This window comes from Geotrypetes seraphini, chromosome 8, assembly GCF_902459505.1.
Source record: "Geotrypetes seraphini chromosome 8, aGeoSer1.1, whole genome shotgun sequence".
Lineage (NCBI taxonomy): Eukaryota > Metazoa > Chordata > Amphibia > Gymnophiona > Dermophiidae > Geotrypetes > Geotrypetes seraphini.
In genome coordinates this window covers 184,540,863-184,685,041 of record NC_047091.1, presented here as the reverse complement: position 1 = coordinate 184,685,041, position 144,179 = coordinate 184,540,863, and the positions used below count along the sequence as shown (strand labels likewise).

Genomic DNA, 144,179 nt, shown 5'->3' with positions numbered 1-144,179 from the left:
TCCCCGCTCCTGGCCAAGCTCTACCGGCTTCCGATAATCGCCAGGGTCTACTATAAATGCGCCTGTTTAACTTTCAAAATCCTATATTGTATCCTCCCTCCCTTTATCCCTCTTTCTTGGAATTCCTCAAACCCTAATACCACCAGATCCTCCCACAAATTAAAACTATCCTTCCCCTCGCTAAAAGGCATTTCCCACACTGGAAAGCTAGGGACCTCCCTCCACTTCAAAATCACTGAGCTCTGGAACAACCTTACCTCCCCTCTTCGGAACTTGAGCTCTCTCCAAGTTTTCCGCAAACATCTGAAAACCTGGCTTTTCTCAAAAAATGTAAGTCTCCCTCCAACTTAGGAATCAAGGAAACTCATATATCTTGGCATCCCAAGTCCTCTAAATTTTCTTCACACTTCTACCTCTAACCCTCTGTTGTAGTTCCGTCCTATTTCTCCTACTGTAAACCGCGTCGAGCTCTACGAACGTGGAGATGATGCGGTATGCAAACCTAAGGATTAGATTAGATTAGATTAGGATGCTGTTTATGGAATTTGGCCCTAAATACTTACTGACGCCTGACTTAATTACTTTTAAATGGCTTTAAGTGGCACAGCAATTGATTGCGCCATTTAAAACCAATTAAAAACTGGTGAAAAAACAAGTAGGTGCCGGAATCACACCTACATCATGATATCTAGTAGTTCATAAGGTCAGGGGAGGAGATAAACTTAGATGCCACTGTTAAACGTAGGCGCTAGAAATGTGGGCCTTGATTCTCTTAATTGTGCCTAAGTGTGATGGACACGCGGCAAGTGCAGCTTTTGTAGTCACTGTTTACAGAATCTGGGCCATAATATTCCCCCTACTCAACCATGTTTTTATTGCTTTCTTATACAACCCAATATTACATAGATTTTTTTATTTCACCAGGTAATAAGAACATAAGAATAGCTTTACTGTGTCAGACCAATCCATCTAGCCCAGTTGCCCGTCCTCACGGTGGCCAATCCAGATCACTAGGACCTGGCCAAAACCCAAAGAATAGCGACATTCCATACAGAATCCCAAGGCATAGCAAGATTCCGGAATCCCAAAGAGTATCAACATTCCATGCTACCGATCCAGGGCAAGCAGTGGCTTCCCCGGTGCCTGTCTCAATAACAGACTATAGACTTTTCTTCCAGGAACTTGTCCCAACCTTTCTTAAAACCAGCTACGCTATCCGCTCTTACCACAACCTCTGGCAAATGCGTTCCAGAGCTTAAGTATTCTCAGAGTGAAAATTTTTTTTTCCTCCTATTGGTTTTAAAAGTATTTCCCTGTAACTTTATCGAGTGTCCCCTGTGAAATTTTGTCTATGTCACAGATACAGTGGGCAAAAACAAACAAAAGTTCCTTGTTCTCTGGATCACAACTAGGCTTGGTACCTTACTTTGACGACCTACAGTAGGCTTAAAAAAACAACTTTGTCCCAATCCCAAACTTTTCTTATATTCTTTCATTTTCTTTTAGAGAAGGGCTATTTTCACTTTTTAGGGTTTCATTTACCAATAACATTTTGCCATAGTGCTAACTCCTAAATCCTAAAGAAATTCCATTGAATTCAATAAAAAGTTACATCACTGAAGTGTGTGGCAGATCCATGTGGCAATTCAGTCTAGAGTTGTCTATCTTTTTCTCCCTTCCTGTCTCCATCTTTCTTTCCCAGTGGGGGAAAAAGTGATTAACGGGTTGTTAGAGAAAAATGAAATACATATTTCCTCAACTCTTTGTTTCAACTTTATTTCAAACCAAACCACTTAGAAGTGCCATCAAGTATATGAGCGTAATTACCCCTTTCTCGTATTTAAGAAAACAATTTACATCGTGGACCAGGTTTTGAACCTACTTCAATCACCATTTCTGTTTGTCTGATGAAATGCCCACTCTTTGTTTAGTATTTCCAAGCAGAATTTATTTAATTTGCTACATTACTCCCTTTTATAAGAGTTGGTTTTCCTGCGTATTAATCATAGTCACTTACGTAATATTTTCTTTGGGAGGAATTCACTGAGTGTATTACATATCAATAATTTCTTTACAAGTTAGCTCCCTACAGCTGGCTCGTTATCTAACCTTCCCGAAAGCTTGTGAAGTTAGAAAGCGTTTGTTTATTCTCTCCCCAAAAGACATTTAAGAAAAAGAAAAGCAAAGCCGACAGATGTCTGAACTGTCCCTTGGAATTGGTTTCTCTGAGTGTCTTTGACAACTGGAATTGATTAAAGCGTTCTATTCTCAAGATAGTACCCCCATAGCCGGGCAGACGGCATATCAAACCCTCTTTCACAAACAATGTAAAATGTCGAAGGTACACCAGGTGCACATTTTCTGTTCGTAGGCCCTGATTATGCGGCAAAAGAGCACGGATTTCTTTTGAAACAAGACGATAAATGCAGTTAAATAGATTTGTTTCATTTCATCTCCAAACAATTTGAAAATACATAAGGACATAAGAAGTTGCCTCCACTGAGGCAGACCAGAGCGACAAAAGCGGCAAAATTGTGCTTTGTTTCATTCGGAACATGGCTGTTTGCAAATAATACTCCCCCTGAACCCAATATAAAATTATGGCACTTACATCTTTGTCACCAAATTATAGACTTTCTCTGCATACGTTTGGAGAGGAAAACGAGAACTCCACAGGAAACAGAATTCACTGTGGAACCTCTATGGATAGAAATTGCAAGTGGGAAGGAGAAGTGAATAGTAGAGGGGTTACACTACCATCTGCCTGGTAACAATAAACAGAGACATGGTAAAAGGTCAACAGAAAGCAGGAAGGCTGACCAATTGAGCAACATAGTAATAATGGCTGATTTAAACTATTCTTAACACTGACTGGAGAAACATCATGTTAGAACACGGACGCAAGGGCGGTAAAGTTCCCAACTGACTACTTCATGAAGAAGCTGGTTCAGGAACCAACAAGAAGGGGAGATACTTTAGACCAATGGAATACAAGTATTGGTGCTACAGGAAATAGTGTTGTACCCACTTGACAATAGAGATCCTAATACTGTATGATCAAAGTTGACGTAACAATTGGAATAAGGACACTAACGGCCTCTTTTACAAAGCCGTGCTAGTGGCTGCCACGTGGCAACAGCCCCGAAGCCCTTTAAATCTCTATGGGCTTCAGGGCCGCTAGTGTGGCTTTGTAAAAGAGGCCGTAAGGCAGTCTACAGCACTGGTATTTAACTTTTTTAAGAGTGTAAGAAAATTAGGAAAATAGTAAAAATAGAAAAAAAAAAAACAAACCCCACCTTAAAAGGAGCAGCTGTAAAAGTTAAGAGGTTACATGAGATGTGAGCATTGTTTCAAAATACTATCTTGGAAGCCCAGACCAAATGTATTCAACATAGACAAGGAGAAAGAAGGCCAACAATAATCAGTATGGTTAAAAGATGAGGTGAGAGAAACTATTGTATTATGGCCCCCAAAAAAAGCATCTAAAAAAGAAAAAAAAATGCAAAATGAAGAAAACAGGATATAGTGTAACTAGCGGTAGATAAGAAGGAAAGCATTGATAAATAAGGTAAATAGAGAATTTGCTATAAAGGCAGAAATTAAAAGCAAGAAGCCTGTGAGGGAGTCATTTACACAATTAGATGATCTTCAGGTAAAAGAGCCATTCAGGGAAGATGACACCATTGCTGAGAGTGTGGAGCGATGGAATGACTTTATGTATCACGTTGATCGGTAGTTAAAATGTTGCGTGATTGCAAGCCAATGGTGTCATCTGGCAATTGATGTTCACCGAGGGTATTGCAAGACTTGCAGGTGGAGATAGGTTCGCTGCCATCAGTTTGGATCCTTGATCCAGTGATTCCATGGCCTTTGGAATTCTGGTATTTAGGGATAATCCTTCATTCTCAATTGTCTTTTAGGGAAGTCTGTTTTAAGTTACATCTCTTGAACAGGCTACATCTCTATTTGCCATGGAACGATTATAAGAATGTATTGTCAACAATGGACTACTGTGATATAGTATTGTTGGATATGCCCCAGACTGGGTTGAGCTTTCTGCATGTATCCCAGAATTCTGTTATTAGATCTCTGTTTAGGCTGAGAAAACATGATCACATGTCTGAGTTTTATCATAAACTGTACTCATTTGAGTTTCAGATTAGATATAAGCTCTTACTTTTGACCTATCTGAGCGTACAAGGTTGTGCTCCTAGCTACCTGGTGCAGTGTGGAACCTCATATGTTTCCCTACCACAGTTACGCTCTTTGACGCAATATGACCTGGCGATACCAACAAGGAGAGAGGTCAGATTGCGGGCTGTCAGGGCGGGTGTCTTCTCCTGTACTGCTCCTGAAGAGTGGAATAAATTTCTATCCTATATTATACAACAGGGAAGGGTGGGAGAATTTTAAAAATTGTTGAAACGACACTTGCTTTGCCTCATGAAGTATGCAGGTTAATTCTGTATTTTTATAAATCATGCTGTGGCTGTTCTATTGGTGCTTAGTGTGGAAAATATATGTAATAATCTGGTTCTATGGATGTGATGGATTTTGGTTTATGTATTGTAAAATTTTTATGTTTTAAGATGTTTATATGTAGCTCCGCTTTGATAAAGGCGGAATCTAAACAAAAAAAAACCATGAATTATTTACTTCTGTTTTTTTACTTAGGAATATATAAGGGAGCTATCCATGCTAGAGATATTATTTAATGATACCAGTTCAAAGAGATACAGACTAATTTCTCTGTAAACCTGGAAACACTAAAAAATAACAAATCACCTGGGCCTGATGGTCCAATCAATTGTACGTTCTCGGCTGTTTATCTTGGCATCACATGGATCTGTCTTCAAAGACTGCAGTTGATTCAGAATACCACTGCAAAGTTGATTTATGGAAAAAAAGCAAATTCGACCATGCGACTCCCTTGCTTTTGAGCCTTCACTGGCTCCCAGTTTATCTCAGAATTCAGTTTAAATGTATATGTATTATTTTTAACCTTTTACTCGACAATTTCCCTCCCTTCCAAGAAAAGAATTAAAGGAATCAAGAATTTCAGCCTTTCTTTGGCTTTTAAATTCTCCCAATTATGGAATGATCTTCCTTTGATTTTGAGGTGTCTTACGGCTCCTTTTACAAAGATGCGCTAGTGGTTTTAGTGCACGCTAGCCGCTACCGCCTCCTTTTAAGCAGGCGGTAGTTTTTCGGCTACCGTGCACTATAGCGGGCGCTAATCTTGTGCGTGCACTAAAAATGCTAGCGCACCTTCATAAAAGGAGCCCTTAGTTCCTTCCAGTCTTTTCAGAAATCCTTGAAAACTTATCTATTTGCTAAACACTTTGAACATTAATTTCCATGACTTTTAGTATTTTTTTATTAATTTTATTGTTAACCTTGTCAAGCTTCCCATGGTTGAATGACCTGGTATGTAAGGCTACGTTTTAGTTTAGTTTATAAATCCAAGAAAAATACATAATAACATAAATATAGCTGGGTCAGACCAATGGTTCATCGGGATCTCAAAGTCCTTCCTTCAGAGCCGCAGTCCAGTCGGGTTTTCAGGATTTCCCCAATGAATATATATTGAAAGCAGTGCCTGCACCTAGATCTCATGCATATTCATTGGGGAAATCCTGAAAACCCGACTGGATTCCAGCCCTCGAGGACCGGAGTTGCCCACCCCTGTTCTAGAATTTTGTTACTCTTAGAGATTCTGGAATCTTGCTATTCTTTGGGATTCTGTATGGAATGTTGCTACTCCTTGGGTTTTGGCCAGGTATTAGGGAACTGGAACGGGCTACTGGGCTGGATGGACATTGGTCTGACCCAGTAAGTCTATTCTTATGTTCAGGGGTCTCAAAGTCCCTCCTTGAGGGCCGCAATCCAGTTGGGTTTTCAGGATTTCCCCAGTGAATATGCACTGAAAGCAGTGCAGGTACATAGATCTCATGCGTATTCATTGGGGAAATCCTGAAAACCCGACTGGATTCCAGCCCTCGAGGACCGGAGTTGCCCACCCCTGTTCTAGAATCTTGTTACTCTTAGAGATTCCGGAATCTTGCTATTCTTTGGGATTCTGTATGGAATGTTGCTACTCCTTGGGTTTTGGTCAGGTATTAGGGACCTGGATTGGCCAGCGTGAAAACGGGCTACTGGGCTTAATGGACATTGGTCTGACCCAGTAAGGGGTCTCAGAGTCCTTCCTCGAGGGCTGCAATCCAGTCGGGTTTTCGGGATTTCCCCAATGAATATGCATTGAAAGCAGTGCCTGCACATAGATCTCATGCATATTCATTGGGGAAATCCTGAAAACCCGACTGGATTGTGGCCCTGAAGGAGGGACTTTGACACCCCTTCTAGCCCAAAATCTTGTTTCTACAGTGGCTAATCCAGTAGGAAAAATGAAGTAATCCGTAACCTATCATTAAAATTATCTACAGAACCGGAACAGTGGAGAGTGGCCGTCACGATGCCAAACGGTTCCAGAAAACTACAGATCCAGATCCTGACATCAATGTTGTTAGAAAGAACACATTGCTATGGTTTAGTCGGAGAAACCTAACCCGGATCTAGTCAAGGCAAGTCTTGCTTTACCAGTTCTTCAAGGCATAAATAAGTAACGTGGACAAAGGTTATCCTGGTTGATATAGTGCACCTGGCTTTATAGAAAGCATTTGCCAACGTCCCTCATGAGACACGGCTGAGGAAATTAAAAAGTCATGAAACAGAAAGCTGGGAACTAGTTAAATGATAGAAAACAGAGAATACAGTTAAATGGTCAATCTTCTCAATAGGAAAAAGGTGAATAATGGAACGCCACAGGGATTTGTACCAGAGCCTTTAACAAATTTATTTAAAAATCTGGGCACGAAAACAACAAGTAAATTCGCAGAAGAGACAAAGAGGCAAAATTATGTAGAGCTGCAAAAATCACATGCAGATTATGAGAAACTGTGCAAGGACCATCTAAATTACAGATGAAATCGAATGTGGACAAATGCAAAGTGCTGCATATAGGGTAAAATTAAGCAAATTTTAGCTATACAGGCCTAAGTTCCACATTAAGGGGTAGTTGTATAAAGTGAGTGCTAATAGTTATGTGCCAATTATGCATGCAAATACTGTACATAGAAAGAGAGAAACGTGATGGCCGATAAAGGCCAAATGGCCCATCCAATCTGCCCATCCACAGCATCCACTGTCTCCTCCTCTCCCTATTGGCTAAGGCTGTTAACATTTGCATCTCCTCTCCCTATTGGCTAAGGCTCTTAACATTTGCATTGTGAGGTCATAGAGTTTTTGCAGCCCAAAGGCATGACCTTGCATTTCTTAGCATTATATTTTAGCTGCCAAATTTCAGACCATTCTTCAAGCTTCGCTAGGTCTTTCTTCATGTTAGTCACACTATCCTGGGTGTCTATTGCAGATTTTGGTCTCACCCGCAAAGAGACAAATCTTACCTGACAGCCCTTCAGCAATGTCGCTTATAAAAATGTTAAAAAGATCAGGCCCAAGAACCAAACCTTGAGGCACACCACTGGTAACCTCCCTTTCCTCAGAGCGAACTCCATGCATCTAAATGCCAAAATTCTACCTACATTCTATTCTGTAAAAACTTGTACCTTACATTGCCCATATGTGATATATATTGATAGACACACAAGCAGATTCTGGGTAGATTGTGGGCAGGACTCTGGTATTTAGGTGCAAGCACTTACATGAGCTCTATAGGCATGCATTTCTTTTTTAAATTTAATTAATTAATTTATTTAAAAGATTTCTTAACCGCCTATAACTAGGTGGTTTTACAAAAGACAATCATATCAAATAAAAAAACATACAGCACATGCAGCAACATATTGAGAACGATAAAGAAATACATTTCAATAAAGCAGTTTTCGCATCAAGCAATAATACAAAAATAAAGTCCATATCATGGGGAGTTAGAAGAGAAAATCCTAAACCCCCTTCTTACTACCTGCTAGTAACACCAGCAAAATCATCCCTCCCCCAATATCACTCTCTTAGTTTTTGCATCACAAAATTTCTCCAATTGAGTAGGAGGGTGAATAGTGGAGTGCCACAGGGATCTGTACTGGGACTGCTGCTATTTGATGTCTAATCTAATCTTCTATTTGTGTGTCCAAGGTAACTGACAGAGAGAAGAAGATAGGGAAAAGAGCAGAGCAGGGAAAGGGAGGAAGGGGAGGTGACTAAGTAGCAGGAAGGGTATAAAGAGAGAAGCTGAGCTAGGGCATTAACACACGGAATAGCGTGCGTTACATTGCCACGCGCGCTAGATGCTAACGCCAGCATTGAGCTGGGTTAGCTTGCGCTAAAAACGCTAGCGCACCTTAGTAAACGGAGCTCTAACTAGATTAAGGAATTGGGGATGGAGATAGGGGAGGAAGTAATATGGAAGGCTGTTCAATTAGGGGCTTCTTCAATTTCTAGTATTTATTATAAAGAGAGGTTTTTTTTTCCGAGTGGTTATGAGAACTTATGTTTCTCAAGTTCAGGCTTTTTATTTTGGTTGTGTGGATTCAAGAATATGCCCGAAATGTCATCAAATGGATAATAATTTGGACCATGCTTTCTGGTGGTGTCCTCGAATTAGGAATTTTGGGGATATTATATGTGCTTTTCTTGGTGGTGTTCTTTCCCGGATCTTGTCTCCTTCTCCTCAGATGATGTTGTTTCTTCAATGGGATGGGACTTTTCCAAAAAGGTGTTGGGGGATTATGTCGTAAGGCCTTTCTTGTGGGTCAAAAATGTATCTTGCTACATTGGTTAGAGAAAAATCCTCCCTCTTTTTGGCAATGGAGGGCAGCATTTCATGCCCTTATGGAAGCCAGGGCGACCTCCCCTTCAAATAAACAACAACGTAGGTTTTAAATGACCTGGGATTGGGGTATGGGTGTATTAGGAGACTGTTGGTAGATATATTAATGTTATTATAATTCTTTTTTCTTGTGTTCAATTTGTTGTTGTCCTTTTTTTAACTTTATCAAATAGATTGAAACATAAATGCATGGCAGAATCTATCCTCCCCATCATTAACTCTTCCCTCTCCACGGGGACAGTACCTCTCAGCTGAAAGTCGGTTATTATCAAACCCACCCTCGACCCTAACGAACCCGGCATCTACCGCCCAGTCTCCAACCTCCCATTTGTCTCCAAACTCCTAGAACGAATAGTGCTCCGCCGATTACACCCTTTCATTGAAGAACAAGCTGTCCTGTCCCCCGCACAATCTGGCTTCCGAACAGGCCACAACACAGAGTCCCGTACGCCTGTATATCATTGATGACAGCTGATTGATACTCGAGAGAGGCAGTGATGCCCTACTAGCCTACTTGACCTCAGCACTGCCTTTGACACTGTCGACCACCACCTCCTCTTATCCAGATTCTATGACCTGGGAATTAAGGACTCTGCCCTCCAGTGGTTTACCTCCTTCCTTCACCAAAGAACCCAAACAGTCCTACTCTGGCCACACAAATCTAACCCCAAGCCTATCAAATACGGCGTTCCCCAAGGCGCCCTTCTATCCGCCCTCCTATTTAACCTCTACATCAGATCTGTCTTTGATATAGCCCAGAAGTACAGCGTTAAAATCCACTCCTACGCCGATGACATCCAGCTGCTCCTCCCACTAGGCGAAAACCGATCATCCCAAATCGCCAACCTCCAACACTGCCTCTCTGACATGAAAACCTGGATGACAAACAACAAACTGCAGCTGAACGCCTCCAAGACCGAACTTTTAAGGATCAGGGAAAAAACTACCAAATACACACGCCCAAAACCATCCTGAGATTCCACCTCATAACAGCAGCAGATCAGGTATGCAGCATCCACTATTTCCTCCTCTCCCTATTGGCTAAGGCTCTGAACATTTGCATCTCCTCTTCCTATAGGCTAAGGCTCTTTCCACCTGCATTGTGAGGTCATAGAGCTTTATGGTATAGAAACATAGAAACATGGCAGATAAAGGCCAAATGGCCCATCCAGTCTGCTCATCTGCAGTAACCATTATCTCTTTTGCTCTCCGAGAGATCCCACGTGCCTATCTCAGGCCCTTTTGAATTCAGACACAGTCTCTGTCTCCACCACCTCTTCCAGGAGACTGTTCCATGCATCTACCACCCTTTCTGTAAAAAAGTATTTCCTCAGATGACTCCGGAACCTATCACCTCTTAACTTCATCCTATGCCCTCTCATTGCAGAGTTTCCTTTCAAATGAAAGAGACTCGACTCATTTGCAATTACCTTACATAGGTATTTAAATGTCTCTATCATATTTCCCCTTATAACCGAAGTGGTTTACATTCACGTACTCTAGCATTTGTCCCTATCTGTCCTGGTGGGCTCACAATCTATCTAATGTACCTGGGGCATTGAGGGGTTAAGTGACTTGCCCAGGATCACAAGGAGCAGCATGGGATTTGAACCCACAACCTCAGGGTACTGAGTGCCACACTCTCTCCAGCATGAAGTAATACCAGAAATTTCCTGTTGAATGCCCTTAATCTAAGCAGCTGCTACCATCAAACTGCCTCTGAGGCTCCCCAAGGCCTAACAGCTGATAAAAAGTGTGGTCTGAAGCCCTGCAGGGATCCCTATGCATCATCATCTGAAGACCTATAGAGGGCACCTGAAGCCTCACTTAGGCTGTCAACTGTACTGCTTGCTCCGCAATGGGCAATAATTAGAGGAGAGAGAAAGCATAGAGTTAAGTGAGGGGAAGGGCAGCAAGAGGGAACAAAGAGAGAGTATAGGGTTAAGTTAGAGGGAGAGAAAGCATACTGGTGAGTGAGTTGGGGAAGACCAAGTAGGACAGTAGTGAAGTGGGAGGGTGGGTGGGGGACAAGTGAGGGAGATTGTGAGATGGAGAAAGAGAGCAAGTAGGGTGTGGGGGGTAGGTGAGAGGAGATAGTGGTTGAAAGTCAGCGAAGGGGTGTGAACATAAGAACATAAGAGCATAAGATTTGCCGCTGCTGGGTCAGACCAATGGTCCATCGTGCCCAGCAGTCCGCTCACGCGGCGGCCCTCTGGTCAAAGACAGTGCCCTATTTGAGTCTAGCCTTACTTGCGTATGTTCTGTTCCAGTAGGAACTTATCCAACCTTGTCTTGAATCCCTGAAGGGTGCTTTCCCCTATAACAGCCTCCAGAAGAGCGTTCCAGTTGTCTATTAGTCTCTGGGTGAAGAAGAACTTCCTTACGTTTTTACGGAATCTTATCCCCTTTTAACTTTAGAGAGTGCCCTCTCGTTCTCTCTACCTTGGAGAGGGTGAACAACCTGTCTTTCTTTACTAAGTCTATTCCCTTCATTATCTTGAATGTTTCGATCATGTCCCCACTCAGTCTCCTCGTTTCAAGGGAGAAGAGGCCCCGTTTCTCTAGCCTCTTGTTATACGGCAAGTCCCCCAGCCCCTTAACCATTTTAGTCACTCTTTTCTGGACCCTTTCAAGTAGGACTATATCCTTTTTCATGTATGGCGACCAGTGTTGGATGCAGTATTCCAGGTGGGGGGCGTATAACGGCATGCTAACCTTTTCAGATCTGTTTGTGATCCCCTTCTTAATCATTCCTAGCATTCTGTTCACCCTTTTTGCCATCGCCGCGCATTACGCGGACGGTTTCATTGACTTGTCTACAAGTACTCCCAAGTCTCTTTCCTGGGGGCTCTCTCCGAGTACAGCATCGGACATCCTGTATTCGTGCATATGATTTTGGTTACCGACATGCATCACCTTGCACTTATCCACGTTGAACCTCATTTGCCATGTCGCGGCCCATTCCTCGAGCGTATTTATGTCTCTTTGTAGGTCTTCGCAATCCTTCTGCGCCCTCACTACTCTGAATAACTTTGCATCATCCGCGAATTTAATCACCTTGCTCGTCGTGCCAATTTCGTGTGGTACTGACTCAAGAGGAGGGAGGGAATTGGAGGAGGACAGGGGAAGGAGAGGGGGATCCAGTAACACTTCCAACTGTTCCCGTCTCATTGGGAAAATATCTTCGTCTCTCTGACCCTTGATCTAGTGGTTAACTTACAACAGCAACACTAAATGGCACTGCTCTTCTTTGCTTTAGCACGCAACCTTGCAAATGCACTGCCGCATGCCCATCAAAGTACAGCTATTCAGTGAGTAAATGATTTTTTCATGGAACCCAGATAATTTTAATGAATGGGACAAGGAAAACGAGCAGTTTCCCCTACTCGATTCCTTCATTTGTTCCACCTCCTCTTACCTCCCTAGTACCTTCATCTCCCCTGATCCAATACTCCTGGTCCCACTCTAATTCTCCAAACCTCAATCTCACCCCAATAATCTCCTTCCCTGAATCCAATCTCCTCTCAAGGGAATCTTCTCCCCAGCCTCCTCCTGGACTCCCTACCACCCCGTGAACTTACCCTGGGGGTGACCCCTGACAGTCCAGTGGGCCAGGGCATGAGCAGTCTCCCTCTGCTCCTGCTCCATTGGCTCTGGGTGTAAATGTAGCAGTGATTACTCCTAGTGGTAGTCTCACAGCACTACCACTATGGGGTCAGCTTCCATATAAGGGTAAATTGTAGGACTCTAAAATGCACAAAAGCCCAGATTCAATGCGGAAGTATTTAGGGTCTTTTTCCTAAATGTTGTAGGTCCCATGCTAATAGGGTCTGGATTTCCACGGACACGTCCTCCTTTTCGAGGACATGTCCGGAGGTCTGGGCGGCTTTTCAAAACCCGGCGCGTTGTTCAGGTTTTGGAAAGCTTCCTCAAAATCCCGTCGGCCAGGAGAGCATCCGCACATGCACGGATGTCACTTGATGACATTACACGCACGTGTGCATGCGTGTGACAGTACAGTAGGGCTTGGGGAGAGGGGGGCTTTGTGAGCTCACATTTTCCACCATGAATGTCGTAGTTAGAGTGGCTTATGGGCCTGGGTCCTCCTCTCTATGATTCACTAGCGCACACAACACAGAAAGAACAGCCTTTTTTTAAACCCTGCAGACCTGCATATTTCTGCTACACAATGGCCACGGATTTGGACTTGGAAGATGAGATGTACAGCGTCAGCATCTATGAGACAAACTTGGTTTTTTTTTGTTATATTGAATTTTTGGGACCCCAGTTTGTCAGAAAGGGTTTTTTTACTCTCTGGAAACTTAGGTCCATTAAAGCATACGTCGACCCTTTATCATTCAGAATTCTGGTACAATCCCTAATACTAAGCCATCTCGATTATTGTAACATTGCCCATCTGGCAATCTCCCAGAAGAACATGCAGAGACTACAACTGGTACAAAATGCGGCAGTCAGGTTGATCTTTGGGTTGAAGAAGTCCGATCACATTACCCCTGCCTACCAACTCCTACACTGGCTGCCAATGGAGGCACGTGTGAAGTTCAAGCCGGGATGTCTCTGCTTCAAGGTACTATCCGGTCTAGCCCCTAAATATATAACCGACCTCTTCTCCTTCTCAACCAACAGACATAAGAGAAGTACACACCTGAAGTTCGTTTCCCCATTGGCTAGACGCAGGGGTGTCCAATGTCGGTCCTCGAGGGCCGTAATCCAGTCGGGTTTTCAGGATTTCCCCAATGAATATGCATTGAAAGCAGTGCATGCACATAGATCTCATGCATATTCATTGGGGAAATCCTGAAAACCCGACTGGATTGCGGCCCTCGAGGACCGACATTGGACACCCCTGGGCTAGAGGATGTAAATTTAAGAGACACCATCAACAACTTCTATCGTATCAAGCAGCCTTATGGGGCAAAGACCTGGAAAAACTAATTATACACGCAAATAACTATGGCGAATTTAGGAAACACCTAAAAACATACCTGTTCTTGAATTACCTAGGTAACGAATCTGTACAATTGCTCCCATCACAGTCTCTCCCCTAAATCTGATCTCGTAAACTGTTAGCCACTAATCTCTAACTATGTATGTTCCATTCAATTTGTAGCATCTTTCTAATCATTGTAAACCGCATAGAACTTCACAGTCCTGCAGTATATAAACTGTCATTATTATTACAAAAGTTGGATAATTCAAAGTCTAATAGATGCTGGCACTGTCATCTTGAAATAGGGACACTGGATCATTTGTTGTTTTACTGTCTCTTGATCCTCAATTTCTAGAAATCAATATGGGGAAAGATTAATAAGATACTCGGTGTTTCTATGCCATTGACATACGAATTGGTTTTATTTGGAACATTATTGAGACCTAAGAATCCAATTGACAAACATAAAAGCAGACTTCTTTTGGTTATGACTGGGGTTGCTATGCAAACGATAACCATATTACGGGTATGAGAGAATGAATGCGGAACAGGTGGGAAACAATAAAAAGTTTCAAGAAGTCTGGGGTCCGTTGGAAACATTTGTTCAACTGTAGAGTGTTTGCTAAGATCTTTAATTCTCGGAATTCCTTAATTTTCCACACACATCCAGATCGGGAGGGAGGGTAAGGGAAGGGGAGGATGTACGGTATTTCATTTTTAATATTTGTGCAAATATAAATGCTGTTAATTGTTTATATCTGTATGCTTATTTATATGCACTTGTTTGTAAGTTTGGAAAACTAATAAAGAATTTAAAAAAAACAACAACCCAAAACCAGGACCCCCTAACACCAAGTTCCCACCTACTGATCCCCAGACCACTCTCACCAGCCCCAAACAAAATCCTGGTGGTCTAGTAGACTAGGGGAGGGTCAGGTCAGGCCAGACTTAAGGACCCTCCATCCCCGACACCACCCCTGTACATTTTGTGAACAATCAGGCAGGAGGGATGGCCACTCCCTCCTGCCTGAAAGGCTGCATCTTTAAAATGGCAGCCCTTCTCTCTCCTGGTGCATCCTGGGATGCACCGGGAAAAGCCATAGGTGTCTGAGCCAATCGGGGCCTTAGGCCCCTCCCAGTGCATCCCAGGATGCATCGGAAGGGGGGGAAGGGCTGCTATTTTAAAGAAGCAGCCCTTAAGGCAGGAGGAAGTGGTCATCCCTCCTGCCTGATTTTCCATAAAAGGAACGGGGGGGGGGGGGGGGGGGGAGGGAGTGTCAGGGGTGGAGGATCCTTGAGCTGGAGGGACCACCTGACCTGACCACACCACTAGGATTTTGTTCTGGGGTGGTGAGAGTGATCATGGGGATCAGAAGGGGGGAGCTTGGTGTCATAGGGCTCAGTGTCAGGGGGTCCTAGTTTTGGCGCCACGTTTTTTAAAAATGCTGTTGTGCCTCTGTTGCTCCAGAGCTGCCAGTAATTACTGAGTGAAACGGGGTTCCCTTTTGTGCATCGCTAACCGATTTAGCGTGTGCTGAAGATTAGTGTATGTTAAATCGGTTAGCCTTAATAAAAGCGCCTCATAATTAGTATTGTCTCTGTGATACTTTACATAGACTGTGACTAAGGCCAGGATTCACTAACCTGCCAGATCGGGCCTGATCCGCGCCTGATCCTGGCAGGTCCGACCAATTCATAAAACCAGAATATGCAGACGGGGCAATCAGAGGAACGCCCCCATCTGCCTGCATGGATCACGCATGCGCAGACCATAGGAGTAGCGATCTTTTTTTTTAATAAAACTTTTTTGTACTTTGGGCGGCAGGACTTCGGGGAGGCTGAACCAAACGCCACCACCTCCACTGACCCCCATCCCGCGTGGCTCCCAGAAAGCTGGTCCCGCTCTTGCCAGCTGCCGCCCTCACTAATAATTAAAAGATAAATGGAGCCCGTGGTTTTAACCCGCTTAGAGCCCGCGGGTTAAAAGCACGGGCCTGCACTGCGGGGAAGGGTGGGAGAGTCCAGGCAGGCAGGAAATCATGGGCAGTTCGGGGCGGGCAGGAGAAGAGCATCGGAAAGACGAGCAGCAGGAGATAAGAAGCAGGGCAGCATTCGGGGCGAGCAGGCAGGGGAGACTGCAGGGCAGAGAGCAGGGCTTCCGGTCGGAAAGACGTTTTCGACTGGTCCCCAGCAGTCGCTTCTTCAGATGATCGGCCAGCCCAGTCGGATCGGAAATTTGGTGTAGTGAATCGGGTCGCTGTCCAATTTGCATGCATGTCACCTCATTTGCATACACAGATTGAAAGCTGATCACGTGAAGTGACTGATATAAGAATATATCATCTATACCCATGCATGGATCGATATGATGCTCAAATCTTCTTCCACGCATGCTTGACGCCATTTTTATTTGCCAAAATAAAATGATTAGGCTGCACCTTGTATCCCCTTTTTCTGCCTCACCCTGACCTTAAAATGACCCTATTCAAGACGCTTGAAATTTATGCAATCTCTAGAGAATAACACTGTGGGCTCCTTTTACGAAGGCCCGTTACGGCCTTAACGTGCGGAATAACTAGCCACTACCACTTCCTCTTCAGCAGGCGATAGTTTTTTGGCTAGCGTGCACTAAAACCGCTAGCGCACCTCCATAAAATTGATGAAATTGTAACGCTACCAGTGGAACTCATATCGCAAAACTATGATGGTAAACTGTAGCCCGTTCTGAGCTCTTTGGGGTGGAAATAAATAGAAAGGGACAGATGCATGTAATTTGCAGTCCCCTCATATGCACAAAAAATGGGGAACCGCTTCGGAATGTCTATTCCTTAGAATTCTGGCTAACAGAACTCTTCTCCTCCTCCTCTTTTGAATGTGTTTGTAAAAACTACAAAAAGGCGGTATATAAGCCTCAATTCCTATCCTATTGTATTTTATTTAGGAACCCCCTAATCCATCCCATCTCTTCTCACAAGCCGAAAACCAATGTGGGTATTGATTTGGTTAAAGCAGAAGTCAATGTCTTCCTTTTTCAAGTCCTCTGTGTGGATACAGGGAAAATGGGGACAAGTCTTGCTCTTTAAATGTGCTCTTCCTTTGATCTGGCAACCCCTGATAAAATCCTAGAGAAGCAGAGATGGAATTTAATTTTTTTTTTTTTTTTTTTAACCAATGAAGTTAGAGAAGTTAGTGAAGTTCAGATACTCAGTAGAGAACCAGGTTTTGCTGAGTGACAGGTCTGAAATGAAAAGAGATGGTCCATAGAGGGGAAAAAAGAAGGGGATGTTAAAGGTACATATAGCCTATTTTTAAAATTCACACTGGACACACATTAGGGAAATTGTCTCCAACATGTGGTTTTCTGAGGTCCTTTTCTTTGCTGAATAAACATTGAATATATATTGCAGATCCAGTACGAAGGGCTACTGAAAATTTCTCAGTCCAACCGAGAAGAGAATGATGTGGAGCCACGAAACTCACAAGTTAGTCCACACTTCTCATTTCAATGAGGCGAATGCATCAAGTAAATAGGCACGAGTGTAGGGAATCTAAGTCATTGTGACATCACTGATGATGTTGGCTCTTAGGCATTGGTGGAATGAGGCATTATGACATCACAGTATGAGAGGCCGCTGGAAAGTTCTCAGCCTAACCAAGAAGAGAATGATGTGGAGCAATGAAATTTAAAGGTTATTCCACACTTTTCATCTCAATGAGGCAAATGCATCTAATAAATGGGCTTGAGAATAGGGAATCCAAGCCACTGTGACATCACTGATGAGGTTGGCTCTTAGGCATTGGTGGAATGAGGCATTATGACATCACAATAGGAGGAGCTGCTGAAAAGTTCTCAGCCCAACCAAGAAGAGAAACCAAAAGTGTGGAGTAACTTGTAAGTTTCGTGGCTCCATATCGTTCTCTTCTTGGTTGGGCTGAGAACTTTTCAGTGGCCTTTGGTGCTGGATCTGTGTTAACATTAATTTCAATCTTGTCCACTTGACATAGTAAATTCAGAAAATCTCTTAAGTGTATTTCCTCAGGAGCCATATATGGAGTCTTGACAATTCAAATAAAGTGAGTTTTAAAATATATCCTTGAAGTGTTGTAGAATCAATATTATTTTAGGTTTTGATGTTTAATTCCCAGTCTGAACAAGCAGGTCACAGTGGTTTACAAAATGAATGGTATGTTGAAATCTTTCGATAGCTCACAGAGCGTTTTTTCTATTCACACTGAGGCCCTTTACATTAAAAAAAAAATTGATGGAGGCCATGCATTAGGGCATAGAACAGCTTTATTGTCCAGAGGTATGGAATGGAGAAACTCTGTAGGAAATACCTTGTAGCAGCCTTATAATCAATCAATTAACCTACTGTGCTGCCAGTGTCATTTCTAAAACCTATGCATGCAAACTATGGGCTCCTTTTACTAAGGCATGCTAAGCATTTTAGCGCACACTAACCGCACGCTAAACGCTAATGCGTGCATGTTAGGGCTCCTTTTACTAAGGTGCACTAAGCATTTTAGCGCACACTAACCGCACGCTAAATGCTAATGCGTGCATGTTAGGGCTCCTTTTACTAAGGTGCACTAAGCATTTTAGCGCACACTAACCGCGCGCTAAACGCTAATGCGTGCATGTTAGGGCTCCTTTTACTAAGGTGCACTAAGCATTTTAGCGCACACTAACCGCGCGCTAAACGCTAATGCGTGCATGTTAGGGCTCCTTTTACTAAGGTGCACTAAGCATTTTAGCGCACACTAACCGCACGCTAAACGCTAATGCGTGCATGTTAGGGCTCCTTTTACTAAGGTGCACTAAGCATTTTAGTGCACACTAACCGCACGCTAAACGCTAATGCGTGCATGTTAGGGCTCCTTTTACTAAGGTGCACTAAGCATTTTAGCGCACACTAACCGCGCGCTAAACGCTAATGCGTGCATGTTAGGGCTCCTTTTACTAAGGTGCACTAAGCATTTTAGCGCGCACTAACCGCGCGCTAAACGCTAATGCGTGCATATTAGGGCTCCTTTTACTAAGGTGCACTAAGCATTTTAGCGCGCACTAACCGCGCACTAAACGCTAATGCGTGCATGTTAGGGCTCCTTTTACAAAGGTACGCTAAGCATTTTAGCGCGCACTAACCGCGCACTAAACGCTAATGCGTGCATGTTAGGGCTCTTTTTACTAAAGTGCACTAAGCATTTTAGCGCGCGCAACTCGAAAAACTACCGCCTGCTCAAGAGGAGGCGGTAGCAGCTAGCGCACGGGGCAATTTAGCGAGCGCTATTCCACGCGTTAAGGCCCTAACGCATCTTTGTAAAAGGAGCCCTTAGTCTATGGATGCGTTAGGGTTTAGTCCGTGCTTCACGTGCCCTAAAATGCTTAGCTCACCTTCATAAGACAGGGGGATTTTCCTCTTCTGGAACAAATTGAGACTTTTAGAAGACCACTGGTTATAACTAAAGGAAGGAATACTTTCACCCTCAAAAATAGTTTTAAACATCGCTGGGGGTTTTTTTTTTCCCAGATCAACAGAAAAGTTCAAAGAGCCCAAAGTCACCTTAGCAGAAAATCCATACCTAGGTGGAGAAGCTATTTTTGTGTTAGGGAATTAATCGGGGCATTGCTTGTTCATATTAGTACAAATAGTACTGAAAGTTCATAGTGCGTCATTTTAAAAGCTGATTTGCATTATGGATCAAAAACATTTGTGCCGACTTTGTGCACTTTTGCCGATGTTAGATCATTGGAGTTACTGTCCTAAAGATCTGGCTTAAATTTTGCACCAATGCAAGCCCTTGCCTGTATAGAGCAACCAGCAAAAGGGATTAAATGATCTGCAAAGTAAAATGTTTTAGGTTTAATTATATTTCCGACTGGGAGTTTGGGGCAGTGATGGGAAGAAGGTTAAAAAACAACAACCCTCTAGAGTCTCATCTGCAGGATTCTGTATCTTTAAGCTGTGATTCCAGACTATCTCGTTATCTTTAGCCCTCCCCTCCCTGGGGCTTTTTTCCCTCCACTTTGCACAAGGACACTGGAATTCTTTTCCAAATATAGAGGCCTGACGAGATCATCCCTTCTCTGCACCTCTCTCATTTTTAGAAAGCATTGCACTGAGCACTTGTTTTGGAAGCATCTATATGACCCAGATGACTGTAGGGAATTAACATCTCATTTCCCTAAACTTTTTGACACATCTTTCCAATTGCGATTATATTTGTAGCGTGTGGCCTAGTGGTTAAAGCTACTGTCTCACCACCCTAAGGATGTGGGTTCAAACCCCATACTGCTCCTTTTGACCCTGGGCAAGTCACTTAATTCTCCAGTGCCCCAGATAGACTGTGAGCCCTCCCCCCTACCCCCCCCCCCCCCACACACACACATAGGGAAAATGCTTGAGAACCTGATTTGTAACCTGTTCTGAGCTCATTTGGAAGGATGGCTAAAAAAGTTTGAATAAAAAATAAAATTTGTGGCTAATATTCTTTTCCAAATCTCTTTTTTATGTGTTCCAATTCTTAAAATAATTTAATGACTCAAATTATTCTGTTTCAAGATGGGACATCTAGTCTGGCACTTAGGCCTGCTTTTACGAAACCGCAATGGCAGTTTCTAGAGTTCCCATGAGCGCCGGGAGCAGCAAGGGCCATTCAGCGCGGCTCTCTGCAGTTTCGTAAAAGAGGGGGGTTAGTTTAATTTAGGTGTTTTTTTTTTTTTTTCTTTAGCGAATATAAATGATGGCAGATAAAGTAGGAAAAAGCAGCTTTCCAACTCCGCCAATAATTTAGTCTCAGTATTTTATTAATCGACTTTATTGTTTCTTGAAATCTTCTATAGCTTTACTAATGACTGAGGAGTCAATTCAGAGTGGTTTACATGAGCTTCCGTAAAGGTGTTACAATACAGAGTCAGCGTTTTCTGAGATAGTCAACAATAGACTCAACACTTTAGATTCTGCACGTCTACAATAAAGGGAGCCTATGTTCCAAATGACATTGACTGGCACAGAAAGGAACAAAATTGTTTAAGAACATATTACACGCTAAAATATTAATTACAAAAAAATATTCTAGTTAATGTGTCAACGAAGAACATAGTTGGAAAATAGAACACTTGATTGTTAACTTGTATTTTAATTTGCTAAACTCCTCCCTTCAGCTTTCAGTACCTAGGCAGCAGAATGGGGTGGGCCACTGGGACCATGACCCCCCACTCACATTTCGTCGAAAACTATAGAATTTGTGGTTGGAGCCGAAGATTGGTTTGTTCGGGTCCCTGAACCAAGAAGGCTTTCCAGATGGAGACGTTGCACCATTTTTATTTTTCACCCCAAATACATGAGTTAAACTAAAAGAACTTCACCACAAATTATTTTGTAAATATGCAATTAATGAACTATTTTTCTAAGAATCCACTAATACTATACAAGCCAAAAATAGCAATTTGAACGTTAAAAAAGGTAAGCCATGGGAAGAACCGGCTATCAAAACCAATTTACATTATAGATTTAGCTTACTATATTTTATTTAGCTTAATGTTAATTTTTTTTCTTAAAATGTCATCAGACCTCTGTAAATCTACTTCGAGGGTGTATAATTATCTCCTTATTTCACCTCCACAAAACATAGAAACCCTTCAAGGTGCGAGGGGCCGCTGAAAACTTCTCAGCCGAGCCCACAAAGTCGGGCTCCATCGAGGGCTATACACTTACCCCCCCCCCCTCTTTTGCAAAGGTGCGCTATGCTTTTTAACGCGTGGTAAATATTAGCATGTGCTAATGACATTCTAAACGCTCCCCTTTGTTATCCTATGGACGCATTAGCGGTTAGCGTATGCACTTTTGTAAAAGAGGGCCTTAATCCAGCAATTTTTTCATTGAACTAAAATAGCCCTCGGTGGAGACTGCCCCAACTTTGTTGCTTGGGCCGAGAAACTTTTCAGCAGCCCTTCATAATTAGTGACCTCAAAACAAATATCACACATACACGGTCTATATTTTACCAAATAAGAAAAACTGTTTAAACTTGGGTACCAGGGCCATTATGCTGCTTCTTTTGGACAAAAGTCTTTTGTGGTTGGGATTAAACTTGTGTTTTCTTTCCGTTGCTTTGGTATGAAAGTAAACTAGAGAAGAAAAAAAAAAGCATTTCAAGGGATCCGACCAAATACTTCCATGTTATCTAATGGGGGGGAGGAGAAATTTCTGAACGTTCGATCGTTGTAGAGGAAATCCGTTATCAAAAACATATAGAGCTGAATTCTATCTTCATTTTCTCATAAATCTAATTAAAACGAAGCAATTATAGCTGTCCGTTGGACTTACACACTTTTTCCCGCTATGAAAAAGAGGAGCAATGGCCTGACACAATGTCCTTAAATACTGATATTACGGTCAGAAGTCACTTGGAGGCCTGGTAACTTCGCAAATTACAAATTTATTCAATTCGATTTTCAATGGTTGTTGTTAATGCAAGATTTAAAAAAAAAAAAATACGATGCTGGGTTAAGATTATATTGTTTATGGTCTCTAATGATTAAACTCTGCCCTTGCATGAAGTATTTTAAACAGCTGATTGATCACCTGCTTCACGGCGCCAGTAAAAAAAGCTCAAATGAGGGAAATGGCTTTTAACCTTCAAGATGTAGAAGCAAACAGAATGCACAAGAAATTGTGGGGGCCTGTACCTAAGAGAACTTCATCCACCCACAGTTCTCACCTATGTTTTGGACACCGGGTATGCTTCTTGCCTCCTAGACGTGCCTTTCAATGCGTGAGAATTCAAAAACAGCTGACCTGATTTCAAGGACGCGCTACCTACGAATACGATCACTTTGGAATGCTGGGATGGTTTGTGCCAGAACCTGCTGATCTTGGAAACGGCCTCGTCGGCCATATGCAGGCCAAATCAGAAAATAATATTAAATATTGAACTAAGGTCAGTACTGGGCAGAGTTGCACGGTCTGTGTCTGTGTATGGTCGTTTGGTGGGGGATGGGCTGGGGAGGGCTTCATTGGCTGGGAGGGTGTAGATGGGCTGGAGTAGGTTTTAACAGAGATTTCGGCAGTAGGAACCCAATTTGGGCACAGTACCGGGTACAGCTTTGGATTCTTGCCCAGAAATAGCTAAGAAGCAAAAAATTAAAAAAATTTAAATTGAATCAGGTTGGGCAGACTGGATGGACCACTAGGGTCTTTATCTGCCGTCATCTACTACATGTTACTATGAGAGAGAGAAAGAAAAAGAGACTGAAAGAGAAAGAAAGAAAAAGACAAAGAAAGAGAGAAAGAGAAAGACAAAGAGAGAGAGAGAAAGACAAAGAGAGAGAGAGGTGGTGGAGAGTAAAACTGTGACTGAGTTCAAAGAAGCGTGGGATGAACACAGAAGATTTAGAATCAGAAAATAATACTAAATATTGAACTAAGGCCAGTCTGAGCAGACTTGCACGGTCTGTGTCTGTGTATGACCGATTGGTGGAGGATGGGCAGGGGAGGGCTTCAATGGCTGGGAAGGTGTAGATGGGCTGGAGTAAGTCTTAACAGAGATTTCGGCAGTTGGAACCCAAGCACAGTACCGGGTAAAGCTTTGGAGTCTTGCCCAGAAATAGCTAAGAAGAAAAATTTAAAAATTTAAATTGAATCAGGTTGGGCAGACTGGATGGACCATTCGGGTCTTTATCTGCCGTCATCTACTATGTTACTATGGCAACCACCCTCAAATGTCATTCATGGTTTGTTGGGTTGCCTTTGGGTTTTCTATTGAGTGCTACCAAATATCGACATCTTTTCTTTAACCTTCATAATTCTGTGCAACAAATGTCTAAACATAGCAATCGAGGGCGGACTATCATAGATATCATACACACTGCATTTAGGGCTCTTTTTTACTAAGGTGCGTTAGGGCCTTAACGCATGGAACAGCCCACGCTAGACCTTAACGCCAGCATTGAGCCGGCGTTATTCTAGAAGCGTACCGCGGGGTGTAACGCGTGGTAATTTTGTGCGTGTGTTAATTTCTTTAGCGCACTTTAGTAAAAAGAGACCTTAGTATGGTTTTTGGTTTTCATATTCAGTGTTTTTATCTACCGGACCTTGTGTGTTGTGTAAAATGAGATTTTTTTTTTTTTTTTGGGTAGCTATTCAGAGATTTTTTAAAAAGTGTTATTTTAGTGATCGTATATTGCTTCCCATTCATTTTCTCTCTCCTCTCTTTGACTTTCGTTGCTGTCTTCTACTTTTTTTTATCTCTCCAGGATACAGTGGATACTCTTCAATTAAGCTAGTTTAAAAAAAAAAAAAAAAAAAATGAAGGTTAGTGGTACTGATCTTGAATTAATTAAGCTTCTCGATTTGAAGAAATTGTTTAATAAACGAATTATAAGAGTCGCTGATTCTACAATGAATATTTAACCTTAACGCACAAGTACATTCTTTGGACCAGACCTCGCTCAGAATTTTACCAATAAGTTTGCTAGAGAGAAAAAAACAAAACAGAAATGTTTCGCAAGAAAAAAAGAACATATTTCACGCGTTTACTTTTCTTTAAAAAGTATTAGGAACCTTTATTATTATTATTCACCGAAAGGGCCCATTTTAAGGTAATCTTCAATGCCAAAGAACCGGATACCTTGTACCTGTGTCTCAAAAATATGACCTCATGGTTTGAATTTCTTAAATACTAACCACTCTTTGAACTTGCAGCATCTTGCATCTCGTGACCATCTCCAGGGGTGTCAAAGTCCCTCCTCGAGGGCTGCAATCCAGTATTTCCCCAATGAATATGCATGAGATCTATTTGCATACCATGAAAGCAGTGCATATCAGGAAATTCTGTTTCAAACAGCCAGTGGTGGACACCTGGAATGCTCTCCCAGAGGAGGTAGTTGCGGAATCCACAATTCTAGGATTTAAGGGTAAACTAGATGCACATCTCCTTATGAGCGGCATAGAGTGATATGGGGCCTCCACGTGTGCGTTTCACTTGATGGACCTAAGGTCTGATCCGGAGTTGGCAATTCTTATATTTTTATGTTATGTTCTCATGCATATTCATTGGGGAAATCCTGAAATCCCGACTGGATTGCGGCCCTCAAGGAGGGACTTTGACGCCTCTGAAACGAAGGAATCTGACATAGATGCAGTTTTGCCCATATAAATACCCACTGCTTTTTCACCCACATAGCTGCACTGGGAATTATGTTCCCTTCTCTTCTCTATCTCCTCGTTCTCTGTCAGTCGGCCTACCAGAAAATCCCAGCCTCTGGGATCCAGGTTCAGAGTCAGTTGCACACACAAATATATATGAAATGTGTATTGTATGCCTAGAGCTGCCGATTTAAAGAAATACTACCTAAGGAAAGCCAAATCGATTCCTTTCGCTGTGTTTGAAGCGGAGAAGTTGCCGAGAGATCATTAGATTACATTAATGATTTCTATTCCGCCTTTACCTTGCGGTTCAAGGCGGATTCCATAAGAATTGTTACGATCTTAAGAAGTACATATTGATAAGATATTAAGAAGTACTAAAGGGATACTTTGAACATTTTCTAATTTGCTAAGGAGTAGTTGGTAATGCGGGAGGAATTCGGAACATTATTGGTTGTGTTATATTGGTTTTGTGCATTTTTTTTGAAGAGTAGGGGTTTTGTTTCTTTTTTGAAGGTTTTGTAGGCTGTGGTCGAAGTCAGCAGATTAGTGAGTTGTCGGTCCACCGTCAAACCCCCTTTGAGATCCACCGTCAAACCCCCTTTGAGCCAAATTCTGCCGAATAACAGACCTTTACTTACCACCGTTTCGCTCGTCAGATCCTGCCCCGACCTTCCCCTAAACGTCGCAATCAGTTACATTTCTCTTGGACAGTCATCCCCTTTCGCTCATTTCTATCTGTTTAAGGAGAGATGCTGGGCTTTAGTTTATTTAGAACTCATGAAAACAAGCAAAATTAAAAAAAAATTTTTTTTAAAAAAGCAAACCAACCAGGGGGTGGGGGGAAATGCCAGTTTGAGATCAAATTCCAGCCTTTTAATCTGAAAGGCGTTCAAGTTTGGGAAAACTTTCAGCGGGATTTAAGTTTCTCATTATCTTGGCAGAAGACTCCTGGGTTTCTCTATTATCAATGGCAAATAATTGCCTCTCGGATTCTACTCTGGAACCAGCCAGGTTATCAATGTACTATATATAGCAATCTGCTCTTGCTTTGGAGGTGTCAGAGCATTTTTTTTTGACAAGGTTTCCTGCTAAGAATAAATACACTTCTCAACTGCAAAAAAAAAAAAAAAAAAAAAAGCGGGCATGGTTAAATCCCAGAGCTCAAACTAATCAGGAGAGCTTGGCCTTTCTTCCCTTTGTAATTCATGGCACGGAGTCCGCCATCCTTAATAAATAGGTTATGGAAGCATTTGGTTTTGCAGCTCTCTGTATAATTTGCAGTGGGTGCTCAAGGACTTCTTGCAAACCAGGTCATAATCTAAGTGGCAGATCTTACAAAGAAAAGAGTCAACTTAACCCAGTTCCATCAGTGGCTCAGCCAAGCGTGACAGGGAGTCAGTTGCGTGACTCGTGACGTCTCTCAGTCTTATAGGTGCAGGACTGGGTGAGATAACAGATATCGTCCCAGGACGCTCTTTATTATATTGGAGTATAGTTGATAATAAACAGGAATATTTCATTTCTCCTGGTTCGCAGTCTCTTTCTGGACGAAGATCGCTCTGTTCTGATAGTTTCATCGAAAAGATTTTGTTTTCCTGGGTGCGTTTTCCTTCCTATCTTGAGGCTCATTGGGAGAAGAGAGAGGATTTTTTGTTTTGGTTTTTTTTGGGTAAGTGGCATCATTACTTGTGTTTCCATAATCTATTTCTATATAATTTCCTGCAGCTGGTGTTGGATATTTATAGAGAAGCCATAGAACTATTTATTTTTCCATTAATAAAACATTTTCTTTGAGCAGCTTCAAACAAATTTGGGTTTTGTTTAGATTATAGTTGTAAATATTCAATAATCTGAGAACTGACCACAGGAGAAGACTTCGAAGGGTTTTTAAAAATCAGAATACAAAATGCTGAAGTCTGGGGTGGAGGGGTGGGGGAATAGTTGCTTGTTTTTGCAGTTTCTTGTGGAAATTTAATTTTAGGGTTTTTGCTAGGTGTAGGAGGGGCCGCTGAAAAGTTCTGCCCCGCCAAGACTGATGTGAAGCCATGAAACTTACAAGTTCTTCCACACTTTTCTTGACACTTTTCGTTTCAACGCTATGAAATGAAACGAAACGGTGACAAGAAAAGTGTGGAATAACTTGTAAATTTCACGGCTTCTCGTCATTCTCTTCTTGGTTGGGCTGAGAGAACTTTTCAGCGGTCCCTCGTACAAGAAAATAGTGATGACAAAACCCAACTTTCTGAAAAGAAACCATAGAAATTTTGGAATGCTGTTTGTGTTTTTCTTGGATCAATTATTTCTAGAATTGTGGTTCCTTCCCCCCAGACGGTATTATTTCTTCAATGGGAAAGGATTTTTAAGAAAGGGGTTAGGGAATTATTTCGTAAATCCTTTATTATAGATGAAAAATGTATTTTACCACATTGGTTGGAAGAAAGTCCACCCTGATTTTGGCATTGGAGGGCAGCGTTTCATGCTCTTATGATTATGGAAGCTAGGGCGACCCCCCCCCCCCCATCTTATAAAAACCAGAGTCAATTTGGGATGACCTGGGAACCTTCTATACAGCAATTATCAGCCAGAGGAGGCAGTTTTGGAGTGAACTCATTACATTTGTAATCAGAAAGTGAAGCACTATTTATTAGTAATATTTGGGAATGGGGGGATGGGAAGGGGGGCGGGAGTGTTGGGAGGTACTTTATTGTGTCTGTATTGTGGTGATAATTGATTGTTGATTTCTTAGAATTTATATATCTACAATGTATTAACTGAGTTGAGATGATATTCTTTGTAAGATTTTTGTTATGTATATTTTATTTTTAAATCTCAATAAAAATTACTGAACATTAAAAAACCATAGATTAATTAGAGAGGGGTCAATACTTGTAAATTACATATTTCATGCAGCTCCTGTCACTGAGAGGGAGACTTTTATGTCTGAAAGTGTTCAAATCCAAAGGAATTGATCTCAGAAATTCAGATTTAGATCTACTCATGTGTTCAAATAACACCGGACTCTTTTACAAACTACAGAAATAAATTGTGTGAGAAAACAACAAAAAAACCCCCAAAACCACAACCATGCTTTCTGAACAGATTGCCCAGTAGTTAGGATAAAAAAATTGTCATAGTCATTCAGAAACCTGACGGGTATCAACTTTATATATTGATCAGCCCAGAAAGCATCTAACTTGAGTCTAGCTTTTTTTAAAATTTTTTTTATTATTTCAACCTTTTTACACTTTTTATTCCAAACAAGTGAATTGATATTTGAGCAGGTGAGTCGAACTAAAAAGACGGAGTAGCCAAACAGTTGATAATGAAAAATTGGAAAAGTTGGGATAACTTAAATTATAGGGTTGTTGTTGTTTTTTTTTTTTTTTTGGGGGGGGAGGTCTTTATGTCAGATTTATAAGTTTGAAAACATTCATTCTGAGAAGAGCAAATTCAAGGAAATTTGGGGCCCGTTAACAAAATATTGTAAATCATGAGCTATGAATATTATCTCCCTTTGATTCTATGTTTCTATGAAAGGTTTTTATGCACATCCAGGGGGGGAGGGGGGAGGGATTAATAGTTGTGTATTATGAGTTGGAATAGAGTGCATTTTGTTCCATTACTTAGGGCTCCTTTTACGAACACGCACCTTTCTAGCGCACGCTAACCCCCGCGCTAGCCGAAAAACTACAGCCTGCTCAAGCTATTGCGCGCATTAAATCGCTAACGCGGCTCCGTAAAAGGAGCCCTATGTATTTGATTTAAAAACGAATAAAGAATAAAAAAAAAAAAATAGAAAGATTTCCAACTACTTTCCTTGCAAAAAAAAAAAAAAAGCAAGGGGTCGGGAGAAGGGATGATCGAAACCATGGCGTTTATTCTGAGCCTTATCAAAAATACAACCCCCCCCCTCCCCAAAACCTGGTTCTTTTCAGACAGTCGGATGAGACGGCCGAGCTGTTTACCCTGCTCTGACCTCTTCAACTTTACCCTCCAAATAATACATTTCAGCAAAAGAAGAAAGAGAGAGAGAGAAGGGAGGAGAGCAATCAAGATGAAAACAGCGCAGTCTTCAATGACGGCTTGATTATTTGAATATCGCTGGGCTGTCGGGCATTTGTATATAGAGGATTCATGAGAACATTCCAGCGGCCAAATCTTTGATCTTTTCCTTCACGAGTTGGTGGCCACAAAATGCCACTTTTAGGAAATTCCGTGGCTTCTCTTCACCGTTACTAACCCACCGACAGAGGAAGAAGAAACTGGTTTGCAAGAGTTTAGATTGCAGAAAAGAAGGGGGCGACCTCTGCTAAGGAGAATTTGGGGGCGGGGGGTCCTGCCTGTGATATTCTTTTAGTGAATGACAAGGAGGGGAGATTTTGGAAATAGATGGATGGGGGGAGGAAGGGGGAGAGGAGAAGAAATGGCAAGACCAGAGGACGTGGGAAGACGGAGGACGAGTGAGATATGCAGAGAAGAAAGAAAGAAGCAGGATTTTAAACGGAGAAGTGGGGGGATGAGAGGGGGAGAGGTGGAAAAGGGAACGTGTAATGAGAGAGAGCAGGGAGAGCTCTGGTTGGGCAGTCTCTTTTCACAGCCCAGATTCCCTCACGTCATTCCTCTCAGCTTTCAGCTCTGTTTGCTCCCACCACATCCCACTCACGCTGCCCTCCAGAGAGGGAGAGGAGAGACACTCCGAAAAAGGCGTAGAGGGAAGGTGGGAGTGGGGTGGGAGGGTGGCATTGAAAGCTCCAGAGCTCACACAAGTCATCCTTGCTGGGTCCCAAGCCGGGACGGGGGAACCTGGAAATCAGGGTTTAAAATTTTTTTATTATTTTTTTTGCTATATGCATGTTATTTTTTTTTTTTTTTATCTCGGTCTGGCAACCTGGAAGTATTTGCAGAGGGAGAAAGAGGGAAGACAGAAAAAGAGGTGGGATACATTCTCCTCCCTCAAATCACAATTGCTGGGGTGAAGGAAAAGAAAGCAAGAAGCCGACTTTGCGGGATCCTTTTTTTGCCTGGAACCGACAAGGAGATGCGCTGATCTGGACTGCGGTCGTCTGGCCCTGTATACCGGTCCTCTGCGGGTCTGGCCCGGGTCAATGCTTTTCTCCCGGCTTTGCTGATGGAGCTCGAGGCCTAGTGGACCCACCAGACCAGGGGATCAACTCGCTGCAGTCTTCAGGTATTCTCCGAAAAATCCGGTGCCTTTGCCTCGAGACAAGCCCTCCGGGGAAACGAAAGAAGCAGCTGCAAAGATCGCCATTTCGGGATTCGGCTTCGGTTTCGGCCTGCTTGAAAGCCAAGAAAACACAAGCGGGGTGCTGAAAAGTTCTCAGCCCAACCTAGAAGAGAATGATGTGGATGGGGTTCAACCAGTGATCTGAAACAATGCCCCCCCCCCTCAAAAAAACCCAAAAACACACACACAAAAAAAACAAAACAGAGAATTTCGTTTCTGTAAATTGACACAACGACATAGAGAACACAGTGGCAAAAAAACAAGGCTCAGAATTGAGGAAGTTGGTCGTCTGGGCTGAGACCTTTCAGCAGCCCTCAGATCTGAGACTTTTGCTTCTCTGAATAAAATCAATTCTTTAAGATGCATCAATGCCTATATTCCAGTGTTTTCAAGTGATTTTAGCACAAACACAAGGGACTCCTGTTTTATGAGATGAATTATCTAAGCATGAAAAATATTTTACATGCTAAAATAATCAAGTACTGAGAAATACTTTTTTAAAAGTTGCATTTCAGATCTATTGATCATCAGTTACAGATGCCTTTTAAAACTGTCCTCACCTTACTGAGGCAACAAGCAAAATCATGCAACTCCCAAGGAAAAGTGTGGAATAACTTGTAAATTTCAGGACTTCTCCTCATTCTCTTCTTGGTTGGGCTGAGAGAACTTTTCAGCGGCCCCTTGTACAAGAAAATAACGTGGAGCCGTGAAATTTACAAATTATCCCACACTTTTCGGTATTTTCTTAGGCTAAATCACGCTGTTTCGCTCATTGTTATGTCTGTGCTAAAATCACTGGATGATTCAGTCTGGCTGCACTTCCTCTAATTAAGACAAGATACAGAGGCTCCTCTAGGAAAACTTTGAACCTGCTGGAAAACCAGGATTATTGAGAGGTGCCTCTGATTTTACGTTTAATTCAATGTTGATACTTTTGCTTGCAACCCGATGGATTTTCCTATTTATTCCCATTTTTAATATTTATCTAGCTTTCCATTATACATCCTATAAAGTCAGATCCTTACGAATAATATTTTGATCATTTTTGCATTTTTAACTCTTGTAAGAAAGAATTTCTCACCGTGTACCCGGTACTTATCTTTTTTTCATAAACTTGAGCCATAGTTTAAATTATAGAAGGCAATCTTAAAAATATAATTATCAGGCAAGTCTTAAAGTTTTCAATACATGCACTTATTCCTTATTATAAATATATTACTTGTTGATATCCTTGAATAAGAGAATTGTTACATGCATGCATGATATGTAGCAATATATGTAATAAGTATATGCAATATGAAATATATAGGTAGATATATCGATAGGTAATATTTATATAGATACAGAAAATATGTTCTTCATTTCGCAGTAAACAGAATTTTTTTTCTTTTAATGGTAGAGATTCAGAAATGATTCTGAAAATAATTTTCCAGCTTTATAATTTTTCTTTCCTTTCCTTTTTAATGCTTGATGACCTAAATTTGGGCTAAGTGCGTCAATTACTGCTACCACTAATTATTTCTAGAGCGCTACCAGACGCACGCAGCGCTGTACAGAGGCACAAAGAGTAAGAAAACGGTCCCTGCTCGAAAGAGCTTACAATCTAAACAGGCAAGACAGACAAACGAGATGTCATGGATACAATTAAGGGGAACTAAGAATTTCATCCTGCTCTTCTGTGGTCAGTTAAGGACTTTAGATTCGCAGTGATACATTAGGCCACAAAATCTGGTAGTCCCAGAAGGCGTCTATTTTGTTAATATTTCAGCCAGGTAATTTTCTAAAACAATGTAAGTGCATTGTCAACTGTAAAAAAAAAACCGAGAAGTCGAGGTCTGTGGGAGAAAGGAGTCTGGGAACAGGACAGACGAAAACAGCAGTAGGTCTTAGTTTCAACTTAACCTATCCAGAAATAATGAAATCTTATCTTTATTGGCCTTTTCAGGCGTCCAGACTATGCCCACTGCTGGAGTCAGCCCTGGGACGTGTTATGTTTTGTATGCCGGACACCCCTTCACTCCCCCTGACAAAATTGAATCTGTGTCATTTACAGCATTACACCTAATAAGCAAAGTTAGGCAAGGCTTCCTCACACCGCGTTTTAGCTTGATTATCGTGTCTTGGATCCCCCTCAGAGTTTTGAATTTAATGTTGCTTGGAACTAGTAGCGAGTCTAATGTGATTTTTTAAATTAAATATAATAATAATAAAAATCCTTGTTTTTCCAGTGGAAGACTCAGCTGAGGGCGCAGAAGATGGCGGCCGCCGAAGAAGATTTTGGCCTGCCAGATACTCCGACTGATTCTGAATGTAAAGAGCAGCAATCGGACAGCAAGCCGGACCTTCAGCTGGGGACAAGCAGTAAAGCTCCTTCCTCGCCCCAGGCAGCTTTCACGCAGCAGGTAGGACTGATTGGCGCAAAAAGACCACCTGCTCACTTCCCTCTTTCCTTTTCTTAGGTAGTATTAAGGTTTCGGAGGGATTCAATCCTTTTAGACTGGCAGAACCATGTCAATGAAGCCAGGTAGTGTAACTTATTTTTTTGTTTTGTTTTTTTAATTTTTATTTATCACAGTTCAGATTGTTAGCATTGCCACCGTCCCCCCCCCCCTTTTTCCATATTCCAGTATTGTCTTCCAAATTATCTCAACCGCTTCACTTTTGGGCTGCCGCAGGATGCCCTGTCTCTCATTACTAGAAGGAAGGAGGGATTCAGCACTGTCATATTTACTTACAATCATTCAAGTAAGATAAGACAAGGCAACTCTTGTTTGTACACAAAACTGTATCACCTCTAACCGAGTGCAATTAAAAAATAGAAAAGAAACCGTTAAAGCCTACAACTCCCCCCCCCCCAAAAAAAAACACCAACCAAAAAATGGAAGAGAGCTCAGAAAGCATAGCCATCACTAATGTTTTTACCGCTCTTAGGGCTCCTTTTACTAAGCTGTGGTAGTGTTTTTAGTGCACGTTAACCCCCGCGCTACGCGGAAAAACTAACATCAGCTCTATGGAGGCGTTAGCGTCTAGCGTGCGCTAAAACCGCTAGCGCAGCTTAGTAAAAGGAGCCCTAAAATGAATATTTATCCTTTACTGTTTTTAAAAAAAAAATAAAGATTTTAAAATGTACAATTTAAAACCTAAAGAAATAGGAAATAGGGCCAGTGTTTTCCAACACATTTTTTCAAAAAAAATCTCTAGAATTGGCTTTATATTAAGCATATGAAGTTTTGTAGCTGAATTAACAAAGATCACAGGCAAACAAAAGCATTTCTTAAAATTTCATTCTTTGCAAATGAATTTTTAAAGACTTGTTTAACCTTGATCAGATACATTTGATTATTCTTTCATTTTTAAAAAATTAATAATTCAGTGAGAATTTTATTTGAATGAATGCGACATGTATTTTTGGTGCGCGGCTAACGCTGCAATATTGCGTTCACATTTCAATTACCTGCTCTCAAAATAGTGGAAATTACATCACGCAACCATTTATGATTTTTTTATTTTTTTTTTTTAAACCACACAAATGTTTTCACGTGTGATCATGAAACGTTTTGCTGTTCTTCAGGGGATGGAAGGCATTAAAGTGTTTTTGCACGAGCGAGAGTTGTGGTTGAAGTTTCACGAAGTGGGGACCGAGATGATTATAACCAAAGCTGGGAGGTAAGGATCAAAGCAAATTTTCAGCTAATCGATTTTAAGAGGGTGAAATTGAGTTAATGGTGAGCTTATTACTGGGAAATCGGAACTCTCCGTTGCTCCTTCGTTTGAATCTATTTGATTGCCATGAAAAATGTTTTCATTCATAAAATCATTTTTTGTTTCTCAATTTGAGAAACTAAAATATTTAGCAATGAGTTTGTATACATTGTTATGTTTGTCTGTCTGTTTATACATGTGTGTGGTATCTGCTGTCTGTCTGTCTATCTAATGTGGGTTGTCTATCTATGTCTAAGTGAATATATTTATCCATCAATCTGTCTATATTTCTGTCTGTCTATCATACCTATTGATGTGTATGTGGGTCTGTTTATATGTCTGTCTGTCTATATACAGTATGTGTGTGTGTTTGTCTGTGTGTATGTGAGTTTGTGTAACTGTGTGGGTTTGTCCATCTGTCTGGCTGTGCCTATCCATCTATGAGGGTTTGCTGAAAAGTTCCCAGCCCAATTTTAGTCCAGCGATCTCCCACTTTTTTTTTTTTGTTGTTGTGTATTTTTCCAACAGAACCAAAAAAAAAAAAAGTGGGAAAATCACCGGACTAAGTGTGTAGCCCTCGATGGAGACTTCCCCAACTTTGTTGGTTGGGCTGAGAACTTAAACCGTTATGGAAAGGCTCCCGATTAGTTTGGATGGTTGTTTCCCTTTGCAGCCAATTAGAAAACACAATTTTCAGAAATGAAAGGTGTCCAGATGTTAACTCCAGGCCTTTTTACTAGTTTCTCCCACGCCCAGGGCTCATGAATCCCAATTTCTTTCTATTGGAAGGTTCCTAAAACCTCTGGGTTTCAGTCGTTTGGGTTTTGGCCAGGTACTAGAGATCTGCATTTGGCCACCGTGAGAACGAGCTACTGGGCTTGATGGACCATTGCTCTGACCCAGTAAGCCTATACTTATGTTCTTATGTTAGGGGGGTCTTAGTAAAAGGCGTGCTAGCCACTACCGCCTCCTTTTAAGCTAAACACGCTCGCGCACCTTAATAAAAGACCCCCCTTAATTAGTTCAAAAAAAGATTGTGGTTTTGTTTTGAAACTTGTTTTTTTTCCATTTTGGTCATTTTGTAATACCAAATATCGGTTCTATATGCAGTCACGCCAATATAATTATCATAATTGTATTACATATCTTTTTTAATTATTTATTCATTTTTAAAAATCAAATACATAGTGCAAACACACGTAATATAGCATACAGCACTCTATACCAATGCATAATATACACCTCCTGGATAGGTCTAACAAATTTCCATGAATCAAAGGGAAATAACGCTAATATTTCACATTCATATAATAATAATAATAATAATAATAATAACTTTATTTTTCTATACCGCCATAGTCAGGCGACTTCTAGGCGGTTTACATTATAAGAAGGCTGGACATTCAGCGAATAGCAAAAATCTTAATACAATACAATATCATAGATCCACTTACAATACAATACAGTGAGTCTAAATACAATAACATATAACATATAATATCTTACAATATTTTGTTAACGGGCCCCAAATTTCCTTCAATTTGCTATGGTGTCCCCTCCGTAAAGAATTCATGTTTTCAAACTTATAAATCTGACACAAGGATTCCCACCAAAAACTGTCATTTAAGTTTTCCCAATTTTTCCTTATCAGCTGCTGTCATGATAATCATAATAATAATTTTATTTTCATACACCGCCATACCCAGGGAGTTCTAGGCGGTTCACAGCAGTTACATTCAATACAAACAATGCAACAAAAAATAACAAAGTTATTAATAACAAAGATAACAAAAAATGAACATGGCAGTTATAAAAGTTAACCTGCTGGTTATATGTCTACAATTTGATGATGAGGAGCAATTTATTCTGGTTTGCATTCATTGGTTTCGTAGGGAATAACATCGTTGCAAACAATATTACATCATATGATAGCGATAGCGGAACGTCCAATATCGTAATCATTTGACCCTCAAATGGAATGTCCCTAGATCAAGATGGCAGTGCCAGCATCTATTAGATTTAGCACTGTCCGACCTTTGCAACCTAACCGGAGTCCGAAAAGATCTATGTAACAAAAAAAAAACCAAGTTTCTTTCGTAGATGCCGATGTTGTATACCTTATTTATCTTTACAGTAATAAATTAATCCCCGTTTACAAAGCTTTGGGGTTTTGCCGTGTGGCAGCTGCTAGCGTGACGTTTTAAAGCAGGGGTGTCCAACCTGCGGCCCAAGGGCCCCATGCGGCTCCATGAAGTATTTTGTGCGGCCCCGGTCGAGGGCGGTGCAGTGTTTTCCTCTGCTGCCCTCGGGTGTTTACCGTCTTGCCGGATCCCTCCTCTGTCTTGCTGCAGTGTTTGCGCATTTGTGTGGTCCCAGCAACATTTTTTTCGGCCTGTGCGGCCCAGGACACCCCTGTTTTAAAGGAAATCATATTTTTAAACTACATGTTATTGTAAAATTTCTAATTTTTGGGGGTTGGATAGTAAACGTATTAATTGTTAACGTTCAGTTACAATGATTGTTTAAGGGGTAAAGTGGGGTAGTGCATTTTATGTGAGGGGCTGAAAGAGCCTGTAATGGTCCCCTCATTCCTTCCTCGTTAAAGAACGATGGTCAAAGGAAAGCCATTAAAAATAAAGAATTAATTTAAAGGGAGCAAGGGTCTGTTTTCTCACTCTAACTGCTTGGTAGAGAGTGCAAACTTCTGTTTCCCATTGATCAAAAACCTCATGGAGAGAGATCTATAGATGAATAGCCAATTTGAGCTGAAATGGCCACACGATATAAACCTCCACAGTAATTATACAGAGGCATCGCTACAGCTGATCTGTTGGTCTTCAATTTTGCACTGGTCTGTTTTGGGATGATCAGTTGAATTGGATGTCACCTAATTGTGTTGAAGACAGGTTCACAGTCTTTCCTTCCTCACTCCACCACTTCTCTGCATCCCTTAGAACAGGGGTAGGCAATTCCGGTCCTCGAGAGCCGGAGCCAGGTCAGGTTTTCAGCATCTCCACAATAAATACGCACGAGATAGATTTGCATCTCAAGGAGGCAGTGCATGCAAATCCATCTCATACATATTCATGGTGGAGATCCTGAAAACCTGACCTGGCTCCGGCTCTCGAGGACCGGAATAGCCTACCCCTGCCTTAGAAGTTTCCTTAAAATAAAGGCGATGTTTTCAAGAGAAACATCTGTAAGGATAACCATATTTGTTCAAAGAAGGACTAGAACAGACATTGGCAACTCTGGTCCTCGAGGGCCGGAATCCAATCGGTTTTTCAGGATTCCCCCAATGAATATTTGCAAATAGATCTCATGCATATTCATTGGGGAAATCCTGAAAACCCGATTGGATTCCGGCCCTCGAGGTCTGGAGTTGCCCATGTCTGGATTAGAAACAGTGGCATTGTAAGGGAAGGGGGCAGTCTGCCCCGGGCGCTGTCTTGCTCAGGGCACCAGCACCTCTCTTCCTCTCTGCCCCCCCCCCCGCCCACTCCTCCCCCTTTCCTTCCCCGTACCATTTTTTTAACTTCAGCACAAGCAGCCGCCAACTTAGTGCCGCGTCAGCTTCGGTGCTCTCTCTGACATCACTTCCAGGACCCGCGCCAGAGAGAGCGCTGACGCTGACACGGGCACTAAGTTGGCGGCTGCTCGTGCTGAAGTTAAAAAGGTACGGGGAAGGGGTACGCACATGCGGTAGGGGAGGGGGGAGGAGCGTAAGTTAGCCCAGAGATTTTCCACTTTTTTTCCGTTCCGTCGGAAACATACAGAACGAAAATAGTGGAGAATTGCTGGACTAACCCCCTCTTTTACTAATCGAATGAGCGCATGCTAAACGCTAACACGTCCATAGACTAACATGCACGCGTTAGCGTTTAACAAGAGCCAATTCAATTTGCACGCGCCAAATCGGTTAACGCACCTTAGTAAAAGGACCTGTAAGTGTATTGCCCTCGATGGAGGCTGCCTCAACTTTGGGCTGAATTTGCCCTGCCTTGAGGTACAGTAGAGAAAGTCTTTCCATTCCGTAAGAACACACAGGAGACAAATAATGGCGTGGACTCCGCTTCTCCTATCTCGGTCTATAAGATGCGCTGGCCTCTGCCATTTTTTGACCCATTCTAACCCAGCTTCCTCTTTTATAGTCTGTTAATAGGGATGCCCATTTATTTCATGTTTTTTGATAGGAGAAAATATTATTTTGTTTTTTTTACGGTGTTATTAATAGTGTATACTCTTCTGAAAGATGCACTTTTTGCAAAGAGTAAGCGCTACTCATAAAGATTGTGTACATTTTCCCATGATTAAAAAAAAAAATGCCAACGTCTCCCTCTGAAACCCTCCCCCTCCCCAAATATTCTTATTATTCATTCATTCAGTTTTCTATACCGTTCTCTCAGGGGAGCTCAGAACGGTTTACATGAATTTATTCAGGGACTCAAGCATTATTATACGTATAAACGATTCAGGAAATGACCTTTCTGGCGCTGTGCAACCTAGTTTGTAAAGCAGTGGACACATTTTCCTAAACACAGTCGAGTCCGTAGCTGCAGGATTAGAAAGACAGACCTATTCCTTATTAAAGGGAAAGACTGTCGTACGAGGGGGGGGGGGGAATGTACTTTTTCTTTTTTGGTTTTGTTGCTAGGATTGAAATTGATTCCTCAGTTCATTCTCTAGAACCTAGAGGCTCTTATGTAATAGGCATATAAACAAATACAGTGATACCTTGGAATCCAAACTTAATCCGTTCCAGAACCCCGTTCGAGTTCCAAGACAATTTTTCCCATTGAAAAGAATAGAAACTGGATTAATCCGTTCCTGGGTCCCGCAAACTCAAATTTTAACAGGAAATACACTGGATTTTAAGGTAAAATATGAAATATTCCAAAGCAGCATTCGGATTCCGGGGCAAAATTTACTACAAAAAAAAGGTTCGGATTCCAAAACGTTCGAGTTCTGGGGCGTTCGGATTCTGAGGTACCACTGGATTAGAAGGAGTGAAGTGCACATGTCCATTATAACTTCCTGGGTACCTGACCCAACCTCTTGAACTGAATAGGTAGAGGCAGAATAGAAAACCTGATTAACTTAATATAAGAAGACAATATTTTATTTATTTACGCATTTATACATTCAGGTACTCAAGCATTTTTCTCTGTCTGTCCTGCTGGGCTCACATTCTTTCTAATGTACCTGGGGCAATGGGGGAGTAAGGGCTCCTTTTACAAAGGTGCACTAGTCGCCACCGCCTCCTTTTAAGCAGACGGTAATTTTTCAGCTCGCGCGTGCTAAAAACGCTAGCGCACCTGTGTAGAAGGAGCCCTAAGTGACTTGCCCAGGGTCACGAGGAGCAGCGTGGGATTTGAACCAGTAACCTCAGGGTGCTGAGGCGGTAGCTGTAACTCTTGTGCCACACACTCCCACAGATCTCATGAAGGTCTAAGCCCCAGGGCAGGGGTAGGCAATTCCGGTCCTCGAGAGCCGGAGCCAGGCCAGGTTTTCAGGATAGCCACAATCAATATGCATGAGATAGATTTGCATCTCAAGGAGGCCGTGCAGGCAAATCCATCTCGTACATATTCATGGTGGAGATCCTGAAAACCTGACCTGGCTCCGGCTCTCGAGGACCGGAATTGCCTACCCCTGGCCTAGTCAAGTCAGGATTTCCACAATGAATATGCATGAGATTTATTTGGATACAATGGAGGCAATGCATGCAAATAATCTCATGCATATTCATTGGAGAAATCCTGAAAATGCAACTAGATCAGGGGTAGGCAATTCCGGTCCTCGAGAGCCGGAGCCAGGTCAGGTTTTCAGGATCTCCACAATAAATATGAATCAGATAGATTTGCATCTCAAGGAGGCCGTGCAGGCAAATCCATCTCGTACATATTCATGGTGGAGATCCTGAAAACCTGACCTGGCTCCGGCTCTCGAGGACCGGATTTGCCTACCCCTGCCCAAGGGTAATCCCTTATTAGGTATATATTTTCTTTCATCAGTTTGTTTGTTTTTTTCACGCATGATTTTCTGCATAACGCAGCAAGGATGATTTTGCAATAACGGGAAGAGATTAATCGTAGAATTCTCATCCAGCTCCTTCATCACGTACAAATGCTGCCCTTCATAAAACATACGATGGTGTTCTCTGTGCATGTGGAAAGCATTTCTTTTGAGATAGGTCCTGATGCATTGTCTGTTGTTAAAATATTTTGAAGCCTTACGCTTAACTATAATTCTTTGTAATTCATCGTACCTTGTGAACTGCTATCTGTGTTTATATACGGGGAATAAAAAGTGCCCTGAAGTGTCTCCTACCAATATAAAACTATATTTGGGGAATTCCCTTCCATGCACGGAAGAACGCTTTCAGGAAAATGTTTCTCGTCATCTCTTTAACCCGCACGCTGCTTCGTGGTGACCAGAACACTCTCTGTTTTCTTTGTTTTCATCTTAGGCGTATGTTTCCCAGTTACAAAGTGAAGGTTACTGGACTGAATCCAAAGACTAAGTACATACTGCTGATGGATATTGTACCAGCTGATGATCACAGATACAAGTTTGCCGATAATAAATGGTATGTCTCCTGGCTTCTGCAGAGCTGAACGGGAAATGCACTTACATTTCTGGAGAGCTTTAGCAGAGCTAAAAAAATGATTAGACATAGTGAAAAATGCATCCTTGGCCCGACTGGTTCTCCTTTTCTATCTAATAATGTAAGAAATGTGTGCACTGGACTGGAGGGTGGGGGTGGGGGGGGGGAGACAAGAAGAAAGGGAGGTGGCAACCGGTGCTTTTCATGGTAGCTTAACATCAGCAAAGGGACAGGGGAGATGTAATGCAGACATTTAAATACTCGAGAGGTATTATTAAACGAGTAAATGTCTTCGGACAGTAGAACTGGAGGTCATAAAAAGCTTAGTTACAGTTATTTGATTTCGATATATCGCCATTACTGACAAAAAAAAAAAAAATCTGCTCAAAGCGGTTTACAAAATGTAAAAACAGCTGGGGATAATCAAAAAGCAATAAAAACAAACAGGGAATAAACAAAGACAGGTTAACAAAAACTTGACACAAATAGGAAACCAAGAGCAGGGAAGTGTTTTTGTAAAAATTTTTATTCATTTTCAAAAAACTATAACAGTGCATTGTATAAATTGATAAACAAACAGCAAAGCTTAAAAGCATATTCTTCTTATAATTAGCCATAAAGAAACATTTTATCCCACCCACCCTTCCTTAAACAAGTTTAAACACAAAAATATATATATATACTTCCAATTCTTTTCCTCATTATATAGTAATATATTCCTACCCCCCACCCCGGATGTGCATAGAACTTACCAAATTAAAGACAAAATCAATTAACCTGAAGTAATAAAGGATGCCAACGGGCTCCAAACCTGTTGAAATACATTACTATACCCTCACAATTCCGCATTTATTTTCTCATTCCTATATGTGGAGCATAAATTTGCCCGCCAAAAAAGAAAAGTTAAGGCCATCACAATGTTTTAAGGGTGGTCGACTTACGGGTAATATCAGGAAATACTTTTTCGGGGAGACAGTGGCGGATGCCTGGAACACCCTCCTTGGGGAGGTGACGGGAATAAAATCAGGGACTGCATTCAAAAATGCATGGGATGGACACAGAGCACGGCGTTAACGGCACCCCAGAGGGGTAGAAGTTGCAATCGGTGAAAATGGTCCTTTACAGCAGGGATCTCAAAGTCCCTCCTTGAGGGCCGCAATCCAGTCGGGTTTTCAGGATTTCCCCAATGAATATGCATTGAAAGCAGTGCATGCACATAGATCTCATGAAATCCTGAAAACCCGACTGGATTGCGGCCCTCAAGGAGGGACTTTGAGATCCCTGCTTTACAGTATATAGAGGCTTGAAGAAGTGGCTCAGTTGTGCCACGAGTGCTTTAAGGGCAGTCTTGGTTAAGCAAACGGATAAGCGTTTGCCAGAAACTTCTACGTCCCTTCTATAACGTAATTCTGGATAAGAAATCCAGAAGCCAGTAGCTTTCAGATATTGTAATAGTGTGACTCTGAGGGTTCATAGACAGTGGAGCGCAAGACGTCAGCGCGCTGACAATCCAGCGCAGACAATTCGGCGCAAGACAGAAGCGCACAGGGGAAAAAGTAATTTTTAAAGAGCTCTGACGGGGGGTTTGGGGTGGCAACCCCCCCCACTTTATTGGTTAGTGTTCGCGCTGTTGTTGGAGGGGGGTTCGGGGGGTTGGAAACCTCCATTATAGGAAAAACGGAACTTTTTCTGATTTTTTTCGGGAAAAGTTCCGTTTTCTCTATAATGTGTGTGGGGGGGGGGGTTTCACCCCCTACACCCCCCCGCAACGGCAGCGCGAACACTAACCAATAAAGTGGGGGGGTTGCCACCCCAAACCCCCCGTCGGAGCTCTTTAAAAATTATTTTTTCCCCCGCGCGCTTCTGTCTTCCGCTGAATTGTTTGCACTGGATTGTCGGCGCGCTGGCGTCTGGCGCGCGATTATCCCGTCACCAACTCTGAGGCTAGGCCACTCTGTAATTAGGCACAGTATAGGGATGAATTTAATGGTACATAAAACATATGATTAAGGGCTCCTTTTACTAAGGTGCGTTAGGGCCTTAATGCGTGGAATAGCACGCTCTAAATTTCCCCGCGCGCCGGACCTTAACGCCAGCATTGAGCTGGTGTTATTCTAGAAGCGTACCACGTGGTGTGGCGCACGGTAATTTCGTGCGTGCGCTAAAAACGCTAGCGCACCTTAGTAAAAGGAGCCCTAAGTTATTTTGTGACCAAGTCGCTGGGCAGACTATATAGACCAGTGGTCTCAAACTCTCGGCCCGCGGGCCGCATGTCGCTTGCCAGGAACTGTTTTGAGGCCCTCGGTTTTATAAAGAATGATTCTTTATGGAAAACATGTGCCTTAAGTGTCCGGCGGTCGCTGGAACCTCACGCAAGCGCTTTCCTGCGTCTGTACGCGAGTGTGAGGAAAGCAGACGCAGGAAAGCGTGAGGTTACAGCAGTGCAACATTCCAGAACGTAAGGTAACCCTTGGAGGCAGTGCGGCTTGTGCGTGTGTCCGGCGCTGGAGGAGGTGAGAGCTGAAGGCGGTTGCGGACGCGACCGCCGGCCACTTAAGGCACAAGTTTTCCATAAAGAATCATTCGCCTCAAAATAGTTGGTCCAAAATCTTGTCTCTTGCAGTTGATACTTTGATAGTTTTTCACTTTCCGCATGTTGCACTTCTTTCAGCTGTGCATAGCTGGAATTATCAGAAGCTATAACAAGTTTTACCTCATGCAAAGTTGTCATTTCGTTAATAAGACATAAACTTTTATTTTTCATGATGTAATTATTAATCTCCCACAGCCCAAACTCCTTTCGTATCCAGTTATGTCAATGTCTTTGTCTCAATTACCTTCTACCCCTCTCCCCATCTATTTTTAATTTTTATATTTTTAACATTGTAAACCGACCAGATTCATGAGGATGGTCGATATATCAAATTACAAATAAACTTGGAAACTTGGAACTATTTTTTTCTGCAGCCCTCCAAGTACCTAGAAATCCAAAATGTGGCCCTGCAAAGGGTTTGAGTTTGAGACCGCTGATACGGATTGTGTCGTCGTTTACCATGAGAGCAATATTCAAAGTGATTTGATTGCCCAGAAATGGCTCCTGGTCAGTTAAATCACTTGTGTGGATCTAAACGCTGAATATCACAACAGATCACTAACCTGAGACTGACTATTTTGAAGAGCAGTGGTTCCCAACCCTGTCCTGGAGGACCCCACAGTCCAATCGGGTTTTCAGGCTAGCCCTAATGAATATGCATGAGAGAGATTTGCATATAATGGAAGTGACAGGCATACAAATCTGCTCCATGCATATTCATTAGGGCTAGCCTGAAAACCCGATTGGCTTGGGGGGTCCTCCAGGACAGGGTTGGGAACAGTCCGGGGCGAAGTTAGCATTTATATGGTTAAATGCCGATAATCAGCTTTATGGCCCACTAGATTTAGGGCTCCTTTTACAAAGGTGCGCTAGCGTTTTTAATGCACGCGCCGGATTAGCACACGCTACCCGAAAAACTACCACCTGCTTAAGAGGAGGCCGTACCGGCTAGAACATACGGCATTTTAGTGCACGCTATTCCGTGCGTTAAGGCCTTAACGCACCTTTGTAAAAGGAGGCCTTAGTGAGGATGGACAACACATAAATTCCTCCAGCTTTTGACAAAATTTTAAGCGGACTAAACTGTTATGTGATTTCACTATAGGTGGAAGTATTCTGTAACTGGACGGTCTTTGAACCACTGTGAATGTCCTAATTGGTAACCGCTTAGCTGTGGGCGGTCTGGAAATTTTAGAAATAAAATAAGCTGCAGCGAGGTTTTTACCACGGCCCGGAGCACTAAAGGGCAAATTCTTTAAGAAGCGCCCAAAAGTTAAGCGCCTAATTAGGCACTGTTCGGCGCCATTCAAGTAAAATTAGGATCCGTTTAGTGAATCGCGCTGAGCGGAACCTATTTTGGAGGCGCCCAAGAAATAGGCCGGCTCTAGGCACGACTAAAAGTTAGGCGAGCGCTTAAGCACGCTTAAGAGCAGGGATTCCGTAAGAAGGCGCCTAACGCGTAGCCACGCCCACACCTAACATGCATAGCGCCTTTTTTTTTTTTTGAAGGCCGCCTAAATTTTAGAGGCGCCTTGTTGCAGAATTGTGCTTTCTTGATAGGCGCCTACGTTTCAGTCAGTGCCGATTAAAAAGCTTAATTGCGCTTGCTCTTCGATTTAGATAGGCGCCGATCGAGTTGGGCGCCTCCGAAACAGGTGCTGGTTACAGAATTTGGGCCTAAATGCTCCGACGCCGATAGGAATTCTGTGAGCGTCAGAGCCACATCGGAGCATTTAGAAACCAAATCAGACCCCGCAAAAGCCAGTCCGATCTTTCAGCGTTACTTAGACAGTTAAATGCTGACTAAGCTGCGAGAGCGTTTTTAGTTCACGCAGGATTTTAGCGCGTGCTAAACCCGCGGTACGCAGCTAGATCTAACGCCAGCTCAGTGCCGGCGTTCAGGTCTAGCGCGTGCCCTAAAACCGCTATCACGGCTTAGTGGAAGGAGCCCCAAGTTTCAAGTTTTATTCAAATTTGATAAAACGATAATCGTACAATCTAAGCGTTTGACAATTAAAAAAAAAAAAAAAAAAAAAAGGGGGAACGATTAACAAACTTATTAGTGACAAACGACAGGATGGTAGGGAGAAATACAATTGTAAAGGAAAAGAGTACAATTAAGGTTAAAAAGCAGAGGGAAATGGGAGGAATCATCTCAGTTGTTGAATCTAAGCGAAACCAGAGAGAGCCGGCCAACGCCTGGACACGGCCTCGCTTTGAGTATCTGGGAACAACACCAGCGGCAGCTATAAAACACTCCCTAATACCGGCTGAATCTCGACTCCTGTGTTACTCTGTGACTCTGTCGTGGCACAGAGACACATTCTCTCAGCCGTAAGCTTAGTCTTGCGTTTTGTTACAAGTGCCGGTTTAAACCGGGCAAAGGCAGATTCTCCTTTGTAACTTTGTCGAGATCCAGAGGGCAGATCTCGGGGAACAAATCTTGGCACACAGCCCACAAGTTCAGTGTAATTCTACAGAACGATAACGTTAGTAATAGCTTGCAAATTGGATGAACATGGATGACTCCACGCAGCGTCTGGGGTGGTGGCACCCTTCCCCTGCCCTCTCCCTCCCCCCCCCCCCACCATGCATGTCCCCCTTCCACGTCACTGTCGGCTGGCCCTTGATGTCACTTCCTAGGTGTGGGTCCTGCAAGTGATGTCAGAGAGAGTGCCGACGCGGGCAGCAACCTCATGCCAGGGAAGTAAAAATAGGAACGGGGGAAGGCAAGGGGCATGCGTGCGCAGCAAGGAGAGGAGCGGGGGAGAGAGAAAAGGAGGGATACCGCGCCCTTAGAAAGACCTTCGCCCGGGACGGACTGCCCCTTCTGCATCCTCAACCCTATATATCATGCATGTCTGTCCAAGTTAGGCAGGGACCGTCTATAAATGTCAAAATATACAGCGCTGCGTTCGCCTTTTAGCGCTATATAAGTGATTAGTAATCGTAGCAGAGGGGGTGGGGAAGGGGTTAAAAGAGGGGGAGGGGTGACTCCTAACCCCTCTCACCTTGGGTTCTGCATCCTCAACCCTATCTGTCCAAGTTAGACTGTAAGCTCTTCCGAGCAGGGACTGTCTTCTTTGTGACTCCATACAGCACTGCGTACTTCTGCGCTATAGAAATAATTCATGGTCGTACTAGTAGTAGATATGGTGGGATATGAGATTTCAGATAGGAGATAGCATAACATTAAGGTTCCAGTGCTTAGGGGCCCTCGTCCTCTTTCTAATTAAGACAAGGAACAAAGCTGTTTCCAAAACAGATCCAGCACTGCATGCTGTCCGTGGTATATTGGTCAATGATCTTCCTTTATTTTTAAAAAAATTTTCTCCCTGCTTATCATTTGGTAATTAAAAAAAGAAACGGGGGAAGGGGGAATCTTGAGTTTATTTCACACATTTTTCTATAGCTGCTCAAGAAATTCAGAAGAAAACAGAGAATATCCTAACGCCTCTTTATCACTCCACGGCAAAACTGTGTGTGATTCTGGTTGCTGCATCTCAAAGAGATCCAGTGGAACTTACTTTTCATCTATATATTGTAGATAACCATCAAGTTTTTTTCTACTTTTCAGGGTTCTTTCAGAGAGAAAGACATTTCTTTTCTCTTCCTCACATTCACATCACTGGCTTGAGTCCATCCTCCCTACCTTTTTTTTCTAACATAAAAATAAATTTGATTTCTTCAATAATTTTCATTAAAACTACTATTTAATACTGTTTGATACTAAAGGGACTGTGTAATTCATTCATAATATAGACTATTTAAACCTGACAGTTTATTTCGGAGCGGGGAAGTAATTTGAGAGTAGCAAGCAACGGTCCTGGTTCTTAAAGAGCATAAGAACAAAACTAAGTACTTTAAGCTCTATGAGGTTGAAAAGTTTGCAGCACTTTTTGAAATGGCACTTTAAAGCACTAGTGCACTTTTGCACTAGTGCACTTTCTGTCGGTCCAGAGTCTCTGAAATGAGGTTTAAATAGTCTGTATTATGAATGAATTACACAGTCCCTTTAGTATCAAACAGTATTAAATAGTAGTTTTAATGAAAATTATTGAAGAAATCAAATTTATTTTTATGTTAGAAAAAAAAGGTAGGGAGGATGGACTCAAGCCAGTGATGTGAATGTGAGGAAGAGAAAAGAAAGGTCTTTCTCTCTGAAAGAACCCTGAATGGGTGAAAATCTAATACTCAATGTTCTGAGGCTTGTCCCCGTCTATAAACAGAGAAGAAAAGAGAAAAGAGATTATATCCGGTGTCATTTTGGTTTTATTTTGGTGGCTCTAACATATATAGACATATTAAACAAGGTACTCCTTTCGCTACCAGAGGACTTTCTAAATCTTGGGGATATGACATACGACACGAGATCTCTCGACTCTGAAAGGGTCAATGTTTGGCAATCTCTTTATCGATCTTCCAAGTCTGTATCTATGACGCAGTCTTTATATTTCTTGTTGCATAGAGCGCTATGGACTCCGCTGTAGTCACACCAAATTAATTCCAATTTCTCCAAGTTTTGTTGGTCACGTGGTTCACATTCGGGTAACTTAGGGGTCTTTTTATTAAGGTGCGCTAACCGATTTAGCACGCGCTAAAGATTAGCTCACACCAAATGCTAAGATGCCCATAGGAATATAATAGATGTCTTAGCATTTAGCGCATTGCCAGAGGTTGTGGTAAGAGCGGATATGGTTTTAAGAAAGGTTTGGACAAGTTCCTGGAGGAAAAGTCCGTAGTCTGTTTTTGAGAAAGACATGGGGGAAGCCACTGCTTGCCCTGGATCGGTAGCATGGAATGTTGCTACTCTTTGGGATTCTAGAATCTTGTTGCTTTTTGGGATTCCGGAATCTTAGTCTTTGGGATTCTGTATGGAATGTTGCTACTCCTTGGGATTCTAGAATCTTGTTGCTCTTTGGGATTCTGGAATCTTGCTATTCTTTGGGATTCTGTATGGAATGTTGCTACTCTTTGGGATTCTAGAATCTTGTTACTCTCTGGTATTCCAGAATCTTGCTATTCTTTGAGATTCTGCATGGAATGTTGCTACTCTTTGGGATTCTAGAATCTTGTTGCTCTTTGGGATTCCGGAATGTTGCTATTCCTTGGGATTCTGTATGAAGTGTTGCTACTCTTTGGAGTTCTAGAATCTTGTGACTCTCTGGGATTCTGGAATCTTGCTATTCTTTGGGCTTCTTTATGGAATGTTGCAACTCCTTGGCTGTGGCCATGCACTAGTGACCTGGATTGGCCACCATGGGCTACTGGGCTTGATGGACCATTGGTCTGACCCAGTTAGGCTATTCTTATGTTTAGCGCACATTAATAAAGGACCTCTTAAAACACCTTATATATGACGGTTCTTGTGTACACAAGTTTTGGATTGCTGTATGGTCCATTATGAAAGATATTATCTCGACCTCTGAACCTATTTTTTCCAGAGGTTTCAAACTCAATCCCTTTGCAGGACCACATTTTGGATCGGTAGGGACTTGGAGAGCCGCAAAAAAAAAAAAAAAAAAGTTAATGCCTTTTTAAAGAAATGACAATTTTGCATGAGGTAAAACTCTTTATAATTTATAAATCTTTCCTTTATTGTCATTTATAGCTAAAGAGACATATGACCAAGAAACGGTTTTATTTTACTTTTGTGATTATAATAAACATACCGGGGGCCTCAAAATAGGACCTGGCGGGCCGCATGTGGCCCCCGGGCCGCATGTTTGAGACCACTGCGTTAAGCCTAAGCTACCAGACAAGAATTGTGTTTTTTCTAGACGCCTTACTGGTGATAGCCTTAAAAACTATTTGTGCCTCCTGGAAAGACCTCTCACAGGTTAATCACGATAGACGGTGGAACTTATGTGTTTATCATACAGATATGAATGTTGCGCTGCCAAAAGAAACAATTCCTCCTTTTCTTCTTCTTCTTGAGAAATGGTCTGCTTTGAAATCCTTTCCCAAGGAAATGTAATACATTTTTGACATAGGAGGAAAAGAGTTTTGCGGGATTTTCGGTACCTCCGATGCTGAGGTAATCATTGATTTCGGAAAATTAACTCATCTCAAATTTTGTCTCCTTGATAAAATTTTCAAAAGCTTCCGTTTTAAAGTTAATATTTCCACTATCTTTTATGGTGTCAGGTCAAAAGCGCGCCGGGACAAAGGCACGCGCAGACAATTGAGCGCAGCGCGGAGGGGAGCGCCGCACAAAATTACTGTTTTTACGGCTCCGACGGGGGGGGGGCGTAGGGGGGGAACCCCCCCCACTTTACTTAATAGAGATCGCGCCGCGTTGTGGGGGCGTTGTGGGGGGTGTGGGGGGTTGTAACCCCCCACATTTTACTGAAAACGTAACTTTTTCCCTGTTTTTAGGGAAAAAGTTCAGTTTACAGTAAAATGTGGAGGGTTACAACCCCCCAAACCCCCCACAATGCCGGCGCCATCTCTATTAAGTAAACTGGGGGGGCTCCCCAACAAAACCCCCCGTCGGAGCCCCTAAAAACTGTAATTTTCTTCGGCGCATGCCTCCGTCGCGCGCCTTTGTCTTTCGCCGACTTGTCTATGAACCTCTTTTATAAGGAGCTGGTTGTTTGCTCCTAAGATTTCCAATTTCTTTTCTTGATCAATTCATTTTTTTCTCCAGTTTGCCCACTCTTTGTTGTAAAGTCACAGTCTCAGATAATATCCCGACACAATGTGTGGATAAAGTTTGAATTTGAGTTTCCAGGGAAATTTGTAAGGATGAAATCGCGTCCCAAATAGAATTCAAGTCAATTACAGTTGGCTTTTCCAAGGGAGTTAGTGAATAATTAATTTTCAAATCTTTAAGTGCCACCACAGTACCCGTTAATTTACTCGAAGGTAACTCTTTCAGTTCCCCTACCAATTCCTTGACTCCGCTGGGCAGCAACGATGGTACTGAGACAGCAGAAACTCTCCGGACCGCAAGATCTTCATCCTCCTCCTCTTCACAGCTCTCGGAGGGAGCTGCATAACTCCCCTCGCCTCCCGTGTCCTGCAACACAGTTCGGGGGAGGGGCGTGTTTTGCTCTTCCGGCGAGAGAGTAGTTGCCTCGAAAAAGGTGTCGGGGCTCTCTGATATGCCCCCACCTCGCGCCGAGGACTTTCCTCTCGGTTCTTCTTGGAATCCACGTTGGACAAACGCTTCCATTGGACCAGGCATTGGCTGTGGCCCGGGTTCCAAAGAGTGAACCCGGGTCTTGGATTTGCGCTTCACCATAGGAATGGTAAGTAAAAGAAAAAACTGGGCCTGACGGCATTCCGCGTTTATCCCAAGAGCTTCAGGTCGCCATCTTGGTTAAGCTCCTCCTCCCCTGCTTTGAAATCCTACCTGTCATCTAATGATTGACTTGTGTAATAATTCTATGTCCTACGTATGGCTTACTGATTTGTTTTGCGATTTTTTGTCTTCTGATGTATGTTGATTGAAATTTGAATATATAAACGAAGCTTAAAAAAGAAAAAGTTACAGTGGAACTGGAAAAGGTACAGAGAAGGGCGGCCAAAATGATAATGGATGAAAGGCTAAAGAGGTTAGGGCTCTTTAGTTTGCAGAAGAGATGGCTGAGGCGATTAGGATCGAGGTCTGTAAAGTCCTGAATCGAGTGGAATGGGTACAAGTGAATCAATTCTTTATTCTTTCAATAGTTCTTTCTTTGTTTTCTTTTGCTCAAAGTATAGTTAAGTTCTGGAACATTTTTCTGGAACAAGCAGTGAACGCAGTTAATGTAGCTGGGTTTAATAAAGGTTGGGCAAATTCCTGGAGGAAAAGTTCATAATCCGTTATTAAAGTAGACTGGGGAAATCCACTGCTTATCCATGAGGTTAGGTGGCATGGAATCTGGCTATATTTTGGAACTGTACCAGCAGCTGGAAAAACTGTGTGAATTGAAGCTTTTCCCACGAATTGTGACTTGGACTGACCACTGGGCTAGACTGGCTTTTGGTCTAACCTAGTAGGTCGACTCTTCGGTTCTTATGCTTGTTACATTCAGACTTACTAGGTATTTTCCTGTCCCTGGATGGCTCACCTGAGGTAATGAAGGGTTAAGGCCCAAATTCTGTAACCAGCGCCTATTTCAGAGGCGCCCAACTAGACGGGCGCCTATCTAAATTGACTAACAAGCTCAATTAAGCTTTTTAATCCTCACTGATTGAAACGTAGGCGCCTATCAAGAAAGAGCGATTCTGTAACAAGGCGCCTCTAAAAATTTAGGCGGCCTTCAAAAAAAAATGTTAGGCGTGGGCGTGGCTACGCGTTAGGCGCCTTCTTACGCTTAAGCGTGCTTAAGCGCTCAGTTGCCTAACTTTTAGTCGTGCCTAGCGCCGGCCTATTTCTTGGGCGCCTCCAAAATAGGTTCCGCTCAGCGCGATTCACTAAACAGATCCCAATTTTACTTGAATCGCGCTGAACAGGGCCTAAGTAGGCGCCTAACTTTTGGGCGCTTCTTATAGAATTTGCCCTTAAGTGACTTGCTCGGACCATGAGGAACAGCGGTACCCACTACTACTAATCTACCATAATAAAATGCTAAGCGCGCATGCGCACTCGTACCTGCGTGTTCCCTGATCCGTATGTCCTTGGCAGGTAAGAGTATGCATGCGGCTTAGGTTCTGTTCTAACGACCGGCGGCAGGTAACATGCCTCGACTCCCCCCCCCCCGACCCTACCCGGCACAACTGAAACCCCCATTGACCCTCCCAGCCGAAACTCCCACCACGAGACGAATACAAACCTCCTGGCTCCAGCAGCATCCGAGACACAGTAAACACGCTGCTTCGCGTCCTTCTACTGGCCTGATTTCCTCTGCCGCGTCCTTGATGAGAGAGAGACAAAGAAAAAAAAAAAAAAACAGACAGACATCTACTCTAGCACCCGTTAATGTAACGGGCTTAAACACTAGTTATTTATAAAGCGCTACCAGATGCACGCAAGAGACGGTTCCTGCTCCGAGCACGAGAACAGGTTGAGGGGGGCGGGGCTGGGGGAGTGAGGCTGGGGCGGAACAGGGCGTGACTTGGGCAGAATGGGTTGGGGCTAGGTGGGCCTGGGGGGCGGGCCATAGTAAAATCTGGTAACCCTAATTTGAACACCATGAGAGATGGGGCCCGAAGCACTGAGTGAGATTTGAATTAGGTTCCCCTGGCTCCCGGATGTTGCTCTAACCATTCAACAAGATGGGATCTATAGTACTGGTGATGCTTTCGTTGCTCTGCAAACAAACGTCTGCTTACACTCTATGTCGGATGCAATGTGCAGCCCCATTTTAGAGGAAACTGAGAAACTGGAACTGGGACGTCCAGATTAGGGTCTGCTGACATAGATCCTTTTCTAAAATGCACGCAGAAGTGCGTATGTAAGCGCAGGATTCTTTTACAATTGTCAACCTCTACAGTGGGGCCTCTACAGGTGGTTAGGGCTGCAGCCTCCGCACCCTGAGGTTACAGGTTGAAGTCCAGCACTACTCCTTGTGACCTTGGGCAGGTCACTTAACACTCCAGGTACATTAGTCAAATTGTGAGCCCACCAGGAGAAATACTTGAGCTGCTGAATGTAAACCTATAAGTGGTGTATAAATAAATATACATTGGGTTTTTCAGAACCTAGATGTGCATTTATTGGTGTCAGGTCAAAAGCGCGCCGGGACAAAGGCGCGAGCAGACAATTGAGCGCAGCGCGGAGGCGCGCGCTGAAGAAAATTACTGTTTTTAGGGCTCCAACAGGGGCCATAGGGGGAACCCCCCCACTTTACTTAATACAGATCGCGCCGCGTTGTGGGAGCATTGTGGGGGGTTTGGGGGGTTGTAACCCCCCCACATTTTACTGAAAACTTCACTTTTTCCCTGTTTTTAGGGAAAAAGTTAAGTTTACAGTAAAATGTGGGGGGTTACAAACCCCCCACAACGCCGGCGCGATTTGTATTAAGTAAACTGGGGGGTGCTCCCCAACAAAACCCCCCGTCGGAGCCCCTAAAAACAGTAATTTTCTTCGGCGCGCGCCTCCGTCTTGCGCTCAGTTGTCGGCGCGCGCCTTTATCTTCCTCGTTGCTGTCTATGAACCCATTTATTTATAGGACTTGCTTGTGCCTGGATGTGCAGCATCTCTTTCTTTTAAATTGTGGCGTTCCTTTCGTTTTATGCTGTATTTATTTTATGGGAACCTCTTTTAGATCCTCGATTGGTACAAGCAATAAAACAAATTAATAAATAAGAATCATAGGGGTCCTTTGATTAACCGATTTAGCTAAATGCGAAGGCGCCTTAGCATTTAGAGCGTGCTAAATCGATTAACCCACCTTAATAAAAGGACCCGATAATTAGTGCCGACACATTGATGTGTACGTGGACCATTTTGGAAACCTACATGACTAATTGCTGCCAATTAACTATGGAACCAGCTCTCTCAGTTTTTTGTTTTTTTTTGGGGGGGGGGCGCGGAACACTGGGGATGTAAATCATTTAGGTTTTATGTGGTATATAAATCAATCAATAATCCCTTCTGCAGAGCACTGCCCAAAAGGCCTATGTATAACCCTGGAGCAGCTAGAAGTCCCAAACCTAAGTGCTTCCCCCTTTTGTAACGGAGAATACCTGTGCCTTTATTTTTTTGTCCCGCCCTGAGTAACCTCTACCTTTGCCTTTAGGTCTGTCACTGGAAAAGCAGAACCAGCTATGCCCGGCAGGCTCTATGTCCATTCTGATTCACCAGCCACGGGGGCTCACTGGATGAGACAGCTGGTTTCTTTCCAGAAGCTCAAACTCACCAACAACCACCTTGACCCCTTTGGACATGTAAGTGCCTCTGTTTAGCCGAACTTGGGGCCCAGAAATCCTGGAATGGAATGGTATTTGCATGTGGAAATTCCAAATAGGTCTTCTACAATAACACCCTTAGATTCAACACACGGGGTATGAGTGAGGGAGAAATTTAAGGCCAGGTAGCGTATTTGAAATTCTGTTCCTTTTCATATGAATATGAAAACATGATGCTGTTATAAACAATCAAAACAGTATTTTTGATGCAAATTCCATATTCCAAAATAACAAATTACGTCCAAAAGTGGAATTCAAAAATAGAGATGTATAATCAGTTCATTCAAGGAAGAAGATTTCTTCTCAATCGGCTACCCTATAATTTAAAAAACCTTTTTTTTTTTTTTTTTTTTTGCACGCTAGAATAGTTTCAGACAGGGTTGTCCAACACCCCTTGGTTTAAGAGGAGGTGGAGGAGCAATGATTATATTATGGTTTTATCCAGCTGAACAGCTGTTGCAGCTGACTTGTATGCATTGAAAACCCTTTCTCCACCTACAGAAATGAAGATTTTAAAAAATAAATTATAGGGTAGCCAATTGAAAAGAAATCTTCTTCCTATTTTTTTTGAATTTCATCTTTGAATTCCACTTTTGGACATAAGCTGTTATAAACAATAACAGGTTACATAAGAACATAAGAATAGCCATTCTAGGTCAGTATCCCATTTCTACAGTGGTCAATCCAGGTCAGAAGTACCTGGCGGAATCCCAAAGAGTAGCAACTTCCAGACAGAATCTCAAACCATAAGAAAATTCCATGTAGAATCCCAAACCGTAGCAATACAGGTTAGAAAGATTTGATTAGTTAGCAAACAGAAATGCCTTCAGTTGCTATCGAAAATGATAAGATTCAGAGCTCAGTAACAAAGGTTTCAATTCCTTATCCCAGCAAGCTGCCTGGTAAGAAATTGCCACTGCTGGGTCAAACCAGTGGTCCATCGTGCCCGCAGTCCACTCATGCGGCGGCCCTCTGGTCAAAAAACAGCGCCCTAACTGAGACCAGCCCTACCTGCGTACGTTCCGGTTCAGCAGGAACTTGTCTAACTTTGTCTTGAATCCCTGGAGGGTGTTTTCCCCTATGATAGACTCCGGAAGAGCCTTCCAGTTGTCTACCACTCTGGGTGAAGAAGAACTTCCTTATGTTCGTACAGAATCTATCCCTTTCAATTTTATAGAGTGCCCTCTTTGTTCTCCCTACCATTAAAGATGCTTCTTGTAACGACAGCCTTTGATAGATGGAAAATTAAACAGACTATGTGAAGTACGTTGACACGTAGATTGAGCAAAGGAAAATCATTCGGATATATCGGTGCCATGCCAAAGAGAACTTTATAACAAAAACAACCGAATTTGAATTTGACTGGAGCCTCCACTGGAAACCAATGCAAATCTCGATAATAAGGGCTCAGGTGGTCATATTTTTTCAAACCGTAAATCAAGAGGACCGCAGCATTCTGGACTATACGCAGCCTAGATAAATTCTTTTGTGGGCCTGCTAAATATGTTATGTTACAATAGTCCAGTTGGCTCACCACCAAAGATTGTACCACTGCAGTGTCAAAATAAGATCTTACGTATACTGTGCAATTTCCAGAAAGAGTAAACAACTTTCTGCACTAGAGCATTTACCTGATCCTGCATAGTTAAAATGTTGATCTAGAATAACGCCCAGGATCTTAATGGTGGGTTGTAGTAGATACGAAGTGTTGTTTAACAGAAAAGATGTTTCAGTAAAATTCTGATCCGAAGCAACAAAAAATTTTGTTTTCTCTGGGTTTAATTTTAATTTAAATTGTGACATCCATATTAGAGAATGGCACGGTGGCTGTTACCCGCAGTATGCGGGTAACCTGCTGAAACAGTAGGGGGGGAACAGTGTTCACCGCGGCTACGGGGACAAGGCCATTCACCGGTGAATGGCCTTGTCTCTGCAGTTAAGGGAGGGAATGCGCGCGGTCACCGATCGCACTCCCTCCCTCCTTACTGATAGCCACCATCAAAGCATCTCCCTCCCTTCCTCCTTACTGATCACTGCTATTTGATCACCGCCTGAGCATCTCCTTCCCTGCCCCTTACCTTCACGGCAGGCAATTTCTCTAAATTTGCTTCCTGCGAGCAGCTGGAGCATTGAAATCACGTGTGGCTGCTGTAAAGGTCATCTCTTACGCAACTGGAAGTTGCATCAGAGACAACCTTTCCTGCAGCCACACACGATTTCAACGCTCCGGCTGCTCGTAGGAAGCAAATTTAGAGAAATTGCCTGCCGCGAATGTAAGGGGCAGGGAGGGAGAAAGGGAGGAAAGGTAGGGTGGAGAAGAACAGATGCTGAAGGGACCTGGGGAAGGTGGGGTGGAGAGGAACAGATGCTGAAGGGAAATGGGGAAGAGAGAGATTCCAGACTAAGGGGGGGGGGGGGGGGGTGGAGGGAAGAAGATGAGTGCCAGACCAATTGGGAGGGGGGTGGAGGGAGAGATGGAAGGGAGAGGCACAGTAACAGAGCATATGGAAGAGACAGAGAAGGCAGACAGTGGATGGAAGGAAATGAATGAGGAGAAGATGAGGAAAGCAGAAACCAGACAACAAAGGTAGAAAAGAAATGTATATTTATTTTATTAATTTTAGCTTTAGGATAAAGTAGTATATTAGTTGTGTTGATAAAAATTTATAAACAAAGCCCTGCCAGCTGAACATCTCTAGTTCGGCAGCCAGAACTTTGATTGATAAGGAAGGAATAAGCTAAATATTTCAGTACTGAGGCTTGTATGAATGCTGCGGGGACAGTGGTCACGGGGGTGGGGACAGGGTCGGAGGTCGCGGGATCGGGAACCAATTTTTTCCCTGTGTCATTCTCAAATCCATATTTCAATGATCTTAAGTATCTCTCCTACTTCATTTCTGATGGATACAATAGAAAAGAGAAATCGCAAGATGGTGGTACTATCATCTGCATATGTGAATATTTTTAATCTCAGAGAAGCTCATTTTGAGCCTAGAGAAGACAGAGGGGATAGTGGGGAGCCCTGCGGAACACCGCATAGAGTCCTCCACTTTCCAGAAAATTCGTCATTAAATCTAAGCTGATATGAACAAGTTGACAAAAATCCTTTGAACCAATTATACACTTTTCCATTTATCCAAAATAGAATCTTAACAATTCAAAAGTCTGACATGACCCACCAGATCAAAGGCGCTGCTCAGATCAAATTGAAGGATCAGCGCATTAGAACCCTTTGCTAGCAGTTCACGTACATGATCCAGAGTCGCGGCTATCAGTGTTTCAGTGCTAAATGAGGGTTGAAACCCCTCCCCCACCCTTTTTACTAAGCCACAGTAGTGGTTTGCTCCAACGCTGCTCCAATACTTATAGAATTCCTATGGAGCATCGAACCGTTTAGTGCCCAGGGCCGCAATAGAAATCTCCACCGCGGCTTGGTAAATGAGGGTCTGGAGTCCTCCAGAAACAGGAAAATACCTCCTTTTTTGACTAAAAACGACATTGTTTGTAGAAGCATTTCAAGAAACGTCTATCCTGGATGATGAATGTTCTTATGTTGTTGATATGAAGGAATTGTTGGTACTTGAAGGTACTTGTGACCCAGGATGGCCATTATTCGAAACAGCATACGGGCTTGATGGGGCTTCGATCTGTCCCAGTATAGCAGCCCTTATGCTCTTATGGGAATGAAAGGGTAGCGGCTTGGTGCTGAATTTGAGTGGTTTGCCAAACGCTGTGATTTATTTCAAGACGCAGTTGGTTTGCTTTTTGCTTATTGAGCCTTTTATTGGAAAGTGATGTGTTTACCTTGGCTCAATTGCACTGTTGTTGCTGACCCAGAATTTTTGTGCCAGTGTGCTGCTACTCTTTGGAGTTCTAGACTCTTCTTGCTCTTTGGGATTCTGGAATCTTGCTATTCCTTGGGATTCTGCATGGAATGTTGCTACTCTTTCGAGTTCTAGAATCTTCTTGCGCTTTGGGATTCTTCATGGAATGTTGCTATTCTTTCGAGATCTAGAATCTTGTCGCTCTTTGGGATTTCGGAATCTTGCTATTCTTTGGGATTCTGCATGGAATGTTGCTACTCTTTTGAGTTCTAGAATCTTGTCGCTCTTTGGGATTCCGGAATCTTACTATTCTTTGGGATTCTGCATGGAATGTTTCTACTCTTTGGGATTCTAGAATCTTGTTACTCTCTGGGATTCCGGAATCTTGCTATTCTTTGAGATTTTGTATGGAATGTTGCTACTCCTTGGGTTTTGGCCAGGTACTAGTGGCCACCGTGAGAACGGGCTACTGGGCTTGATGGACCTTTGGTCTGACCCAGTAAGGCTAATCTTATGTTCTTATGTATTAAATTCTCCTAAGCAAAGCAACACTTACTTCCCTTCCCCCATGGATTTCCCTGACCTCTGAACTTTTTTTTTCTGTCGCTGACCCAAGATGCCCATAATCTATTAGAGTGATGGTCTGCACTGCCTTCCCATCTTGGAAGACGCTGCTTAAGCTAAATCCCGGGCCCACTTTAAGTCCTATTATCAAATGTTATTAGTGTATGTATTTTATTCTTATGATATATAGGTCCCCAGAAGCATCTACGACCAGTCGAGGGTTACCATACGTCTGGGGAAGCCTGGGCTTCTCCTCTTTTTAGAGGGCTGTCAAACCTGGCAGTTTATCCTTGTTAAGCTTTAGCAAAAAAAACCAAAACAAAAACAACCCCCCCCCCAAAAAAAAACCCAACAAACCTATGAGTTGGACCAGCCTCAGTACCTTTCTCTAGAATCACCATATCATCATTTGTCTCCTACCCTGTATATCTTCATATAACTCTTCACCAGAATCATTGTATCATCATGCTTCTTCTCCCTGTCTATCTTCAGTTAGATCTTCTCTAGAATCATTGTCTCATCATAGGTCTCCTCTTTGAGTATCTTCATATAATTCTTCCCCAGAATCACGAGTCTCTTTCATGAGTATGTTCAGATAGCTCTTTTCTTGGATCACTCGATCATCATGAGTCTCCTCCCTGTGTAGTTTCAGATAGCTTAGATTAGAGCAAGAATGTTGCTGGGATGACATGTGCTACTTGCATACGTCTTTATGAGTAATCAATATCTTATTTAGTTGGAAGAAGTAATACCCGACAAAATTAGAGTTTTACTGTTTGGATTAAAAACCTACAATGTTCTTGATACATTTATAGGAAAGAGCGGCCAAGCCTCTACTATGAAGAGGCAACTCTTGAAATAGTCCGTACAAAGAAACAAGAGGTCTGATGTCAGTCATTAGGCTTTCAGAGACAAATGGCACAAGAGACCCTTAATTAGTCCTTAATGAAATTAGAAGTCATTAGATCATTCACCCACTGATGGCTGAGGCTTACCAGGATGTCAATACAATTTGACTAAAACCATGGGATGAGAGAATCCACAAAGAAAGGTGACTTCTTGGGGCCGAGGGCGGTTCAGGGGTTGGCGGGACAGACTGTCGCCAAGTTCTACATTAATCATGAACATTTTCAGGACATAACCCGAAACAGAAAGACTGGAAAATGTGTGGAAGGGGGAGTCTTCCACCAACACTTGGAAAAGTGAATATTTTGATTTTATTAAAAATATACAACAAAGTGGCTTCTGAAACTTCACACAAAAACATTCATACATGCATCAGCTGGTTCAAAACAGTGGCTCAGAGCTGAATTTGATTTTTCAGATCAGATGCTGGAAAACCAAATGTTTAAACAGGCTGGAACTTCACTCTCTAATCATCGCGCATGTTTTTAGTATATAAATTACAAGTAAAAAAAAAATTTTTGAATGAACCACTTATCTGAAATGTATGCGTTGATACAAAATCACTTTGGAAAAACTCTGGGCTTGATGCGTTTCACCGTACCTGCTTCCCAAAGCCCGCAGAGCAAACCGCCCAAGACCCAAAAACAAGTGGTCTGGCTATCTCGCTCCACCCATGCTTTTAACCGCAGACCAGTTGAAAGCATGGTGAGGCGAGATAGACCACTTGTTTTTGAGTCTTGGGCGGTTTGCTCTGTGGACTTTGGGAAGCAGGTACGGTGAAACGCGTCAAGCCCAGAGTTTTTTCCAAAGTGATTTTGTATCAATGCATACATTTCAGGCAAGTGGTTCTTTCAAAAAAAAAATTTTTACTTGCAGTTTATATACTAAAAACATGTGCGATGATTAGAGAATGAAGTTACAGCTTGTTTAAACATTTGGTTTTCCAGCGTCTGGTCTGAAAAATCAAATTCAACTCTGAGCACTGTTTTGAACCAGCTGATGCATGTATGAATGTTTTTCTGTGAAGTTTCTTTGTTGTATATTTTCAATGTTGAATTTTGAAGTTGGCAGCTTATTCTGACTTTCCCTTACCGTGTGGATTTTATTGAAGACATAAACTCACTGGACTGGCCTTTTTCCATGGTCAGAGATAGGGTATTTTACAATAAAGATTTGATCTCCTGCAATACACTTCAGTGGCTCAATAAAAAACAAAACAAAACAAAGAATGCTTTTGTTTTGTTTGAGAAATGTATGAGCTAGAAATTGGATGATTATATATGTTTGCAATGAATTTTATTCTGAGCCACTCTGAACTTATTTGTGGGGATAAAGCAGTTTATAAATATCAATTTAGATTAGATATAGATTATTAGGATTGTGCCTTCATTTGAAATGAGAAGGGACACAGTTTTCAAGGACGGCTACCATTAACACGTGTTATATTACCAGCAACTTGGGCTTGTCTCTTAATCTCTTTAACGTCATCTCTATGACTTCTGGTTTATATTTCCTTTCCTTTTCTTTACTATAATCAATTATTATTATTATCAAACTTATGACTGTTAACCGAGTCGAGCTCCATATTCTTGGGGAAGATCCGGTCTATAAACTTATTAAGTTTTAGCTTAGTTTATTCTAGCAGTGAAACTTAGGGCTAGATGAACTAGGGCTATACCCCATGTGATGCACAGGTAGGGGCCCTAAGGTCTGATGGCTGAGCAAATCAGGACCTTAGGCCCCTTCCCATGCATCACATGGTATACAGAGGGAGGAGCCTAAGGCCCTGATTGACTCAGATGCCTTGGGAGAGGCCTTAGGCATCTGAGCCAATCAGGACCTTAGGCTTTTTCCCGCGCATCACATGGTGCACCGAAGAGGAGAAGGCCCGTCATTTTCTATAGGCGGGCCTCGGATCTGGAGGGACTGTGCTTCCCTCCAGCACCCAATGTCTACCAATGGGGGGGATCGTTCGGGGAGCGGGTTTGGGGTTGGAGGAGCATCCAGTGGCAGGAGAGAGTGAGTACCGTATTTTCACGCATATAATGCGCGCGTTATACGCGTTTTTACCTACCGCGCATACCCCTCGCGCGTTATACGCGTGAGCGCGGTATACAAAAGTTTTTCTACATAGTTCCCACCCCGCCCGACGCCCGATTCACCCCCCCCCCCATCAGGACCGCTCGCACCCCCACCCCGAACGACCGCTCGCACGCGCTCCCACCCCCACCCGCATCCACGATCGGAGCAAGAGGGAGCCCAAGCCCTCTTGCCCGGCCGACTCCCCAACTCCCCGACAATATCGGGCCAGGAGGGAGCCCAAACCCTCCTGGCCACGGCGACCCCCTACCCCCACCCCGCACTACATTACGGGCAGGAGGGATCCCAGGCCCTCCTGCCCTCGACACAAACCCCCCTCCCTCCAACGACCGCCCCCCCCCCCAAGAACCTCCGACCGCCCCCCCAGCCGACCCGCGACCCCCCTGGCCGACCCCCACGACACCCCCACCCCCCTTTCCCGTACCTTTGGAAGTTGGCCGGACAGACGGGAGCCAAACCCGCCTGTCCGGCAGGCAGCCAACGACGGAATGAGGCTGGATTGGCCCATCCGTCCCAAAGCTCCGCCTACTGGTGGGGCCTAAGGCGCGTGGGCCAATCAGAATAGGCCCTGGAGCCTTAGGTCCCACCTGGGGGCGCGGCCTGAGGCACATGGGCCCAACCCGACCATGTGCCTCAGGCCGCGCCCCCAGGTGGGACCTAAGGCTCCAGGGCCTATTCTGATTGGCCCACGCGCCTTAGGCCCCACCAGTAGGTGGAGCTTTGGGACGGATGGGCCAATCCGGCCTCATTCCGTCGTTGGCTGCCTGCCGGACAGGCGGGTTTGGCTCCCGTCTGTCCGGCCAACTTCCAAAGGTACGGGGAAGGGGGGTGGGGGTGTCGTGGGGGTCGGCCAGGGGGGTCGCGGGTCGGCTGGGGGGGCGGTCGGAGGTTCTTGGGGGGGGCGGTCGTTGGAGGGAGGGGGGTTTGCGTCGAGGGCAGGAGGGCCTGGGATCCCTCCTGCCCGTAATGTAGTGCGGGGTGGGGGTAGGGGGTCGCCTTGGCCAGGAGGGTTTGGGCTCCCTCCTGGCCCGATATTGTCGGGGAGTTGGGGAGTCGGCCGGGCAAGAGGGCTTGGGCTCCCTCTTGCTCCGATCGTGGATGCGGGTGCGGGTGGGAGCGCGTGCGAGCGGTCGTTCGGGGTGGGGGTGCGAGCGGTCCTGCGAGGGGGGGTGGTGAATCGAACGTCGGGGGGGGGGCATCAGGTTTTCAGGGTGGGGACAGGACTTCAAGGGGGAGAGGAGAGTCAGGGCGGGCGAAAGGAGAGTCGGGGTGGCCAGAGGAGAGTCGGGGCGGGTGAAAGGAGAGTTGGGCAGCATGCGCGGTATACGTGTGCGCGCGGTATATAAAAATTTCTGTACATAAAGTTGTGTTTTTCGCGCGCTATACCCGTGTGCGCGTTTTACACGGGTGCGCGTTATCTATGTGAAAATACGGTATCCCTCCTGCCTTTTGGGGGGGGGAGAAGGGGGGATGGTTAGGGGGTCGGTGGCACCGGGGTGTCCAGAACTGGGAGGGGGCATGGTCAAGGAGGATTCGGCCAGGTAGGAGGGAGTAGGCATCCCTTCTGCCATTTCCACTGTTGTGGGGGGTCGCAGTGCCGGTTTGTTGGGAGGGGGGGTCATTTGGGAGGGCCATCAGCATGGGGGACTTTTTTCTTTTTTTTTAATGGGGCAGATTGTGCATGTGTAACACACATACAATCTCTGTGCCTTATGTTCTTATATTTTTTACTGCATCAAGATTTACAAAGACTAGGGGACACTTGATGAAGTTACAGGGAAATACTTTTAAAACCAATAGGAGGAAATATTTTTTTCAGTCAGAGAATAGTTAAGCTCTGGAAGGTGTTGCCAGAGGATGTGGTGAGAATGGTTAATGTAGCTGGTTTTCAAAAAAGGTTTGGACAAGTTCCTGGAGGAAAAGTCTATAGTCTGCTGTTGAGACAGACATGGGACAGTGGCATGGAATGCTGCTACTATTTGGGATTTTGCCAGGTACTTGCAACATGGATTGATCTCCGCGAAGACGGGATACTGGGCTAGATGAACCATTGGTCTACCCCAGTAAGGTTATTCTTATGTTCTTATGATACTGTTTCTTAATTGGGGGGGGGGACCCAAAATATCATCTGCATACTTTTAGACTTAATATGTGATATCAATAGTGTCTTAATTTAAATCAGCGAGAGCTATTCCACATTCTCAAAAATGCTACACACAGTGAAAGGTCAAGCGACACAGGCCTTAATTTAAAATCTGGCTGATCTGAACCTATTAGGACCAGAAGAACCAGGTGTTTAGAAATTTATTTTTTTAATCAGATTGTTGCAAACGCACTCCATGCTAAAGCTTCTATTGTTTTGGAAAAATCCAAAGTTGTCCCAAGTGGTTTCCCAAAATCTTTTTTTTTTTTTTTTTTTTTGCATTGTAAAAGTGAAACTTATCTTAGAATTTTCTGTTTGCAAGCAATTAATTTTCAGTATTATTTCCACTCTTTGAAAAAGTCAAAAGAAGTGAATTATTTATGACCATTTACTTTTCTCTCTCTTTTTTTTTTTAATTACTGTTGAAGATTATTCTAAATTCGATGCATAAATACCAACCAAGGCTTCATATTGTGAAAGCGGATGAAAACAATGGATTTGGCTCTAAAAACACAGCGTTTTGCACCCATGTGTTTCCGGAGACAGCATTCATCGCTGTGACCTCATATCAAAACCACAAGGTAAGATGAATATGTCCATAGCTTGCAATTAGATATAGTTAAAGCATCAATGCGCAGTTTGTTCAGCCAGAGGATGTGGTAAGAGCGGATAGCGTAGCTGATTTTAAGAAAGGTTTGGACAAGTTCCTGGAGGAAAAGTCCATAGTCTGTTATTAAGAAAGACATGGGGAAGCCACTGCTTGCCCTGGATTGGTAGCATGGAATGTTGCTACACTTTGGGTTCCGGAATCTTGATACTCTTTGGGATTCCAGAATGTTGCTACTCTTTGGGTTTTGGCAGTGTATTAGGGACCTGGATTGGCCACCATGAGAACAGGCTACTGGGCTTGATGGACCATTGTCTGACCCAGTAAGGCTAGTCTTATGTTCTTATTTCCATACCAAATACTCTGCAAATTTCCTGTGCGGGAGAAGAAGACACCAATGGATGAGAACACCAGTGGCGCCATCTTGCTCCTCTTCGCCCCCACTCCTCCCCCTGCTGCATGCGCACCACTTCCCCCGCACCTATTTATCTTCGGTGTTGCCCACGTCAGTTTCGGCACTCTCTCTGACACCACGTCTAGGAAGTGATGTCAGAGAGAACGCCAAAGCCAACAAGATTCTAGAATCCCAAAAAGTAGCAACATTCTATGCAGAATCCCAAAGAATAGCAAGATTCCAGAATCCTAAAGAGTAGCAACATTCCATGCAGAATCCCAAAGAATAGCAAGATTCCAGAATCCTAAAGAGTAGCAACATTCCATGCAGAATCCCAAAGAATAGCAAGATTCCAGAATCCTAAAGAGTAGCAACATTCCATGCAGAATCCCAAAGAATAGCAAGATTCCAGAATCCCAAAGAGTAGCAACATTCCATGCAGAATCCCAAAGAATAGCAAGATTCTGGAATCCCAAAGAGTAGCAACATTCCATGCAGAATCCCAAAGAATAGCAAGATTCTGGAATCCCAAAGAGTAGCAACATTCCATGCAGAATCCCAAAGAATAGCAAGATTCCAGAATCCCAAAGAGTAGCAACATTCCATGCAGAATCCCAAAGAATAGCAAGATTCCAGAATCCCAAAGAGTAGCAACATTCCATGCAGAATCCCAAAGAATAGCAAGATTCCAGAATCCCAAAGAGTAGCAACATTCCATGCAGAATCCCAAAGAATAGCAAGATTCCAGAATCCCAAAGAGTAGCAATATTCCATGCAGAATCCCAAAGAATAGCAAGATTCTGGAATCCCAAAGAGTAGCAACATTCCATGCAGAATCCCAAAGAATAGCAAGATTCCAGAATCCCAAAGAGTAGCAACATTCCATGCAGAATCCCAAAGAATAGCAAGATTCCAGAATCCCAAAGAGTAGCAACATTCCATGCAGAATCCCAAAGAATAGCAAGATTCCAGAATCCCAAAGAGTAGCAACATTCCATGCAGAATCCCAAAGAATAGCAAGATTCCAGAATCCCAAAGAGTAGCAACATTCCATGCAGAATCCCAAAGAATAGCAAGATTCCAGAATCCTAAAGAGTAGCAACATTCCATGCAGAATCCCAAAGAATAGCAAGATTCCAGAATCCCAAAGAGTAGCAACATTCCATGCAGAATCCCAAAGAATAGCAAGATTCTGGAATCCCAAAGAGTAGCAACATTCCATGCAGAATCCCAAAGAATAGCAAGATTCTGGAATCCCAAAGAGTAGCAACATTCCATGCAGAATCCCAAAGAATAGCAAGATTCCAGAATCCCAAAGAGTAGCAACATTCCATACAGAATCTCAAAGAATAAAATTATTCCAGAATCCCAGAGAGTAACATGATTCTAGAACGCCAAAGAGTAGCAACATTCCATGCTACCGATCCAGGTCAAGCAGTGGCTTCACCCCTGTCTATCCGCTCTTACCACATCCTCTGGCAAAGCTTTCCAGAGCTTAACTATTCTATTCTCTGAGTGAAAAAAAATTTCCTCCTATTGGTTTTAAAAGTATTTCTCTGTAACTTCATCGAGCGTCCCCCTAGTCTTTGTAATTTTTGACGGAGCGAAAATTCGATCCACTTGTACCCGTTCTACTCCACTCAGGATTTTGTAGACTCCCTTCTGCCGTCTCTTTTCCAAGCTGCCGTTTTATTCTTTCCTCATACGAGTGGATTAATGTTGTGGCTTAAGGATCAAATGCATCTTTAAAAAGAAAGCATTTTAGGGATCCCTTGAACTTATCTCATCTTTTCTCCTCTCGTAAAAAGGCAGGGAGCGAGTTCCATAGAGTAGGAGCTGTGACGGAAAACGATGTATTCCGACGTGTGTAAATTACTTTCAGGGATGGGACTATCAATAAATTTTGCGACCCGGAGCGTAGTATGCAAGATGGCGTGTGAGGCACGAGACGTTTATCAATGAAACGGGAGAATTCGTCATTTCAGTGTTAAATGTTAAAGAGTCCTGTTTTATATGTCATTCTAAGTGAGATCAGTAACCGGTGGGCCTTTGGCAAAAGAGGGGTGACCTGATCGAATTTTTCGGAATTGGTAATGATCTTAATGGAGGTGTTTTGAATTATTTGTAAGCGACAAATTTCTTTTGGCGTAATTCCCTTATAGAGAGAGTTACAATAATTATACTTAGGCGCCGTTTAATGAATCGCAGCTAACCAGAAAACTTAAGCTTCTGCAATGTAGGCGGATGCCTAAGTCCTCAGGCGTAAGGCGCTGTTAGGCGCCTACTCTTTTTCTAATAGTCAAATACCATTCCACTACTGCCAACTAACTTATATCGCCATTTATAGAATATGGCCTTATTGTAGAACACAAGAAGTTATGCTGTAAATAAATGTATTATTTACAGTAAAAGCAAAACCAGCCAATATGAAAAGGCTCTGAGAAAAATAAATACCACCAAGACTCGTTGGAGGGAAGGGGAGACCACCTTGGGAAGTGGATTCGGAGCTGTATTTATTGCAAAAGGTCTCTGGTTCCTTCTCAGACCACAGTTCTAGTGAAGAATTTGGGGAGTGAGAGAATGTGGGGGTGAAAGAAAAATAAATAAATAGACACGTGTTTCAAAATTTGTGTCACTTGTGTATACAGTACTCCCCCAAAATTCGCGGGGGTTCCGTTCCAGGAATACCTACGAATTTTGAAAAAAACGCTAATACGGTTTTTCAGCTGATCGAAGGCAGGAGAGGGCTAGCTGGGGCGCCGGCGGGTGCTTAAATTGTACTTACGAAGCCGGGCACATTTTCCGACCGCCTCTTCCTGGAACTAAAGTCATGGTTACACCAATCAGGAGCTGCTTTGACCCACAATAAAAGCCTTATGAGTTAAAATGAAAGCTTTGTATAGTATCCTATAAAAATAAGGGGGATCCCTCTATTAAACTTTTTTTTACATCCTAATAATTGAATTACTGTATTTTGGATTGCTTGTATTCTTTTTAGATTATTCTTTGAAAGCCCTTTGTACATGATGCTACAATATTCTAATTTTGATATCATGAATGAGAGTATGAAAATAACCTCTGACTGCCTGTAACATTCTAAGGCAGGGGTATCAAAGTCCCTCCTCGAGGGCTGTAAACAAGTCGGGTTTTCAGGATTTCCCCAATGAATATGCATGAGATCTATTTGCATGCGCTGCTTTCATGGTATGCTAACAGATCTCATGCATATTCATTGGGGAAATCCTGAAAACCCGACTGGATTCCAGCCCTCAAGGACCGGAGTTGCCCACCCCTGGTATATACCCTAGTACAGGAATGTCAAAGTCCCTCCTCGAGGGCCGCAATCCAGTCGGGTTTTCAGGATTTCCCTAATGAATATGCATGAGATCTATTTGCATGCGCTGCTTTCATGGTATGCTAACAGATCTCATGCATATTCATTGGGGAAATCCTGAAAACCTGACTGGATTCCAGCCCTCAAGGACCGGAGTTGCCCACCCCTGGTATATACCCTAGTACAGGAATGTCAAAGTCCCTCCTCGAGGGCCGCAATCCAATCGGGTTTTCAGGATTCCCCTAATGAATATGCATGAGATCTATTTGCATGCGCTGCTTTCATGGTATGCTAACAGATCTCATGCATATTCATTGGGGAAATCCTGAAAACCCGACTGGATTCCAGCCCTCAAGGACTGGAGTTGCCCACCCCTGGTATATACCCTAGTACAGGAATGTCAAAGTCCCTCCTCGAGGGCCGCAATCCAGTCGGGTTTTCAGGATTTCCCTAATGAATATGCATGAGATCTATTTGCATGCGCTGCTTTCATGGTATGCTAACAGATCTCATGCATATTCATTGGGGAAATCCTGAAAACCCGACTGGATTCCAGCCCTCAAGGACCGGAGTTGCCCACCCCTGGTATATACCCTAGTACAGGAATGTCAAAGTCCCTCCTCGAGGGCCGCAATCCAGTCGGGTTTTCAGGATTTCCCTAATGACTATGCATGAGATCTATTTGCATGCGCTGCTTTCATGGTATGCTAACAGATCTCATGCATATTCATTGGGGAAATCCTGAAAACCCGACTGGATTCCAGCCCTCAAGGACCGGAGTTGCCCACCCCTGGTATATACCCTAGTACAGGAATGTCAAAGTCCCTCCTCGAGGGCCGCAATCCAGTCGGGTTTTCAGGATTTCCCTAATGAATATGCATGAGATCTATTTGCATGCGCTGCTTTCATGGTATGCTAACAGATCTCATGCATATTCATTGGGGAAATCCTGAAAACCCGACTGGATTGCGGCCTTCGAGGAGGGATTTTGACACCCCTGTTCTAAGGGGATAGAAACAGGACTTCACCGAAGCTGATATTTTGATTTTGAAAAGGGAATCGATGGTCGACAATAACTTCTAGATGCCTAAAAGGCTGTACTAATGGAATCTTTTTCCCTAATAACAACAAGTCTGCCTGAGGCTGTGGATAAATGACCTGTTATCCGACATGAAGTACATTTCTCAATATTCAACGCGAATCTATGCTCTTATATATAGACAATCTGTTCGTAAATCATGATTCTCTGGTTAACGATGTTTTCTGTGCATACTTCCCGTGGTCTCGGGTGCCACGCAAATTCAACGGTGGACTGCATTCAGCAAGTAGATCCCAGGATTAGAGAATGACATGGGGAGAAATTTTTCCCCGTCCCTGTGGGAACTCATTTTCCAGAGCTTGCAGGAATGGAGCAGGGACAGGACAAGAACTCGTGAGGTCGGGAAAATAAGTTCCCATGGGGACAGGGACAAATTTGTCCCTGTGTCATTCTCTACTTGGGCGAACAGTATAGAAAATTGAATAAATAAATAGTGTGAAGAGTTTCAGCCTCTGATAACCAGAGCTGAGATTGTGATGTCATAATGCCTCCTTCCACCAATAAAAGCCAACCTCATCAGTGATGTCACAATGGCTTCATTGTCCTGTACTTGGCTCACTTTGACTACAAGTTGATTTTCTAGAGTGGTGCAGTGTAGAGAATGATATGGGGACAAATTTTTCCCCATCCCATCCCTACTTTATCCCTTCCCATTGTTTCTCAAGTTTGTCAGTATTGTCTGTCCGAAATTTTTTATGTACCTCTTTTAAAACTATGTATAGCATTTTTTTTTTAATTGTTGCTCGCTTAGTACAAAATAGGCGATTTATCAAAATCAATAAAACTTGAAACTTGAACTTGTCCCATTCCTGTAAGCTCTGCCTTAACTGTACAAGCTACGAACACTTATGTTTTTAGAGTATTTGAGGCTTGTGCAGATGAGGACGGAGCTTGCAGGAATGGGGCAGGGACAGGAAAAGAACTCATGAGTACGGGACAGGAAAATGAGTTCCCACGGGGACAGGGAAAAATTTGTCCCTGTGTCATTCTCTAGTATGAGGGTAGCAAGAGATTGACTTTAATCAGGTTACTTCTCTTCCTTTCTCCAGATCACCCAGCTAAAGATTGAAAACAACCCATTTGCCAAAGGATTTCGGGGCAGTGATGATATGGAACTGCACAGAATGTCAAGAATGCAGAGGTAAAAATACGGAACTAAAATAACAGAGGTCACCCACCATAATAACTATTTTTTCTTCTTTGTCTTCTATTCCATTTATGGTTACCATGAAACGAGTTTCCGCAAAGGTCGATGCCAGAAGCATAAAACTCACTCAGGGGTCGCAGGTCACCATTTTGGATCAGGCATTTTTAATGAGGCAGAGATGAGCGATCGTTTGCGACAAACGTCATTTGCCGATAATAGTGCAGACTCTTTTTGAAGAGTGAGCACCATGGGGTAAATTCTCTAAAGGTCACCTAAAATTAGGCCCCAGGAAGATGCGCGCTAAGGGGCAGATTCTATAAATGGCGTCCAAAATTCAACGCTAAAAAAAATGGCGCTGAATGGCATTTTACAATTGGCATTCCAGGATTGGAGATGTATAAGGACCAGTAGGATAGCGAGGGACATTCAGGGCACTGGTGCCCGGCATCGCCATACCATGTACCCCCCTCCACTCTTCCCCAGTGCTTAGGCACCACCCCCCACACACACACACACACTTGAACAGTATTAATATAGAACCAAATCTTTTTCAGAGGAAAATTGATAAAACTACTGCTACTATTTATCACATATAGCGCTGAAAGCACTTACTAGACGGTCCCTCCTCAGAAGAGCTTATAATCTAACTTGGATAGACAGACATGACATATAGGGCTGGAGATGCAGAACTCAAGGTGAGAGGAGTTAAGAGTTGAAAGCAGGTATTTGGGCAGAAGGACACAGATAGGAGGGACTTACCAGCTGAGGGCATAAACTGAGGCTGTGAAGCGGTAGACTTTAGCACCACGTTTCTGGGGAGCTATGAGATCTGCTTCATGCACTTAACCTCTCTGGGGGGCAAGGAGGGGGGGAAAATCAGGAAAGAACTCTTCCAATAAGCGGTGGCTTCTGGGATCCGCTGCAAGTCTAAGCGCACCGATTCGGAATCTTTTAGTGCTTTTTTCTCCACCGCTGCTAATTCAAACCAGACTTCGGAGTAACGTTAGGAAATTCTTTCTCACAGAGAGGGTGGTGGATGCCTGGAACGCCCTGCTGAGGGAGGTGGTGGAGAGGAAAATGGTGACAGAATTCATGAAAGCTTGGGATAAACATTGAGGATATCTAATTAGTATAAATTGAAGTACTGTGGCCAGATTTGGGCAGACTTGCTATATATGGCAATTCGGTTTAGGATGGGCTTAGAAGGGCAGAAATTTGGAACATGAGGACTTTCATGGTCTGAATCCTACAAATGATGAGATGGTTTGGATAGGTTGGAGTGAGCTCAGAAGAACAAGACCTCGTTCTGAGACAGACCAAAGGTCCATCAAGCCCAGTATCCTGTTCCCAACAGTAGCCAACCCAGGTCCCAAGTACCTAGCTAGATCCCAACAGTGGCGGGGGTGGGGTGGGGGAGAAGGTCTGCCCCGGGTGCAGCCTTAGGGGGGTGCACAGCCGGCCAGGTCCGGAAAATGGTCGATCACCAAGGCAATGTGAGTCGATTGTGGAACCCATCCAGAGCTCCAGGGAGGGTGTTATGGGCATATTTTGGGTGTACTTAACTTAGCTGTCTTGCGGCGACACTCAAACCTTTTCCAAGATGTCCTGGATGGAACTTAAATGTTTTGAGCTAGATTTTTTATGGAAGCGTCTAAGTGCCAAAAAGTTACCCAAACTGACCAGATTACCACTGGAGGGATTAAGTAATGACCCCCCACACACACACACACACACACACATACACCTCAAATCTGTCTCTGGAACAGCAGCATCTGGTATGGAAAATCCTAGCAGAGCATCACATAGGTGTCTTAAGTAGGGTTACTTTAGTAAAATCCGGATCCTTAGCCCCAACCCCCCAGGCCCGCCCAGTCCCACACCACCCCCAATCCCTCCCTAGCCCCACCCCCGCTACCTGCTCTCGTCAGGCAGGAGGGCATCCATGTATGTGTGATTGCAACAAGATGATGTCATGTGCCTGATGTGATTTCAAGGAAGCTTTTCAAAACCCGGACAAAGTGCCGGGTTTTGAAAAGCTGTCCGGGGAAATCCAGACATCTTGTAACCCTAGTCTCAAGTAGTCAGATGGGTGGACTAGTGAACCATAGAGAGGAAGAGCCACACATAAAGCACTCTAACCCACCATCAAAACCCACCCAAATCTTACTATACTGCCATCTAGGTGCCACCTGAAGTCATAAGGGCTATTGAGGTGGTAGACAGGTGAGTATAGTAGATTTTGGGGGAGTTTTGGAGGGCTTACCATAAATTATAAGGGATATATGATGACATGTATGCACCCTTTATGTGAAGTTCACAGCAGTGCCCTCTAAGGTGACCAACTGCTCTGTTGGTATGTCCATTTGGCCAGTTCATCACAATGCTGGCCCCTCCCACGTCCAAATGGTCTGGGTTTGGACATTTCTAACTTCTTTGGTTGAAAATAGGGGATAAAGTTAGACATCCTAAAGTTTGGACATCATGTTGGCCTAGATGTCCAAGTAGGCGATTTAAAAAATATATATTTTTGGATGTCTAGTGGTTGGGATTTCAAAAATGGACATTTCTGCGCTTCCGACTTTTCACTCTGTCAAAAATTACAAAGACTAGGGGACACTCGATGAAGTTACGGGGAAATACTTTTAAAACCAATAGGAGGAAATATTTTTTCACCGAGAGAATAGTTATGCTCTGGAACGCGTTGCCAGAGGATATGGTAAGAGAAGATAGCGTAGCTGGTTTTAAGAAAGGTTTGGACAAGTTCCTGGAGGAAATGTCCATAGTCTGTTATTGAGAACGACATGGAGGAAGACACTGCTTGCCCTGGATCAGTAGCATGGAATGTTGCTACACTGAGGATTCCAGAATCTTGTTACTCTCTGGGATTCCGGAATCTTGCTATTTTAGGATTCTGAATGGAATGTTGCTACTTCTTGGGTTTTGGCCAGGTACTAGTGATCTGGATTGGCCACCATGAGAACGGGCTATAGGGCTTGATGGACCGTTGGTCTGGCCCAGTAAAGGTATTCTCATGTTCTTAAATATCCAAATTGGACTTAGACTTAGTCCTTTTCGAAAATGGCCCGCGATAGGTCTTGTTTGCAAGCTGCCAAGATTAGTTTATGGTTTATGGATTATTGACTTTATATATTGTTTTTCAAGGAAACACAACAGGCCAGTTTACAATTTAATTACATTAGAGGTAAAGAGATTAAAAACTAGAGATCAAGAAGAGATTGGCCAACACATTACATAGGTAGGGACTGTCATCATGGTGGGAGCATCCTAACCTGACCCTTTAAGTAAGTGTGTCTTGAGGGCTAACTTAAATTTTGAAAAAGACATTTTTTAAACTTTTTTGTAATGTGCACACGTTTTCTCAGTCTTCTGTTGGAGGGATCATTTCTGGATATTTTGTTCACCGTACCTCAAGAAGGACATGGCGATACTTGAAAGGGTTCAGAGAAGGGCGACGAAAATGATAAAAGGTATGGAAAACCTTTCATACGCAGACAGGTTAGAAAGGCTGGGGCTCTTCACCCTGGAGAAGCGGAGACTCAGAGGAGACATGATAGAGACATACGAGATCATGAAGGGCATAGAGAAGGTGGAGAGGGACAGATTCTTCAGCCTATTGGGAACTACAAGAACAAGGGGACAATGCTAGGAAATTCTTTTTCACTCAGAGGGTGGTGGACACCTGGAATGCGCTTCCGGAGGATGTGATATGACAGAGTACATTATGGGGTTTCAAAGAGGGATTGGATAAATTCCTGAAGGACTCGGGGATTGAGGGATACAGATAGAGGTAGAGATAGGACTATGAAGGGAAAAGGGGAATGAAGGGTTTCAGACAAAGAATCACTTTTCAGGTCATGGACCTGATGGGCTGCCGTGGGAGCGGGCTGCTGGGCCCGATGGACCTCTGGTCTGATCCAGTGGAGGCAACTTCTTATGTTCTGAGAAATTGTACAAGGTGCTGGATCAAGCAGTGCGTTGGAAGCAGTAGCAGCTCAGGATCCTCTCATCCTACTTGGGTTGTGTGCCTGATGTGAACAGGCCGAGCGGTCATCCCCCGTCACATTACCAGCACATACGGTGCTCCTGGCCAGCCTTTCTAATAACCCTTTGTGTATTCACACGTATACACATTCTACACCAGGAGTGCCCACACTTTTTGGGCTTGTGAGCTACTTTTAAAATGACCAAGTCAAAATGATCTACCAACAATAAAATTTAAAAAATACAAAGCACACTACGCAGAGAAAATGTTAATTATTATTTATATTCCATGGGTTTTCAAAGAGGTCAAGGCAGCTGACTTTATGCAATGTCACCTCAGGAACAACTAGACAAAAATAGACAAATATACCCCCTCCCTTTTTACTAAACCACGATAGCAGTTTTTAGCGCAGGGAGCTGCGCTGAATGCCCTGCGCTGCTCTCGACGTTCATAGGCTCCCTGCGCTAAAAACTGCTATTGCAGTTTAGTAAAAGGGGGCCATAGTGCAAAATATAGACAGTAGATATAAATTCTCAAAACGGACACATTTTGATCACTAAATTGAAAATAATTCATTTTTCCTACCTTTGTTGTCTGGTGATTTCATGAGTCTCTGGTTGCACTTTCTTCTTCTGACTGTGCATCCAATATTTCTTCTCTTCTTTCAGCCTGCTAGATGCTTCCAGACCTCATTCCCTCTGCCAACTTTTTCTTCCTCTCTCCCAGCCCCCCCTCCCCTTTCTTTCTTTCTGTCTCCCTGCCCCCCCCCTTTCTTTCTGTCTCTCTTTCTCTTTCCGTTCCCCCTTCTTTCTGTCTCCCTGCCTGCTCCCAAGCCACTGCCGCCGCCATCGGGGAACAGGCCTCCAAACCACCGCCGCCCCAAGCTCTCCCTGCTTCCCCACACAGAAGCATCAGGCTGACCAGATTTCCTCTCCTCGACATCATTTCTGAAGTCGGAGTGGAAGTTCCGGGCCAGCCAGGCAGCGATTGGCTGGCCCGGAACTGCCTTTCTGACGTCAGAATTGACGTTGGGTTGGGGAAGTTGGTCGGCTCAGCGCTTCTGAGACGGGAAGCAAGTAGAACTGAAGGCAATGCGATCGACTCGCGTTGCCACTCTGACTTAATGGGGTGGGACAGTAGAGTGGGCAGACTTGATGGGCTATAGCCCTTTTCTGCCATCATCTTTCTATGTTTCTATGACCATTTGGGCACCCCTGTTCTAGACACTCTTGTAAGGTATAATGAAACACATATTTGTTTATAGGACCTGAGTCTGTTCCTTCACAGACCAGGGAGGAAATCACTCTTAGTTCAACTCTGTAATCTGAATCAATAACATAATTCTTCACATCACAGGAATCTCCAAACACTTCTTTGACCAATAAACATATTCCATAGTTCACAGAATAATAAATTGGGCTTATCTCAGCCAGCGAAGCACAAAGCAACCTCATGATACCAGCTCGGTCAAGCAGTCTTTTCAACTTCCCAGGTTTCTTCTTAACCCACGACTTCTGAGCCTTCTCTGCTCAGGGAAGCCTCTTCATGTAGGCTCTCACCTTCCCACAGGGCCCTCTCTGAATAAATCCCAGACTGGGCATATGAAGCTCTTCCTGCCTGGGTCCCACCCCATGACATCAGCAGGGGGAGTCAGTTCCTATAGTTTAGCGCCACCTGCTGGATGAGGGTTGAGCTCTAAGCTACAGAACTCAATGCATCTTGGATCCCGTAGCTTACCCCCCTAATGGGCCTGTGCCCTCTGTTGCCCATTGATAAAATAACATCACTCGTGAGGAAGAATGCCTGACTTCCTCACACCTGAATTTCTACCCTGAAGCGGCCATTGCAGGCAACTCTTGGCTTCTCCAGTGAGACCATCAACAGAGAAACACTTAGGGAGTTCCAAATATGATAATGGGTTTAGTTCTGTACACACCAGTGAATAGGTATTCGGCAGTTTGCCCTGAGCTCCTGATGCAGGCAGGAATAAGAGGGTGCCACTGCACTCTTTCTGACGATATTGCCTCTGTCTATAATGGCCATTTAGCTCTGCTGAATGTAAACAGATTTCAGAATTCAATTATGAAATTTCAGCATGTTTTATAGTTCTAATGGAAACTGCACATAAAAAAAGATGTTTGGGTTAATTAAAAAAGAACATCTACAGCTCTAAAAAGGAAAGGAAAATCTAAAGGAGATACTTGGCAGGGAGCAAAACTCAGAAAGAGCAATAAAGATTCCAATTCCTCAAGCCGTGAACACTTTCTTTTAGTTAATTAAATGCTCTTAACAACAACAAAAAAAAGCAGATTTTACAATTCAGAAGAACATAAGAGCATAAGAATAGCCTGACAGGGTCAGACCAATGGTCCATCAAGCCCAGTAGCCCGTTCTCACGGAGGCCAATCCAGGTCCCTAGTACCTGGCCAAAACCCAAGGAGTAGCAACATTCCGGAATCCCTTAGAACAACAAGATTCTAGAATCCCGAGTAGCAACATTCCATGCTACCGATCCAGGTCAAGCAGTGGCTTCCCCCATGTCTTTCTCAATAACAGACTATGGACTTTTCCTCCAGGAACTTGTCCAAACCTTTCTTAAAACCAGCTACGCTATCTGCTCTTACCACAACCTCTGGCGTTCCAGAGCTTAACTATTCTCCGAGTGAAAAAAAAAATTTCCTCGTATTGGTTTTAAAAGTATTTCCTCGTAACTTCCCCTAGTCTTTGTAATTTTTGACGGAGAGAAAAATCGATCCACTTGTACCTGTTCTACTCCACTCAGGATTTTGTAGACTCCCCTCAGCCGTCTCTTTTCCTTTTTTTGTTTTGTTTATTATTTTAACAATTTAAACAAGAAAATAAACTTCTTGTACAGAAAATGAATAAGATATGGATTCCAATATCACAACAACAAAATTTTTAAAGTAAAATTATCAACTTAATCAATCTTTAAAGTCCCATAATAGAGCGATCCAAAATTCAAATGAGTGAATTAATATAAAAAGAAAGGAAATAACATATCCTATTGAAGAAAAGCAGACAACTTTCAGTGAGTACAGAAAAAAATTATTTTCTCTTATTCAATTGCAGTTGTTATCGCATTTCCCCCCTCAAGACGTTTCATGGTTAGAAATCCCGACAGCTGAGAGGGTTCAAAGAATATGTAGTTAGAAGATTTATATTTTACTAAACATTTACATGGATATCGTAAAAGAAAAGTTGCACCCATTGCAATTCCTCCTGGTTTTAACAACAAAAATTGTTTTCTTTGCTTCTGAGTTTCTTTTGTTACATCCGGAAATATTTGGATTTTTTGACCTAGAAATTCCTTGTGTCTGTTTTAATATCCAGTTTTTATCTGGCAGCAATACTACATTGGCCAACAATGTAGCTGGTCTTACTAATTCTTTCAATGAAGTATCCAGCATAGTTGTTAAGTCCATCTGTTGCTCCTGATCCTGATCTTGTTGTTGCCTGGATTGCTGCCTTTCCTGATTTTCCATTGGAAGATAATAGATTTTTGAAAATGGAGGAAAAATTTCTTCTGAGACATCAAGCATATCCTGAAAATATTTTTTTTAACATTTCTTTAGCTGAGATTGAGGATATTTTGGGAAAATTTAAAATTCTAAGATTATTAGCTCTGCTGTTATTCTCCAAAATTTCCATCTTCCTTCTCAGATTCAGATTGTCTCTGATTATAGTGGACTGAATCTTATTAACTTCCAAGAAATCATTTTCAATTTTTTCAATTTTTGTATTAATTGCAATATTATCCTGTTTCAAAGTTTTTATATCCTCATTTTGTTCCTGGAATTTCTGTTTTACAACTTTAATTTGGGGTGACAAAGTTTGACCCAGAGTCACAACTAAATCCCATAGCGAGTCCAGGGTAACATTAATGGGTTTAGTAATTGTCAAGATACTTGCAGCCTTTGAATCCTGTCCAGCTGTTCTGATTCCCTCCTGAACGCCTTGTTCCTCTTGCTCCACCGATGGATCCCCCGCAGACAAGCTCTCATCCAGTGCCCAACTCAAGATAGCCTCCCGGGACATAGAGTCCACCACCTCAGGCAGACTGTCCTCCCGTGGAGAGCTGGCACTCTGCGGTTGTGGAGGCGGGGTCCTAGCGTCTGGGCTCAGCGTGGATTCCAGCCCAGGGAGACACAGGGCGGCTTCACTCAATGCCCGTGGCTCCAGCGGGCGACTCCCAGTCGCGAAAGGTTCCTGTTGAAGGCGTCTCAGAAAATCATCAATCGTTGCCTGTGAGGGAGTCTCCAAGCGCCGCGAGGCTCCAGCGGCGCTTTTCCCTCTCCTTTTCGGCATCGCTGCGCTCCGGTATGGAAACACAGTTCTCTGAGAGCGTCTCTATCACTGACTGTTGTCCGCGGCCATCTTGGATCGCTTCCCCCAGCCGTCTCTTTTCCAAGCTGAAGAGCCCTAAACTCTTTAGTCTTTCCTCATACGAGAGGAGTTCCATCCCCTTTACCATCTTGGTCGCTCTTCTTTGAATCTTTTCTAGGGCCGCTATATCTTCTGAAAAACTACAAGTTTCAAGTTTATTAGGATTTTATATACCGCCTATCAAGGTTATCTAAGCGTTTTTACAATCAGGTACTCAAGAATTTTCCCTATCTGTCCCGGTGGGCTTACAATCTATCTTACGTACCTTAAAGAATAATTTATATACTCTCTGTGGTCCTGATATTCAAACCACAGGAGGCAGCCCAGCCACCTCCCGTGGCCGGTGGTAAATCCAGACATTCGGCCACCGGCATTGAATTTCCAGACTAAGTTCAGCCGCATTTGACATAGCTGCTAAGTCAATATTCATTGGCTAGCTAAGTCATAGTGGCTAAAGATAGCCCTTCTTTATAGGCGGATCTGTCTGGCTGCTAGACTTAGCAGATCAGCCATTGAATATTGGTGCTGGCCAGCTATACTGTTTGACATAGCAGTTGACCGGGCTAGCTGGTGTCTAAGATACTCATCTGGAGATAGCCAGTTATCCCCCTCTGAATATTGGCGGTTAGCCAACCTAGTGCTTTTTAGCTGGTCAGGAGCCATTCCTAGCCGGCTGAATACTGCTAAAAATTGGGCGGTATGGGTCAGATTCTATAAACGCTATATTGTAGGCGCCGCTCGGCGTGGTTGTCAAACAAAAAAATGGCACGGTTAACAGAATCACGCCTAGCAGGGCCTAAGCGGACTTAGGCATCGCTAGGCCTCTGAGGCATAGGTGCCGCTCCGTTAGGCCAGCTTTTCACTCGCTTAATTTGGCAGCACCTCTGCCAGATGCCTAACTCAACCACACCTATTCTCCACCCATAATCACACCTAATTTTTAACATAGGCCTCATTAGTTGAGGGCGACTCAACTTAGGCATCGCTTGGTGTACTAAGAGTTCAATGCCAAACTCTTAAATTGCTTAATTCATTTTCTTTTTGAGTAGGTGAAAAGTGGTCAATTACTGCGCCAATTAAGCCAGCTAAAAATTAAAAGTTAGGCGCTAATCCCAAACGTAGGAGTTTCTAGGTGACTGGAGTTAGGGTGCCTGGCAGCGCCTACCGTAGGCGCTCTCTATAGAATTTGGGATATGTTCCAAACAAACACAGCAGGAGATACAAGAAATTGTGCCAAATGTAAGTTCCGAGAAAAAGAGTAGGAATGCCTCCCATTGACTAAGTTTTTCAAAGTTATAATATATTGTATTGTGACCAATCTGAATGCTAGGGTTGCCAGATTTCCTCTTTAAAATAAGAGGGTGCGTGGCCCCGCCCCATTCCGCCTCAAGCTCTGCCTCCAGACGCGGCCCTGAGCGCTCGGGAGACGTCCCAAAACCTGGACAAACTGCCAGGTTTTGGAAATCCCTCCGGGCACCCGGCCAGTCCTCTAGAAAGAGGACACATCTGGGTTTTCACGGACGTCTACCCGCGGACATTTTCACAGACGCAACCCCACTCAAAATGGGGGTGTATAAAGAGGTTCTTAGCGGATGCTTAAGAAATGTTCACAGCCCACGTCATGGCCTGGAGTATAGGTCAAGGTTCAAGCAAGGTCATTTTAACATTTCTAAAGATCTAGCTAAAGGAATGGGGTGCAACATTTTACACCCCAAGTCTAGCCAACAGGCACACTTAGAGCTTCAGCATCCTTTGCCCGTCAACTTACCACCCTAAGTAAAATGGCCTGACTTTAATTGTAAAAATTGGGGATATTGACTCTACCCACATGAACCTTCCTGTAAAAACTGTGAGGAAATTGAAATGGTAACGTACCACAAAAGTAATTTGGGGGGGCCTTTATCAATATGTAGCCCTGGCCCCACCATGTGGTCACCCTGTGGGCTCCAGCCGGCTCACCAAAAATGAATTCAGTCACTGCTATGCACTGACAGTCACACATTCTTACTAAGTTTGGGTATGGGCCAGCACCAGATAAATCCAGTAGGCAGGAGGAGATGAAAAATCCTGGGTCTCGATCGTCTCACTTTGACCAGGAAATGCTTTCATGCTGAAGGAAAGAGCCAAGCCCAAGGTGCAATTGAATAGCTGGAACTCTTTATTCAACACAAACTCTAGTTACGTACAGAGCTATTCACATTTCTTCAGATGTATTGGCAGTCAGCAGGTTCAAAAGATATTTCATAACAGTTCAAGCCACAAACCTGCACACTCTCCTCCATATTCATGGGGGTTAGGGGCAGAGCCGGCCCGCGAATATTGAAAAATCGTGAATGACTTTTAGAGCCAACTCTGACACCCCCCCCCTCCCTCCTGCTTCCCGGACTTCTCCACACCTTACCTGGTGGCCTAGTGGTGAAGTGGGGCAGGAACGATCTTCCTACGCTCCTACCCCATGCAGTCATCAACAAAAATGGCTGCCGTGAGTTCTCGCTGTAGTCTCGTGAGACCACGGGAACTCACAGCAGCCAGTTTTGTTGACAGCTCTGCATGGGGCAGGAGCATAGGAAGATCACTCCTGCCCAACTTCACCGCTAGGCCACCAGGTACAGTGTGGAGCGGTCCGGGAGGCGGGGGTTGGGTCAGGGTTTAGAAACGGGTGAATAACCGAGGTTGCGAGTCCTAAACCCGCAAATTTGGAGGGAGAAGTGTGTATCCTTTTTTTGTCTGGGTGGAGCAACGGCTTGTTTTCTGTCCTTCCCCCAGGAACCAAAGAGGGGTCTCCTTCAATGCTCAGTGCCTTGGCAGGAGAAATAGGATAACCAAGCCCTCAAATTTCGGTCTCACATATCCAGGAGTCAATATCAGCTTTCTCTCTCTCTTCCAGGAATCATGGGAGTCTCTCTCTATACACAGGACTTTGGTGGGAGAAGAGGGATCACCAAAAAGCCTTGGGTTTCTCACTCCCCCCCCCCCTTTGGAAAAGGGATCTCCTACATCTCCTACTATTTCTCTTCTAAACACTATAAGCTTAGTGTCAGTGACCCCCTGAAAAATACCACACCACTGCCTTTATGGCAGAGGCATTTTTCAAATTTGCCTGCATCTGTTTCAAAACCTTAACTGGTTCGGCTCCAGTTTACTTTTCCTCTCATTTTGAGTTGGTTCGTACCACCAAGACCACTCGTAGATCTTACGCATTTTCTTAGCCCGCACTGAAATCTTGTCTTTATAAGAGATTCTTAGGTAGGGCACTCTCATTTCAAGCTGGCAAAATGAATGCTTGGCTAAGTGAAACCATCTCAAAAGCCTTCTCTTGCCGATCCTTTAGAAAATTATTTTTTGGATAAATTCGTTACATTATAACCTTTTGTATATCCTTATTGCTTGTACTTCGCTGGTTGTCAGCTGTCTCTTTTTTGAACCACTTAGAACCACGATGGTGTTGCAGTATCACTAATAATAAAACCCTAAGTGTGCATGCGCACTCCTACCTGCGTGGTCTGTGCTCTGTAGCTCGGTGTCTTCGCATGCGCAGTAGAAGGAGTCAGCGGTGGTTTCTTCTGCGCACTTGGAGGCACATTAAGCAGGAACGCATGGAGGCGACTCCCCCCTCCCGCCCTCACTCCGTCTAATGCAGCGTGGTCCGCGGTCTGACCGTCTCCCTTACAGTCCCTTGCCAAAGTTATTTTTAAGTTCAAAGCCGCCGCGGCTCCTCTCACGAGCTGTACCTGCGTCGGAAGCCTCTCTGACATCACGTCAGAGAGAAGGCTTCCGACGCAGGCGCGGATCGTGAGAGGTGCCGCCGCGGCAGCTTTAAACTGAAAAATAACTTCGGCAAGGGACTGTAAGGGAGCCGGCCAGAAACAAACAGAAATACTGCTGCACATGGAAGTGGGGTGGGGGGAGGGAAATGCTGCTGCACAGGGAAGTGGGGGGGGGGGGGTAAATGCTGCTGGTGAGAAAAGGGGACTGGGGCTGGAAGCTGAAAGAGAAAAGATGGGAGAAGGGGGCTGGTGGGGTAAAAATGGGTTTGGAGCTGGGGCTGAAAATAGGGGACATGTGAGGGAAGGAGGCTTTACTAACACCCATTAATGTAATGGGCTTAAACACTAGTATAAAAATAAAGTTATTATTATTATTTCTCAGGGTACAAATACAGTACAACAGTCAAGTCTCCTCTACCAACTCAAATATACTGTGGTAGATACTCAACATGCGTACTTTAACTGTCTAGGTGAAAACCTTTACACAGGTTCTAAGGCTTTTGTACACGATTGTGCCTAACTTAATCCCTTCCTATTCCATGCTCCTTAATTCTTCTTGAGAAGAAGCAATAGAGATAGAAGACACCCTAATAACGTCAATGGAGACAAAAGGCTCATCCTACACAAAGCAGGCAAAGACTTGCATGGTCTATGGCAGTATATGGCCATTTGGTTGAGGATGGTCTGGGAAGGGCTTTGATGGCTGGGATGGTTTAGATGGGCTGGAGTGAGCTTTGATGGAGACTTCAGTAGATGGAACCTAAGCACAGTACCGGACAGAGCTTTAGGTTCTGGCCCAGCAATAGCTAAGAAGAAGGAAAATTTAAATTAAGTCAGTAATTTAAACAGTGGGTGGGGTTGGGCACACTGGATGGACCATTTGGGTTTTTATCTGCCGTCATCTACTATGTTGCTATGTAACCACTCACCAACAGAAATTTAGCACAAAAAAGCACTGGAGCTGAGGATAAACATCTTATTCTCTCTCCCAAAGTTTTAGAATATAAGCTACACAAATTCCTTTCCCCCCCCCCCCAAGAGTCAGAGCTGTCCCAATGAATTTCTAGCCTCATTCCTGCCAGAACTTAAAATCACGACCAAAAGATTTTTCAGGCAATTTTCAATTTTATTTTGAGTGAAATGGTGTGGTAGCCGTGTTAGTCCACTCTTCAAGGTAATATATAGAAATAAAACAAAGACATAAAGAAAACAAAAATAATACCTTTTTTATTGGACTAAACTCCCCCTCCCCCTCCCCTTTTTACGAAACTGCATTAGGCTTTTATATCACTGGCTATGGTGGTGTCAGCTTTGATGCTCATGGAATTCCTATGAGTGTCGAAGCTAATACCGCCAATGGCCATTGATAAAAAAAAAAAAAGCTTAATGCAGCTTCATAAATAATAATAATAATAATAATTTATTCTTGTATACCGCCACACCCAAAAAGTTCTAGGCGGTTCACATCCATTAATTAAGATCCGTGCTGACACACGGATTTACAATATTTTGACAGAGTTACAGCAGTAGAGAAAGGGAGCGTGGGAACAATAAACAGAGTTTTATCAAAAGTACAAGCAGCAATAAAGGAAGGGAAGGAAGGTAAAGGAAAGATAGGAGAGAGATCATGTAGGGGGAGGGGGGGAGCAGAGGGAGCAGGGAGAGAGTGGGAAAGGGGGTAGTTGCAGGTGGAAAGGGGTTAAAGGGCCTGTTCTCGGAAAAGGTGCGTTTTGAGTAGTTTTCTGAAGCTAAGGGAGGTGGGGGCCTCGAGTACCATTTGGGCTAGTCAGGGGTTCAGTTTAGCCGCCTGGTAAGCAAAGGTTTTGTCTAGGAATCTTTTGTCTAGGGGTGTTTGTGTGTTAATATAGTCTATGCTTAGCTTTCAAAGGTAATCCTGTCTTCCTCAGAACAGAAAAAAATGTATTTTACTGTCAAAATTCCAATTCGTGACCAATGGACTTTCCTGCCTCAGTCTTCTGCCGAAATCGCCTCAAACCCCAGCCAACAAACTGCAGACCTTACAGCGTACCCTGAAGTAAGCCACAGCACAACGGCCGAAGCGTCGGCTCCACTTGCTCAGACTTGGCAACACCAGTTACAACTGCAACAATCGCTTTGCTTTAAGTTTCTGGTTTCTCAGTGTAATGGCCAGAAAAGGGTTTGTGGCGTATGGGATTCATTTCTACATCATACGGTGGTGACTTCCAGTGATATGATAGTGATGGTTTTCTTTCTAGGGTGGTGGCTTCCAGTATCTCTGCCTTTTTTTCTTGGAAAAAGCTAACAGTGGGTAGCATATTTGGATTTAAAATAGGTTTGGACAAGTTCTTGGAGGGAAAGTCCATAGTTTGCTTTTGAGACAGACGCGGGTAGCAACACTGCTTGCCCTGAGATTGGGAGCATTGAATGTTTCTACCAGAAAGTTGTGACCTGGATTAGCCACTGATGGAAACAGGATACCGGGTTAAATGGACCATTGGTCTGTTTTAAACTTTTAGAGTACAGTAATTGGGAATGGTCAGCTGGTACGATCACTTTCTTATCAGGCTGTTCAGACATGGAACAGTCTTCCATTAGAAATAAGAACCTTAGATTCTACTACGACTATTAATTATTTCTATAACACTACCAGAAGAAGACGGTCCCTGCTCAAAAGAGCTTACAATCTTAGCAGACAAGACAGACAAACAGGATGTCATGGATTCAGTTAAGGGGAAGGGTTAATCTGCTGGCTGGGTTGGAGGGCAGACACAATCAAGCCACTGTGACATCACTGATGAGGTTGGCTCTTATTGGTAGAATGAGGCATTATGACATCACAATCTCACCTCTGCTTCCCAAAGACTGAAACTCTTCACACTACTACTATGAATTATTTCTATAGCACTACCAGACGTACGCAGCGCTGTACAGAGTCACAAAGACAGTCCCTGCTTCAAAGAGCTTACAATCTAAACAGACGAGACACACAAATAGGATGTCATGCATACAGTTAAGGGGAAGGGTTAATCTGCTGACTGGGTTGGAGGGCAGCAGGGAGTACAGGACAATCAAGCGATTGTGACATCACTACTGAGGTTGGCTCTTATTGGTGGAATGAGGCATTATGACATCACAACCTCAGCTCTACTTCCCAAAGATTGAAACTCTTCACACTACTACTATGAATTATTTCTATAGCGCTGTACAGAGTCACAAAGAAGACAGCCCCTGGTCAAAAGAGCTTACAATCTAAACAGACAAGACAGATAAACAGGATGTCATGGATACAGTTAAGGGGAACGGTTAATCTGCTGGCTGGATTGGAGGACAGAGGGGAGTACAGGACAATCAAGCCATTGTGACATCACTGTTGAGGTTGGCTCTTATTGGTGGAATGAGGCATTATGACATCACAATCTCAGCTCTGCTTCCCAAAGACTGAAACTCTTCACACTACTACTATGAATTATTTCTATAGCGCTACCGGACGTATGCAGCGCTGTAGAAAGTCACAAAGAAGATGGTCCCTGCTCCAAAGAGCTTACAATCTAAACAGACAAGACAGACAAACAGGATGTCATGGATACAGTTAAGGGGAACGGTTAATCAGATTAGATTTGTATATTATTTTCATAAAGTTTTGAAGACACACTAATTTTTTTGAAAAATGTTACTCTTGATTTTAATGTTTTGTATAATATTATTTTAAGTATATGTGCTCCCCGTAATGTAGGTTTTCTCTTGTTGTAATCCGCTTTGAATCTGTAAAGCAACGGAATATAAGATTACTGATTAGATTAGGTTCTAATGAATCTAGTGAACAGTGGAGAGCAAACTCGGTATCAGAGCGTTTCAAGACTGGCTGAATTCAGGTAGATGCTCTGCATTGTATTTACTAAAGGGTGGTAAACCCTGAGACGTGCTTTAGTGAATGAAATCTAGCTTACTGTGTTAAAGTGTTTTGCAGAATTTTGCGTGTTAGTGCATACTAATCGCACCTGAATTATTTTCTTAAGACATTTTTAGAAGAGTGTATCATGGGCGCAGAATGGACATTGAAGTGTTAACCAGCTAGTATGTTTCCATTAGCACTGGCTAACACAGAGTTAAAGTGGGAGGATTTAGCTCCTTAGGAGACAGTAAAGACTCAGCATTATTTTTTTGCAAAGCCAAAATAAGAAGTTCTAAATAGTGCTATGTTGGATCTAAGCTTAGTATATCTTAAGATGGGACTTTCGCGTGTGCTAAGACCAGGTTCTAAGGTCTTATTTACTATCAATAACTTGGATTTCTTTCCCCATTTTTTTCAGGTTAGTCGTATTTATTTGGTTTGTTTCCCCCTGAAATTTGTAATTTTACTGTTTTGTACATCGCTTAGAATTTTGAATAAGCGATTAATCAAATCTATAATAAACTTGAAACTTGTCTAACTAAACTAAACCGTAGAGTTATATATCTCATTTTCTCTATAAAAATAGAGCTCGGCACGGTTTACAGAAATTAAAAAGAATAAATGCAATAGGAATTAGGGATAATATAGAAGGAAGCAAAGTTTACAATTTTGAAAAAAAGCCAAGTTTTCATATGTTTTCGGAATAGTTGGAGAGAGCCCAGATCACGCAACTGGACAGGAAAATTATTCCAGAGCTCAGTAATTTTGAAAAGAAGAGACTTCCCTAGTTTGCCAGTATAGGTAACGCCTTTCAGCATAGGAAAAGATAATATGAGTTTTTGAGTAGATCAGGTAATCTCAGATCTTGTAGAATTTCAAGATAGAGGAAGCGAAGATGCCATGCAAGATCTTAAATGTCAAGCAAGCACATTTGAAATAGACTCTAGAAATAATTGGGAGCCAATGAAGGTTTAGCAAAAGCAGAGAAACATGATCAAATTTACTTTTTGCAAAGATCAACCTAGCCGCAGTATTCTGGATCGGCTGAAGTCTTTGAAGGCTTTTCTTAGTCAGGCTTAAAAAGACCGCGTTACAATAATCCAACCTCGAAAGAATGATTGATTGTACAAGGACAGCAAAATGTTGTTGGTGGAAGCAGGATCTCACTTTCCTCAACATATGGAGACTAAAAAAAACGTGTTTTTTTTTCACCAGAGAATTAAGATGGTCATTGAAAGAAAGTGTTGAATCTATAATGACACCCAGAACTTTACTTGAAAATTCAATCTGTAGTGAAGATCCTAAAGGCAGTAGAACGGACAGAGGCAGCTGATCGAATTTTGGGCCAAGCCAAAGTAATTTTGTTTATAGACCGGTGAGTCTGACATCGGTGCTAGGCAGATTGGAAGAGACTATTATAAAGAACAAAATGAATTGGATTAATAAGAGAATGCCAACATGGTTTTCTTCAAGGGAAATCTTGTTTCACCAATCTACTGCATTTCTTTGAAGGGGTGAAGGGGTGAATGAACACGTGGATAAAGGTGAACCAGTAGATATTGTGTATTTGGATTTTCAAAAGGCATTTGACAAAGTACCTCATGAAAGACTTCTGAAAGTCATGGGATAGGAGGTAAAGATGTTCTTTTATGGATTGAGAACTGGTTGAAAGATAGAAAACAGAGAGTAGGTTTAAATGGTCAATATTCAGAATGGAGAAGGATAAATAGTGGGGTTCAATCAATCATATATCAAAACTCCCACACAGCTAGAATTCAAACAAAATAGCCAAAAGACCGTGTAAATATAGTTTAGTGAGAACAAGCTAAACAAGTCCAAAAAGCGTCTAGGAGGAAAAGCCTCAGAGCCCCGTTAGGAATGGGCAGGTAACTTCATAGGCCTAAAAACCTCCATAGACCACAAGGACGTTTGAAATAGAGAATGACACGAGGACAAATTCTTCCCCCTCCCCGCAGGAACTCATTTTCCCGTCCTGTCCACGTGTCATTCTCTAGTTTGAATGCTTCACAGGCAATTCTAAATGTTCATTCCAGGCAGTCATTATATCGAACAGTGAAGATAACAAAACTTATCTTGCGACGTGTATGGAAGCCAGGCTCCGGTCCCCACCGACGACGGGATTGAGGAAAGCAGAGCTTATGATCAGCACTCGTGTGGGCAGCACACATGTAGATCATGGCCCCGTGACCATTCCACACACCCCTCCCCCGTCCCCACACTGCCTGTACCTGGGACAGACCACCCCACCCTTGGCACGCTAGAGTGCTAAGTGGTCGTTCAGTGCTATTTTTAAAATTGATGTCAAGAAGCGTGAACATATTTTGTTTCTGGTTTACAGGACAGAATAAATATTCTGCAGCATTTCTTATGACAACATTTGCGAGTTTTGGGTCTAATTAGTAGCTTGGCGAGGGAGGTTGGCACACAGGGCGGTGGTGCCTGGCATCGCTGTAACCCTCTCCCCACTCCTTGGACATCCCGCCCTCCACGTACTCTTTGAAATGTTCGCTGACCTGAGTAGAGTCTTCCACCTGCCGCTTTCACCGGCCTCTGCTCCCTTCTGACATCACATCCTGGTCCCGCAACCAGGAAGTGATGTCAGAAGGGAGCTGAGGACCGGCGCCAGCAGCAAGTGAAAGATGCTGGTCACGCTAATGAACATTTAAAGAGGCATGCTGGGGAAGGGCGAAGAGGAGGAGAGGCGCTGGCTCCGGCATCCCCTGCAAAGACGCCACCCGGGGAAGGTTACTCTGTTCTATTTATTCATTTACTGCCCTATATAGCTTTTGCAAAGCTGAAGACCGGTGCCATGGTGTTCACATTAATACATCTCTGTGGCTTTTGTGGCTCGTTTTCAGCAAGGAGTACCCTGTGGTCCCCAGAAGCACGGTGAGACAGAAAATGGCCTCTAACCAGAGCCCTTTCGGTGGAGAGACCAGGGTCTTGTCATCGTCTGCTAACCTGAGCTCCCAGTTTCCCTGTGAAAATGGTGTGTCGAGCACCTCCCAAGACCTTCTGCCTTCTTCCAGTCCATATCCTGGTCTCGCGCAGGAGCACGGTCAGATTTACCACTGCACCAAAAGGAAAGGTCAAACTATAGGTAACAGCAGTTTTCCTCATTCTTGTCGGCTTCTGTGTCTGTTTGTCTCTTTCTGATATGTCACGTCTGGCTCCTTTTCTTTCACAGTTCTTGTGTACACCTGTGTGTGTGTATGTGTGTGTTGGAGTGTACATATAGGGTTACCAGATTTTCCTTCGGGGAAAATCCAGACCCGTGGCCACCGCCCAGCTATGCCTCTTTCCCGCCCTGTTCCGCTCCCAGCCCCGCCCCCAGAGGGCATCTGCGCATGACACCACCGCGTTGCATCCGCACATGCCTCTTCCCGACGCACGATTAGGTCAGGAAGCTTTTCAAAACACAGACAAAGTGCCGGGTTTTGCAAAGCCATCCGGTCCCCCAGACATGTCGAGAAAAGACATGTCCGGGGGAATCCAGACGTCTGGTAACCCTACGTACATACACATGCATGACTGCAGGCTTTTCTCTCATCTCCATCGCTTTGCGTATGTCTATCTGTCTAGCTCTTTTGTCTGTCTTAGTTACTCACTTTTTTTGTTCCCTTAAATTCCTTTCTTTGCTTGTATTTTTAATCAAATAATTGACTTAGGGGCCCTTATGCTAAGGGGCGATAAAGCAATAACGTGTGTTTATCACGTGGGGTGGACACCTGGAATGTGCTTCCAGAGGACGTGATAGGGCAGAGTACGGTACTGGGGTTCAAGAAAGGATTGGACAATTTCCTGCTGGAAAAGGGGATAGAAGGGTATAAATAGAGGATTACTGCACAGGTCCTGGACCTGTTGGGCTGCCGCGTGAGCGGACTGCTGGGCGCGATGGACCTCAGGTCTGACCCAGCGGAGGCATTGCTTATGTTCTTATGCTCTTATGGGAGAGGAGGAGCTAGTGGATGCTCTGGATGGGCCATTTGGCCTTTATCTGCCATCACGTTACTATGTTTCTAAAGTTCTGTGACATCACAATGCAGGTTGAAAGAGCCTTAGCCAATAGGAAGAGGAGATGCAAATGTTAAGAGCCTTAGCCAATAGGGAGTGGAGGCAACAGTGGATGCTACAGATGGACCATTTGGCCTTTATCTGCCATCATGTTTCTAGGTTTCTATAACCACAAAGCTCTATGACATCACAATGCAGGTGCAAAGAGCCTTAGCCTATAGGAAGAGGAGATGCAAATTTTAAGTGCCTTAGCCAATGCGCTTCCAGAGGGCGTAATAGGGCAGAGTACGGTAATGGGGGTTCAAGAAAGGATTGGACAGTTTCCTGCTGGAAAAGGGGATAGAGGGGTATAGATAGAGGATTACTGCACAGGTTCTGGACCTGTTGGGCCGCCGTGTGAGTGGACTGCTGGGCACGATGGACCTCGGGTCTGACCCAGCGGAGGCATTGCTTATGTTCTTACTTAAAAGCAGCGCTAGCGGGCCACACTCGGGAGCCACGCAGACGCAGTGCATATCACCCACACACTAAAAAATAAAGGTTATTGTTTAGCGCAGGGGGTGTGTTTGGGGGCAGAGAATAGGCGTGCCCTGATCTAATCAGCACATGGGCATTGGCAAAGCGGGTAACCACTGTGCAAGAAGAAACGACTACAGAGCTACACAGAGGCCTGGTTTCTATAAATGACTCCTAGCCTAGCTGAACTAGACACCGAACGTAGGGCTAGATTCACTAAGCAAACCGATCGTGTACCGATCGGTTTGCGACCCCATTACGACCCCGACCCGATTCACTAACCTTCTGGCCGCACCCGATCCATGCAAATGAGGGAAATGGCATGCAAATCTAGCAAGGCAGCGACTCACCAATGTTTTTCAGGCACACCGACTGGGCTGGCCGATCCGAAACCAAGCGACCGGTGAGGACCAGCCGTTCACTCCTTACCTGCTCTCTCCTGCGCTGAAATACCAGCCCTGCAGCCCTGAAACTCCCTGCTTGCTGCTGACCAAATGGATACGAGAAACTCCACTGTGGTGAAAAAATGCCGCCCCGACTCTCCTGCTCTCTGCCGCCCTTCCCCGCTTTAAAACCACGGGCTCGCACTGCGGGGAAGGACAGCAAAGAGCAGGAGAGTCGGGGGCGGGTTTCCTGTTCAGTTCCGTAGTCTGGCAGTTCTCCCCCCCCCCCTCTGCTTCTAGGCTGCAGCGAGTACCAATTGGCTCTCCTCACGATTCGCAGCCCAGCACCCGTGGATCTTCGGGAGTTCAGCTGGCTAAAAATTCTCTTTTTTGCTCAGCCTGCTTTTCCTTCCTGCCGTTGTGACATAGCGCCATGGAGGTGGAAGATTTGCTGGCTGCTCTCCCTGCTCAGCTGCCTGTTTAAAAAAGAAAAAAAACCCCCAGTCTGCCAGGCCAGGTTAATTCTCTTAATTGGACGGTAGGCACCTAAGTTTCTTGGCAGGTCTAAGATGAATCGTTATGGCCAATTCAGCATCCCCCCATGTACCTAATATGCCCCCCACCCCCCACAAGAAAACGCGCCTCCCACACCACCCCATATTAGGAGCAACCCCCACCCCCCCACACCCCCACGGCCTGCATACCTGTAGAAAAGTTCAGTGGTACGATCAGCATGTTCACCCCCTTGCTCCTGCCAGCCTCATCTCCCCTCTGACATCGCGTCCTGATCAAGTGACCAGGCCTAATATACTAACGTAAGTTGACCAGATGTCTTCCTTTTGAGGACATGTCCGGGGGTTCCGGACAGCTTTTCAAGACCTGGCACTTTGTCCGGGTTCTGAAAAGCTTCCGACGTTGGGACGGCGTCTGCGAACACACGGATGCAATGCGGCGATGTCACGCGCACAAGCGCGATGTCATCGCGTTGAATCCATGCATGCATGCGACATTATCGTGTCATCCCAACGCACAAACAGGTTAAGGGGGTGGGGAGGGATGGCAGAACTGGGGGGCGTGGCCATGAAACAAGTTAAGGGGGTGGGGAAGGATGGAAGAACTGGGCGGACCTGGGGGGGCGTGGCCATGAAACAAGTTAAGGGGGTGGGGAGGGATGGAAGAACTGGGCGGACCTGGGGGGGCGTGGCCATGAAACAGGTTAAGGGGGTGGGGAGGGATGGCAGAACTGGGCGGACCTGGGGGGCGTGGCCATGGGTCCAGATTGCCCTTTGGGAAAATCTGATAACCACTAATGCCTACCTTGACACCTAGCGACGTGTCTGTCTGCTTAGGCTAGGGTTACCAGATTTTTCCACAGAGAAACCCAGACACATGGCCTTGCCCCGTGACACCCCCAGCCCCACCCCCACAAAGCCTCGTCTTTTTTGTCTGACCTCCGGGCCACGCTTGGAGGGCCTCTGAGCACGCGCAAATGAATGTGACGTCATCCATGCATGCTCAGAGGTCCCCCTGACGTGGCTGGGAGGTCAGGGCTTTCCAAAACCCGGACAAACTACCAGATTTTGGAAAGTCCATCCGGGCCTACCCAGACAGTCCTCTAGAAAGACGTCTGGTAACCCTAGCCGAGGCGCTGCTAGGCACGATTCCATAAAGGACGCCTAGCGGTTGATTGACAGCCACGCAGACCGGTACCTACGAGTTAGGCCATTTATAGAATCGAGCCCTTGGTGCCAGTCTCCACGCCCGGTTCTTGGCACCAGACTTCCGCCTGTTGAAACCTTACCGAAGTTGTGTGAGGAGATTCTCCCTGCTTTCAAACTGAATCCCTCTTGAAGAGACTTTCTCAGTTGTGTGTGTGTCTTCTTCAGGCTTTGTCAAAATAGCATTTTGTCTCTTCATTGAGAATATTTCAGTCACCAGAAACACACTATCCAACCTGTGTCCTCCAAATGGCAAGCCATCCATCACTGTCCCTCACTGCACAGTGATAAGGAATCAGCAGAAGTTTCCTTCCAGTTTTGGGATTCCCACTAAGTGGTGTCTCCTTGGGTGGTTTCTCCCCCTATCTCACTTCCTTCTATTGTCACAACAAGGATTGCTGTCTCCTGTGTGGCAAACCGAGCCCTGGGCTCACAGAGAAAGGAAAGAGACCAGCGACTCCACTGTGACTCCCTCATGTTTTTCTGTGTCACTACAACGTCATATATACCTCAAAAGGGTTTATTCAAGTAAAAAGTCATCAGATGTTTACTACAAGGCAAGCTGAGCGCTGCGTCACTTTCAGAACTGTTCAGCTCGAGGTTCCCATTTGTGAGGAGATGGAATATTTAGAGACATGGAGCAGGTCAGGGACAAGAAAGACGTGACAGAGAACCTAACTTCAAACCAAAAGAAAAGATTGATTAGACTCACAATCTAATCCCTCCCTTTTACAAAACCGTGAAAGTGGTTTTTAGCGCAGGCCGGCGTGCTGAATGCTCTGCGCTGCTCCCGACACTCATAGAGTTCTATGAGCATTAGAAGCAAAGCAGAGCATTCGGCGCTAAAAACTGATTTTGTGGTTTTGTAAAATAGTGGGGGGGGAGGGGTAAGTATGTTGTAGCTGGGACAATGGGAGTTAAGTGAGTTGCCCAGGGTCAGAAGGATGCTACAGTGGGACTTGAACCCAGTTCCCCCAGGATCTCGGTTTCCGGTACAAACCATTAGGCTAATCCTCCACGCCATAGAAACAGAGAAACATGATGGCAGATAAAGGCCAAATGGCCCGTCCGCAGCATCCACTATCTCCTCCTCTCCCTATTGGCTAAGGCTCTTAACATTTGCATCTGCTCTTCCTATTGGCTAAGGCTCTTTACTCCTGCATTGTGAGGTCAGAGAACTTTATGGTTATAGAAACATGATGGCAGATAAAGGCCAAATGGCCCATCCGCAGCATCCACTATCTCCTCCTCTCCCTATTGGCTAAGGCTCTTAACATTTGCATCTGCTCTTCCTATTGGCTAAGGCTCTTTACTCCTGCATTGTGAGGTCAGAGAACTTTATGGTTATAGAAACATGATGGCAGATAAAGGCCAAATGGCCCATCCGCAGCATCCACTATCTCCTCCTCTCCCTATTGGCTAAGGCTCTTAACATTTGCATCTCCTCTTCCTATTGGCTAAGGCTCTTTACTCCTGCATTGTGAGGTCAGAGAACTTTATGGTTATAGAAACATGATGGCAGATAAAGGCCAAATGGCCCATCCACTATCTCCTCCTCTCCCTATTGGCTAAGGCTCTTAACATTTGCATCTCCTCTTCCTATTGGCTAAGGCTCTTTACACCTGCATTGTGAGGTCATAGAACTTTATGGTTATAGAAACATGATGGCAGATAAAGGCCAAATGGCCCATCCACTATCTCCTCCTCTCCCTATTGGCTAAGGCTTTTAACATTTGCATCTCCTCTTCCTATTGGCTAAGGCTCTTTACACCTGCATTGTGAGGTCATAGAACTTTATGGTTATAGAAACATGATGGCAGATAAAGGCCAAATGGCCCATCCGCAGCATCCACTATCTCCTCCTCTCTCTGAGAGAGCTCAAGTGCCTATCCCAGGCCCTTTTGAAATCAGACACAGTCTCTGTTTCCACCACCTCTTCCGGGAGATTGTTCCACGCATCTACCACCCTTTTTTGTAAAAAAGTATTTCCTCAGATTACTCTGGAGCCCATCACCTCAACTTCATCCTCTGCCCTGTCATTCCAGAGCTTCCTTTCAAATGAAAGAGACTTGACTTGTGAACATTTATAATATCTAGATATTTAAACGTCTCTATCATATGTCCCCTCTCCCGCCTTTCCTCCAAAGTATACATATTGTGATCTTTAAGTCTGTCCTCATACGCCTTATGATGAAGACCACGCACCATTTTAGTAGCCTTCCTCTGGACCGACTCCATCCTTTTTATGTCTTTTTGAAGGTGTGGCCTCCAGAATTGTACACAATATTCTAAATGAGGTCTCACCAGAGTCTTATACAGGGGCATCAAAAGACCCTGGTTAGACCTCATTTAGAATTTTGTGTTAAGTCCTCATATTGGGCGTGATCTTGCAACATGGTTGCCTTAGTAGAATTTTTAATAATGCATCTATTTTATGCCTTTTCCAACACACTGTTCAGTGATTTTTTTTTGTTATTTGTAATTTTTCAATGGTATGAATTATTTTGTTCAGAGGTTTTTTGCAGTTGCTTTTAAATTTTTTTAAAAAAATAAATATTTCTTTTATATATGTATGTATATTTCTTTATACAATAGGCAGCCAGGCAAGCGTAAATATGTGTGGCCTCTGGAAATGCCAGCACATGCTCCATGTAAAATCAGGCGCACTTTTTCTCACACATGCATATCCCCACACAGTCCCCCAGGATCTCTCTTTTACATGGAAGGCATGCTTAACTTGTTGAAAATGTATTATAAACTCAGCCCTTTACTTTGCAATCGCTTTTCAGCAGGTTCTTATCCCAACCTGTGTCATTTTGTACTATTCAACAGTCCTGCATTCATATAGTAGTGCTATGAATTGATATTCAGTGTTGCTCCATGAATTTGCGGTTCACGGTCTCACTCATTCGCAGTCTGCTCAGACCGCCTTTTCCTGTAGCAACGTCGGGCTACACCAATCAGGAGCTGCGTGTCAAAGCAGCTCCTGATTAGTGTAGCCTGACTTTACTACAGGAAGAGGCGGTCGGAGCAGACCGCGTGTGATTTTCTTCACCCGCCGGCGCTCCAGCTGCCCTCTCCTGTCTCTACAGCTGCCCTCTCCTGCCTCCCCTGCCTTTTAACAGGTGAAAAGCCTCATTTGCGGTTTTTCAAAATTTGCGGGGGTTCCTGGAACGTAACCCCCACAAATTTTCTATGTATATCTGGACTTTGGAATGTGAGAATTTCCTAACAGTAACTGGACACTGAAGGGATGTCAGCAGTGGTGCAGACCGCCTCAGGTGCTGACTTAGCGGGGGGCACAGGCATTGGCCCCTCTCCTCCTCTCCGCCCCCCTCCCCCATGTACCTCTTGAAATGTTCACTTTCACAAGCAATATCTTCCACTTGCTGCTCGTGCCAGCCTTGACTTCCTTTTGATGTCTGTTTCTGGTCAGGACATGACGCCAGAAGGGAGCCGAGGCCGTCGCAAGCAGCAAGAGGTAAGTGTAATCTTCGGAAGGTGAAGAAAGCTGATGGGCTGACATTTATAGATGGTCCCTTCTCAGAAGAGTTTACAATCTAACTTGAACAGACAGACATGACTTATAGGATTGGGGATGCAGAACCCAAGGAGAGGAGTTAGGAGTCGAAAGCACTCTCAAAGAGGTGGGCTGACATTTATAGACGGTCCCTGCTCGGAAGAGCTTACAATCTAACTTGGACAGACAGACATGACATAGATGGTTGGGGATGCAGAACCCAAGGTGAGAGGAGTTAGGAGTCGAAAGCACTCTCAAAGAGGTGGGCAGACATTTATAGACGGTCCCTGCTCAGAAGAGCTTACAATCTAACTTGGACAGACAGACACGACATATGGGGTTGGGGATGCAGAACCCAAGGTGAGAGGAGTTAGAAGTCGAAAGCTCCTTCAAAGAGGTGGGTTGACATTTATAGATAGTCGCTGCTCGAAAGAGCTTACAATCTAACTTGGACAGACAGACATGACATATAGGGTTGGGGATGCAGAACCCAAGTGAAAGGAGTTAAGAGTCGAAAGCACTCTCAAAGAGGTGTGCAGACATTTATAGACGGTCCCTGCTCAGAAGAGCTTACAATCTAACTTGGACAGACAGACATGACATATAGGGTTGGGGATGCAGAACCCAAGGTGAGAGGAGTTAGAAGTCGAAAGCTCCTTCAAAGAGGTGGGTTGACATTTATAGATAGTCGCTGCTCGAAAGAGCTTACAATCTAACTTGGACAGACAGACATGACATATAGGGTTGGGGATGCAGAACCCAAGTGAAAGGAGTTAAGAGTCGAAAGCACTCTCAAAGAGGTGTGCAGACATTTATAGACGGTCCCTGCTCAGAAGAGCTTACAATCTAACTTGGACAGACAGACATGACATAGAGGGTTGGGGATGCAGAACCCAAGGTAAGAGGAGTTAGGAGTCGAAAGCACTCTCAAAGAGGTGGGCAGACATTTATAGACGGTCCCTGCTCAGAAGAGCTTACAATCTAACTTGGACAGACAGACATGACATATAGGGTTGGGGATGCAGAACCCAAGGTGAGAGGAGTTAGAAGTCGAAAGCTCTTTCAAAGAGGTGGGTTGACATTTATAGACAGTCCCTGCTCAGAAGAGCTTACAATCTAACTTGGACAGACAGACACGACATATGGGATTGGGGATGCAGAACCCAAGGTAAGAGGAGTTAGAAGTCGAAAGCTCTTTCAAAGAGGTGGGTTGACATTTATAGACAGTCCCTGCTCTGAAGAGCTTACAATCTAACTTGGACAGACAGACACGACATATGGGGTTGGGGATGCAGAACCCAAGGTGAGAGGAGTTAGAAGTCGAAAGCTCCTTCAAAGAGGTGGGTTGACATTTATAGATAGTCGCTGCTCGAAAGAGCTTACAATCTAACTTGGACAGACAGACATGACATATAGGGTTGGGGATGCAGAACCCAAGTGAAAGGAGTTAAGAGTCGAAAGCACTCTCAAAGAGGTGTGCAGACATTTATAGACGGTCTCTGCTCAGAAGAGCTTACAATCTAACTTGGACAGACAGACATGACATAGAGGGTTGGGGATGCAGAACCCAAGGTAAGAGGAGTTAGGAGTCGAAAGCACTCTCAAAGAGGTGGGCAGACATTTATAGACGGTCCCTGCTCAGAAGAGCTTACAATCTAACTTGGACAGACAGACATGACATATAGGGTTGGGGATGCAGAACCCAAGGTGAGAGGAGTTAGAAGTCGAAAGCTCTTTCAAAGAGGTGGGTTGACATTTATAGACAGTCCCTGCTCAGAAGAGCTTACAATCTAACTTGGACAGACAGACACGACATATGGGATTGGGGATGCAGAACCCAAGGTAAGAGGAGTTAGAAGTCGAAAGCTCTTTCAAAGAGGTGGGTTGACATTTATAGACAGTCCCTGCTCTGAAGAGCTTACAATCTAACTTGGACAGACAGACACGACATATGGGGCTGGGGATGCAGAACCCAAGGGGAGAGGAGATAGGAGTCAAAAGCACTCTGAAAGAGGTGGGCTGACATTAATAGATGGTCCCTGCTCTGAAGAGCTTACAATCTAACTTGGACATACAGTCATGACATATAGGGTTGGGGATGCAGAACCCAAGGTGAGAGGAGTTAGGAGTCGAAAGCACTCTCAAAGAGGTGGGCTGACATTTATAGATGGTCCCTGCTCGGAAGAACTTACAATCTAACTTGGGCAGACAGACATGACATAGTTCCGTAGATCCAGAGTGGATCTAGTTCAGCGTACATTAGAATATATTCTTTTAGATATGTTTAATTGAATTAATTGCAGTAGGGTGGGTGGGAAGGGGTAAAAATTTAAGTATGTATGATATTATTAGAAAGATTTTCAAGTGTTTTAATTTGTTATAATGGTATATTACTGTACACTTGTTACAAGATTTAAAATGAATAAATAATTTAACAAAGAATACATATGGTTGAGAGTGACTGGATTTAGGGAAAGAGGTAGGTTTTTATTGCTTTCCTGACGTTCAGAAGCCCTTTGAGGGATCTGATGTGGGGAGCCAGTTGATTCCGATAGCTTGGTAGGAAGGGGGAGTACAAACAGCGTCTGGCGTCTGCCAGTGTTCTAATCGGTTAATTTACAGAACATCCTCTCATGTTAAAGAAATTAAATCAACATCTATAATAATAAAACCCTAGAGCGCGCATGCGCTGTTCAAACTTCGTGATTCCTGGTGCTGTGAGGTGTGCTTCTGTGCCAGTCCTCACGGCGCCTGCGCTAGCTGGAGGCGCGTGTGCCAGCGACTCCTCCCTCCTGGCTCAATCGTCCTCCCAAGGTGAGAAGGACAAAAAAGTTTTGTCTCCACAGGGGGATTCGGCGCTCACGACGGGCTGCGTCTTCCCGCCTCAGCCTCTCAGCTGGCGCGACGCTGTGGCACGGCCAAGTCCGCCGCGTAGTAAACATATATAAAAGGGCTTCACCGCCGTAACCAGGCTCCGCGCGGACAAATGAAGAGTTAACGCTGCCCAAGCGCCGCCCCCTGTTGTCCCCGCCTAAAATGGCGGAGGGCTCAAGTCTCGCAGCGGTCGATCGCCGAGCCGTCGATTTCTCGCCAGAGGGCGGGATGACGCCGGAGTCAATGTCTGCTTGGAAGGAGGCAGGAAGGCGGCGAGTTGCAGCGGACAGGGGGGAGGAAATATTGCCAGCAGATAGGCCAGGCTTGGGTGCAGGAGGGACGCAGGCAGGCTGGCTTCAGGGGAGGGGTGGGACAAAGGCTGAAAGATAGTAAGGGGGACATAGGGAGGAAGGAAGAAGAGAGAGGCAGAGAAGGGGTGGGGGTTGTAAGCAGAAGAAACACAGAAAGGTCTGGACCAAAGGGGAAAGACAGGAGGCAGATGCTGGAGTATGAGAGGTGCAGACAGGGGGGGGGGGGATGACCCTGAGGAAGAACAGAGAGATGGAAGATCATAACAGAGGAGGAAGAGAGAGACAAAGAAAAAAACCCAGACAGACAGACATCTCTAGCAGCCGTTAATGTTTATTAATAATATAAAGACATTCTGCTGAGAGGTTTAGTTGAGTTTATTTTGGGGGTGGGAGCTTTTATTATAAGTGAGAATAATAGTAATAATATTTCTTCTCTATTTGCAAACAGAAGATTGCTCCACGGCTGAACAGCCCTTCAAAAAGACTTACATGGATACCTCGCCAACGGAGGAGGATCCGTTTTACAGATCCCCGTATTCTCAACATCAAGGACTGAGTTCCTCCTACAGGACAGAATCTGCTCAGCGCCAAGCCTGCATGTACGCCACCTCCACGTCTTCCACGGAGCCAGTGCCCAGCCTGGAAGATATCAGCTGCAACACGTGGCCCAGTGGCCCCTCCTACGGCAGCTGCACGGTGACCGCCATGCAGCCGGCGGACTGGTTGCCCTACCAGCACTTCTCTGCTCACTTTACTTCGGGTTCCTTGATGCCGCGGCTCACCGGCGTGGCCAACCACACTTCACCCCAGATTGGGGACCCTCACGGCATGTTTCAGCACCAGACCTCCATTTCCCACCCCTCCATTATTCGGCCATGTGGACCTCAGACGGGCATCCAATCTGCCAGCACCTTACAGCCAACAGAATTCCTGTACCCTCACAGTATGCCCAGAACCCTCTCCCCACACCAGTATCATCCAGTCCATGGGGTGAGCTTGATCCCAGAATGGAGTGAGAGCAGCTAACATGGCCAGCGAGAAATTGCCAAAATCTCAAAAAAAAAAACAAAAAAACGCAGAGAGCGAGCGACGGAAAAAGTAACATTAGAACGCAATTTCTGCTTGTAAAACAAATGTTGAAAATTGGGGACAAGTTACACACAATGTAACAAGAGTGAAAAGGTGCATATATCAAAAAGAGAAAAATCACTCTATGGACCTGTTCAAAGAGTAAAGTTGATTGAATGATGTAACACAGTTCACCAAAACTTGCTCAGAATCAAGGAGGGGAAAACTGGGGCGAGCCCCAGAAAAACCACCTCACAGCCCAATCATCGCATGAAGGGTAAACGGTAACATTATATCATTCCATGTATGCTTTGTATTTTGAAAAAATATATTGGCGTTTGAGCACTGTAATGATTAAATAGTTTTTTAAGTCGAAGAACTAAGCAAACTTAACTTATAGCTTGCGGGTTTCGACGTGCACGTTTCGATCCTGCCTCAGGGAACACACAGGAATAGGTGGAAAAACATGCGATGGGTGCAGAGTTTCAGGATGGACTAATGTCTCCCATATAGAAGCGCAAATGGCGCAGGTTAACTGCGTGCACGTTTCGATCCTGCCTCAGGGAACACACAGGAATAGGTGGAAAAACATGCGATGGGTGCAGAGTTTCAGGATGGACTAATGTCTCCCATATAGAAGCGCAAATGGCGCAGGTTAACTGCGTGCACGTTTCGATCCTGCCTCAGGGAACACACAGGAATAGGTGGAAAAACATGCGATGGGTGCAGAGTTTCAGGATGGACTAATGTCTCCCATATAGAAGCGCAAATGGCGCAGGTTAACTGCGTGCACGTTTCGATCCTGCCTCAGGGAACACACAGGAATAGGTGGAAAAACATGCGATGGGTGCAGAGTTTCAGGATGGACTAATGTCTCCCATATAGAAGCGCAAATGGCGCAGGTTAACTGCGTGCACGTTTCGATCCTGCCTCAGGGAACACACAGGAATAGGTGGAAAAACATGCGATGGGTGCAGAGTTTCAGGATGGACTAATGTCTCCCATATAGAAGCGCAAATGGCGCAGGTTAACTGCGTGCACGTTTCGATCCTGCCTCAGGGAACACACAGGAATAGGTGGAAAAACATGCGATGGGTGCAGAGTTTCAGGATGGACTAATGTCTCCCATATAGAAGCGCAAATGGCGCAGGTTAACTGCGTGCACGTTTCGATCCTGCCTCAGGGAACACACAGGAATAGGTGGAAAAACATGCGATGGGTGCAGAGTTTCAGGATGGACTAATGTCTCCCATATAGAAGCGCAAATGGCGCAGGTTAACTGCGTGCACGTTTCGATCCTGCCTCAGGGAACACACAGGAATAGGTGGAAAAACATGCGATGGGTGCAGAGTTTCAGGATGGACTAATGTCTCCCATATAGAAGCGCAAATGGCGCAGGTTAACTGCGTGCACGTTTCGATCCTGCCTCAGGGAACACACAGGAATAGGTGGAAAAACATGCGATGGGTGCAGAGTTTCAGGATGGACTAATGTCTCCCATATAGAAGCGCAAATGGCGCAGGTTAACTGCGTGCACGTTTCGATCCTGCCTCAGGGAACACACAGGAATAGGTGGAAAAACATGCGATGGGTGCAGAGTTTCAGGATGGACTAATGTCTCCCATATAGAAGCGCAAATGGCGCAGGTTAACTGCGTGCACGTTTCGATCCTGCCTCAGGGAACACACAGGAATAGGTGGAAAAACATGCGATGGGTGCAGAGTTTCAGGATGGACTAATGTCTCCCATATAGAAGCGCAAATGGCGCAGGTTAACTGCGTGCACGTTTCGATCCTGCCTCAGGGAACACACAGGAATAGGTGGAAAAACATGCGATGGGTGCAGAGTTTCAGGATGGACTAATGTCTCCCATATAGAAGCGCAAATGGCGCAGGTTAACTGCGTGCACGTTTCGATCCTGCCTCAGGGAACACACAGGAATAGGTGGAAAAACATGCGATGGGTGCAGAGTTTCAGGATGGACTAATGTCTCCCATATAGAAGCGCAAATGGCGCAGGTTAACTGCGTGCACGTTTCGATCCTGCCTCAGGGAACACACAGGAATAGGTGGAAAAACATGCGATGGGTGCAGAGTTTCAGGATGGACTAATGTCTCCCATATAGAAGCGCAAATGGCGCAGGTTAACTGCTTTCAAAGCAGTTAACCTGCGCCATTTGCGCTTCTATATGGGAGACATTAGTCCATCCTGAAACTCTGCACCCATCGCATGTTTTTCCACCTATTCCTGTGTGTTCCCTGAGGCAGGATCGAAACGTGCACGTCGGAACCCGCAAGCTATAAGTTAAGTTTGCTTAGTTCTTCGACTTAAAAAACTATCTAATCATTACAGTGCTCAAACGCCAATATTTTTTCAAAATACAAAGCATACATGGAATGATATAATGTTACCGTTTACCCTTCATGCGATGATTGGGCTGTGAGGTGGTTTTTCTGGGGCTCGCCCCAGTTTTCCCCTCCTTGATTCTGAGCAAGTTTTGGTGAACTGTGTTACATCATTCAATCAACTTTACTCTTTGAACAGGTCCATAGAGTGATTTTTCTCTTTTTGTAAAACAAATGTTGGCATTCACCTTCCAACTCTGATATAACCAGCGATCTGAAAAGAATAGAAAAACCATATGACCTGATATTTTACCAGTCTCGTCAAACAACAAAACACAGACTTTCAATCGAAGGAATGTTTTCTGTAAATGATCTCCCCCATGTGGACGTCAACCTCCTGTCCGGTACACATTTTCTTTTTCCAGTTGTTCCGATATCGTTTGTGCTGTTACCATGTCGATCTTGGTATCCGTCGTGTCTGTTTGTTGACATTCACTGCAATGTACTTTTGTCACCTCCTCACAAATCCTGGCACCAGGTTCTTTGGAGACTGTTGAGTCCTGGTTGCCGATGGTTCACACTTCCTCTTTGGCATGAGCAGAGTACGACGATGCCTTTGGTGTTAATGTTAACGTTGTTATATAATAAATAATAATATATTTTTGCTTTGTTTCTCTTGAAGGAGTGTCAGTGCTTTGGCCGGAAGCTTCTAGAAGCTTGCAGAGATCGCAGGCTCTGTGTTTCACAGAGTTGCCAATGTCGTGTGTGCTTTTTCTAGTGGGGTTGCCAGTTGGGCCCAGTTTCTGTATTCAGAGAATGCTGGGCCATGCCTGGTTTTTGATGCCCGTTTCTGATATTAGCACAATCAATGGGTCAGGTTCTATAAATGGCGTTCAAGTTTTAAGTTTATTCAAAATTTGTTATACAGCCTAATTAGGTTTCTAGGCGGTTTACATCTAATAATTAAATTAAAAAAAAGAAATAGGTTATAACAAAAATCACAAAATAACAATAAAAGACTTAAAACCAAACAATATTTTGCATCTGTATATTAATACAAAGACAAACAAAATGAATTAAAAGAAACTGAAATGATAGGGAAAGGGGAGAACTACATTATATCAAAGAAAAGAACATAAGAACCGCCATCTCCTGATCAGACCTTCGGTCCATCAAGTCCGGCGATCCGCACACGCGGAGGCCCAGCCAGGTGTACACCTGGCGTAATTTTAGTCACCCGTATCCCTCTATGTCTCTCGTAAGGAGATGTGCATCTAGTTTGCTTTTAAATCCTAGAACGGTGGACTCCTCAATAACCTCCTCTGGGAGAGCGTTCCAGGTGTCCACCACTCGTTGCGTGAAGCAGAACTTCCTGATATTTGTCCTGGACTTGTCCCCCCTTAGCTTCAGTCCATGTCCTCTTGTCCGTGTCACAATCTTAGCTCTGGAATGTTGCTACTCTTTGGGGTTCTGCCTGGAATCTTGATACTGTTTGGGGTTCTAGAATCTTTTGTTACTCTTTGGGATTCTGGAATGTTGCTACTCCATTGGAACATCACTGATGAGGTTGGCTCTGAGGCACTGTGGAATGAGGCATTATAAGAACATAAGAAGCGCCATCTCCGGATCAGACCTTCGGTCCATCAAGTCCGGCGATCCGCACACGCGGAGGCCCAGCCAGGTGTACACCTGGCGTAATTTTAGTCACCCATATCCCTCTCTGCCTCTCGTAAGGAGATGTGCATCTAGTTTGCTTTTAAATCCTAGAACGGTGGATTCTGCAATAACCTCCTCTGGGAGAGCATTCCAGGTGTCCACCACTCGTTGCGTGAAGCAGAACTTCCTGATATTTGTCCTGGACTTGTCCCCTCTTAGCTTCAGTCCATGTCCTCTTGTCCGTGTCACTTTGGACATTGTAAATATTTTTTCTTTAGCACTCTCCAGACCAGTAGAGGTTAACTTTACGAATGGGTATATATCTAATCATGACCAGCAGGTGGAGACTGAAAACAAAACTTTGGGACAGTATATCCTAGCCCCTCCTCTCTATTTCCCTCAGTCTTCTTTCAGTCTCCAGCAGGTTTTGATGTGATCTGTACCCATCTCCCTTGGTAGGGCTGTTGGAATTTGTTTAGGGGGTTTATTGTCCCTGTTTTTGGCCGGACGGAGCTTGGACAGACTCTGTTTGGGGGTTCGTCCGACCTCGGGGGTGTCAAACCCGGCGGGTCTCGAGCGGGGTCCCTCCCCCCACTTCCTCCATCTCCCCATATTTTTTTAGAGGAGCCTCAGCAGTAAGCCTTGCCCCCTAAATCAAGCAAGGCATATTGCTTAGAGAGCCTGTGGAGTCTGTTCTGTAAAAAAAAAAAAAAAAAATCCTGAGGTAGTGCTGGTCTGGAGGGTTGTATCCCTTTAAGAACACTGTATTTTACTGTATTTTTCATCTAACCGGCACTTTTTTACAGCTAGGTCGCGTATGGAGCAATGAGCACTTCTAAAGGGAAAAAGTGCTCATTGTGCTCCAGACGCGAGGCACTCGCGGCCGGCCTGTGCAAGCGGTGTTCAGGCCGGTGCGGTGGAGGAGCTCCGTCGGCAGCGGCTGCAGGCGCCCAGAGCTCCCCGCCGATGGTGCCTCGCGAGTCGGCAGGGAACGGTGGAGAAGCCCGGTCTTCTCCGTCCGCCCACGGAGGGATTCCCCGAGCCGCCGACGGTCGGGTTGTAGAGGATTCCCTCTCAGCTGATATTTTGACAGCTGATGCCGGCTTGCCTGCTTTAGCGGCTGAGACTGTTCAGGTCTCTCAGCCGCTGCAGGCTATGGAGGGAGCTGTTTTGGCGGGAAAGACGCCATCTTCTCTGTCTGGCCCCTCCATTTTGTCTTCCACCTCAGGTGACCTTCCCCCTGTTTTGTCTAAGCAGGGGCAGGTTTCTGCTGGGTCCCCTGCTGTGGCAGGGAGTCCCTTGGGACCCTCGGGGGGTTTTTCCCCTGATTTTTTCTTTTCTTTATGCAAAGCCTATTTTCAGGCGGCTGGGGGTCCCGGTTGCGCCCAGGGGGTTTCGGGGGGTGGGGTTTCCTCCGCGCTCCCTGCGGCTTTGCCTCTCTTGTCTGACGTGACGTCCCCTCCGCCGCCTCTCTTGTCCAAGCGTCCGCGGGTGTCGTGGGACGAGGATTTGTGGTCGGAGGAACGTGTCGGTCTGGAGGAGGACCTGGACCCTTCTGAGGAATTCCAGGACCCTCTGGAGGGGACGGAAGCTGGCGGCGGGTTGTCGGGTTTCCCGTTCTCCAGTGACGAGGCGTCCGTGGTGCGCCTTTTTCAGAGAGATGAGCTGCCTGACCTTATTCAACAGGTTTCTTCGGTTTTGCGTTTTGAGGACGCGCCGCCGGAGACTCCGCGTGTGGGGGACCCTCTGTTACGAGGGATCCGTTCCGTTTCCCGCTCTTTTCCTATGCATCAGGATATTCGGGATATTATTCTTGAGCAGTGGAAAACGCCGGAGACGCCGTTTCGGCTGGCGCGCAGCATGGCTCGCCTGTATCCCATTCCTGAAGGGGATCGGGCTACGTTAGCTTCGCCAGTCGTGGATGCGGTGGTCTCGGCTATTTCCAAGCGGCATACCGTGCCTGTTGAGGGCGGTTCGGCCTTGCGGGACTCTGAGGAGCGCAAATTGGAGAACATCCTTAAGCAAAATTTTCAAGTCTCTGCCTTTGGGGTCCAGGCGGCTATTTGTGGGGGACTGGTCGCTCGCGCCGTGTTTCGGTGGGCGGAGCGGGTCTTGGATCGAGAGTCTGATGACTGGTCTCTGGTGGATCAGGAGGTGGCGAAGATTGAGATGGCTGCCTCATTCCTCTCTGATGCTCTGTATGACTTGGTGCGGATCTCGGCTAAGTCTATGGCTTTTGGCGTGGCCGCAAGGCGTGTGTTGTGGCTGCGCGCTTGGGCGGCGGATGCTGCGTCCAAAGCTAAGCTTACTAAATTTCCCTTTCGGGGGTCGTTTTTATTTGGAGAGGACTTGGATAAGTTGATTCAGACTCTGTCGGACTCGAAAGTTCCCCGTCTGCCGGAGGACCATGCCCGCCCGGCGTCTCGGGGTGGTGCGGCCCGGGGGCGTTTGCGGGAATTTCGCAAATATCGCCCTGGGCGTGGGGCTGCTTCTTTCCAGTCTCCGGGGTTTTCCCGGGGTCGGTTCTTCCAGCGCATGCAGCCCTTTCGGGGGGCCCGTCGGGGGGCAGGGAATCCCTCCGCTGGTTCCCCCGCTTCCCGTCCTGCACAATGATGCCTTGCCGGCGCCCCCCTTGGTTCCGGTGGGGGCCCGGCTGCGCGACTTTTTCCCCAAATGGGCCGAGATCACGTCCGATCAGTGGGTCCTGGAGGTGGTGCAGGACGGTTATGCCCTGGAGTTCGCCCGCTCTCTGCCGGATTTTTTCCTCGCTTCTCCATGTCAGACTCCTGGGAAGACGCTGGCGTTTCGCCAGACCCTTCAGCGCTTGCTAGATCTCAGGGCAGTTGTTCCAGTGCCCCCCCCGGAGTGGGGCACGGGCAGGTACTCCATTTACTTTGTGGTGCCCAAGAAGGAGGGGACTTTTCGGCCCATCCTCGATTTGAAAGGGGTCAACAGGGCTCTCAAGGTTCCCTCTTTCCGTATGGAAACGCTGCGGTCGGTCATTCTGGCGGTTCAGCCGGGGGAGTTTCTCACTTCTCTCGATCTGACGGAGGCCTACCTGCATGTTCCCATTCGGGCCTCTCATCAGCGTTTCCTGCGCTTTGCGATCTTGGGTCGGCACTATCAGTTTTGTGCGCTTCCCTTTGGGCTGGCCACGGCTCCCCGGACGTTCACCAAGGTGATGGTGGTCGTCGCGGCAGCCTTGCGGTCGGAGGGCATCCTGGTACACCCCTACCTGGACGACTGGTTAATTCGGGCCAAGTCGTTGCAGGAAAGCTCCCGGGTTACGGCTCGGGTGGTGGAGTTTCTCCGGTCGCTGGGCTGGGTGGTCAACCTTTCCAAGAGTCGGTTGGTTCCGGCTCAGCGTCTGGAGTACCTCGGGGTGCTGTTCGACACCTCCTTGGGGAAGGTCTTCCTCCCAGAGGCCCGGGTGAGCAAATTGCAATCTCAGATTCGCCTGCTTTTGGCGTCCCGGTGTCCTCAGGCGCGAGATTTCCTCCAGGTCCTGGGGTCGATGGCGGCGTCCCTGGACGTGGTGAGGTGGGCGCGGGCCCACATGCGTCCTCTCCAGTATGCCCTGCTCCGGAGGTGGTCTCCCCAGAGGCACGGGATGGATGTTCCGGTTCCCCTGCGAGGCTTGGCGCGCTGCAGTCTGCGTTGGTGGCTCCGGACCCCTCACCTAGTTCAGGGGGTGGGTCTGGATCTTCCGCGGTGGACGGTGCTCCTTACGGATGCGAGTCTCCTGGGTTGGGGGGCCCAGTGCCTGGGTCACTCAGCTCAGGGAACCTGGTCCACGGAGGAGGCCTCCTGGTCGATCAACGTGTTGGAGACCAGGGCGGTCCGGCTGGCGCTGTTGGCTTTCCACTCCCTTTTGTTGGGCAAGTCGGTCAGAGTCCTGTCGGACAATGCCACGGCGGTGGCTTATGTCAATCGTCAGGGGGGCACCAAGAGCACTCTGGTGGCGCAGGAAGCGGCTCGGCTCATGGTTTGGGCGGAGTCGCATCTTCTGGACCTCTCGGCCTCTCACATTGCCGGGGTAGAAAACGTTCAGGCGGACTTCCTCAGTCGTCACTTCTTGGATCCGGGAGAGTGGTGTCTCGGCGCCGAGGCGTTTCAGTTGATAGTGCGTGCTTGGGGGCAGCCCCTGATGGATCTGATGGCTACAAGTGGCAACGCCAAAGTGCCCCGCTTCTTCAGTCGTCGCAGGGACGGTCTGGCCGAGGGTCTGGATGCTCTGGTCCAACCGTGGCCAACGGAGGGGCTGTTGTATGTGTTCCCTCCTTGGCCATTAGTGGGCAGAGTACTGCTTCGCATTGTTCGCCATCCGGGGCTGGTGGTTTTGGTGGCTCCGGATTGGCCTCGTCGTCCGTGGTATGCGGATCTGGTGAGGCATCTGGTGGCGGATCCTCTTCCTCTGCCTCTCGGGTGCGATCTTCTGACGCAGGGTCCCATTCCCATGTTCGACCCGTCTCCCTTTTGTCTTACGGCTTGGCTCTTGAAAGGGGCCGCCTGAGTAAGAAGGGATATTCCGACAAGGTGATCTCTACACTTTTGGGGTCCCGGAGGCTTTCTACCTCTCGGGCTTATGTACGGGTTTGGCGTCTTTTTGAGGAATGGTGCCGAGCGCGGGGAGTGGTCTCTTTTCGCGCTTCTCTGCCTAACATTCTAGAGTTTTTGCAGGATGGCCTGGATAGGGGCCTGGCCTGGTCTTCTCTCCGGGTTCATCTGGCGGCCCTGTCGGCTTTTCGGGGGCTGGTGACAGGTCAGCGTTTGTCAGCCATTCCTGATGTGATTCGCTTTCTTAGGGCGGCCAAGTTGATCAGGCCTCCCATAAGGCCCTCGATTCCCTCTTGGGATCTCAATCTGGTTCTCTCTGTTCTAGTGCGCCCTCCTTTCGAGCCGTTGGATGGCTGTTCGTTGAAGGACCTTACGCTGAAGTCGGTCTTTTTGGTGGCCATTACTTCCGCTAGACGGGTGTCTGAGCTACAGGCTTTCTCTTGTAGGGCTCCCTTCCTGGAGTTTTCGAAGGAGCGGGTTGTTTTGCGGCCTGTTCCTTCCTTTCTGCCGAAGGTAGTTTCTCCTTTTCATGTCAATCAATCGGTGGTCCTCCCGGTCTTGGGTAGTCGGGAGGGTTCTTCTGAGCAACGGCAGCTGCGCAAGTTGGATGTCGGTCGGGTCCTCCAGGCTTATGTGCAGCGGACCCGGGATTTTCGGAGCTCCGATCATCTCTTTGTGCTTCTGGCGGGTCCTCGTCGGGGAGCTGGCGCTTCTAAGGCTTCTATTGCGCGCTGGATCAAGGAGACGATTGCTTCCGCTTATCTTCTGAGTCAGAAGCCGGTTCCGGAGTTTCTCAAGGCTCATTCCACTAGGGGTCAGGCGGCTTCTTGGGCTGAGTCGTCGCTCGTGCCTCCGGTGGATATTTGTAAGGCTGCGGTTTGGTCCTCCTTGCATTCATTTGTTCGGCATTATCGGGTAGATGTTCAGGCGCGTCGGGACGCGGTGTTCGGTGAGCGTGTTCTGGTATCGGCCCTTCGGGGGTCCCGCCCGTGAGAGGGACTGCTTTGGTACGTCCCATTCGTAAAGTTAACCTCTACTGGTCTGGAGAGTGCTAAAGAAGGAGAAATTAGGTTCTTACCTGCTAATTTACTTTCTTTTAGCTTCTCCAGACCAGTAGAGGTCCCCACCCTGTCTGTTGTTGTTGTTGTTGGGGCTGTTGCGCGGGCAGTTTTTGGTTTTTTTGCTGCGGGTTCTAGTATTTTTCTAGGGCCGGGGAGAATTGAAGAACAGCGGCTGTGGCTCGGCTGGCTTAGCTGGCGAGCTGTGGGGACATTCTTCCTTCGGGAATTTCTCCTCTGCATTTTCCAACAGCATTTTGGGTATGTTATTTGTTACTCCTTTCGGAGTATTGTTTTTTCTCTCTGTTGTTTTCCAGTTCTTGGTTCTGCTTGGCTATTCGGCAGACTGAGGGAAATAGAGAGGAGGGGCTAGGATATACTGTCCCAAAGTTTTGTTTTCAGTCTCCACCTGCTGGTCATGATTAGATATATACCCATTCGTAAAGTTAACCTCTACTGGTCTGGAGAAGCTAAAAGAAAGTAAATTAGCAGGTAAGAACCTAATTTCTCCTTTTTCCTGCTCTATTTTGTCGATTCCTTTCAGTATTTTGAAAGTCTCGATCATATCCCCTCGCAGTCTCCTTTTCTCAATGGAGAAGGAAAGATAGAAGAGGGAAGGGAAGACGGAAAACTTTAACGCTGAGAAAATTGTAGGTAAAAAAGTCTCAAATATGTTTTTTCTTTTGCTTTACTCCCTCTTTTACTAAGGTGCGCTAACCGATTAGCACGCCCTAATGCTAATGCGTGCATGTTAGCCTATGGATGCGTTAGCGTTTAGCGTGTGCTAATTCGATTAGCGCCCACACTAAAAGAGGGGGTTAGTCTTTAAGCAGTCCAGATGATCCTACGGTGGGCAGGATAGAAAGTCTGCAATAAACTTGAAACTCTAAAAATGGGCAGCGGAAACGATCGGCACAAAGCACAATTGTATAAAGGATGCACCAGACACGGGGAAGAAGTTATCAATGTGGGCTGCTGTTAAGACGGGTTATTTTAGCCCAGGCCCCTTTTTCTGCAGTGAGACCTCATTACTAACACGAGGGGTTAACCGTAACGTAACACATCTTAATGGTAGCCCGTGTTGATAACTTCCCCCCTTAATTAAAGAGAAAAGAAATGTCTCTAGAAATGGAAATCACTGCTGTGTGTCAGAAAAGTGAGCCAGCATTAGGACAATCAAGCCATTGTGACATCACTGGTGAGGCTGGCTCTTATTGGTGGAATGAGGCATTATGACATCACAATCTCAGCTCTGGTTCCCAAAGAACATAAGCAGTGCCTCTGCTGGGTCAGACCAGAGGTCCATCGTGCCCAGCAGTCCGCTCACGCGGCGGCCCATCAGGTCCAGGACCTGTATAGTAATCCTCTATCTAATCCTTTCTTGAACCCCAATACCGTGCTCTGTCCTATCACACCCTCTGGAAGCGCATTCCAGGTGTCTACAGAGATTTGCATATAATGGAAGTGGCAGGCATGCAAATCTGCTCCATGCATATTCATTAGGGCTAGCCTGAAAACCCGATTGGCCTGGTGGTCCTCCAGGTCAGGGTTGGGAACCTCTGAAGTAGTGCATACCTACTTGTATGATAGCTTCAGATGGTATACCAAGTCCCTACTACAGGGGTAGGGAACTCCGGTCCTCGAGAGCCGTATTCCAGTCGGGTTTTCAGGATTTCCCCAATGAATATGCATTGAAAGCAGTGCATGCACATAGATCTCATGCATATTCATTGGGGAAATCCTGAAAACCCGACTGGAATACGGCTCTCAAGGAACGGAGTTCCCTACCCCTGCCCTACTAGATCAGAAAGTAGGTTTCTGGAGTAGCATGGTAGTCTTTGCAAAGGACTACAGAGAAGAGGAGCCAGGCCCATATCCTACTTCTTAACTACTAAACTTGTGGGAAGTGTGATCCCACCAAAACCCACCCAAATCTCTCTGTATCTACATATAGGTGACACTTGGAACCCTTTATATGAAGTTCATTGCAGTGCCTCCTAAGATGCCCCCGGGACGTCTGTGTGGCCAGTCTACTAAAAATGTTGGCTCCTTCTATATCCCATTGTCTTGTTTTATGCCGGAGAGAAGTGGGGGGCAGTTGGACTTTTTTTTTAAAGTGGTTAAAAAAAGATGCACTAACAGCAAACACATCTAGAAATGATCATTTTTGAAAAAAGATAGATGTTTTGCTGTTTCAAAACTGGACAGTATCTCGACCTGATTTTTGGACACACGTATGAAAACATCTAAACTCGGATTCAGATGTTAGGTCGAAAATGGCCCTCCGAATACTGTATAACAGAGATCTCAAAGTCCCTCCTTGAGGGCCGCAATCCAGTCGGGTTTTCAGGATTTCCCCAATGAATGTGCATTGAAAGCAGTGCATGCAAATAGTTCTCATGCATATTCATTGGGGAAATCCTGAAAATCTGACTGGATTCGGCCCTCAAGGAGGGACTTTGGGGACCCCTGGTCTAGAGAAAGGGTGGGCAACTTGAGGGCCGGAATCCAGTCGGGTTTTCAGGATTTCGCCAATGAATGTCCATTGAAAGCAGTGCATGCAAATAGATCTCATGCATATTCATTGGGGAAATCCTGAAAACCCAACTGGATTACGGCCCTTGAGGAGGGACTTTGAGATCCCTGCTGTATAATATTGATGTTATCTACATTTTGGCTGATCATTGCAAGCCAAATCTCACCTGAATATCCAATGCCGGGTGATGTCCAGGCACTGGTATCGAATATCTGGGTCTTTGGAAGTTATATAGGAACATCGCCAGTCCCCTTATCCAAAACTAAAAAAAGAAGTCTACTTTTATGCGGTTCTGTCTGCCCTGTTAGCCACGTGGTTACAAGCACTGAAAATCACCAATGTCTGCATATAACTTCAGAGTCCACTCTGGCTCTGCCCCTGAACTACATGGACAGTACCAGGCTAGTCAGAGACATTATAGTGGTACAATCTGGTCCTAGTGCTGCTGAATCTTGTTGGCCAGGATGCTCAGCATTGTGTAAGCCTAGGGCTACCAGATATTTTGTTAGGAAAATCCAGACCAATAGACCCGGCCCCAGGCATGCCCAGTCCCACCCATCCCTGCTCTGTCATGCCCCAGTCCCGCCCCCAATCTCACCCTAGCCCCACCCCAGCCGCATCCCCTACTACCTGCTCTTGTCGGGCAGGAGGGCATCTGCGTTTTGAAAAGCCATCTGGCTCAGTTGGGGGGGGGAGGGGCTGTGGGGTATATGTCCTTTTTATCTTCACATATATGGTAACCCTACTCACAGATCTTCAACACACCCACAACTTCTCAGCAGATTGCACAGGGTTTTGCCCTGATCAAAGTTTTTCTTCTGTCTGCAGGGGTTTTGGCCCCTGTTGGGGGGGGGGGGGATACACAACCAAGGTATTTGCCTTGCACCTCAGGCAGTGGGGGAGCCCAAACCTGATAAAGTGAAGGTAGTGCAGCCTGCTGGTGAACTTTGGGTCCCCACCAAAATATCTGCCCTGGGCCCCGGCCCTGCCTGTCAGCGCACTGAAAATCATGCCTCACGCGGATTCTTTTGACTGCCACATGGACCAGGAGGGCCTCTGTGGTCCAGACATCCTCTCACTGCCCCACTCATTGGGTAGCACAGCCTAACTTGCCCCTCTGAAGATTTCTGCTCCTGCCCTTTTTTGTTCAACTGCGGAGGACAAAAGCGTGTGTGTGGGGGGGGGGAAACGTGAAAAATGGGTGCCACAAACTAGATTAAAAGACATTTTCGGACACACCTGGACAGGTCTTTGCTACATGTTACATCTTATGAACTCCAGAGGTAAGCTCTCTTTGGCAGGGTGAACATATTACGGCAAAAGCTGGCAGTACATTTGGGAGGCAGAGATCCTACGCCGCACGCCCCGGCATAGGAATGAGGTTCATTATAGAGAATGACACGGGGAAAAAATCTGTCCCCGTCACCGCCCCGTCACCGGCCCACCATCCTCTGCACCGCCCCGTCACCGCCGATCCCTTCACCGCCCCGTCACCGTCACCGCCATCCCTTTCACCGCCCCGTCACCGCCACTGCCATCCCATTCACCGCCCCGTCACCGTCCCCGCTGCATCCATATAAGCCTTTTTCCTTTCACTCCCTCCTTCCAATTTGAGCCGGGAACACTAGCGATCGCACGGTCCCCGCGGCCACTACCTGCCTGCCCGGTCGATCCTGGTGTTTGGCCGGCTCTCTCCCTTCTCCTCACCTTGGTTTGTGGGTTTTCTTTTTCGGCAACCTGCGCGCTTTCCCAGGGAGCCGCACACGCGCGGCTGCTCAGTGTTCGATCTTCTGCTCTGCTGCAACTTCCTGTTTCCGGTTGCGTCAGAGCAGAAGATCAAGGCTGAGCAGCGGCGGGTGTGCGTGGCTCTCTGGTAGCGTGCGGGTCGCCGAGGAGGAGGATCTGCGGACTGGGGTGAGGAGAGGGGAGAGAGCTGGCTGGACACTGGAATCGATTGGGCGGGCGGGTGTGAGCTGCGGGGACCGCGCGATCCTTCATGCCTCACTGCGGGGGACAAGACCATTCACCGCCCCGCGGGCGGTGAATGGCCTTGTCCCCGTCGCCGCAGCGACTGCTAGTTTTCTTCCCCGTTTTCGGCGGGTGACCCGCAGCTAAAATGCGGTGGCCGCGGGTAAACCGCCACCGTGTCATTCTCTAGTTCATTACCTTCATGGTATGCGCTAAAGTAACCCGAATGGCGGATGAAATGTTCTGTGGACAGATGCAAAATGATGCACATTGGGAAAAATAACATGAATCATAGTTACCTAATGCTGGGGTACACCTTAAAATTCAGCACCCCCAAAAAAGATCTAGGTGTCACTGTGGGCAATACATTGAAATCTGCCTTCTATGCAGCAATATTCAGTGGCGTAGTAAAAGGGGGGGGGCGAGGGGGGCATCTCTCCTCCTCTCCACCCCGCCTCTTCATATTCCTTTCTTCCATGCGGACGCCCCCCCCTTTCCCTTTCTCCATACCCCTAGTAGTTGAAGTTCTTGCTTGCAACAGTCAACGTGCTCTTCATTACCCCGTCATCTCTACGCTTCCGGGTGTCGTGCATAGGAATTGACGTCAGAGGGAGAGCCGATGGGGTCACGAGGAGCATGCAGTTGACCACCACAACAACAACTTCAACTAGAGGCTCAGGGGACGGGAGGAGGAGGGAGGTGCGCGGCAGGTGGGATCGGAGAAGAAGCAGGGGCGGAGATAGGGGATGGAGATGAGGTTGGGGGAGGAGCACCGCCGCCCCGGGCGTCTCTCACCCTTGCAATGCCACTGACAATAGCCACAAAAGCAAACAGGATACTAGGAATTATTAGACAAGGATGGTAAATAAGACCAAGAATATTAGAACGCCTCCGTGTTCAGCGGTGTAGCACCATCCCCACACCCTCCTTTGGTACACTGATGAAAGTGCAAAGGACATTGGTTCGTCGACACTTGCGCGCAGGATGAGTGCACGTCATTGGTTCCGCCACTTTGATGTCTTACCGGTAGTATTCTGAAGGGGTGTCCCCAGTACACAGAACTCGTCGTTGCTCCCGTTGGGAGGGGGGTTTGGGAGGCGGAAACCCCCCCAGTACACTGATAACTTCCGTTCTCTCACTGCTCGGGAGTTTTCAGTGTAGGGGGGGTCCCCCCACACACACCCCCAGCAGGAGCAGTTATAAGTGTAGTGGGGGGTTCCCCCCAAGCCTCCCCCTCAGAAGGCTAATGGTAAGGCGTAAAAGTGGCAGAACCGACAGCGCGCATTCATCCTGCGCCAATATCCGATGCGCTTTTGACATGCCACCCCCCCTCTTTGCACACCCTGCTCCTTCCACACCAATCCCCCCACCCCCTCCTCTCCATCCCCCCACTACTTCCTTGCCAACCTCTCACTCAAGCTCCCATCCATATGGCATTCGTGCCTTCCTTTCCCACCCGATGCCTCATTAAATATTCACCAGCATGAGCGGATTCTCTGGACTGCTGCTTGTGCTAACATTGGCTTTCCCTCTGATGTCATTTCCTGGCCCCTGTGACCGGGAACTGATATCAGTTGTTTCCGCTGGCAAAAATTTTAAAGAGACATTAGGGAAGGGAAGGGAGAGCACGAGCATGATATAGGGGTTGGAGAGGTGCCGGCACCTGGGGCAGTCCACCCCCCCTCCCCTCACTATACCACTGTCTGTATTGTTCCATGGCAAGACCTCACCTTGAGTATTACATGCATGCATGTTAGTCTATGGACACATTGGCGTTTAGTTTGTGCTAATTCGATTAGTAAAAGAGGGGGTTCGTTTCCTTTTTTATTATTTTTATTTTTAAAAATTCCCACCCTCCCATTGTACTTACCTTTCATGTTTTCTTTACTATGCTTATTGTAGTTCTCTCCATGTCCCTTACGTATAAGTCTGTACTGTCAACGTGTTTCTTGTAGTTAATAATTGAGACCCCGTTTTTAATTATAAATCACTTTGAATTTATGATATTGCGATACATCAAAATTTTAATAAAATTTGAAACTTGAAACTGTCTTGGCTTTTTGAGCCCATGTCCTGCACACAACTTTTACGGATCAGTTTATTTCCAACTTGCCTTTTTATCCACGTATCTTTACCATAGGACTTCATAGGGATACTATGGCATGAAACTCATTATAATATGATTCATAGGACCCCTGAAGAAGACATTCTGTCGAAGCACGAACCGTGTTGGGTCCAGGGTCCAAAGCTTTTCAGCGGACTGCGACCTAGAGGTTTTTAGGTGGTTTGCCAAGTTTTAATATTATTTTAATATTAATAAAGTCCATCTCAGGAACATCATTTCTCCACATTGTTTTTTGTTTCTTCTTGGATTTGTCTGTGGAGATCATTGGGTCAATTCTCTTGTTTTCGTATGCATTTCTGGTTGCCATATCTCAAAAAAGATAGGACTGAATTGGCAAATGTTCAAAGAAGAGTGACCCAAATGATAAAGGGAATGACACTCCTCTCATATGAGGAAAGGCTAAAGCGATTAGGGCTCTTCAGGTTGGAAAAGAGGCAGCTGAAGGGGGATTGGACTGAGGACTACAGAATTCTGAGTGAATCAGTTTTCTTAGGCTTTGTACAAAGAGTTGGGGACATTTAATGAAGTTTTAAATATTTTTTCACTCAATGAACAGTTAATTTCTGAAACTGGTTGCTGGAAGATGTGGTTACAGCATTTAGCATTTCTAGGTTTAAACTGGTTTGGACAAGTTCCTGGAGGAAAAGTCCATGGTCTGCTATTGAGATGGACCTAAGGGAAACCATGGCTTGCCTCGGGAACAGCAGCATTCAATGTTGTTACTATTTGGGTTATTGCCAGGCATTCATAACTTGGATGGGTCATTGTTGGAAGCAGGAAACTGGGCTAGATGGACCATTGGTCTGACCGAGTATGGCTATTCTTATGTTCTTATGTGAGTCAAGCACACAACAATCAATCCATTGTGACATCACTGCTGAGGTTGGCTCTTAGGCATTGATGGAATGAGGCATTATGACATCACAATCTCAGCTCTAGAAAGTTGCTACTCTTTGGGTTTCTACCTAGTACTTGGGACCTGGATTGGTCACAGTGAAGGCGGGCTACTGGGCTAGATGAACCATTGGTCTGGCCCAGTAAAGCTATTCTTATGTTCTTATGTTAACCCATTTGGAGACACTGCCCCCAATATAAATATACTCACCATATGATGCACACACATCCATGTTGCTCCCTCTACCATCCACATACTCACTTATTCCCTGCTCTCCTTCCAAGATATGGGGGAAGCCACTATATACCCTAGATCGGTAGCATGGAATTTTGCTACTATTTGGGTGTTTGCCAGGTACTAGGGACCTGGATTGGCCACCGTGAAGAGGGGCTACTGGGCTAAATTGACTATTGGTCTGACCCAGTATGGTCAAGCATACAACAGTCAAACTATTGTGACATCACTGATGAAGATGGCTCTTAGGCATTGGTGGAATGAGGCATTATGAGATCACAATCTCAGCTCTAGAATGTTGCTACTATTTGGGTTTCTACCTGGTACTTGGGACCTGGATTGGTCACAGTGAAGACGGGCTAATGGATTAGAAAATATTTCTTCACCGAAAGGGTGGTTGACCGCTGGAATAATCTTCCACAACAGGTAATTGAGGCCAGCAGCGTGCCAGATTTTAAGAAAAGATGGGATTGGCATGTGGGATCTCTTCATGGAGGTAGTTAGGGGGTGGGCCATTAGTGTGGGCAGACTAGATGGGCCATGGCCCTTTTCTGCCGTCATTTTCTATGTTTCTATTGGTCTGGCCCAGTAAGGCGATTCTTATGTTAACTCTATTATTTATTTTCCCAGCAAGTCAACTTCAACTTGATAACTCTGAAGCTTGTTTGCAAACTTTTGATCATTTTTTTTTGTCAATTTCTTTATAATCCTTTTTCATTTCTTCTTGCGTGTTTACTCTGTTTCACAACTTTATATTATCTGCAAATATATTTTCCCCTCAAGCCTTTCTGCAAAGCTGCTATTAACCCCTTTATTGTTTTCTTAGTAAACAAGTGGTTTTCATTTTTCTTCACTTTTTCTCTTTCTTTTTTCAGAATTTATATATTTTATATTTATATATTTTTAAAAATACTTTATGATTAAAAAAAAATGGAGAAAGCTTTAGAGAATTTTTTTAATCATGCTAATTAGCTTTTCTCCAATATGCTTTTCATAATAGGCAAAATGAAAAAAAAAAACCCACTTGAATAAGAAAAAATTTTAATATTCAAGTCTATTTTTCAGCTGCTATTACTTAGAGCTCCTTTTATCAAGGTGCGCTACGGGGACATTTCATCACGCGCTAACCCCCGCGGTACCCTAAAATCCTAACTCCTCATCAATGGAGGCGTTAGTTGTAATCAGAAGATTTATCCCATCAGTAGGTACTGCCCAACACTGGCTAAGAAAGACAGTTTGAGGGGCTTCAAAGAAGAGCGACTAAGGCAGTAAAGGGGATGGAACTCCTCTCGTATGTGGAAAGACTAAAACAGGGCTCTTCAGCTTGGAAAAGAGACGACTGAGGAGAGATATGATTGAAGTTTACAAAATCCTGAGTGGAGTAGAACGGGTACAAGTGGATCGATTTTTCACTCTTACAAAGACTAGGGGACACTCGATGAAGTTACAGAGAAATACTTTTAAAACCAATAGGAGGAAATATTTTTTCACTCGGAGAATAATTAAGCTCTAGAATGCATTGCCAGAGGATGCGGTAAGAGTGGTTAATGTAGCTAGCTTTAAAAAAGGTTTGGACAAGTTCCTGGAGGAAAAGTCCATAGTCTGTTACTGAGAAAGACATGGGAGAAGCCACTGCTTGCCCTGGATCAGTACCTTGGAAAGTTGCTACTCTTTGGGTTTTGGCCAGGTACTAGGGACCTGGATTGGCCACTGTGAGAACGAACTTGATGAACCATTGGTCTGACCCAGGAAGGCTATTCTTATGTTCTTAAGATCAAAAGATAGTGTTTTCAAAATAAACATAGGGCTCTTTTTACAAAGCTGTAGTAGAGGTTTCTACCACAGACCGGAGAGGTAAATGCTCTGACACTCATAAGAATTCTAGGAGCATTGTGGCATTTACCGGATTCTACCACAGTTTTGTAAAAGCCAGAGCTAGATTACTACTTATTAGTGAAAATTTATAATTTTCAGTAATATTAGATAAGAGTTAATTGCTCAGTTATGAAAAAAGTTCTCAGAGGTTTTCCACACTTTTAAAAATGAGCAGAGTGGAAGGAATCCTAGTGGACTGAGAACCAAGGAAGACAGGGTTCAAATCCAAAAACTGCTACTTCTAACTCTTGGCACTTAATAACCCCTCCCTCCCCCCCCCCCCCCCCCCCCCCCCCCCCCCCCCCCATTACCACAAGTCTAAACTTAAATTATGAGTCTTCCAGGGACAAGGGAAAAAAAAAGAAATACAAGGGGGAATCAAAAATTAAAGGCAATTATAAAATTACATGACAACCAGAACAGAACTAGCAAAATGTAACATGTGCTCGTACATTGCCTGTTGAGGCATTGGAATTTTCTGATTTAATAATCGTATCCCAGGGATCTCCTTGAGTACAGATCTTAGGGAATGTTGCATGGTGCCCTATGCTTATCATACCCTGGTAAGGTGTATGGGGACTTGGGGCTTCGATGGAGTCAGGACCTGGGTATACCTGTTGAGGCACTAGAATTTTCTGGTTTTAAGAAAGGTTTGGACAAGTTCCTGGAGGAAAAGTCCATAGTCTGTTATTGAGAAAGGCAAGGGGGAAGCCACTGCTTGCCCTGTATTGGTAACTTGGAATGTTGCTACACCTTGGGTTTGGCCAGGTACAAGTGATCTGAATTGGCTTGATGGCCCATTGGTCTGACCCAGTAAGGCTGTTTTATGTATCCCAGGGATCTCCTTGAGTGCAGATCTTAGGGAATGTCAATACTGGGTGCTACATCAGGCATATTTCTCACAAGGACAGGCATATAAAGCTAGAGGTTTGAATCCTCCAGTTTTCCCTAATGTCATCAGGGCATTAATTCATTTTTTCATGCCTTTTGGTCTTGTCCCAAAATAAAAATCTTTTGGAGAACTCTTTTAAGATACTTAGAACGCATTTTGGCCGTTGTCACCAGTGGGGTTTCTCCTGGATAAATACGAAGCTTTTCATATACCTACCAGGGGACATCAGTTGCTGACCAGAAAGGCTGCAGTTCTGGGTAAAAAAAAAAATAATCCTTAGTGTTTGGATGCAATCGGTCACTCCTGCTGTTCGGGCCTGGTGGAATCGCCTTCTTGATTTGATGAGTTTAGAACAAAGGCCATGCCCGCCTTAATTACAAATGGAAACAACAATTCCTGTAAATTTGGGATTCATATATTTAATCCTTAGCACCTAGGGCTAGGAGTTTAGTCCTGAATTCTTTTTAGTTTCGGCTTAAGTTGTGTAGTATTGCAGGGGGTCTCTCTGGCATGCATTATAAGTGTGTGTGTGAGGGTTTGGGGGATTTTTCTTATTTTTTATAGAGCTTTATGGATATGGAAACATAGTAACATGATGGCAGATAAAGGCCAAATGGCCCATCCACAGCATCCATGGTCTCCTCCTCTCCCTATTGGCTAAGGCTCTTAACATTTGCATCTCCTCTTCCTATAGGCTCTTTACACCTGCATTGTGATGTCATTGAGCTTTATGGTTATAGACGACAGATAAAGGCCAAATGGCCCATCCACAGCATCCACTGTCTCCTCCTCTCCCTATTGGCTAAGACTCTTAACGTTTGCATCTCCTCTTCCTATTGGCTAAGGCTCTTTACACCTGCATTGTGAGGTCAGAGAACTTTATGGTTATAGAAACATAGACACATGATGGAAGATAAAGGCCAAATGGCCCATCTAGTCTGCCCATCCACAGTAACCATTATCTCTCTCTCTCTGAGAGATCCCACGTGCCTATCCCAGGCCCTCTTGAATTCAGACACAGTCTCTGTTTCCATCACCTCTTCCGAGAGACTGTTCCACACATCTACCACCCTTTCTGTAAAAAAGTATTTCCTTAGATGACTCCTGAGCCTATCACCTCTTAACTTCATCCTTAAGCCCTCTCATTCCAGAGATTCCTTTCAACTGAAAGAGACTCGACTCGTATGCATTTACATCACGTAGGTATTTAAACATTTGTATCACGTTTCCCCTCTCCCGCCTTTCCTCCAAAGTATACAGATTGAGATCTTTAAGTCTGTCCCCATACGCCATATGACAAAGACCACACATCATTTTAGTAGCCTTCCTCTTGACCGACTCCATCCTTTTTATATCTTTTTGAAGGTACGGCCTCCAGAATTGTACACAATATTCTAAATGAGGTCTCACCAGAGTCTTATACCAGAGGCATCAATACCTCCTTTTTCCTACTGGCCATACCTCTCCCTATGCAACCTAGCATCCTTCTACCTTTCGGCCGTCACCTTTCCAACTTGTTTGGTCACTTAAGATCATCACATACAATCACACCCAATTCCTGCTCTTCCGTCATGCACATAAGTTCTTCACCCCCTAAACGGTACCATTCCCTCAGGCTTTTGCAGAGAGATTATAATTACATTACATTACATTATTACATTAGTGATTTCTATCCCGCCTGTGCCTTGCGGTTCTAGGCGGATTACAAATTATAAGTGATCTGGACATTACCGAGAGAATTGCGTAACAAAGATTATCTAGAGAAATTATATAACAGTGATTCATGTACTTTACATGGTGTGGTAGAGGATTCAATTATAAGAATTACATATCAGAGAATCAAGTGATAACAGGATATAGTGGAGAATATCAGTATATACGGGTTACAGACGAGAAGTTACCTAACAATGACGTAAGAAGTTTGTTGGATAGTGAGGTAAATGCTTATTTAGGAATCTGAGTATTTTTGGAAGGAAAGGTTCTAGGAGTTGACTAATGTGATATTCAAGAGAGGGAGAGCTTGTGCGAAAGGGGAGGAGACTAGTTAGTAAGGACGTGTTTTTTGAATAGAAATGTTTTGATTTCTTTTCGAAACACTTTGATGTCTGTTGTGTTGATCATTAGTTTGGTGATGGTGGGGTCAATTTTCGCTGCCTGTGTCGCTAGAAGGCTGTCGTATAGTTTCTTACGTCGGGTACCATTATGAGGGGGGGAAGGTGAATAGGTTTTGAGTTCTCCTTGATCTGGATGAGTGGTAGCGGTATAGGCGGTTGTTTAGGTAACAGGGGGCAGTTCCATGGGTTACTTTAAATAGAAGACAATAGAACTTGAATTGAGTTCTTGCTTTTATCGGAAGCCAGTGAGAGTCTACATAGGCGGGGGTGATGTGGTCAAATTTGTTGATGAGTCTGATGGCTGTGTTCTGAACGGTCTGTAGTTGTTTTATCATGTTGTTTGGGCATGGTAGGTAGAGGCTGTTGCAGTAATCCAAGGTACTGAGTGTGAGGGATTGTACAATGATCTTGTAGTGTTCTTTGGTAAAGAACTTTCTTATTTTTCTTAGGTTTCGCATGGTGAAGAATGCCTTCTGTATGACTTTGTGTATCTGTGTCTGCATAGTGCAGCGTCTGTCTAATTGTATTCCTAGAATTTTGAGAGTGCTCTGTATAGGATATTTGATTGCGTTTACTTCCAGTTCTGTTAGTGATGGTTTTTGTTCCTTCTCTAGTAGTAGGAATTTGGTTTTCTCCGCATTCAGTTTCAGCTTATGGTTCGTCATCCATTTTTCTACAGTTTCCAGTGTTGTTTTCAGGCGTCCCTTGGAGATGGGGTCTTGGATGTCAAATGGGAGAATGATGGTTATGTCATCTGCGTAACTGAAAGAAGTTATATTTAGGGCGTCTAGGGCAATTAAAACAAAAGTGAGGAGGGGGGAGTGGAATGTCACGAAAGGGAGGGAGTCGCTTCTTAGGAAGTGTACATCTATGTTTGAAGAGGAAGTGAGATCTCAGGTTCTGTAGGCACCCCTGAAGAGAAATTTTGAAGGCAGCCCATTGCATTCTTATGGGCCATATGGAATTTAGCACGCAATAATCATTAGCACGCCTTAATAAAAAAGACCCCTAAATGTATTACTAGTCTACTCCCATAACGTCCAGCTTGATTGCCGCTCCTCTCTGCCGATTGCAGAGCAGTATGACAGTCCCGCGGACATCCGGAGAGGCAAAGCCTTCTGCAGCTCTCTGATCCATCACTTTTGTCACCTCATTTACGAATGCTGCATTTCGGTATCACACGCCCCAGGGATGCATTTCAAGCTTTAGGGTCACTTTGGATGAAGTGCTGTTTTTGCTGAGAAAATTTTCATGGGAAACTAGAGGAAAATACAATCTTGATGGTTTTTAAGCTTGAAAAGCGGAAGGGGAAAAGCAGAAAATAAAGGTAAGCATAAAGTTATTGTCTTGTTGTAGGGGTTTGATTAGGGATAGATAGAATAACATAGTAGAGGATAGTTTATTCAAATTTTGATTAAACGCTTATCATTACATTCAAAGCGTTGTACAATAAAATGCTGGGTGAGTTCTTATAACATCCTACTTTGAAAGTCTTTTTCCTTATCATAGATGGGTTGAAAAGCCTTTAATGAAACAAGTTGTAGGTAGAGAATGACACGGTGACAAAATTCATCACCGTTCCCGTCCCCGTGGATAACCGCGGGAAACCATCTTCATGTCATTCTTTAAGGAGAGAGGGAAGAATCAGAGTATGAATGGCCACAACCACTGACCCGCAAGCTTTGCGTTGAAGAATGCTGGTGTAGAAGGACTGAGGTTGAAACAGACACTACAGAATGACAGTCTCTGGTATCCAGAGCAGATATTGTGATGTCATAATGCCTCATTCCACCAGTGCCTAAGAGCCAATCACATCAGTGATGTCACAATGGCTTCATTATCCTTGGCTCCCATAAGAATCAGAGTATGAATGGCCACAACCACTGACCCGCAAGCTTTGCTTTGAAAAAGGACTGAGGTTGAAATAAATACACACTAGAAAATGACATGGGATTATTTCCCGCAGTTATCCGCGGGGATGGTAACGGTAATGAATTTTGTCACCGTGTCATTCTCTAGTTGTAGGGTTCTCTCAGTCATAAGCAGTCACACATCTGACAATCTTATGACATGGAAAAGAACCATCGTTTTCGGGGGAAGGAGCCAGGCTCACTTTGTTCTCTGATTACAACAGAAAGCATGGTTTCTTATCCATCAATTAAAACCACTCTGTCGCTCCCTTAGCTAACGTCTGCTCTTTCTTTTCTGAACCTGCAATTGTCACTAGTTAAAGATCACGCTAATGTTGATTGATGAGGGCATGAAACGTCTCATATGAAGGGAACATGGTTTTCTCTCGATTTAACCATTAATTGACATGACAATATGCCAACAAAGTTAGCTCTTTAAATGTACAATATAACTGGCGGGAAAAATGCAATTTACATGTGCCTGGCAGAATATTTCTTAGTATGGGGTGCGAAACACTCGTGTATACTGCGGAGCTTTACTTTTGTGAAATTTAAATAGCCACTTTGATTGTGCAAGTAAACCGAAGACATCCCTAACTCCTGCCCCAAATTTTCTGTGCTTACGGACCCCAGTGACAGGCTGGCTAGCAAGGAGAACTATGACATGGAACTAGGCCACTGTGTAAGTTAAACATTTTAACATCTGGTTCAAGGCAGATGTCAAATATTGAGGCCTTTTTGAACTCATAGAAAAAGATACATGTGCAGCATTATTTCCACTGGTAATTGTCTCCCCCCCCCTCCCCCCCCCCAGCTTTAATTCTTCTTCATTTTGTGGGGAGGGGGAGCCTGTGCTGACAATCCATTCAAATCCCACTGCTGCTCCTTATAAACTTATAAAGTCATAGAATGCTCCATTGCGAGAGGTATAAACTTAAAAAGCAATTTTGGAAGCTTAGGACCTGGGCTGGCCACTGCTGGAAACAGGATACTGGGCTTGATGGGCCTGCAGTCTGTCCCAGTATGGCAATCCTTATGTTCTTATGTGAGCCATTGTGACATCACTGATGAGGTTGGCTCTTAGGCATTGGTGGAATGAGGCATTATGACATCACAATCTCCGCTGTGGAATGTTGCTACTCTATGGGTTTCTATCTGGTACTTGGGACCTGGGTTGGCCACTGTTGGAAACAGGAGACTGGGCTTGATGGACCTTCAGTCTGTCCCAGGATGGCAATCCTTATGTTCTTATGTGAGCCATTGTGACATCACTGATGAGGTGGCTCTTAGGCATTGGTGGAATGAGGCATTATGACATCACAATCTCCGCTGTGGAATGTTGCTACTCTATGGGTTTCTATCTGGTACTTGGGACCTGGGTTGGCCACTGTTGGAAACAGGAGACTGGGCTTGATGGACCTTCAGTCTGTCCCAGGATGGCAATCCTTATGTTCTTATGTGAGCCATTGTGACATCACTGATGAGGTGGCTCTTAGGCATTGGTGGAATGAGGCATTATGACATCACAATCTCCGCTGTGGAATGTTGCTACTCTATGGGTTTCTATCTGGTACTTGGGACCTGGGTTGGCCACTGTTGGAAACAGGAGACTGGGCTTGATGGACCTTCAGTCTGTCCCAGGATGGCAATCCTTATGTTCTTATGTGAGCCATTGTGACATCACTGATGAGGTGGCTCTTAGGCATTGGTGGAATGAGGCATTATGACATCACAATCTCCGCTGTGGAATGTTGCTACTCTATGGGTTTCTATCTGGTACTTGGGACCTGGGTTGGCCACTGTTGGAAACAGGAGACTGGGCTTGATGGACCTTCAGTCTGTCCCAGGATGGCAATCCTTATGTTCTTATGTGAGCCATTGTGACATCACTGATGAGGTGGCTCTTAGGCATTGGTGGAATGAGGCATTATGACATCACAATCTCCGCTGTGGAATGTTGCTACTCTATGGGTTTCTATCTGGTACTTGGGACCTGGGTTGGCCACTGTTGGAAACAGGAGACTGGGCTTGATGGACCTTCAGTCTGTCCCAGGATGGCAATCCTTATGTTCTTATGTGAGCCATTGTGACATCACTGATGAGGTGGCTCTTAGGCATTGGTGGAATGAGGCATTATGACATCACAATCTCCGCTGTGGAATGTTGCTACTCTATGGGTTTCTATCTGGTACTTGGGACCTGGGTTGGCCACTGTTGGAAACAGGAGACTGGGCTTGATGGACCTTCAGTCTGTCCCAGGATGGCAATCCTTATGTTCTTATGTGAGCCATTGTGACATCACTGATGAGGTGGCTCTTAGGCATTGGTGGAATGAGGCATTATGACATCACAATCTCCGCTGTGGAATGTTGCTACTCTATGGGTTTCTATCTGGTACTTGGGACCTGGGTTGGCCACTGTTGGAAACAGGAGACTGGGCTTGATGGACCTTCAGTCTGTCCCAGGATGGCAATCCTTATGTTCTTATGTGAGCCATTGTGACATCACTGATGAGGTGGCTCTTAGGCATTGGTGGAATGAGGCATTATGACATCACAATCTCCGCTGTGGAATGTTGCTACTCTATGGGTTTCTATCTGGTACTTGGGACCTGGGTTGGCCACTGTTGGAAACAGGAGACTGGGCTTGATGGACCTTCGGTCTGTCCCAGTATGTTCTTAATATATGCACCAATAGCACATGGACGTTCTACAGAATTTTGAGCATTTACACACAAGAACTGGCACCAATAATTGGAAGTTACATGTGAAGCACTGGCCACTATTCTGTACCTAACATGCGACAGCCAGGGGAATCATACCTGGGGCATAGCATGGGCATGTAACACGGTGTCAGGTCAAAAGCGCGCCAGGACAAAGGCACACACAGACAACTGAGCGCAACACGGAGCTGCGCGCCAAAGAAAATGACTGTTTTAAAGGGCTCCGACGGGAGGGTGTGGGGGGAACCCCCCCCACTTTACTTTATACAGATCACGCCGCGTTGTGGGGGGTTTGGGGGGTTGTAACCCCCCACATTTTACTAAAAACTTCACTTTTTCCCTAAAAACAGGGAAACCGTTAAGTTTCCAGTATAATGAGGGGGGTTACAACCCCCCAAACCCCCCACAACACCGCCGCGATCTGTATTAAGTAAAGTGGGGGGGTTCCCCAACAAAACCCCCCGTCGGAGCCCCTAAAAACACTCTTTTTCTTCGGCGCGCGCTTCCGTCTTGCGCTCAGTTGTCGGCGCGCGCCTTTGTCTCTGAACCGTGTAACACTATCAGTTGCATATGTTGAATGGCCCACTTACATCCGCCATTGGCATGACAATTGTTGGTGCCCCTGGCTTTTGGCATGGCCAGAGGCCAGTGTAGAATACCATTAAGTGGCACCAATGTCTTAGTTCCACATTATAGACCTGCCCCTTAGATTGTTAGCCCTCTGGCCACAGGAAAATCCCTAGCATACCTCAATGTACCTCACCATCAGCTTCTTCTGACAAAGGAGTGAGCTAAATCCCCGAAAAGAAGAACTACATTCCGCATCTCTCGAACATGAAAGCCTGGTAGGTGGGAGTCATACAAAAGTCACGGATTTCTTTTACAAACAACTTTACCGATGTCCTTCTCTTCTAATCCCCTGTGCTCCCTATTCCGTTCTACTGGCATGCCAAGTTGATACATGGCACCATTTAAAACTATTAAAAAAGCAGAATTTGTAAGAAAAAGAATGAAATCTCTTAACTACTTACTGAAACACATTAGAGTCAGAAACAGCAGAAACCTTATATTTTTATTTATAGAAGCTTTCCTTGTACAGAAGTAGGATTAATGGCAACCCTGAGATCCTTCCAATTTAAACTCTGGCCTATTGTTCTGTAAGGCACAAACTATCCATTGCTGCAGATTTCTGATACCCTGGATATGCAGGCTACAAATTATTCAGCTGAAATTCACTCTGCTTATTAGCTTAGCAGGGTGTAAAAAAAGGTTTGAAGAATTTCTTAAAAGAAAAGCCCATAACCCTTTATTAAAATGGAGTTTATTCCTAGGATAAGCAGCATAAAGTCTGTTTTACTCTTTGGGATCTTACCAGGTACTTCTGACATGGGTCGGCCGCTATTGGAAACAGGACACTGGGCTTCATGGACCTGCAGTCTGTCCTAGTAATGGCAGCTCTTATGTTCTTACATTCTTATAAGCCAAATCTGGACCCAGTCTCCAGAGTGAATGCAAGTACATAGGTCAGGGGTGTCCAATGTCGGTCCTCGAGGGCCGCAGTCCAGTCGGGTTTTCAGGATTTCCCCAATGAATATGCATTGAAAGCAGTGCATGCAAATAGATCTCATGCATATTCATTGAGGAAATCCTGAAAACCCGACTGGACTGCGGCCCTCGAGGACCGACATTGGACACCCCTGACATAGGTGTTATATACCCTAGAGCAGTGGTTCCTAATCCTGTCCTTGGGGGAACACCAGCCAGTCGGGTTTTCAGGATAGCCCTAATGAATTAGCAAGAGAGAGATTTGCATATAAGGGAGGTGACAAGCATGCAAATCCGCCCCATGCGTATCCATTAGGACTATCATGAAAACCTGACTGTCCGGTACAGGGCTGTGGAGTCAGAGTTGCAGTCGGAGACAATTGTGGGTACCTGGAGTCGAAGTCATCGGTACCAAAAACTGAGGAGTCGGAGTCAAAGGATTTATCTACCAACTCCACAGCCTTGATTTCAAAACATATAGATTAAACCAGGGCTGTGGAGTCAGATTCGGCGAAATTTTGGGTACCTGGAGTTGGAGTCTGAGTCGTGGGTACCAGAAACTGAGGAGTTGGAGTCAAAGGATTTATCTACCGACTCCACAGCCCTAATTTCAAAACATATAGAGTCAGTGGCGTACCTAGGGTATGTGACACCTGAGGCCCATTGTTTTTTGACACCCCTGCCGTCAATTTTTACACCCCCCAATGTAAAATAATATTTTTAGTAATGTTGCCCCAGGTGCAAGCCATGAGGAGGGGGGGGGGGGGTTTCCCGACCTGAGATTCATGGTCCGGGAACTTCCCTGCTCATGGCCCAGTGCCAAGGCTTAGGGTAGTCCCCGTGGCCCAGCATGTTTCTAGTCTTCTCTTCTGTCCGATGGCCCTGTACCTTCCGTGAAGCTGAAAAAACTGCCGGCCTCGGCAGTGATTCAGCTATGTCGCCCGTGGCTGCCCTTCCTGCTTTCCGTGTCTGCCTCTGCCGCAATCCACCCGGGCGGAAACAGGAAGTTGCTTCATTGGCAGACGTGGAAAGCAGGAAGGGGAACCACGGGAGACGCAGCTGAATCAATGCCGAGGCTGGCAGTTTTTTCAGCTTCATGGAATGAAAAGGGCCATCGGACCACACAAGCGAGAAGGCTGGGAACATGCTGGGCCACGGGGACTACCCAGAGCCTTGGGACCAGGCCATGAGAAGGGAAGTTCCTGGACTATGACTTCAAGGCCGGGAACACCTCCATCATGGCTTGCACCTGGGGTGGACCGCCCTCCCCCCCACACCTTGGTAGGCCAATGTATAGATCAGTGGTTCCCAAACCCTGTCCTGGGGGACCCCCAGCCAGTCGGGTTTTCAAGATATCCCTAATGAATATGCATGAGAGAGATTTGCATAGCTGTCGCTTCCATTATATGCAAATCTCTCTCATGCATATTCATTAGGGATATCTTGAAAACCCGACTGGCTGGGGGTCCCCCAGGACAGGGTTTGGGAACCACTGGTATAGATTAAACCAGGGCTGTTGAGTCAGAGTTGGAGACAATTTTGGGTACCTGGAATTGGAGTCAGAGTCGTGGGTACCAGAAACTGAAGAGTCGGAGTTCAAGGATTTATCTAAAGTCTCCACAGCCCTGGTCTAGTAGTCCTCCAGGACAGGGTTGGGAACCACTTCCCTAGAGGAAAGGAGGAAAAGGCTCTGGCACCTCTCCTCCTCTTCCCCCTCCTCCCCTCACCCTGTGAGTACCCCTTTCACTTCCCCCGTACCTCTAGTGGTTCACTGCCTTGAGCAGCAACTTTAACATGCTCCTCATGACCTTATCGTCCCTCCCACTGATGTCACTTCCAGGTGCCACTCATAGGAAGTGACATCAGTGGGAGAGTCAATGGGGTCGTGAGGAGCACATTGAGGTTCTTGTTGCTTGTGTCGGTGAACAACAAGAGGTACAGAAGAAGGGAAGAGTTTCAAGTTTATTATAAAATTTGATTAATCGCTTATTCAAAATTCTAAGCGATGAACAAATCAATAAAATTACAAAATTGGGGGGGGGGTGCGTGTGTGGCGGGGGGGATCAGGGAAGGAGCAGGGGGTGGAAATGAGGGTGGAAGGGGGCACCACCGCCCCAGGTGCCTCTTACACTCACTATGCTACTGTACGCAAGCTAATCTTTTCCAGGGAGGGGGAAGCTGAAGAACTCGAGGCTATGAGTTGAAGTTGCAGGCTAGCTTCCCTGTAAGCGAGCTTTTGAACAATCGCTCAGACATTTTACATGGTTGTTACTTGGTCGCTCAGAAAAATACCGACCTGACCCAACTTTCAAACAAAATGAATTTAACTCAACTATGAGGAGCTGCTACAAAGTTCTCAGCCCAACCAACAAAGCTGGGACAGTCTCCATCGAGGGCTCTACACTTAGTCCAGTGATTTTCCACTTGTTTAGTTCTGTATTTCTCCAACCACAAAAGCTCCTGAGAGACTTCAGCGGATTCAGAACGCCGCAGCTAAGCTTGTTTTCGCGAAAAGCAAATTTGATCATGTCTCACCACTCCTGTCTAAGCTCCATTGGCTCCCAGTAATCCCCAGGATCCACTTCAAATGTGCGTGTCTGGCCTACAAGATCCTACATGGCATCCTTCCTGCCGTTATCCCTCTATCCTGGAACTCCCCAACCCCTACTTCCTCCAGATCCTCCCAAATTTTTAAACTATCCTTCCCTTCCATAAAAGGTATTTCCCATGTAGGCAAACTTGGGTCATCCATCCCCTTTAGAATCACTGAGATCTGGAATAACCTCACCTCCCCTCTCCAAACCTCAAGCTCCCTCCAACTCTTCCGCAAACACCTAAAAACCTGGCTATTCTCAAAACTTCCCCCCTCTTAGGCCTCTCACCTTCCCCCTTTACACCTAACTCTTTAAACTCTCCACTGTAGTTCCTCTCTCATCCTTCTTCCTGTAAACGGTGCCGAGCTCCGCATTCGTGGAGATGGTGCGGTATATAAACCCAAGGTTTAGTTTAGTTAGTTTAGTTTTGTTTTGTTTAAAGCAAGGCTCTGCTCACGCTGAAAGAGAACAGGAGGCCTGCAAGCTCTGACTCTGCTTCTTCTCCAAGGCAAGACTTTGCTGTCTATAGTGACAAAATCTCGTTTTACTAACAAGTGTCGGTTTAGGGAGCTTGAAGCAGTCAGATTCTTACAGAAGGCTCCTGTCAGAGATCAAAGCAGCACACTCTCCCAACTAGGCCCAGGAGAGCCTCAGGGAGGAAAGGAGAAGAGGAGGGCCAGGCTTTCAGTGTTCTGCCGTAGTGCAGCAGTCCAGCGGTGCTGAAGGTTTTCGTTCATATCCTACAAGAGGAAGACAAAGAAAGAGAGTCAATATGAAGCACAGGGAGATCTGGATGATCTTTATCTGCCGTCATGTTTCTATGTTACTAAAGCTCTATGACCTCACAATGCAGGTGTAAAGAGCCTTAGCCAATAGGAAGAGGAGATGCAAATGTTAAGAGCCTTAGCCAATAGGGAGAGGGGGAGATAGTGGATGATGCAGATGGGCCATTTGGCCTTTATCTGCCATCTTGCTTCTATGTTTCTAAGCTTTTCTCCGAGGACAAAACAGGTGCTGAACTGTTTTATATTTTAAAAAAAAGTCATTTGTAATTAATTCTACAGTTTTGTTTTTTTTTGGGGGGTGAGTCACTGGGTAGAATCTTTTCCTCCGTATAACCCCCATTCCCCCCCCCACCCCCACCCCCGTTTACCCTTGTGGATGACTGGTTGGAAGCATCATTCCTTCTAGGATGGAAGTCTTCTGTTTAAAGGAGTAGCCTAGTGACTAGAACGGCAGTTTGTAAACTGGGGAAGCAGGAGTTTAATTACACCAATTCCGCTGATCCTCCTTGTCACTTAGGGGCTCTTTTACTCAGTGGGCAGGTCAGGGGTGGTGAAGGGAGCAACGTTGGGGAGAAGCCGAGGGTTGTGCGAGTACAAGCAATATTCAGTGTTGGGACCCGCATAGCTAAGTGGGCGCATTTAGGACAGCTCAACACTGTCGAAGGGTTCTTTGGAGCCCTGGAAGCCTCCTTCTGGCCCCCACAAAAAAACCTCCCACCTCCCCTTTCCCCTGCCACCATATAGAACATAGCCACCTCCATGCAGAACAAACCAACCTCCCTCCCTTTTCCCCCGTCAACCCCGTTGTATCTACAGGGATAAGACGCAGTCTCAGGGGAGCCTACCCAGACCAGGGGGGAATTGGGAGTTGGGAGGGGGGGGAGGGAGAGAGGAAAGTTGGTTTGTTCTGTATGGAGGAGGAGGAATTGAAGGAGCGGTGGTGATTTTCCAGGGGTTGGAAGGGAGCTTTCAGGGGCTCCATAGAGTCTTCCATAAGCTAAGCATATCTCAACTGATATTCAGTTAGTTCCCACCTCACTGTGGGGTCCTTTTTTAAGGTGCTCTAAACGATTTAGCACGTGCTAAATGCTAAGTTGCCCATTATATTCTCTGGGCGCTTTAGTAAAAGGACCCCTGTGTTAGTTAGGTGGGTCTTGACTGAATATCAGCTGGGACTTGCATATGCCCTGGCAGCCAGCATTGGGCAAATTAGCCTAGCAAGCAATACTAATCCCATATTAGCTGCCACTGGTGGTCACTCCTCCAGTGCACCCCTGGCACCCCTGCAAACCACTCCTACCTGCATTAAGCAGCTAGCATGGGGTTTTTAGCATACAGTTCAAATGCACATTGGCATTAGCACTGGTTCACAGTAAAAGCTACGCTGGCTGCTTAAGTGAGCTTAGTAAACGTAACCCTTGCTATCATTTAATTCTTTCCAAGACATTAGGATGTTTAGGAACTGCTCCATTTGAACCAGACTAAACCAGTAGACACACAGGCACGCCTAGTGAAACAACAAATACATATTCACGAACGCAGAGGTTGGAAATAGTTCCGTGGCCTATGAGCTGTATCAGGGCTGCTCAATTCCAGTCCTTGAGGTCCTCAGGCAAGGGAAGTTTGTAGAATTTTGGCAAAGAATATGAATGAGAAAGATTTGCGGGCATATGCGTTGTGGATGTCGTGAATACCTGGCCTGCCCGTGGACCTTGAGGATCAGAATTAAGCCCCGCGTGCTTTCCCCACAGGTTGATTTATTCCCCTTTCAATCCGTTCCCTCTCTTCATCAAGGTTTCTCAGTCTATTTTCGTCAGCTCACGATTCTTTCTGTCACTTCAGGACCATATCAGTTATCATTTATAAGTGGCCTTAGCAATCCAGGATGCAAGACTGAAACACTTTCTCCGTTTCTACACAACTAATGACCTTAGGGATATTATTGTGCACAACTTTAGTTTAAAAATTGAATAGGCATTTTGCAATATTGGTTATTGAAAGATCCCCCTAGTTACTGGCATTGGAGGAACCAATTTCATCGTTTAATTTTATTTGAGGTTTGGGAGGTTCGTAAATTTCCTAGAAGAACTTGGGGTTTTTTGAAAATTTGGGACCCTTACATACAAAATTTATCTCCTAGAGCAAGAAGTATGATTCTTAATGCTTTACACCAGGGGTGTCCAACCTGTGGCCCGAGGGCCGCATGTGGCCCCGTGAAGTATTTTGTACGGCCCCAGTCGAGGGTGATGCAGTGTTTTCCTCTGCTGCCCCCGGGTTTTTACCGTCTTGCTGGCTTCCTCCTCTGTCTTGCTGCAGCGTTTGAAAGTTTGTGCGGCCACAGAAACATTTTTTTCGGCCAATGTGGCCCAGTGAAGCCAAAAGGTTGGACACCCGTGCTTTATACGGAAGTTTTGGAAGCGTTCTTTGCATTTTTATACTTGATGTCACCTTTCCTTCTAGGATAGGAGTGGGAATAGGAGGGATGATAGTAATATGGTACTATTTGAATTGTAATTTTGTTTAATTCATTCATTTCAGTGTTATAATTATAATTAAAACAATGGGGGGAAAGAGGGTGGGAGAGGTTAATGGGGGGAATGGGAAGGGGGAAGGAAACAGGGGGAGCGTATTTAGAGATGTAATGGGTAATATGGAAATATATTTTGAAGGAATGATAGATGTGAAAATTTATTTGGTGAATTTAAATGTAATGACTATTTTATTGTATTATATTACTGTATATTTATTTGATTCCTTCAATAAAATGTTATAAAGTAAAAATTGAATAAAGAATTAAAAAAAAAAAAAATGACCTTAGGGATTCCCTGAAACTGGCCCAAATTCTGGCATTTCCTTTTAACGCTTGTGGATGTCTAAGATTACTCTTAAATCCTACCTTGGAAGTATCTATTCCCTTTGGTCTATGTAACAGTAAGACGTGTAAGTCCTGTGCCATTCCTGGAAGAGAAATCAACTTGAAACTCAATCTATCCACTAAGCAAATATTGGACATCCTGTCATTTTTCAAGTCCAAAAACGACGTTAAAGATCGTGTTAGTTGAAGCTTTGACATTGAATCTGTAAGTATTAGAAATGAACCACCTAAAATAGATTTAAGAGCCTGCAGGAGAGCAGGTCCTTCTCTTTAAAAGGATTGGGTGAAATTTAAAGCTCAAGATGGATGACTAGGACTTGGCTTAGTAACCCATCAAGTTTCACTATGAAAGCCGCTACTATCCACTAAGATTTTGGAGTGGTAGGTTATCCTTTTACGCCGACATTTCTAAAGTGGTTTCCTCATCATTCCTTGCTCGTCGTCTAATGTGTTCTAGTCACCCAGAGCAGGTCCTTCTCTTTAAAAGGATTGGGTGAAATTTAAAGCTCAAGATGGATGACTAGGACTTGGCTTAGTAACCCATCAAGTTTCACTATGAAAGCCGCTACTATCCACTAAGATTTTGGAGTGGTAGGTTATCCTTTTACGCCGACATTTCTAAAGTGGTTTCCTCATCATTCCTTGCTCGTCGTCTAATGTGTTCTAGTCACCCAGAGCAGGTCCTTCTCTTTAAAAGGATTGGGTGAAATTTAAAGCTCAAGATGGATGACTAGGACTTGGCTTAGTAACCCATCAAGTTTCACTATGAAAGCCGCTACTATCCACTAAGATTTTGGAGTGGTAGGTTATCCTTTTACGCCGACATTTCTAAAGTGGTTTCCTCATCATTCCTTGCTCGTCGTCTAATGTGTTCTAGTCACCCAGAGCAGGTCCTTCTCTTTAAAAGGATTGGGTGAAATTTAAAGCTCAAGATGGATGACTAGGACTTGGCTTAGTAACCCATCAAGTTTCACTATGAAAGCCGCTACTATCCACTAAGATTTTGGAGTGGTAGGTTATCCTTTTACGCCGACATTTCTAAAGTGGTTTCCTCATCATTCCTTGCTCGTCGTCTAATGTGTTCTAGTCACCCAGAGCAGGTCCTTCTCTTTAAAAGGATTGGGTGAAATTTAAAGCTCAAGATGGATGACTAGGACTTGGCTTAGTAACCCATCAAGTTTCACTATGAAAGCCGCTACTATCCACTAAGATTTTGGAGTGGTAGGTTATCCTTTTACGCCGACATTTCTAAAGTGGTTTCCTCATCATTCCTTGCTCGTCGTCTAATGTGTTCTAGTCACCCAGAGCAGGTCCTTCTCTTTAAAAGGATTGGGTGAAATTTAAAGCTCAAGATGGATGACTAGGACTTGGCTTAGTAACCCATCAAGTTTCACTATGAAAGCCGCTACTATCCACTAAGATTTTGGAGTGGTAGGTTATCCTTTTACGCCGACATTTCTAAAGTGGTTTCCTCATCATTCCTTGCTCGTCGTCTAATGTGTTCTAGTCACCCAGAGCAGGTCCTTCTCTTTAAAAGGATTGGGTGAAATTTAAAGCTCAAGATGGATGACTAGGACTTGGCTTAGTAACCCATCAAGTTTCACTATGAAAGCCGCTACTATCCACTAAGATTTTGGAGTGGTAGGTTATCCTTTTACGCCGACATTTCTAAAGTGGTTTCCTCATCATTCCTTGCTCGTCACCCTTTCCTTCACACAGGTTCTCTCCGCGTTCTCCTCCCGTCAATATTTTCTAAATTTGATTATCGCAATTCTGTTCTCAAAGGTCTCCCAAACTATCAGATTACAGCTTGTGCAAAACACTTCCGTGAAATTTCTTAATCGTTGTTCAAAGCTTGACCATGTTACCTCTCTCTTAAAAGTAGATACCTACTAACTTCAAGAAGCCTTCTGTTGCACTTATCATGTTTTATTTTTTATTACCACATAATAAATATATTTATATCACACTGATTTAAATAACATATTACCAAACCACACTCTCTGTGAACAAATCACACTACACAACGGGAATACCCCATTGGGCCAGAAAACCTGGACTGGAGTGAAGCCTTTTCAGTTTCAGTTCCCTTCACATTGTCCCGTTTTTTTAAAATTACCACACGCTCTCTTGCTGTATTGCAAATTGTTACCACAGTCTCATGTTGCTCAACCACAATGATTATAGTTCAGGCTTTCTGATATCACCATTGCACTCCTCAATCATGTTGCTCAGTCGGCCCAACACAAGGCTGTGTTTCGCTGGATCAGTGTCTTCAGGAGCCGCGACTGCTTCAGGTTTTTCACTGAATTATTTCACCGCTGCAATAAATTTCAATTTACTAGTGTGGTTCCATTTGCTTATTATCCTAATACTCTACAGTTTAACATAAGAACATAAGAATTGCCCTAACTGAGTCTAGCCTTACCTGCGTACGTCCTTGTTCAGCAGGAACTTGTCTAACTTTGTCTTGAATTCCTGGAGGGTGTTTTCCCCTATGACAGACTCCGGAAGAGCGTTCCAGTTTTCTACCACTCTCTGGGTGAAGAACTTCCTTACGTGTGTACGGACTCATTCCCCTTTTAACTTTAGAGAGTGCCCTCTCGTTCTCCCTACTTTGGAGAGGGTGAACAACCTGTCTTTATCTACAACAGTCTACTCCCTTCAGTATTTTGAATGTTTCACTCATGTCCTCTCTCAGTCTCCTCTTTTCAAGGGAGAAGAGGCCCAGTTTCTCTAATCTTTCACTGTACGGCAACTCCTCCAGCCCCTTAACCATCTTAGTCGCTCTTCTCTGGACCCTTTCGAGTAGTACCGTGTCCTCCAACTTATACATAACTATCTCAACATATGAATGAAATTTACCTTATCATAGTTCTCTTAAACGTAGAGCGCATTCTTCCGGTCCTTTCAAACACAACATACTTCTCTTATCCAATCATCAGGTCTCCTTTCATTCTCGTTCAACCTTTCGGTTCAACATTCTCCACAGAGACCCCTCCATTCCTCCTAGAAGCAACTGTTAACTCTTCCTCCCTTTAGGCAACTATTCCTTGATATTCGCAGAAACTCATCATGGCGCCAATTTTATGGAATTCCCTCCCCCTTTACCTTAGGATACAAACTTCATTCTTCAGATTCAAAGCCCAGCTGAAAACTTATCGCAAGCCATCAACACATAGGGCTCCTTTTACTAAGCTGCGTTTGCGTTTTTAGCGCGCACTAAACCCGTGCTAAGCGGCTAGAACTATGCGCTATTCTGTGCGTTAAAGCCCTAACGCGGGTCCATAATCAGTCGTGCACGAGACACCAGCGTGCTGACATTCGAGCGCTGACATTTCGGCGCATGAAAGAAGCGCGCTGCGGGAAAACTTAGTTATAAAGAGCTCTGATGGGGGGTGTGAGTGGGGAACCCCCCCACCCACTTTACTGTATAGTGTTCGCGCTGCTGTGGGGGGGGGAGGGTTGGGGGGTTGGAACCCTCCATTAAAGAGAAAACTGAACTTTTTCTGATTTTGGGGGGGAAAAGTTCTTTTTTCTCTATAATGTGGGGGTTGCACCCCCCGCGCCGCCCCCCCCCCCAACGGCAGCGCGAACACTATGCAGTAAAGTCCCCCCACACCCCCGTTGGAGCTCTTTAAAACTAAGTTATCCCGCGGCTCGCTTCTTTCTTGCGCCGAATTGTCAGCGCTTGATTGTCGGCGTGCTGGTGCCTGGCACGCAATTATCCTGTCACCGTAACGCGGCTTAGCAAAGGGAGCCCATAGTTCTATTTTTCCATTTAATGATTTAACGTAATTTCTTTCGCTTTTCTTTGTAGATAATATATCACTTCTCCTTTCCTTATGTTTTATACCATCCCCCCAGGAACCTTTGAATTATTATAACCAACTCTAACATATTATCCGTGTGTTCCAGTTTGTTTTGTGTTGTCCTTGTCAATGTCACAATTATTTATTGGTTTTCCCCCTCCCCTTATATCTTTTTATTTTAAATGCTTAGAGGGGCGTAATCAAAACATACGTCCGTCCGATTTAGGCGTATGACACTAGATACCCAAAGTCGGCAGAGGGAAAATTTTTGAAAAATATGTCACAATATATATTGATATGGGAACTTTGGATCATCTGATATTCTATTGTCCATTGATACTTAATTTTTGGAAGTCGATATGGGGCCAAATTAATGTAGTACTTGGGTCATCGATACCACTGATTTACGAAGTCATAGTTTCTACTTTATTACATGTTAAACCTTCTTTGGATTGCTATAAAAGCCGTTTTTTTCTTAATAATGTCGGGAATAGCCATCCAGATGATAACACGCAACTGGAAGAGTTATGATCGACTTAATTATACTTTCTGGTGGGCAAACTTAGGTTCTAAATACAAATATGAAAGAATGAACGCTGAAATTTGAGGATATAGTAGGGTGTGGAGCCCATTGACATCATTTATTGAGTCACAATAGCTGTCATGTACCTTTTCTTTTTATTTGTCCTTCTTACACATCCAGGGTGGGAGGGAGGGAGATGGGAAAACATTAAGAACATAAGAACATAAGAAGTTGCCTCCGCTTTGGCAGACCAGAGGTCCATCCTGCCCAGCGGTCCGCTCCTGCGGCTGCCCATCAGGCCCACTGCCTGAATAGTGGTCTCTGACTAATTTTATAATTTACTTCTAATCCTGTCCCTATAACCTTACCTCTACTCCTATCTGTACCCCTCAATCCCTTTGTCCTCCAGGTACCTGTCCAGACCTTCTTTGAAGCCCTGTAGCGTGCTTCTGCCTATCACATCCTCCGGCAGCGCGTTCCATGTATCCATCACCCTCTGAGTGAAAAAGAACTTCCTGGCGTTTGTTCTAAACCTTTCCCCTTTCAATTTCTCTGAGTGCCCCCTTGTACTTGTGTTTCCCCATAATTTGAAAAATCTGTCCCTGTCTACTCTTTCTATGCCCTTCATGATCTTGAAGGTTTCTATCATGTCTCCTCTAAGTCTCCGCTTTTCCAGGGAGAAAAGCCCCAGCTTTTTCAGTCTGTAAGTATATGTAATGTAATTTATTTCTTATATACCGCTAAACTCCATTAGGATTCTAAGCGGTTTACAGAAAAATAGACAATAGGGTGCATTAAAATTATAAGTAAAATAGGTACTTAGAAATTCCCTTACTGTCCCGAAGGCTCACAATCTAACTAAAGTACCTGGAAAAAAATGACAATTAGTAGAGTAATGAAGAAATAAAATAGAGATAGATGAGAAAAATAAGAAAATAAACATTCTAATAAGACTACAATGATCTAAAGGACTTTGAAAGGTTGAAAAAAGAGGGGCCATAAGAATAGATGCAGAGGGAGAACCGTTGAAGCAATATAATTCTGGGGAAATTTAAATGAAATTTGAATGATAAAATAAAACAAAATAAGTGGTAAAACAATAAGTGAGATTAAAAAATATATCATAAACTAAAAAGAAGAAGTGAAAATAAAATCAAAACAGTCAAAACTGAAGTCCAGCTTGAACAGGCCCCCGAGCCAACCGTTGGTCAAATGAGAGGTCCTCCATACCCTTTATTAGCCTAGTTGCTCTTCTCTGGACTCTCTCAAGTACCGTCATGTCCTTCTTGAGGTACGGCGACCAGTACTGGACACAGTACTCCAGGTGCGGGCGCACCATTGCACGATACAGTGGCAGGATGACTTCCTTCGTCCTGGTCGTGATACCTTTCTTAATGATATCTATTTTATTGAATTATACATGTGCTTTTATTTTCATTAGTTAAGGGGAGGAGGAAGGGTGAAAATGTTTGTTGTTGAAATATTTGTATATTTTGTGTGATTCGTTTATGTTTAAATTCACTGTATTGTACTGTTAATAATTGAAAACTAATAAAGATTTACAAAAAAAAAAAAAGAAAAATACGTCTAGAATATATATTTTTTACGAAAATGGTCTATCCAGACGTCCAGGCTATTGTTCGTCCGGACCGCCAGGACGTCTACCTTTATACCACATTTTCAACCAAAATTTCATCCAAGTCCCAAATGCCCAGAACAAGACCATTTGGATGTGGCAGTGGCCAATTTTGTAATGGACTGGCCACCCAGACGTGGAAATAGAGCAGTGGGGCACCTTAAAAGGCACTGCTGTGAACTTCACAAAAAGGGTGCCACATAAACCTCTCACCAGAACTCCCTTATAGGTTATGGTGAGTCCCCCAAAACCCACTATACCTACCTGTCCACAACCCCAATAGCCCTTATGGCTGCAGGTGGCACCTATATGGCAGTAGAGTAGAGTTGGGGGGGGGGGATTGGTGGATGCACATGTTCCACCATAAATGTAGTGGTTAGAGTGGCTTATGGGCCTGGATCCTCCACTCTATGGTTCACTAGCCCACCTATATGCAGTTCTACTAGGCTTTCCTATACCAGGTGCTGATGTTCTGGAGACAGGTACGTACTTTTTTATTCTGATCATTGTGGGTGTGTGAGGGGGGTCAGTGAACACTGGGGAGTGTGTGAGGGTCTTTACTTTGTCTCTGCAGTGGTTATCTGGCCCTTTGGATACCTTTTTGCCACTTATACCTGTTTTTACATCGTCTAAGTCACAACATTTAAGTTTCGTCTAATAAAACATTTGATTATCCTCCAGATTTCAGTTCTGGGCACACGACGGTATTCAGAGGGTTGGCCACTTTTGAAAACAGGATACTGGGCTTGACAGGCCTTCAGTCTGTCCCATTATGGCAATTCTTATGTTTTTAATCTATGCAAAAATTTGCATGCCAACTGTGGGTGATCTGTATGGAATCCAGGAATATATATATTTTGGTGATGAGTCCTGCTGATATATAATTACACCTATATGTTTGAACTCACTGTTCCTTTATTCAAGTCTCCCTCTGTTTCCAGACGTGAAGAGTTAAACCTTCACCAAACAAGTGGATGAATGGATACTTTGATAAGTAGCTAGAAAATATTTCCATCTTTTCCTCTGATAAGAACTGAAAAACTTGCAACTAGTTCCATATGCCGAGTGCAAACTACGGGCCAAGAGCAGCTGCCAGGACGTAAAGAACCTGAAATCCTGATAAATGATTACAGGGCTCAGGGAAAGTCAAAACCTGGGCAACGCTGCAAGAAGAAGAAGGAAAAAAATGTGAGCCGAAAAATCGTAAGAAGGGCAGTTCGTGTTCCCAGCTTGTGGCTGTAAAAGGTTTTGGTACATACCTAAATGTTCAGTGCCAGCTGATGCTCAGATATTGGCACTGGGGCAAGAGCTGCCATTTCCTGGTTAATGGGGGGCAGCCGTCTATCTGCCTGTCCTTGGTTATCCAGAGAATTTTCCGAATAGAGTTTTGGAATATCACCATTCTCTGGATAATCAGCCACTCTGCAAGGTCTTCACCCTGGCTCTATCCAAAAAGGGGAAAATAATCCAAAAGGAAGGACCCCCCTCCCCCAACAAACTAGGTAAACCAAAGGAGTGGGGCAGGGACTGAACACATCAACCTTAAGGAACAAATAATAATAATAACTTAATTTTTATATACTGCCATACCACAAATACAATTTTATTATAAGCAAAAATAGCATAAAATCATATCATATATGTAAAACCAAGCCTTATAAAAAGTCCGTCTTGTGAATTTTTGGGACCCAACGTGGTCCATGTTTCTGCTTCTGTGGAGGCAATTGTGCAACTGGGCATGCATGGTAAGAGCATACAAGAGCATCTGAGCGAGCAGTGACATCAGAACATAAGAATAGCCTTACTGGGTCAGACCAATCCAGGTCACAAGTGCCTGTTAGAAACCCAAAGAGTAGCAGCATTCCAGAGCTGCTATTGTGATGTCATAATGCCTCATTCCACCAATAAGAGCCAACCTCATCAGTGATGTCACAATGGCTTCATTGTTCTATACTTGGCTCACTTCTGATATTCTATTGGAGGAGAGTGTGGTGTAGAGGTTAGAGCTACAGCCTCAGCGCCATGAGGTTGAGGGTTCAAACCCACACTGCTCCTTGTGACCCTGGGCAAGTCACTTAATCTTCCATTGCTTAATACACCTTCATTGTCCAAGTGGTATATGACATCCCAATCCCTTCCTGAAACCACTGAGATCCTCATCCTGGAATTCATCAGCCCGCTTGCCTTCAACGATCTTGAGCCTAGTCAGTCTCCGTTAGACTTTTTGGTTTGGCTTTGGCCTTTGTCCTAACTAAAGTCAGCTGTCCTGCTGGATCCTCAGAAAGATGCACACAGCTAAGAGCTTGTCAGGCCAGGATATTAAATTAAGCAATTTTCATCAGACACCACATCTTCTGGTTCATGTAAATGTCTGACGAATCACTAAGCTCATAAGTCACTTTGATGGAAATGGCAACTTCTAATCCATGTAACTTTCAAAATAGGCAATCTAATCATAGAGAGGCTTTAATGCCTGCATGAAGCTTTCCCTGTCTGGGTCACATTCCTTTTTACGATACACTTCTGCTGGATCACCGAAGGACATTAGAGACAGACGGAACCTCAGCTCCGGTTTGTCTGTCCATCGTCTCTCCTGCCGCGCTGTCTGTCACAAGACAGTAAGTGCAGAGTGGAGGCCTATCTTAAAGGTTAAAGCTGTGGGTTAAGAACCAGAGAAGCCTGGTTCAAATCTCCCTGCAGCTCCTTGTGATCTTGGGCACGTCACTTAACCCTCCAATGCCAGTGAGCCCTCTGGGGACAGGAAAATATCGGCATTGCCTGAATGTAACTTGCCCTGAGCTACTGGATGTGCTAAATCCAAAATCTCTTCCCTTCCCCTAAATTAGATGCTGAGTTGTTATGTCTAATAAATATTCAACCTTCCCCAAGTCCATATACAAATACTGCATTAAATCTTCTGGACCTCAGCGACACCTTTCCCCACTTAAATGATCTCATAGCAGTGAACTATATGTGTCCATATGTCACAGTCCGTT

General features: G+C 44.7%; 1 protein-coding gene across 4 annotated transcripts; it reads left to right on the top strand.

The window, feature by feature from the left end:
* Window positions 1-26,345: 26,345 nt before the first annotated feature.
* On the top strand, window positions 26,346-100,573 carry TBX5 (T-box transcription factor 5). Of its 4 annotated transcripts, none has more exons than XM_033956029.1 (9): window positions 26,346-26,618; window positions 32,423-32,596; window positions 33,766-33,860; window positions 40,366-40,485; window positions 53,767-53,914; window positions 63,901-64,053; window positions 69,956-70,047; window positions 88,981-89,222; window positions 99,907-100,573. In XM_033956029.1, exons 2-9 carry the CDS (start codon window positions 32,450-32,452, stop codon window positions 100,482-100,484), a joined length of 1,575 nt encoding a protein of 524 aa, XP_033811920.1. In that variant the 5' UTR covers window positions 26,346-26,618; window positions 32,423-32,449; the 3' UTR covers window positions 100,485-100,573. The 4 variants fall into 4 exon arrangements, with proteins under 4 accessions (XP_033811920.1, XP_033811919.1, XP_033811921.1 ...); XM_033956028.1 differs by lacking the exon at window positions 26,346-26,618 and adding an exon at window positions 29,871-30,137; XM_033956030.1 differs by lacking the exon at window positions 26,346-26,618 and adding an exon at window positions 30,985-31,090.
* The last annotated feature ends 43,606 nt before the right edge of the window (window positions 100,574-144,179 follow it).

Bases quoted from the DNA above. Each gene is read 5' to 3' on its own strand.
- TBX5 (XM_033956029.1), top strand. From the start codon at position 32,450: ATGGCGGCCGCCGAAGAAGATTTTGGCCTGCCAGATACTCCGACTGAT. The intron at 33,861-40,365 runs GTAAGGATCAAA...TTTTCATCTTAG, and splicing joins ATTATAACCAAAGCTGGGAG to GCGTATGTTTCCCAGTTACA. The intron at 40,486-53,766 runs GTATGTCTCCTG...CTTTGCCTTTAG, and splicing joins AAGTTTGCCGATAATAAATG to GTCTGTCACTGGAAAAGCAG.